This window comes from Silene latifolia, chromosome Y (assembly GCF_048544455.1).
Source record: "Silene latifolia isolate original U9 population chromosome Y, ASM4854445v1, whole genome shotgun sequence".
Lineage (NCBI taxonomy): Eukaryota > Viridiplantae > Streptophyta > Magnoliopsida > Caryophyllales > Caryophyllaceae > Silene > Silene latifolia.
Genome location: NC_133538.1, coordinates 40,063,201 through 40,207,379, shown reverse-complemented (window position 1 = coordinate 40,207,379; position 144,179 = coordinate 40,063,201). Strand labels below are relative to the sequence as shown.

Genomic DNA, 144,179 nt, shown 5'->3' with positions numbered 1-144,179 from the left:
TCCCGCCCGCGGTTGCGGCCTCTACTGATCGATCTTGGTTGGTTAAATGAAAAAGTTGATATAACAGTTTAAATGCATGAATGCGCATCCAATAATTTAAACCTAACATGTGAGAGCTTTCTAAGTCGGTTGATTTAATCCAAGTATCAAGTATAAGATGTCGAGTTGGATTTATGATTGATTTGCATGCAAGACAAAAATTAAACATCCATTTACCGAGTTAGGTTTATGGTGCATAACGCGATCCATTTGTCTTAGTAAGGCATTTTGCAAATATGATTTTTGAATGAGCAAATTAGTCATCTGATCCGTCCTATATCCGGGTTAACCGGAGTTGGGGTCGTCCTAGACTAATGCTGGAAGGGGAACAGTGTAATACCCCGTGTTTTATATATTATCAATTAAACGGATATTAATATATATTAATTGCTATACATTTTATATATTACTATTTAAGTCGGGTTAATTGTTGAGTCGATAATTACGTTAATTATTTTACTTGACTCACGTTGTATCGATCTAAGTTAAGTGAGACGGGTTTAACTGAACGAAGTCACATTAGCTAATTCTTTTACAACCACGCGGACCCATGACAATTACCCACTTACCCAATCACGTTTACCCATGACCCATTTACCATCTAACCTAAACTTTTAACCTTTTTACCCTAGCTCTACACAACCCTACTCCCTCAACCCGCCTCCCTCCTTCATCTACACCAATCATCAGCTTTCACGCAAAACGAGAGAGAGAGAGAGAGAGAGTATGGGTGTTGGCGGCGCAGCAAGGAAGGCTTTAGGGTGTTTGACGACGATCGTGGGTGGCCCTGGTGGCTGTGGTGGTGGCGAAAAAGGTAAGAGTTCAACCCTTTCCTCTGATTTCGCATTTCTGTCGAGTTGATTGGTTGTTGTTTCGTGTCTTAGGGAGGGGATATGGGTGGTTGGCGTTGGGGTATATGGGTAGGGTGGTTAGTGATGAGTGTAGTGGTGGTGGTTATGGTGGTTTTGGGTGGTGGTAGTGGCAGAGAGAGGTGGCAGCGACAGGGGTAGCAGACGGGTTTTAAACAGGGGGTTTTCAGGCAGTTTAGAATGGCTAGGTTGGGGTGGCACCACCGTGGACTAGGGGGAGGTCAAGACGGCAGTGCCACTGGGTCTGGGTTCGTGGGCTGACGGCGAGCAGGTCAGTGGTGAGTTGGCAGGTAGGAGGTGTTGGCTGCGGTGGTGGTAAGGAGAGAACAAGAGGTGTTTGGTGAGGCGTGGTGGTGAACCAGGCCAAATGGCGGCGCTGGTTTGTCTCGCCGACGGGAGTCGACCCCAGTGGGGGTGGTCGTTGGTGGCTGGGTCAGTGTGGGGGATTGGGCTGGTGGCTGACACGGCCTCGTGGTGGCGCGTGGGAGCGTGTGAGCGCGTGGGAAGGGGGCGGTGTTGATGACGGGTTATTTTGGTTTTGAAACGGGTTTTCATAATTTAAATCGTTATAATTCGTAATGGGTCGTATTCTTAATTAATTAATTTAGTTCCCGAGTCTTCTAAATAATTTATTTAATTTAATTCCCGAGTTATTTAAATAATTAAAGACGGGTTTCGAGTCGGGTTTGCTAAAAGAGAAAAGTTACTATAACGGGAAAGTTTCCATTTTAAGAAATTCTACTTTAGTAACTTCCTATGTTGGGAAGTTGGGTCAAATACTAATCGGGTTATTTAGTTATCATTTGGGCATAAGTTTGGTGTCGGGATTGTATTTCGGGAAAGCTTCTATTTTGGGAGATTTATATATTTAGTAGTTAGTAGTTAGTAATTATAAATATTATAATTGTTTTAGGTGACGGATTCGTGAAGGATCGATAATCAAATTCGTTGCTTTATGTTCTGGACTGCTTGAACTGCTTAATTGGATTTGCTGGCACTTTGAGGTAGGGAAATACACTTGACCTATTATCATTGTTGGTGAATTGTGTTGACTTGATTCATGGTTGTTGATTTACGTGATGATTCATATACGGGAAGGTGTTTGACTGAATTGATTGCATTGAGTATGATATCACAACATCGGGTAACCGGCATGATTTCATAATTTATCAGTTCAGTGATTTATATATATTGTGTTGCATTAATTTCTTTTGATAATTCATATGCATTGGAGATGGAGGATGTTGTGGTGGTGTGGTGTGGTGATGACGATGTTGTGATAAGGCCCAGGCGGGTTCGCAGACTTGCCTGGTGTCCTGTTGCGAGGAAAGCGGATCGGCTACGGTCGATATATATAGTCTACCGGGGATCGGTATGGCTGGGTTGTCCGGGGTATGAGATATGAGATTTGAGTTGAGATGGAGGTGGAGGTGACGGAGGAGCATGCATATCATATTTTATTGTTTCATTGTTTTCCCTACTCGCCTCATGGTGACCGACCCCTGTGTATTCGTGTACGCTGTGATGATCCAATTATTGGGGAGCAGATTGATAGGTATTTCAGAGACTGATGGGAGCTGGCCGGGAAGAGAGCTTAGATGACTGACTTAATGCCTAGCCCACCTTAGTCTTATTAGTAGTTTTATCAGACTTTATCTTTTGGTCATATTTTTGGGGGCTTTGTTTAATTCCAGTTGTAATCTCACTATAAACATTTTAATAAAGTACTGTGTTTCTTTCCTTTGTTATCAACTGCCTCGGGTTTCCGAGATGGTAACACCGTCATTTATCTGAGGAGTTCTAGTTCAGGCCCTTAAATAAATGGGGGTGTTACAAAGTGGTATCAAAGCGAACGATCCTCAGGCCTAAACCAATGAACCCAATGAACATAGGAAGAGTCTAAATAAAATGAACCCCGGGATAGAACTGTTAGGAGCACACTAAGGTAAGGTATGAGTTAGGGGCCCCTCACACCGAACAGTGCCCTCTCAGTTTGACCCGGAAACCCTGAGTGTATATGAGAGAAAGGGTAGAAAAGTTGCTTGAGGTTGAGCACGAAATTCCTATATCATTGCCTAAGTGTTCACTGATTGATATATTGATTATTGCATAAAAGAGTTGATGTATACCTTGAGACCCATATATTCTAACCATTCTGCAGGACAACGCTACGGTAAGTATTTTGTATGAATGATGACGTGAGCATATGATGTTGTGGAAATGAGAAATAAAATTTTCGAGTTCAGATTAATAATCAATGAAGTGTTGTGGTAGCCGTGAGTATGAAAATAATTGCGAGTCGATGATAGTTACCTAGTTGGATGTTGAATGATGTGTTGATAGTACTATTATGCCTAGTAATATGCGGTCATGTGATCCCGAAGCCATGCTAGTATAGTATTGTGATAGTAATTAGGCTCTTGTTGAATTGCATGTTTATAGTCATAGCAATCGTGATTTAGATGTAAGGAGTAGATCGAGATGCGAAAGGATTCTATGGGGTGGATGTTACGAAATACACAGTGTGAGATTTAAGTTAGGATGAGTAGTATCGATAGTATGGTTGTAAGAGTTTGGGACATAGAAAATGAACAACTTAGTGCTGAAACTTGTTTGTTTGATTGTACTCTTTAATTGACCTTACTGCCATTTCTTTTCTGTTTATTGCCTATGGATGAAAATTTTATGAGAGATAGACTTGGGAGTTAGTATTCATTCGCCGTTGGTTTCATGCTTACATGATATACGGATTAGGAGTAATAAATATTTTAGTGGGCTGTGGTCAGGAAGTTCCTGTGCAGTGATGTTTTGACCAACGATTTTGTAAAAATCCTCATTTAAATCGTATTAACAAATTTTGCATAATTCCAACTCCATCGATCAGAAGATTTGTATATGTTTTCAAATTGATAAGTCACGAAAATTCTTGATATCACTATATTAAATGGTAAGTTTTGCAAACTGACCCAAGTTTCGGACCAATTGTTGTCACCTACTTGTTTGGACTAACTGAGTTGTAAAATTCCTTAAAAATGAAATTTTTGTGCTTTAGACCTAATTCTTTTTCCCCTGTGTTTTTACCTCTCCGTGTTTTATAGAAATAATATGAATCAAGTTCTAATCGAACGGTTATTTATTCGTGAATTTTGGAAGTTACAATGTGAATCAAAACATTTGAAATGTGCGTTCTATGTTGAATTCTTATACGATTGTTTGGTTAATTCATGAACCTTAGTAATGTGAATTTATAATGCTTTATATGACGATAGTAGCACGCATGTTCAGTAGTTATATATCTTAACAAGTGATAAAATTAAAACTTAGTTGATGACATTGTTGGCATGATAGCATGAGTAAAATTGGATAGCTTAATTTGATTCTTAATCGAGGGTGAAATGTTTATACGAGTCCAGTTGTTTGCATACTTTACATACATTTGGCATGTTTTAATGTCTCTGGGTGTGCATCATATTTTCATAGTGGTCGGATATATATATAAATATAAAACTATATTGTCATATCTGGGTAGGTTGATGGCGTTAAAAGTTAATTGATTGTTCTAATATACACGCATGAATAATTATTATAATTATGTCTAAATGTATACACATGGATGGTAGTAATGAGTATGTCTAAATGTTCACACATGTAGGATGCATCTGAGTTCTAATGTCTTTCATATGAGTTGTGTGCCCATAGTTATATTTATTACCTTCATCGCATTAAATTATTTGATTGGACCTACACCTATAACATGATAATAAACGAGTGTTGTTATTCCTTATTGAATATGTTCGTTATTACAATGTCATGAAATGCTAAAGTGATTCTTGCAATTGTATGGGTGTGATATAAAGGAAACTGGTTGATATAACACGACAATTGGCATATCTATATTCTCGAGTTGTTACTATCAATTATATTATAATAAAAATTGTTATGATAACTATGTTGACAATTATAATAGGATAACCCTTTGATGATTCACATGATATGCATTGGTTTAAATGATAGTCGTTATAGTTACGTTTAATTAAGCCTACGAGTTGCCTAATTATTCAAACCGTACAAATCAGAGAAGCTGTTCAAGTTGTTAATCTTTTATCATAGCTAGTGTTCTACAAAGTATATGATGGCAAATGTATATGTCTAAGTTACTTATACGATATCTTTTTGTTTTTTGAAAATGAGTATACTAAGTTGCTAGACACAATTGAAAGATATGATTGCTAAAATGTGAAACATATGTGGGATATGAAAGTGATGTTGTTGTTGTCATAGATCATATGTAGTACTTATATTGGGAAATATGTTTTCAGAATTGATATCGCGCAAACAATTTTTATAATTTAAAATATGAATTATGAGTATGTTGTTGATTGCTTAAATTCATCGACCCAATTCGTGACCTAAACCAGTGAGTGAGTAAATGGTTGTACGGACATGTCAATAAGATCATGTGATTGTGAGGGATAGTAGTGGTAGATCTGTTTCCTGTGATATGTTTACAAATGTGAGAAGTTTTTAAATTGTTTTGTTGATTTTGCTCTCGCTCGTTCATAGTCTATAATTGATCATCAAATTTGTTTAGTTGTGAAACCATGTAAACCTTGGTTCCTTTCTTGTTGTCCTTTTTAATTTGATGTAGCGTTTTTAAGTTAAGCATGAGCTAGTAATAAATGTTACTTATTGACAATCAGTTAATTCCTTAATAAAACCTTGTTTCGACCTTAGTGTTAATGCGCAATCTTTTATCATATGTTCTTTCTTGTCACATGTGGTTGATAATGATTTTGTTGCATGTGTATATGAAAATTGAAAAGAGGTTACGAGGACGTAACCCTGTTTCTAGTCGGGTAGGATTGTAAAATCTTAATGTTTATATTGCACTTGTTTGTAGATGGTAGTCTTGATCAAGTAGATGTTTCGTTGTGGGGTACCTATGCAAATGAGTTCTATATGCTTTACTCCTAATTCTGTTAGTTGGTTGAGGTGTAAAAGAAGAGTATAGTTAAACTACTGGTATTGAGTTATGAGTTGTGGGGCCTTTGTGCCGAGTTGGGCGTTTACGGTCCAGTGAGACCATGGTTATTGAGTTACTTGAGTCTGTGATCGGAATTTAGATGGAAGATGACGGTGTTCTCAGATGAATATTTAGTTGTTATACATTGGTGTTCTCTGGTAGTTATTAGTCGTAGTTAGTTGGGTTAAGTAAAGACGAGTTAAACTTCGGGACGAAGTTTACTTTTAGGAGGGCAGAATGTAACATTTCGTGTTTGTTATGTTAATTGATGTGTCAAAAGTATGTGTTAACCGTGTTAGAAATGCGTGATGTCCGTATGTACGATGTACAATACCCTTATGATGTTTAAGTACGGGAGCGAACTTCGGGACGAAGTTCATTTTAAGGGGGGAAGACTGTAATACCCCGTGTTTTATATATTATCAATTAAACGGATATTAATATACATTAATTGCTATACATTTTATATATTACTATTTAAGTCGGGTTAATTGTTGAGTCGATAATTACGTTAATTATTTTACTTGACTCGCGTTGTATCGATCTAAGTTAAGTGAGACGGGTTTAACTGAACGAAGTCACATTAGCTAATTCTTTTACAACCACGCGGACCCATGACAATTACCCACTTACCCAATCACGTTTACCCATGACCCATTTACCATCTAACCTAAACTTTTAACCTTTTTACCCTAGCTCTACACAACCCTACTCCCTCAACCCGCCTCCCTCCTTCATCTACACCAATCATCAGCTTTCACGCAAAACGAGAGAGAGAGAGAGAGAGAGAGAGAGAGAGAGAGAGAGAGAGAGAGAGTATGGGTGTTGGCGGCGCAGCAAGTAAGGCTTTAGGGTGTTTGACGACGACCGTGGGTGGCCCTGGTGGCTGTGGTGGTGGCGAAAAAGGTAAGAGTTCAACCCTTTCCTCTGATTTCGCATTTCTGTCGAGTTGATTGGTTGTTGTTTCGTGTCTTAGGGAGGGGATAAGGGTGGTTGGCGTCGGGGTATATGGGTAGGGTGGTTAGTGACGAGTGTAGTGGTGGTGGTTATGGTGGTTTTGGGTGGTGGTAGTGGCGAGAGAGGTGGCGGCGACGGGGGGTAGCAGACGGGTTTTAAACACGGGGGTTTTCGGGCGGTTTAGAATGGCTAGGTTGGGGTGGCACCACCGTGGACTAGGGGGGGTCGAGACGGCGGTGCCACCGGGTGCAGGTTCGTGGGCCGACGGCGGCAGGTCAGTGGTGAGTTGGCAGGTAGGAGGTGTTGGCTGCGGTGGTGGTAAGGAGAGAACAGGAGGTGTTTGGTGAGGCGTGGTGGTGAACCAGGCCAAATGGCGGCGCTGGTTTTTCTCGCCGGCGGGAGTCGACCCCAGTGGGGGTGGTCGTTAGTGGCTGGGTCAGTGTGGGGGATTGGGCTGGTGGCTGACACGGCCTCGTGGTGGCGCGTTGGAGCGTGTGAGCGCGTGGGAAGGGGGCGGTGTTGATGACGGGTTATTTTAGTTTTGAAACGGGTTTTCATAATTTAAATCGTTATAATTCGTAATGGGCCGTATTCTTAATTAGATAATTTAGTTCCCGAGTCTTCTAAATAATTTATTTAATTTAATTCCCGAGTTATTTAAATAATTAAAGACGGGTTTCGAGTCGGGTTTGTTAAAAGAGAAAAGTTACTATAACGGGAAAGTTTCCATTTTAAGAAATTCTACTTTAGTAACTTCCTATGTTGGGAAGTTGGGTCAAATACTAATCGGGTTATTTAGTTATCAGTTGGGCATAAGTTTGGTGTCGGGATTGTATTTCGGGAAAGCTTCTATTTTGGGAGATTTATATATTTAGTAGTTAGTAATTATAAATATTATAATTGTTTTAGGTGACGGATTCGTGAAGGATCGATAATCAAATTCGTTGCTTTATGTTCTGGACTGCTTGAACTGCTTAATTGGATTTGCTGGCACTTTGAGGTAGGGAAATACACTTGACCTATTATCATTGTTGGTGAATTGTTTTGACTTGATTCATGGTTGTTGATTTACGTGATGATTCATATACGGGAAGGTGTTTGACTGAATTGATTGCATTGAGTATGATATCACAACATCGGGTAACCGGCATGATTTCATGATTTATCAGTTCAGTGATTTATATATATTGTGTTGCATTAATTTGTTTTGAGCATTCATATGCATTGGAGATGGAGGATGTTGTGGTGGTGTGGTGTGGTGATGACGATGTTGTGATAAGGCCCATGCGGGTTCTGCAGGACTTGCCCTGGTGTCCTCAGCTGCGAGCTGGCAGATCGGCTACGGTCGATATATATAGTCTACCGGGGATCGGTATGGCTGGGTTGTCCGGGGTATGAGATATGAGATTTGAGTTGAGATGGAGGTGGAGCTGACGGAGGAGCATGCATATCATATTTTATTGTTTCATTGTTTTCCCTACTCAGCTTCGCGGCTGACCCTGTGTATTCGTGTACGCCTGTGATGATCCAATTATTGGGGAGCAGATTGACATGTATTTCAGAGACTGATGGGAGCTGGCCGGGAAGAGAGCTTGGATGACTGACTTAGTGCCTAGCCCACCTTAGTCTTATTAGTAGTTTTATCAGACTTTATCTTTTGGTCATATTTTTGGGGGCTTTGTTTAATTCCAGTTGTAATCTCACTATAAACATTTTAATAAAGTACTGTGTTTCTTTCCTTTGTTATCTATTGCCTCGGGTTTCCGAGATGGTAACACCGTCATTTATCTGAGGAGTCCTAGTTCAGGCCCTTAAATAAATGGGGGTGTTACAAAGTGGTATCAAAGCACCAGGCAGCCATATGAGGCGCGAGCCTGTTGGCGGTGTAACGGGGTCTCCCCTAGTTTGAAAATAGAAAAGAAATGGCTTGTTTAGGCGTGGGTCAGTCAACGGTTTAAGACGCATTCTGACCATTAAAAAACGTATATAAAACGTATTGAAAATGGGTATTTGGATCCGTTTTGGTTTGAAAGGACCGTTTAGGTCGTATTTGTGCTGATTTGAGGAACGAGACTCGAATAATCATCATTATTTTGATGATATTCGGTGTCGGGTTCGACTTTATGAGCTTGACATGAATAGTTTTGAAAAATGAATATGAACTAATTATTTTAAGTTCATTTGAATATAATTAGTCGATATTCATCATCGTACTCGGGTTTAAATCCTACATGGTATGTAGAATCAAGGATGACTTTGTGTTGGTGACTAATACATTTATTTTGAAAATGTAAAGAAATGATGAAAGGCTTTAAAATACCTTCTAAAATGTGATGAAATGAAATAAAAGGTTTTAAAATACCTTTTAAATGTAATTAACCAAATGTTATCACCGAAACACGGATTAAACCGTCATGGTATTAAGAACCAAGGGTGAAAAATGTTTTATGGTTAAAAACTTGCAAAAATAAATAAAAGGGTTTGAAAATATTTGAAATGGTAAAAACCGATTACAAATATGAAAATAGATTAAAGAGGAAAGACGAGAACAAACACGGTTGAGTCTGACCTGGACACCCCATTGAGGCGCGAGCCTCTGTGCATAACAAGGGGCTTCTGTCTCCGGCCAAGACTCAGTTTTGGCTCGTCTAACGTATATTTGGATCGTGTTATGCGTGATTTAGCATGTTATGGTCATGAAATAAGTAAAGACATGATAAAAGAAGGATTTTTACACCCTCATACTTACATGTTTGGTTATGGCGAGAAACCGACGTAAGTGTATCAACTCGTTTGGTCGGAAAAGACTCGGTTTAAAACCGTTTTAGCAAGTAAAAAGAGTGTTTTGTTTAGATTAGTGACGGTGTAGTGCTCGAAATGGTCGGTCAAGTGATTTAATGTACGATGACGGTACCAAACAATGTGTAAGGCTTGTATTTACGATCGGTAGGTCGTAAATACGCGTCGGATTGTGACTTAGGAAGTCGAGTCTAGAATTTTAAGGGAGAAAGAGGGGGCGGACACTCGCGTAAGTTCTCAAATGGGGGAATTTGAGGGGTATTTATAGGAAAATGAGTGGTTGTGTGAGTTTTGAGCGACGTGGCCACTTGCGCTGCTCAAAGAGGTGCGAGCCACGTCAAGAGTCTTCGAGGTGTCTTGTCGCTTTCACACAAATGCAATCACGATTTGTTCTATCCTAGGATTTTTATGCACGTTTTTGATACTTGACCATACATGAATCCGGGAAATCTTAACATGGAAGCATTTGAATGGTTTGTTTTTTGTGTTTGACTCGGTTTGACTCGTTGTTGGAGTCGGGATTTGAATTTTTGAGTCGGTTTTTGGTCCGGTGTCGGTTTTGACTCTAGTTGGTGTCCTTGCGACTCCGTCATCATGCATTAAACACTCCAGGTACTTTAAAAAGTTTTGAAATGTTTTAATTTCAAAATCTTTTTAAGTTTTCCGACGTAAAGTTGTAAACGAACTGTCGATCAAACGCCGTGAATCCAAAGCATATTATAGTCCGATAATCATCGGGTGTTTGTTGGTGTCTCAGCAGATATTGGGTATCTACAGAGCCCCCACTTTGACTGAGGTTTGGACAGGGCGAAAGTCAAAGTAGAGCCCCAAAGTCAATCGAAGATTACAACCTGGAGACCCAAGCGACGTCAAGGCGGCTCGAAAGGATTCGGACCAAGGTCTTGCCGTCGAGAAGGGCGACGCCAAGGCGACTCGAGGGTACGAGCCGAGGACCTATCATGAGGAATAGTTTAGAGTCTGTCGACTGTCCGTACGGGTCGTTTAAAGTCCGTTAGAAAACGTACAAAGGCTCCCCAGCCGTAAGAAGGAGTCATACGTGAGGCATCTTCGGATATGTCCTTGCGTGTTTGCGGACAAAGGCTCGCTAGCTATGGTGCGTACATGAGGAGGACTCACTACCCACGACGCGTTGTAAGCCTCGCCAGCCATAGGGCGTATGTCAGGAGGGCTCGCAAGCCGCGGCGCGTTGTAAGGCTCGCCAGCCATTGGGCATACATGAGGAGGGCTTGCCAGCCGCGGCGCGTTGTAAGGCTCGCCAGCCATGGGGCGTATATGAGGAGGGCTCGCCAGCTGCGGCGCGTTGTAAGGCTCCCCAGCCATGGGGCGTACATGAGAGGGCTCGCCAGCCGCGATGCTTTGTAAGGCTCGCCAGCCATGGGGTGTATATGAGGAGGGCTTGCCAGCCACGGCGCGTTGTAAGGCTCGCCAGCCATGGGGCGTATATAAGGTGGGCTTGCTAGCCGCGATGCGTAGTAAGGCTCGCCAGCCATGGGGCGTATATAAGGAGGGCTCGCCAGCCGTGGTGCGTTGTAAGGCTCTCCAGCCATGGGGCGTATACGAGGAGGGCTCGCCAGCGGTGATACGTTGTAAGGCTCGCCAGCCATGTGGCGTATATGAGGAGGGCTCGCCAGCCGCGGGGCGTTGTAAGGCTCTCCAGCCATGGGGGCGGTTGGTTGATCAACCGTGAGAATAGCCGCTTGGATGGGCTTGTTTTGGAAATAGTGGACTCTTGATGCCGCTGTGAAAATAGTGAATTCTGAATTTCACTATTATTGTTTTTGACATAAGCGGGTTCCACGAGGAAGTCCCCTGTTGACATTTGAAGGAATAGCGAATTTTAAATCTTCACTACTCGTTTTTTAATTTGAAGTGGCGGTTTTAATCGCCATTTGTTTGAGTTTCGAAGGAAATAACGAATTTTGAATTTTCGCTATTACGTTTGAAGTGACGGTTTATGTTGCCGCCGTTGACATGTGAAAGAAATAGTGAATTTTGAATCTTCACTATTACTTTTGAAGTGACGGTTTATGTTGCCGCCGTTGACATGTGTGGTGAAAATAGTGGAATTTAATTTCCAACTATTGTTTTGAAAATGACGGTTTTAATTGTCGTCGTTCAAAATTCGAAGAAATAGTGATTTTGAATTTTCACTATTATATTTGAAAATAACGGTTTTAATTGTCGTCGTACGTAATTTGAAGAAATAGTGAATTTTGAATTTTCACTATTATTTTTGTATTTGAAAAATGACGGTCCTTAATGTCGTCATTGAAAATTTGAAGTTTGTTATGGGAAAGTGGGCCAAAGCCAAAAATTTCGCTGAATAGAGTAGGGAGCACCCCATTGAGCCGCGAGCAACCTGGCGAGATAAGGGTGCTTCCCTATTTTCCTGTAAAAGACGCGAGAATGGTTTGCATACCATTCTCATTCCATCGTCTTCAACCTTTCGACAAACTAAAAACCGCCATTGTTGGTCTCTAGCTTGCTTCCATTCGTGCCATTATCAATATGTCATTTCAAGGTATGTATTTCTTCTTGAATCCATTTGAATTTGTTGGTCTTTTTGATAGATTGAATTAGGGCGAAATTTTTACCCTAGAAAATCGATTTAGGCATTTTCGATTGAGCCCATTTCGAGTGAAATTGATGATTGTATTAGGTTAGAAACCTGTTTAGGAGTATAGGGGTGCTTTTAGTTTTCATTTTGGTCCCCGTTCCCGCTCCCTATGCTCGAAAACGTGAGTGAGGCGAAGAAACCGTCTCATTCCACAATGCCAAGTTTATTTGCTTGGATAGTGGATCCCACTAGGTTGCGTTGTAGTCGGGAAAGACCGTATTTGCCATTGTGGACCTTTGTTGGGTATTGTGGGCAAAATTGGAATTTTTGCCTTTGAAGCGTCTTATGTCTGATAAAATAAGCGCCTGTTTGGGCTTGAATTGAATCCGTTTGCCTTGAAATGGACCTTATTAGTAGTTTAGGCCACTTTGAGGCGTGATAAAATCACGTTGCCTTTTTGCGGTCGTATTTTGGAATTTTGACCGGTTTGTGCTCAAATTGCCGTAGGAATTACCATTTGGCGCCGTAGAAAAATACCCTATTGCATCGGGAATCTATTTTGGTTTGTTGGCCGACCTTGTACGGGCCTTGGGGTGCCGTTTTTTTTGCGGTGGTTTTGACTCGTCTTTTGCTTGAAAAGAAGGGTGAGTACTTTTTTATGCATTTTTTGTTTTTTTGTGACTTTTTTTTGTTTGGTTGGGTTTGGGCAGGGTTGCCCTTGTTCTGCTTTGCAGGTTTTTTTTTGGATCTGTCTATTTCACTCCGTCGTAATGCCGAAATTTTGGCTGACGTTCTTTGGTTACTAGAGAGTGTTCGGGACAGGCTGGGTCCCTTGCTGCAACTTTTGAGGAGCTGTTTGGGACAGGGTGGGTTAGTACTCCGGTCGGTGCACCTGCCGTGACAGTGAAGGACTCCTCCGAGGAGGAGAGACCCTCTAAGGAGACTGTTGGGGCTGAGAGAGCCGTTGAGGAGCCCGTTGTTGGGGATGCTAGTGTTGAGAGAGCTCAGACTGGGTCTGAGGCTGGTACCTCCAGGAGGAGGGTTACTAGGAGGAGACGCGCTCCTCGACCGACCAGACGGACGTTACAGAACGTCGCCAGGATTGTCGAGATGCCTCCTATGCGTCTTGTCGAGTCTCGTGGGCCGAAGAGGCGGAGAGTGGAGACGGTTGAGGACGACGCTCACGTCACGGGTTGGGACGTTAGACGGGTTACAGCCCCGCGGGGGCTAAACCTGGGGGCGGCGCCTGCTTGGGCCAAGGGTTTCGATGGTAGCCAAATGCTACTTCGACTGGACAGGCACATCTTCTCCCGTGCTCATGAGGGCTTGGTGAGTCGTGTCACCTGATTGAACTTTCGTCACTTTTTGAAGTATCAGACCTGAATAGGTGTTCTGACGTTGTTTGTTTTTGATTTCAGGAGATCGACACCATGGGGAATTTCTCGGGCTTCACTACCTGCCTGGGTTTTTAAGACGTTCTCCGAGCCCGTACAAGGGCGTTGATAGGGATGTCGGCTTTTGGGTCGTTGGTGCCCGCTTGGCGGGACATTCACAGGTCTTTGATTAGGTCGAACCTGTATCTGATCCGCACCATGTTGGATCGGTACTGGGATACGACGTCGTCGTTCCACATGGAGTTCGGGGAGGTCAGTGTGACCTTAGAGTATTTCGCCATGATATCCGGTCTCCCTTGTGGCGAGACGCCTGTTGAGTTCACAGAGACACCGGAGAGGGTATCTTCTCCCGTGGTTACTCGTCTGATCGGTACTGTTTTGCCTGAGCCTTCCGACGTTACTTCCTACCTGATCGTGAGCTTGTATGTGAGGGACCACTTCCGAGGGAGAGTGGTGGGTGCTTTTCCGGCACCATTGGCGAGCTCGAAGGCTGAGGCTAGAGCTGACGCGCAGGGGGCGCGGTTGTGGTTGTGGTACTTCTTGCGTGCCACGTACTTTGGTGACAAGGGTGAGCGCTTGTCGACCAAGATACTTCCCCTCCTCGCTGACCTCGACACTTTTGGTCAGTTTTACTGAGTCACGCCGGCTTTGGCGAGTTTTACCCGGTATATGCACGCAGTGGTGCGTCCGGAGGCAGTGGGGGATGGTAGTGCCCCTGCTTTGGTTGGTCCCGACCTCATCTTGGAGGCACGAGCGCTTTTTGTAGTTTTGAGTTTGATTTTGATTTTGGCAATTTTTTGAAAAGATTGGTTGGTTTGTTTTTGCTGTGTTTGGTTACAGGCTTGGTTGTATGCTTACTTCGTCCCCCTGCGTCCGGGGACTACTGGTGGCGTCCTTTCGACTTACCCTGCTGTGAGGGCCTGGACGGTGGTTCGGAAGTAGTCGACCAAGTCGACATACGAGGACTGCAGGCGTCGCGTGAACACCCTTCGAGTTGCTGACGTAAGTTGTGGTCTCCTACCCCCTTTTGTTTTGTAGAAACAGATAGAGATAGGGTGACTAGGTAGCTTAGAAAGCCCCCAGTTAGCTGATTGGCTTTGCCTTGTGTGTAGTTGTCGGGTGGCCTTGGGAGCACTACACAGAGGTGTCGGCTGCTGTTAGGGAGCGTTTGCGGCCTCGCAGCTCCCAGCGTTTGTACCTGGACACGGCGATCGAGCCAGTTTGGTACCTGGGCGAGCGCTTAGCTCGTCACTGCCTTACTAAGATCTTCGTGGTACCGGTCGAGCCGCCTAGGATGTTGTTCCAGGAGTCGACTCCCGACGAGGTTGAGGAGCACCTTCACGGTCAGGGATGTGAGGAGCTGTTGCTGCGAGAGGTCGACTACGACACCTTCCGGTTGTCGAGGCTTGCCTGGTACCCGATCGAAGTATATTTCCTCCGTTCCTTTGTTTTCATTATTTCTTTTGATAGGAGGGTTTGTTACCTTTGATGTGGACCCAAATTGCAGGGAGTCGACATGCTGTTGAGGAGTCAGCCCCAAGTTTTCCCGGCGGAGACCACCTTTCAGGGGCCAGGTGGCGAGGAGCTACAACTGCGTTTGCTAGAGCCTGCGGTTGCTAAGGTGACCGACGTTGGCATGGAGTGGAAGTTGGTCGTTCTGAGGGTGAGTTCTTGACCAGAACATTTTTCCTCATTTATGTTTCGCCTTGCATTGTACTGAAGGACCTTCTTGGCTGTAGGTGACGACCACTAGTCATCAGGTTCTATGGCGGATGGCTAACCGCTGGAGGGCGCTTGCTGGTGGCCTGACTGCGAGGGAGGCTCGACTTTCTCCGGTACTTTTGTGTGTTGTTTTTTTTGTGTATTTTGTGTTATATTTCACGTTTTTTAGATCTTGATGATCTGTATTGTGTTTTGTAGGGTACTGCGGATTCGGCGGAGTTTGCTCGGGTCCGTGCTGAGTTGCATACCGTCAGGTCGATGATCGAGGCCGAGGGGTTGGGGATCACCCGTCGAGACCAGGAGCTGAGGCGTCATGAGGACGAGTTACGGAGCCGAGATGCGGAGATTACCTCTCTCAAGGCTCAGTTGGCTGCGGCGGAGGAGCTTCGCGTCGTGATGGAGCACGAGACGCTGGAGAGTTCCCCAGAGAGGGAGTCTGAGTAGATGATAGTGTCTGCCTTGGCTGCGACTCCTCGTGAGACCGGGACTGGTCCGACGGGAGGCGCCGAGTAGTAGTAGTTTGTCCGTGTCTTGGACTCTTGCTTGTACACATTTATATTTTGCGTGAGGCGGTTTGCATGTATGTGTTTTTGGGTTGTTGGAGCTTGTGTCCTCCACAAATTAGTGTGATAACATTTGTAAATCTCTTACAGGTTCACAAGGGTATACTTCGTATTTTAATCAGTTGATTAACGATTACCTAATAACGGTTGGCTTGCTAGAAAGTTTGACGTTATTATCATACAGATGGCGGTGATCAACTGGTCCCTAAAGGTCACACCTATAGGATGTATTTGAGAAATGTGGTTATAGAAATATAATCACATTGATGCCTTATATGACTAAACAGTTAGTCAATGTGTTGATGGGACAATTATTTAATGAAGATTAAATAATATTAGTTGAGATGAATTAACTGTCAATTCGTAAATTGAATATAATAAGTTATATTTAATTAAATGTATGTAATGTTAGCTTGGACGAATTAATCTGTTAATTCGTAATTAAATGTAATCGGTTATATTTAATATCAACAAGATGAATGTGTCATAGTGGTAATAGTGAGGGTACTCAAGCCAAGAGGTCATGGGTTCGATCCTCACTAGATGACAATTTACACATTTTATACATTTTTGGAATAACCGAAAATAAGAAAAATAACTCTCCTAGTTTTGGATTATGGGTCGAGTAATTAGAAAAAAAATTCTACCCTAATCTCTCTCTCTTACACGGTTAAACGGAGAGATAGGAGTAAAGTTTTTAACCTAATCTTTCTATCTCACTCTTGCCTCTCATCTCTACGAAAAACACAAAAAACCTAAAAAATTAATCAGTTAATTTTTGGATCGATACTAGCATAATCAAAGGGCATTTCTCATATCGTCTTGCGTGCAACTGATAGGCGAATATCAACTTTGATATTGTTCTTAGGCCGTTTTTGCTAGGACCGAAGGTTATTTCTTAATCCTTTATGTTTTTGTTTATGCAATTTAATTTTATGACTAGTATTCATCACTTTATGATTCGTTATAATCCTTAAATTAAAGGGATGCATACAGATAAATCCCACAAGTGGTATCAGAGCCAAGACCACGAATTTTAATTTTGATGATTCTCATAAAATTGTTTGTAAACAATAATTAGGGTTTGCGAAAAAATATATAATCGGCTGGATTTTTTTTAGCCGTGGAATTTTTTTTTCCTTCTGTTTCTGTTACTGTTCACGGATGAACAGTATTATTATTAAAAAAAAAATATTTCTGTTTTTTTTCTTTCGGTTTTTCCTGAAAAACAGATTAAAGTTTTTTGCGGCTGTTTTTGTTATGCCGATTTGAAAAGCATCCGAGAAAAGAAATTTTTTTTTTCCTGTTACTGTTCACGTCACGTTACTGTTCACAGAGGACAATTTTTTTAAAAAAAAAAAAAAATTTTGTCTTGTTTCGGTTTTTTACAGATAAAAACCGTGAACAATATGAGAAACGGGTTGTTTTTTTTTGGTTCTTGCTGTTTTTGCCGAAAAAAAAAGGGGCTTGTTTTGTTTTTCATTGTTTTAGCCGAGACATATATATAAAAAAAAATTGTTTTTGTTTGTTTTGGCCAATATTAATTATACATTACCTTAACAATGTATGATTAATTGTTGTGAAACGGTTCACAATTTTGAGATACCTAATTATTTTAAAGAAGTTTAAAATATTGATGGATTAAATTCATATTACAAGTTTAATATGAATTAAGATTGAAATTAATGTGATTAATTGAGGAATTGTCACTTAATTTGTTTTTAAATAGGTGGTTTGGATAAATTAATCAACATAATTACGGAATTGTGTCATGTATGTTTAATTTATTTTTAGTTGCTTGATGCACTTTAATTTTGTTGAATGAATCGTTGAATGAATTTATTAACGTATTTTTTTGCAATCGGTTGTAATTTGTAATACTTAGTGTGGCCTTAGTCAAATTATGTTTTCGTAATGAAGGAAACATAATTTTTATGTAATTATGAGATCTCGAATCTCCTTTATTTTTCTTTGGTTTTTGGGTTTTGAAATTAGAATGTAATAAATAGGTTTATTATGTAAATTTATTTATTGTAATTTTCGAAGAAGACTAAAGATGGAGATTGGAGCTCACTCCCGCTACATGGATCAAGATGGAACATCGAGACAAGCTTCTCGGGTCCAAGGATGGATTCCAAACTTGTATTTAATGTTCATTTTGATAGGATAGGCCACACTAGGACTTTTATTGTTTTACGTTTTCATTCATATTGCTTTTCATTCACATGATAGTTTATGCATCATATTCCGCCTAAAACCAAACCACCTACTACTAAAATGCATGAAAATTGACTCATATAGATTGTATGTTAGTTTTTATGGACATACAGATGTCACACACTTATTAAGCCATCACCTTAGTTTATTCATTCTCGCATGCTAGATTTTAGTTCACTTAAAATGAATTAAAATAAAGTTGATGGTATCTTCCTCTAAAACGGAAATTGAGATTAGTCTTTATAAGGGCAAACAACTATGAATCCCTTCTTCGTCGGTAGGCATAATATGACCCCTTCTACGTTGGGTAAGTATTTGTGTTGACTTAGTTTACCTCAACATCATAGTCCGAAGAGTTTCTCGTGATTATGATGGACTAAAGATAGAATTTACAGAAATTTATCGACCAAGAATTCTAACGGTAGAATTAGCTAAATGGCTAGCTTATCAATTTACAGAGAATTGAGTCTTGGGATCATTTATATAATTCTTGAGGGCGGTCAATTGTATAAATGTTTTGAGTATTCGCGTTATGACAGTAGTTCATTAGACTTAAAAATATAAACGATGCACATGCTTATTATTTTTATTCTTCTTCTCGCATGGTAGAACACGTTTATTTTACTTTTACAACAAATGTCTGGAAATAACGCAATCCAAATGCCTAGTGCCACACTTGGACGTGACTCCTGGCTAAAAATATTCATGGACCAAATGAATCAGTTCACACGTCTGAAAAACGACGGGTCCAACTTTGCGGACTGGGAGGCAGCACTACGGAATGCTGCCTGATACCTGTCGAAGTGAGTATCAAAAATAATATTTATAAAACCAAACTACAACTAGCAAGTGGTAGTGAGGGTCAAACCACAGGGAGGAAGGGAATTTATAGTTGCTTTCAATTCTAGTCTTAACGGTAACAGTGAGGAGGGTTTTGATATGAATTATGGCTAAGTCTAAAACATAAACTAAATAAACAATTAAAAGTAAATAAGGACGTAAACAATGATAAGGGAAATGCTAAGACGGTCGGTTCACTATAGCTGCGATGGCACATAACCCTAGGTAAGTCCAAAATACGGTCGTGTAGGATGGGTAAAACAAGTCCTCTCGGTCCAAGTTAACTAGTAGCTCCTTTCGGCCTATGCTACCTGTCCCTAAGTCTCACTAATGCTAGCTCTCGCCCCGATTAGTGAATTCTAAACCCTAAATTACATTATCTCTCGATCTCAGTAATTTAGTGTCTTAATTCATTAATTAATGCCCTTCCCTATCTCTCGATCTACGGGTTGGTCAAAACTAAGCATCTAACAAGTATCCTCTCGGTCTCATTGCTAGATATTGAAATTAACGAATCAAACAATGCTAATCAAACACGAAGTCAGTCGATCGACCAGCTACCCCAGTCGATCGACAAACTGGCTCAGTCGATCGACTAGTTAAGCCAGTCGATCGACCAAGCCCTAATGCGGGATTACCTATTCTACTGCCATCTACGCCATAGATCCCCTACATCTTAGCAAAGAGTGTTTAGCTACTCATAACGATGATAATAATAACAGCAAGATTAACAACTAAAGCAATTGAATTCATAATTAAATTTACTAAATAATTAATTGACATAAAACGATAAATTCGGCTTTGAGAAATCTAACTAGCAATTCTAACTACGAAAGAATAAAAGCAATGAAATTTAACAAAAGAACAGAGAATACCGTGAAGAGGAATTGCAAAGAAAAGAGCAACCCAATGCAAAAGAGAACTTTATTGACGGAAAATTAATCTAAACTAATGAATGATGAATTGTATTTAAGAACTGAATGATAAAAACTGGATCCTTATTCTGAAAACTAAGGTTATGTTATATAGGAATAATCCTGCGTAACCTCTATTCCTAAACCTAATCACAATGGGCTTTGTAATTCTCGATCTTTTAACTTGCGCAACAGCTCGTGGGGTGGTCGATCCACCACTTGGACCAGTCGATCGACCACATGCGCTGTACAGAATTGCATTCTGACGATTCCTGCAGCGCGCACCGATCTTAAAACAGCTGCCATTTTTTCGTTACTTGGTAAAATCAGGCGTTCTACACGGCGTTGGAAAGCTAAGAGGATAAGCTTTCATCTCCAATTGGAATCAGTTGATTATCTGCTCTAGAACTCGAGATATTGCCATCTGAAGCACGATGTAATGTCGAGAAGCATTCTGACAGTCTATAGACCATGTAGGTCAGTCTATAGACCACTGTAGCTGGTAGTTCGCTTCTAAACTCTCGCAAATATGTCTTTCAGGCCTTGAAATGCGTACCAAGTTCGCTTCCCGAGTCTTTACTCTATTTCAAATGCAATGCTAAACACTTAGGGACGGATTTGGCTCATTTTCTGCTGAAATCTTCATATTTCGGCAATATCACACAAAAAGGAAAAAATACACGAAACAAGTGAAGTAGTAGCATAAACTACTCAATTGAGCTCTGAAATGCGTGTGAAATGAGGTGCAAAATATCATATATTAGACACGCATCACTGCCATTGCTGACGGTAAGCTCAGGTACTTAACTGAGCCAATACTGGTAAACCTAGGCCCCAATGTAGGAGTCAACGAGTCACTCGCTTATAGTGACTTCGTTATGGAAGCGGGTGCGATAAAGAACGTACTCATCTTTGCAATGGAAACCAATTTGCAGAGACGCTTCATTGCCCAAGGTGCGAACAAGATTTTCACCACGCTCACTAACGAGTTCTCAAAAGCACCGAGAATCATTACATATGAGCATACCTGTCGCTTCTTTGATGCGAAACTCCAGAAGGGCCAACCGGTTAGCCCACACATTCTTCACATGATTGAGAATGTCGAGAAGCTGGAGGCTCTTGATTGCAAAATCAGTGAGAGCATTGTCATTGACCGAATGCTTCATTCTCTTCATGATGGTTTTGCCCTTTTCAGGGCGAACTACTACATGAATGACTTGAAAAAGAGTCCTCATGAGCTACACTCCCTTCTCGTACAGACCGAGAAAGATATGAAATTGAGTGGGAGCATGAAGCAGGATGTTCTCATGATTTCCAACAAGGGTAAAGGTAAGGGTAAGGCTCATGGCGACCTAGCTGTAGGTAAGCCAAAGTTTAAAAAGCCAGGAAACGGTAAGAGTGGGCCCGGTGAGACTAGTGGCTCACAGGGCAAGGGAAAGAGCAAGGGCGGTGACATTGAGTGCCACCATTGTCACAAGACTGGACATTGGAGGAGGAACTGTCCCGTCTACCGTGAGAACATCAAAGCAGGCCGCGTCGTTCCTGTTGGAATGTCATCTTATATTCATATGATTGAGATTAACCATGCAAGTTTCGGAACTTGGGTACTTGATACTGGTTGTGGTTCTCATCTGTGTAATCATTTGCAGGGCCTAAAGAACATCATAACTCTCGAAAAAGGTGATGTGGACATGCGAGTCGGGAATGGAGCACGAGTTGCTGCTGTCTCGAAGGGAACATATGTAATCCAACTCCCTATTGGTTTTGAGTTATTTTTAAATAACTGTTACTATGTACCCAGTTTGTCTAAGAATATTATTTATGTTTCCGTACTTGCTAAAGACGGTTTTGCATTTTCAATAAAAGATAATAGCTGTATTTTCTCTTTCAATGAAATGATTTATGGTAAAGCAGTTTCCATGAATGGAATTTACATCTTATATCAAACCACGGAAGTATTACACATGAATAATAAGAAGTTAAAGGTTGGTGACAAAGATCAAACCTAACTATGGCATTGACGAATGGGACACATAAATGAGAAGCGCGTAAAGAAACTCGTCGATAATGGGACTATTTCCGCATTCGAATTTTCTACATATGGCACGTGTGAATCATGTCTCATTGGCAAAATGACTCGAATTTCCTTCAAAGGTGTTGGAATGCGTGCTAGTGACCTATTAGGACTCATACATACTAATGTTTGTGAACCTATGTCAATTACCGCTAGAGATGGCTATAGATATTTTATCACTTTCACGGAAGATTTGAGTAGATACGGATATGTCTACTTAATGAAGCATAAAATTCAATCCTTTGAGAAATTCAAGGAATACTAGAACAGGGTTGATAACCAACTGGGTAGAAAGGATAAAGCACTCCGTTCAGATCGGGGTGGCGAATATCTTTCAAATGAGTTTGATCAACACCTTAAAGACTGTGGAATCGTTCTACAGTTAACTCCACCTGGAACACCTCAATTAAATGGTGTGTCCGAACGGAAAAATCGAACCTTACTTGAAATGGTTCGATCCATGATGAGTCACACGGTAGTGCCTGATTCATTATGGGGTTTTGCTCTTTTGTCAACTGCTCTTATACTTAATCGAAGTCCGACTAAATCTGTCGACAAGACTCCATATGAAATGTGGAAGGGAACGGTCCCTAACTTGTCCTTTATTCGGGTTTGGGGCTGCGAGGCTTATGTCAAGTGGAGACACGAGGATAAGCTCGGCCCGCGATCGGTCAAGACATACTTTATAGGTTATCCAAAAGGAACATTTGGTTATTACTTCTATTCGCCTACCGAACATCGAGTTTTTGTTGCGGCTAGTGCGACGTTCTTAGAGAAAGAATTTCTCGAGAACAAGACTAGTAATAGAACCTTTGAGCTGTCGGAGATTCCAGAACCAACAACCAAGGAACGGATGGAGGAAGTTGTTCCTCCAACTGATGATACGGTTAATATTCCTGAGAAACCTAGGAGGTCCGGTAGAGTCTCTCATCCTCCGTATAGATACATTGGTATGGTCGAGGAGAATGACGTTTTACTCCTAGAGAGTAATGAACCCGCTACCTATAAAGGTGCTATGGCCTGTTCCGAATCAAAGCTATGGCTCGAAGCCATGCAATCCGAGATGGACTCCATGTATGAGAATGACGTATGGGATCTAGTTGATTTACCTAATAAGGTAAAACCTCTACAGTGCAAGTGGCTTTACAAAATAAAACGTTCTGTAGACGCGCAACCAGATACCTATAAGGCACGACTAGTGGCAAAAGGTTTCACTCAAGTGCACGGATTGCATTATGATGAGATTTTTGCACCTGTAGTCATGCTACGTTCCATTCGGATAATCATAGCGATTGCCGCTTTTCATGATTATGACATTTAGCAAATGGATGTGAAAACCACCTTCTTAAACGGTTATTTGGAGGAAGAGTTTTACATGGTGCAAACCGAAGGTTTCATAGATCCTGAACATCCTATGAAAGTATGCAAGCTTAAGCGCTCCATTTATGAACTTAAGCAAGCTTCTCGGAGTTGGAATCATCGTTTCGACCAGGTGATAAAAGAGTATGGTTTCACTTGATCAGTCGAAGAACCATGCTTATATATCAAGTCGAGTGGGAGCAAGATTGTATTCTTGATATTGTATGTCGATGACATACTCCTGATTGGGAATGACATTCCTCTCCTATGTTCGGTTAAAGAATGGTTGAAGAACCATTTCCAGATGAAAGATCTGGGTGAGGCACAGCGCATTTTGGGAATCCGTATCTACTAAGATAGATCACGACGGACGTTATCACTTAGTCAGGAGTCTTATTTGGATAAGATTCTTGAGAAGTTCAGCATGACCAACTCCAAGAAGGGAAACCTTCCAATGACGTCCGGGATGCGATTGAGCAAGTCTCGGTCACCCACGGCCTTTGAAGGGGTTGAACGCATGAGTCGTATTCCTTATGCATCTGCAATAGGATCGATCATGTATGCCATGATATGCACACGTCCAGACGTGGCATATGCATTGAGTATGACGAGTCGGTACCAAAAGAATCCAGGTGAAACACACTGGATAGCTATTAAAAATATCCTCAAGTACCTACGGAGGACTAAGGATAGTGTATTGACTTATGGAGGCGATACTAAGCTACGCTTGAATCGATTCGCAGATGCTAGTTTCCAAATGGATCGAGATGATTCAAAATCTCGGTCGGGTTCTTCTTCACTCTTAATGGTGCGGTCAGTGGAAGAGTTCCAAACAGAGTGTTGTAGTAGATTCTACTCTTTTGAATACGAGTACTATGCCGCTTCGGAAGCGGCTAAAGCGATATGGATGCGTCAATTCTTACAAGGACTTATGATAGTTCCTAGTTCGAATGACCCGATCACCATCTATTGTGACAATAGAGGTGCCATCTTCCGTGCTAAGGAGCCAAAGTCCAAGAACAAATCTAGAAATGTACATCGGAAAGCTCACCTGATCCGTGATTACGTAGAGCAAGAAGAGATAGTGATTGACAAGATTGCGACAGATGATAACATCGCAGACCCTCTCACTAAACCGTTGAATTTTGATAAGCATGAAGGGCACGTTATTTCCATGGGAATTAAACGTGTTCCTGAGTTGTAGTAGTCGATTATGGATTTGATACATTATCTTTTTCATATACTAATTATAACTTCATCTTTTTTATAATAATATTTTGTTTTTCATGTGGATTGTACTGACAACTTTGAACGCCACGAAGTGAACTGAATTACATTATATTTTGTTTTGGTCCGTAATCGCGTACAAGAGCTGATAACTCTGGCTATTATATTGTGCAGTCGATTGATGGTGGGTCCAACGAGCCATAAGTCAAACTGTTGACTGATTGATCACAAATGCGAGATTATAATGATACCTCGTAGGACAAATGGTAATACTACGTATTTATGAGTCTCGGGGTACTCTATCGAGTAGGCCTTACTCTGTCGAGTAAGGGTGAGTTGCAGTTTAAAATAGTTTCTGACCTGTTGGGTACTCGATCGAGTAACGTGGAAACTCGATCGAGTAAGGGGGCACTCGATCGAGTACCTTAGCTACTCGATCGAGTAGCCGGTTTACGGGGGATGATTTCTCGGGTTTTTTTAATAATGCGATTAAGTATATATTACTTCTGTCACTATTCTTTAAACACTTTTTAAAACCGAATTACTGTGAAAAGAGAAATCAAACTACGTCATTCGCTTTAATCGCATTGTTGGCAAATCCCGGAGCTTGGAAGGTCGGATTTTACCTTTCTTGATACCTTTGTGATCCTTGCGTCGAGGGTAAGACCTATGTACCGTTTTTATAATATTTCATTAAGTTTCGTTAAACCCTAATTTTGGGATTGGGGGTTTTCTATGTTTATGTTGATGTGGTAGTGATTGTATGATTATGTGTATAGGAGAAGGGTTCGTAGAGGGACGGTTTTTAGACAGCTGCTAGATCGTCTGATGTTTGTGTTGCATTCCAGGTAGGGTTTCCCTACTCAGTATTAGTCCCATAATGCATTGTTGGTGTTGTGTAATTGCTGATTATTATCGTATTGGTTTTATGACGGTTGTTGATTGATTGTTATTGATGGTTGTGATTGTTTATCTCTGGTTCTCGAGATGCGTTCTCGGCTGAGTGGATTCACTTGCGGGAGTGGCTTCACGCCCTAGTTTCGCCCTTCGTGGAACCTGCCACGGAAGGGGATGTGCACATTAATGGGACAGGGTTATCGCTCGGTATGATGAGCGGGGATTTGGTGGGTACGGATGCGGTCCCCCACTAATGTAATTTGGGTTGATGAGACGATCGGTGATGGAGATTGATTGGTGTGGGTGATTGTGTGTATTTTGTTTGTTTGTGTTGTTTTCTTGTACCGTTGGTTATATAAATTGTGTGATTAGTACTGACCCCGTTTAATGTTTTAAAAACTTTGGTGATCCATTCGGGGGTGGTGAGCAGTATTGAGCAGGTATGATATGACGCGTATGGGATAGCTGGGATGAGTCATCACATGGCAGTTAGAAGTCTTCCGCTGTGTCAGACGGTGTTTTGTAGCTTTGATAGTTTTAGCGAAGAAGACCGTCCGAGAACCTTGTATTTCGATTTATCAGTTTTGGTTTTGATCATGTAATCACTTAAACTATGTTTACTTTTAAAGTACGTTTCTTTATTGTCTTATGATTATCATTGCCTCGGGTAACCGAGATGGTAACATCCTTATACCTGGGTGGTCCTGGTAAGGCACTTGGAGTATGGGGGTGTTACAAAATGGTATCAGAGCGACGATCCTGAAACCTGTAACCAATGAATCCAATGAACATAGGGAGTCAATTAAAATGAACCTGGGGTAGAAGTTGTAGGAGCTAATGCAAAGACTTAGGAGACGGCCTAAAGTCGCGAACTCGCCCTACAATTTTGAACCGGTCACCATGGGATATGAGTCAGGATCGCTATGTGTTTATCTTGTGAATTATGTATCTATATAGTGATGTGTGACATGAATCAGTGGGTGTACGTATGTGGATAATGGGGAATATGTAGAAAAGATGGTGATGATGTGATTTCGTATGTTGTTGATTGAAAGCATGTTCCATGATACATGGTTTACAATGTTGGTTGGAATTGTTAGAAAAGTGTATGAGAATGATGAGTAATGTGGTGGAAAAAGGAAGTAGTTCATATGTGATATGATTATATATAATTTTGTTTGTGTAATTTTATATAATGATTTCTTATACATGTCTACTATGGTTCATATATATAAGTTGTATGAAGAATGTGGTGGGAATGGATGAATTGATTGGAAAAGATGGAGTGGCAATTGCACGAGAATATGAATTTTGTGATTATGAATATGTTTAGGTGACGAAGTGTATTTGTAATATTGTTGTATTAGTAACATGGAAATAGGATTTGTAATGTATGAGTATGTTTTGTTTACGAAAAAGTGATAGAATAAAAGCATGTGGGTAAGTCATGATTGGCAAGTTAAATAAATTATTTGCATGATGAATGTTGTTGCTTTGCTTTCGAAAATAGTAACATGTTATTGGGACTATTGGTTTTATAAGTATTGGGTTGTTTTTGTTTACCATGTTGTCGTTTAAGTTGTTTGGAGGTAAAATTAAGTAGTTATGTTTTTCGATTATAAAGAGGTTTTCTTTAAACTGTTATAACTTTATATGTATAAATGATTTTAATGTGATTCCAATTGGGGGTGATAGCTTATTCTTTTCCGATTCTAACGAAAGGTCACACGCCCAAAACGACCAAGAAATGAGTGAGTTATGGTTGTTTTACGAAAACTGGACAGTTCTGAGAAATGCGTAGGTACTCGATCGAGTAGCCTTGGTACTCGATCGAGTAGGTGGCACTCGATCGAGTATGTTAGTTACTCGATCGAGTAGCCCTGGTGATTTGTTTTACGTGCTTCTGATCTTCACCTACTCGATCGAGTAAGTCCCTTACACGATCGAGTGGCGTGTACTCGATCTAGTGACCCCTGTTTTGGGTCATATGCCTATCTTTTGACTTCGTTGCATATTATGTTTAATTCAAAGGTGTTATTTTGCTTCTTTATGCATTGTTTTACACGTATGTTGGTCTTGACGCGTAAGTTACCCAATCTCGTGGTGTAGTGAGTGGCAATTGTGGTGAGTATGAATTCGGTGGGAGGACATGAGTTATATGTGGTTGCGATAGATAGTGGAAAAAGAGAAGGAAGATCGTTATGGCTTAATAGAGACATAGAGCATGTTTTCTGAGATGAGATGAGATGAGTGATATGGTTGTGTATTGAGTAACGTAAAAGTAAGTGAATATGGACAAGGGATAATGTGAGTCTAAGGAACGTGAGAATGAAAGGATTGAGAGTAAGGATGTGGATAATGGCAACTTGAGATGTGTAAAGAAATATGGAGGGAGATGGTTAGGAGTCATGAGGGTTAAGAATATACATAGTGAAAGTTCGATTTAAAGGGGTTGAGAAGAGTGGTATATAGTGAACTTTGTGGATACATGTCGCGAGGTGGATTTGTAGGCAGTGAGTGAGTTTGGGAGATTTGGTATATTAAGAGGTGAAACTATTGTGGGATTTCCTTGGACAATTAGCGGTATCAAAGGAATTTTGATTTCTAGAGATGTAAAAAGGGAGATGCAATTGTTGAACATTAAATGTTGATTTTATGGATAGATTAGTGGCAAGTGTGAGTGATAACATTATAAGAGAAGATCCACGGTAAGAAAGAGTGAGATGATATCGATATAAAATAATGAGATGTGAGTCTTTGAGCAATGGGAAAGTAACCGGAACACTAAAGAGTTAGGTAGAAGTGATTAGGAGTTGAATAGTTAATTGATTTTGTCAAGTGTAAAAGAAAAGAATGAGGGGAGTAAAACTAGGAAAATGTTGACCGGAGTTATGTGACATAAAAGTAAGGAATTGTCGAGATGTATGATACTATCAAGAGTAAGTAAATTAATGGTTATACAGAAGTTTCAGGACAACATGATTAATCATGAGTTTCGAGGAATTAAGGGAGTAAGAAGTTGGTAGAATATCTGCATGATATGAGATTTTGGTGGTGAGTCGGGTGACTATACAATTAAGGATAGTATTGGGAAGAATGTTGAGGTAATGTTGTTGATGGATTTGATGTTCGTTATTTGGGATGTTAACTGTTTTAGCAGGATTTTCCTGAACGGATCCGGCCTGATGAGAGAGTAGTTTGGGTATCTAGTTCTATGTATTTGGTAGAGATTAAGGAATAATTAATAACAAAAAGACTTAAGTATAGATAATATTGCTTATATTATATGGACGAATTGAGTACAAATTTGTATATGAGATCGGTTATATTCAGAGTAAAGAAAGATAGAAAAAGTGTAGAATAATTAAAGTGTAAGTATTGATCCTCCATTATCTATTTACAAATGCTATATATAGCCCTCTTTCTCTATTAACGTTCTTATTATTAACGTTACAATGATCAACGTCCTCCCCAAATGTAGGAGTTGTTGCCGGATTAATAGGGCATGCTCCCTATTAATCCGCTTGACTTAATCTTCCTTTAACGAATCCTCAGCTCTTCTTCTCCTTTCCGTCTTGATTCATATATGATAGGGTCTTATGGTTGGACTTGGTCTTCCTTGAGTATAGGACACGACTATTAATTCCCAACAACCGCATTTCTTGTTTATCTTTCTCAATCCAACCTGTTTTAATGCTGCAGGTTATTCTGTACTTACTATCGGGCTTCTCTTCTAGGATTTGGTAGCCTTCTTACTATAATATTCTTTTAATATCGAACAGAGTTAGACTTGTCCGGTCTCGGGTTACTTCAATCGACTAATAAAGTCGGGCCAGGTTGGAGTCGACCCAGGCTAAACGGGCCTAACAATTGCCCCTTGACATTTTACCCATGCCGGATCCGGCCGGGGGTGAGATGTCAACTTTACCGGGTTAAACAATAAGAAGAGTCATATTTATTGGTGACTCTTAGACTCCTAGTTACCGTTGAACAACGCAACGGCTAAGTGATGTCATCTTTGTGATTTTGCAATTTCTAGGGTTTCCATGCCGTTATACATCTTCTATAAATACGGTATTTGGGGCGAGATTATTCTTCACCAAATTTCCTCCACTTTCTTTGCTAAATTTTCTTCGAAATTCTCCCTATTTCTCGGCAATCTTGTTCGCTAATTTATACTTTTTCGATAATTTAACTTCATCACAATAAATCAAACAATAAAAGATATGGGAGCCAAAAACGTCCTTCATCAGAAAAGCTGCTCTTTTTCTGCTGAGCCGAACCACGGATGTTCGGGAGGAAGAGGTGATGGAAGTTGATCCTCCCTCGTCTTTGTGGCTTTTAAGTACCAGGACTCGTGTTCACCGCCCTTCAATCTTTGGATCCTTACTTTCTGAAGAGAACTTGTTGAAAACAAATTATGACAAGATACTTAGGGAGAAGAAAATAATTCTGAGTCGACGAGGTATGGATCCTGAATCTTGTCGATCGAGCTAACGGGTGTCACCTGGTTGGTTTTGTATTTTTGAATGGGCGTTCAAAGCGGCCGTAAGTTACCTTTTACCCCTTTAATGATTGATACCATTCGCGCAATAAAAGTATCACCTTTTCAGATTATGCCAATGGTTTGGAAACTTATCCATTCTGTTGAAAATTTGTGTGCTAAGAACAATCTCACAATTACCCTTAATGATATCAGGGCCATTTATTATATGAAAAATCCAGTTAATGGTCGTTTTAATTTGAGAATTAAATCGAAAATGTCTCCATTAATTACTAACCTGGACTCTGAAGATGATAAAAGTTCGGCAAAGACTTTCTGTTTGTCGGACCGAGACTTTGGGATCAGGCTTTGATTATCGAGATATACTCCCTTGGAGAGTGGTAGGTTCCCTGTACTCTTATTTTGCAATATATATTACATGAAATTAATAGATTTTGATTTTCACATGTGTAATTTTGACGGTTTTTGCAGCTCCTGATTAGAGCTTTGATCCTCTTGATGAGGAAGTCGTTTTCAGGATAGAGGCTTTCCTTGCTATTTCGAGGAAGAGAGGACTGGCCAGCTAGTTTGGGCGGGGAATTGTTGCCCCGGTATATGAAGACCAAGTCGATGGGGTCAAAGTACCCAAAGGCAAGCCTAGCTCTCGCTCTTTCCGTACGTCTTATGTATGTCTTTATGTTAATGTTATCTTCTTGTCATTTCTCATCCGATACTTACGTATATTCTTTATGTATTCAGTATTTAGGTCTTCTGCTAGGTTGGCCAGCTTTTCGGCAAAGGATTTGAAGGTGGGGTGACTAGGATTCTTTGAACAGTCCAAGAGCCAGGAGGCTAGTGGGAGTGACAAAACGCTTGATATTCTGGTTTCGATGTCCGGCCTTCTCAAGATCCACCAGGCTAGTGTCACCGAGAGGTCGTCCAGGCTCCAAAAAGGAAGAGGGAAGATGTTATCCTCGAAGAGGAGAAGGGAGAGAAAGAGCCTATCCAGGCTCACCAATCAGAGTATAAGGCAAGTGCCTGCTAGGATTGATGACATGGATGATGCCCGGGCACGAGATAAATGAGTTTTCTGCAAAAATGAGCGGCCGGCTCTTGTCCGCTAGTACCCTTGAGTCGTCTACCGAGTGGTTTCTATTCGACTTCTCTTGTAACAAAGGTCACTGAACTTGCTTCCCAGGCTAAGGAGGTTAGTTGTAAAGGGATATTTTTAATTGTTCATGTGCTTTTTGTTTTGTCTTGTACTTGGCTGATTGATTTTATATATATGTAGGGATTGGATGCGGGTTGGCTCTCGCTTGTCACTCGGGGATGCCAGGCCAGGGTTACTAGTTTGGAGGAAAACTGGATAACCTTAACCATGATCGCATACATCCAGGAGTAATGAGGTAGTACTTCAATCCCAGTGGGGCAGACTAGAGAGGCAACTAGGGTTGCTATAGTTTGTGAGGTGGCCGCAAAAATGCCGAGAAGGTTGTCGGGCAAGAGTTGGAGGTCGAGAAGCGAGGCAATGCAAGATCAGTTGAGAAAAAATAAGGAGCTTGTCTTTGAAAAGGAATTGGTGGAGGCGCGGTTGGCTGATGCTGCTCAGTACTTCTTCGGGAAAGGTCGGGTTGATGCTATGAGGGATCCGGAATCTGACCGGGCTAATTGGGATCCGGACCGGGATGAGACAGCATTGGACGCTCAGTATCCTGATTTGGCCAATATGGGTCAAGAAGAAGAAGTGGATTCTCCTCCTTCCAAGGCAAAATCTGACGACCAGGAAATGGTGGATGGTTGTGAGTCGGTTACTGGCTTAAAAATAACTTAGATTTTTCTTTTAGGTTTTGGTCTATCCAGGGGGAATGTCCCTGGAATGAATATTTAGAAAAATTTTTTGGCCCATCCAGGGGGGATGTTCCTGGAATGGATGATTATTAGGTGTGTGGTAGGGCCGACTATTTTGAATGAATAAATATTTGGTCTTTGTTTGTTTCTTTTTGTGTTTTGACAAGGTACTTTTGTAATGTCGGATGTGCGCTGGATCGACCGATTATCCGATCGGATCGGGCCGATTTTGTCTTTGCCGATCCGTCGATTAAATATATATATATTTTTTTTGTTTGTTATGGGTGGGGTTGTTGCCTGTCTGGAGGGCTTATGTCCCCTGCCTGTCTGGAGGGCTTATGACCCATTTATGTTATACAAATCAGGAAGGAGTTTTCCAGTTTTGTATGTTAAGTGGAGCTCAGTATTTAAAGGCCTGTTTCACAACTGAAATTTGGATATCAGTTGGATATTTGGTGGGGGTGGCCCCCAATCTTCAGGATTTTTTTTAGATAAAATGCAGTATGTAAAACAAGTATTGAAGATTCTACTTGGTAAAAGTGCATATGAGAACATAGATAAGTTTTTGGGCACATAATTTGAAGAAATCATATACGACAATTATTCATATAATGGCAAGTATCATACATGTAGTTTCATATCAAGCCAGGCAAGAAATGTTAAGGTGAAAAATTATACCTGGATTGAGAGATATATTTTATATGTGAAATAGTTTTAAATGTGTAATATTCCAAGCTCTTGGGATCATTTCGCCGTCCAGGGTTTGTAATCTATAAGCTCCTTGGCCGACTACTGAGTCAATCGGTAGGGACCTTCCAGGTTGGGGCCAATTTGCACAAAGATTCTTTTCTTTTGTGTTTTGGAAGACTTTCCTAAGGACAAGGTCTCCTACCCTGAATACCCTGGCTTTGACAGTCTTGTTGTAGCTTTTCGCAACCCTTTGCCGATATCTTTCGCTAGTCCGATCTTTGGTTGCATCTCTTAGTTCTTTCGTTAGGTCCAGCTGTCCTCCATTAGAGGTATATTTCTTTGGTTATTGTGTTCATCTTTGTATCTGGTGATGGAATTTTTACCTCGGTAGGGATTATCGCTTCACATCCATAGACCAAGGAGTAAGGGGTTTGGCCTGTGGAATTTTTAGGTGTGGTTTCACACCCCGAGAGGACCAGGGGAAGCTCTTCACCCATCTGCCTTTTCTTCTTTCAGCTTCTTCTTTATACGGTGATTACCACCTTATTCTTTGGATTTCGCTCGACCGTTGGCTTTTGGATATCCTGGTGTGGATGTTACCAGGTTGATGTTCCATTGAGCACGAGAAGGTTCTTTGTTCTTTTTCCGACAAATTGCGTGCCATTGTCGCAAACTATTTCAGAGGGGATGCCATATCTACATATGATGTTGTGTTTGATGAATGCTATGACATCCTTCTCCTTGACTTGCCTGTATGATTCAGCTTCTATCCATTTGGAGAAGTAATCAGTCATTGCTAGCATGAAAACTTTTCTGTCCAGGGTGCTTGAGGTAGTTTTCCTACTATGTCCATGCCCCTATTTCATAAATGGCCAGGGCGCGGATATAGAATGTAGTTCTTGAGATGGTGATGGATATATGGTCCATGAATCGACAAGCTTTACATTTAGAGTGAATTCGTGCATCGGCTCTCGGGGTGGGCCAATAATAACTTTTCGAGTACTTTGCTTGCCAGGCTTCTTCCACCTTTATGATTTCCACAGTGTCCTTCATGGATTTTCGATATCCTGTTCAGCTTCTTGTGGTTCCAGGCATCCGAGGTACGGCCCGACTGCGATTTCTTAAAAAAGCACGTTGTCAATAATAGTGTACGGCGACTTTTATTTTTAGTGCTCGGCATCTTGCTTATTTAGGGGAAGGATTCTTGTTGTAGTGATCATAGTAGGATTTTGTCCAAGAATTGGCAATATAAATTGGGAAACTTTCATCTTGTTTATTTATTGCAGGTTTTAGTAAATGTACGATGGGTATTTTGTCGAAGTCTAGGGATGAAGTTAGATCCTAGGCCGGCTAGAGCATCGGCCTGGGTATTCAAGTCCATGGGAATTTGGTCAATATTGAAACTTGAAATTTTCCTTTTAAAATTTGAACGACATCTAGATAAAGCATCATTTTGGGGTCTTTTGCAGTATATATCCCATTTACTTGGTTGGAGATGAGAAGGGAATCGAAGACGTACCTTTAGGTTACGTACACCAAGGTCAATACATACCTTTAATCCAGCTATTAGGGCTTCATACTCTGCCTCATTGTTGGTAGCCTCAAATGCACAACTTATAGCCTGTACTATCTTATCCCCCTGTGGCGATTTTAGTACTACCCCCAGTGCCCTGTGCCCCTCATGTTTCGCACCGTCGACGAATAGGGTCCATTCTAGGTCTGTTTGGTCGCTGGTCAGTTTATTCACTTCTTTTATAAGGTCGGGTTCTAGGGTCGGACTAAAATCAGCCACAAAGTCTGCTAATGCTTGTGACTTAATTCTTTGTCCTTGTTTCAAATGTTATATTGTATGTGCTCATTGGATCGACCATTTGCACATTCGTCCAGGATAATTCGGCTTTCAAGTACTGATTTGATAAGAAGATTGGTTCTGACTATTATAGGGTGGCTTTCAAAGTATGGTCTTAATTTTGTGCAACTCATAATTAAAGCTAAAACATATTTTTCAAGCAGGCCATACCTGATCTCTGCGTCTAGTAGGCTCTTACTTACATAATAGATTGGGTGTTGTTGTCCGTCTGCTTCTTTGACCAAGACAAAGACCGACAAAGATTGCGGATCGATGTATCTTTGTCGGGGTTCATCTTTGACTGGTTTTGCCAAAGCAAGGGAGGAGAGGATAGATATATCTTTAGGTCTTCAAAGGCGGCCGATGATCGGGGTCCATGAAAAGTCCTTGTTCTTTTTAGCGAGGTTGTAGAATGATTTGCACTCTCTCGATGATCTTGAAATGAATCGTTCAGGGCCGCTATTCTTCCAGTCGGCTTTTGTATGTCTTTGACCGTCTTTGGTGGTTCTAGCTCTAGAATAGCTTTGATGTTCATTGGTGGCTTCTATTCCTCTTTTTGTCACCATGTAGCCCAGGAACTTGCCCTGCCGAGACTCAAGTGGCATTTTTGTGGGTTGAGCTTCATATTGAATTTCTCCAAGATTTGGAACGCTACTTCCGGGTCTTTGACGTGGTCTTCGCCTTTTTTGACTTGACTACCATGTCATCTATATAGATTTCCATGGTGTCTCCTATCTGGTCTTTGAACATCATGTTCACTAGCCTTTGGTAGGTTGCACCTGCATTTTTTAATCCAAAGGGCATAGCAGTATAGCAATATATACCTCTTTCGGTGATGAAAGCCGTGCTTTCCGGTGGCAGGTGCATTTTTATCGATTGAATCACTGGAGGCATCCATGAATGTTAGCATTTCGTGGCCTGCAGTGGCATCTACCATTGCATCGATGTGTGGCAGGGGAAATGGATCTTTTGGGCGGGCTTTGTTTAAGTCGGTGTAATCTACACATACTCTCCATTTGCCATTTTTCTTTTGGACTACTACTACGTTTGCAAGCCGATCGGGGTACATTACTTCCCCGATCATTCCCATGTCTAGTAGCTTGTTAACTTCTTTGTTGATGATTTCATGCCTCTCTAGCCGAATTTTCTTCTCTTTTCTTTGTACAGGCTTAAAGGATTTGTCAATATTCAACTTATGAGTAATAACATCAACATCTATACCAGTCATATCAAAATGTGACCAAGCAAAACAAGACATTTTAGTTTTGAGAAAGCTGACCAGATTTGGTCTGATTGAGTCGGGTGCATCTGACCCTACGAGTACTTTCCTGTCAGGGAATTCTGGGTCTAATATGACCTCTCCTGTTTCCATCTGTGATTGTGCTACATATTCTTCCCTGACAGGTGACTTTAATTGCTATGCAAGGGACTTACCTGACTTTGAGGGTTTCAAAGCCTGAGTGTAACATTCCGAGCGTCCTCTGTTCTCCCCGATGGTGGTTATCCCCCATTCTGTTGGGATTTTCACACATTGGTGGTATGTTGATGGGATTGCTTTGACATTGTGGATCCATGGTCTGCCCAGGATTACATTATATGAGGATAGGCAATCCATTACTCCAAATCTTTCATATGAAGCCACGCCTTCCACGTAGGTTGGCAAGCTGATTTCTCCCAAGGTGTTCTTTGTTTCTCCGCTGAATCCAACCAGGACGCTAGATTTCTTGATGATCTTTCCTTCATCTATCTTCATAGCTTTGAGGACGTCAAGCATCACCAGGTTGATTGAACTGCCTCCGTCTATCAGGATTCTTGATACCTTTGCTGTGCCAATTTGCATGGTGATTACCAAGCTGTAGTGGTGTAGATCTGATATTCCCTGCAGGTCCGAGTCATCAAAGGTAATAGCGGGCAATGACTTGGGCCTGGAAGGAGGTTGAAGTCCGGATTCCTAGATATTCTTTTGGCACCGAGTGGTCGGACCACGATTTCTCGATCCTCCATTTATGAACTTGACTTCATAGATGGGGGGAGGAGGAGGAGGATCTCTGCTTTGTTCCTCGAATCCCTCTTGTTTTGCCCTTCATCTTTGTTCTTTGGTCGATGGATTAAATCCTTCAAGAAGCCTTTCTTTAAGAGATATGCCACTTGTTTCCTGAGCTGGATGCATTCTTCTGTGGTGTGCCCGATATCCTGATGGAAGTCACACCATCTTGTTGGGTCTTTCCTGGGGTTGTCTGATTTCTTGGTCCATCCGATCGTATCTCCCAGGCTTTCCAGCGTTTAATTAATCCCTGCAGTATTGATAGAGAAGTTATATTCGGGGAATAGTTGGTAGGCTAGAAAGGTTACCTCTGTGTTCTTGTGCCATGTTGACTTCAGATCTTTCAGGCCTGGAATAGGGTCGATCCTGGGGTTGCCTCCTTTCGGAAGGAGCTTTTCTGTTAGTGTGTCCATAGCCTTGCTTTCCCGGATGAGTTTGTTCGAAGTTGAGGTCTTCTTCCAATCGACATGCTCTAAGGCAATGGATTGAACAAAAGAGCAAAGGTTGGGCATGCTTTCTTGGTCGTCCTGCATAGATGTCACTATCAAGCAGGACCCTTGCTCGAAGGCTTCTACATTGTTTCTTCATCACACTGGGAATGGCCACTTTTTCTTTGACAAATCTGGCCAGGAATTCTTTGAGAGATTCTTCAGAAGTCGCTTTACCCCGAGCAGTTCTTTGGGTCTCTTAGCCATATCTCTGCTTTGCTTTCGTGAATTGTTGATTGAAGGCATTGATTAATTCTGCAAAATTTTTGATACCTCCATTTGGAAGATTAATGAACCACCGTAATGTCGCTCCGGTCAGGGTTGTACCAAAGCCCTTACACATGCGCACCGCCCGAGTTCGGGTATTGAGGCACCAACATTTTTGTTTGAATATGGCAACATGATTTTGTGAATCGAGGTTCCATCATAAGTTCTCATGGATGGAACAAGTAAATTTCTTGGGGAGATCAATCTTTGCAATTTCATCTGCAAAAGGTGAATCGCAAAGTCGTCAACTTCTACTTGACCCACAGTGGTCCGGCACTCCAGGTATGTTTTCTATTTTATGGTGGAGTTTTTGAATTTCCTGAAGCATGGCCATCATTATTGCTGCTTCAGTCTTGTTTGCTTCGTTATTGGGAATGGTTGGAGTATCGGATGATGTATCCTTCTCCGGGGTCCCAAAACTGGAGAAGTCAATGTTTTTGATAATGGATGAGAATGGGGTTCCTGGTTCAAATCTGGTCTTGGAGCCCGAAGCCCGATTTTCCAATTTTTTTCTCAGGCTAGACTCGGACTCTTTCACCTATTGATTTTACCTTGCCTTGGTGCGCTTCTCTCTTGGATTGTTTCCAATTCTTTGATCTTGGCCAGGCATTTGCTAATTGTTGTTCTGCGGTGAGTTCCACCATTTTTGTGTGTGAATATTAAATGAAAAGATGGTAAAAGGAATTTTTTTTTTTTTGATTAAAGAACTAGATGCCCCACGGTGGGCGCCAATTGTTTTAGCAGGATTTTCCTGAACGGATCCGGCCTGATGAGAGAGTAGTTTGGGTATCTAGTTCTATGTATTTGGTAGAGATTAAGGAATAATTAATAAGAAAAAGACTTAAGTATAGATAATATTGCTTATATTATATTGACGAATTGAGTACAAATTTGTATATGAGATCGGTTATATTCAGAGTAAAGAAAGATAGAAAAAGTGTAGAATAATTAAAGTGTAAGTATTGGTCCTCCATTATCTATTTACAAATGCTATATATAGCCCTCTTTCTCTATTAACGTTCTTATTATTAACGTTACAATGATCAACGTCCTCCCCAAATGTAGGAGTTGTTGCCGGATTAATAGGGCATGCTCCCTATTAATCCGCTTGACTTAATCTTCCTTTAACGAATCCTCATCTCTTCTTCTCCTTTCCGTCTTGATTCATAGATGATAGGGTCTTATGGTTGGACTTGGTCTTCCTTGAGTATAGGACACGACTATTAATTCCCAATAACCGCATTTCTTGTTTATCTTTCTCAATCCAGCCTGTTTTAATGCTCTGCCAGGTTATTCTGTACTTATTATCAGGCTTCTCTTCTAGGATTTGGTAACCTTCTTACTATAATATTCTTTTAATATCTGAACAGTAGTTAGACTTGTCCGGTCTCAGGTTACTTCAATCAGACTAATAAAGTCAGGCCAGGTTGGAGTCAGACCAGGCTAAACTGGGCCTAACATTAACCACAGATAGGAAAGAAATCGTGATGTTTAGAGATGAGTGTAAGAGGTTTGATGCCCGGACAGTGGTAGTGTTATGGTTTGTGACTAGTGGTTAAGGGTGATGGTATATTAGAAAGGTAGCAATTGTAATGAGGTTGATTTTGTAGAGGCCGGATTGATATGTATGGTTGTAAGGAAGTATAAGATGTGGTCAGATGAGGCGGGTGCTAATAGTTGAATAGTAATGGTATGGTTATACTTGGCATGAGGTGATGGTTATGCGAATGGGGGAATATGTTATGAGGGGCATATGAGTTAAGCTCGGGCGATAGGTAACCTTTATCGAGTGGTAACTTACGTGATCAGGACTGACTAGGTGGATGTGATTACAGGTCTATGATGTGTATAAATGTTTGTGCGAGGTTCTGACCTCACGGGAAGTGGTAGGGTGTGATAGTTATAAAGCTGTTATCTGGATGTTCTGTGATATATGTTGGACACGGTAATTTAATTGAATGATATTCAAAAAGTAATCATTTGATTGATCTGGCATGACTGGTTATACTTGTATGTATTCATGATATATGTTATTCCGTGATGTGGTAAGGGGATGATGTTCATGAGGTTATTATCTATTTACTTCATATAATATGTTGCTTTGTGATTTAGTAAAGTGGATTGAGTAAGTTTTTCTTGTCCGAGAAGTTATGTTGAGTCAGTGCTTATGGGATAGTGTAAGTTGTGATGACTATCGATGTGGTTGTGGTGCCTCGGGTGGTGATCCGGGCACGGTATTTAGTGTTGTGATGCGGGTATTTTCACACTGCGGTGTGGCTGTTGGTAGTAGTGTTGCGATGCCGTCACCGGTTGTGGTGGAGTAGGCGGGATGTTTATGATTCGAGTTTCGAAAGTACATACCAGTTACACATAAATTGTTGTTTTGTCTGATGTGGCTTTTTGTGAGTTACAGTTTGTACAGATAGACAATTTTTTTATTTATTGATGTTTCTTACTAGTTATGTTTTGGAATGAGGGTAGAGTATGATATGAAAGAGAGTTGTATATGTTTTCGTTGTTGACATGGTATAGTGACATTCTGTTGATGGGATATAGTTGTGAGAAGTTGTTACAGTAATTTTGATCTTGTTTTAAGATGAGGCATCGGTAGTCATAGTCATGGCAAGTGATTCGTGGAACATGTGTTGTAATGATCCGAAAGCGGCAGGTGGTTCATAATATTTTGTTGAGATAGTGAGTGCAGGGTATTGGGATTTGGTGTCATGTTAAGTTATGTATGAGTTTTGTGGTAATGAAAGAAAAGAAATTGAGGAGCTAGTGTGAGTGTACGTAACAAGTGTGGATCGTGAGTTATGCTTTTGACGATGGGAGTTTTATATAGTTTATATAGAGAGGTATGTCGTATTGCGGTAATGTGGAAAAGTTGAAGTTTTGGGTTAAGCTAAAGATTTTGAGGTACAGGTTAGGGGTGTGACGAGTGAATTGAAGTATGAGAATTGTTTAAGTAAGAGAGACTTGGATATATGCATGGCCAGTGCTTAGACTATAGGTGGTTATCTATGACATGTTATGGTGATGAGAATAATGAGAAGATATAACTAAGGATATAGTATTAGTGAGTTACGAGGACGTAACATTTATCTTAAGAGGAGTAGGATGCGATAAAAGAGATTTTCACAGTAGAGTGTTGGTGTAGCATAAAGAATGAAGTTGTATATTTTGTGGTTGATGTTGTTAAAAGGCCATGGCCGTGCTCGTAGTAGTGTGATGTTTAGGAGTGTGAGAATATTTCACTAGTGTTGACAGTTGGATGATGAGGTTATGAGTGTGAGTAAACTTCGAGGACGAAGTTTCTTTTAAGGGTGGTAGAATGTAACATTCCGTTTGATGTCTATGAGTGTCTTAATTTTGGATTTGGTAGTGGATGATATATTATGGAGCTAGCAGCGTTAGAGGATGGTAGTTGGTAGTGTATGAAGTTAGTGTCAGGAGAGTTTATGATGTAGTTGATACGACATCGTGAGCGATGTGGGGAGGTAGGAATAGTTGGTGGAGTTGGTGTTAAGGGTTCATGGTTTCATGTTTTATAAGTTGGGGTTTTGTCTTGAGTTCTTAGTAGCTTTGTTGCGTCTTGACCAAGTTAGTATGTTTGTTTTTATGTATGGGTTGAACTTCGGGGACGAAGTTCTTTTTAAGGAGGGAAGACTGTAATACTACGTATTTATGAGTCTCAGGATACTCTATCGAGTAGGCCTTACTCTGTCGAGTAAGGGTGAGTTGCAGTTTAAAATAGTTTCTGACCTGTTGGGTACTCGATCGAGTAACGTGGATACTCGATCGAGTAAGGGGGCACTCCATCGAGTACCTTAGCTACTCGATCGAGTAGCCGGTTTACGGGGGATGATTTCTCGGGTTTTGTTAATAATGAGATTAAGTATATATTACTTCCGTCACTATTCTTTAAACACTTTTTAAAACCTAATTAATGTGAAAAGAGAAATCAAACTACGTCATTCGCTTTAATCGCATTGTTGGCAAATCCCGGAGCTTGGAAGGTCGGATTTTACCTTTCTTGATACCTTTGTGATCCTTGCGTCGAGGGTAAGACCTACGTACCGTTTTTATAATGTTTCGATAAGTTTCATTAAACCCTAATTTTGGGATTGGGGGTTTTCTATGTTTATGTTGATGTGGTAGTGATTGTATGATTATGTGTATAGGAGAAGGGTTCGTAGAGGAAAGGTTTTGAGACAGCTGCTAGATCGTCTGATGTTTGTGTTGCATTCCAGGTAGGGTTTCCTTACTCAGTATTAGTCCCATAATGCATTGTTGGTGTTGTGTAATTGCTGATTATTATCGTATTGGTTTTATGACGGCTGTTGATTGATTGTTGTTGATGGTTGTGATTGTTTGTCTCTTGGTTTTCGAGATGCGTTTTCGGTGAGTGGAGTCACTTGCGGGAGTGGCTTCACGCCCTAGTTTCGCCCTTCGTGGAACCCGCCACGGAAGGGGATGTGCACATTAATGGGACAGGGTTATCGCTTGGTATGATGAGCGGGGATTTGGTGGGTATGGCTGCGGTCCCCCATGGCGGGCGGGTCCGGTGGACGATCGGTGACGGAGATTGATTGGTGTGGGTGATTGTGTGTGATTGTTTGGTGTGTTGTTTCTTGATCTTGTTGGTTATATAAATTGTGTGATTAGTGCGACCCGTTTAATGTTTTAAAACGTGGTGATCCATTCGGGGTGGTGAGCGGTATGATATGACGCGTATGGGATACGGGATGAGTCATCACGTGGCGAGTTAGAAGTCTTCCTTTGTGTCGGACGGTGTTTTGTAGCTTTGATAGTTTTAGCGATGAGACCGTCCGAGAACCTTGTATTTCAGTTTATCAGTTTTGGTTTTGATCATGTAATCACTTAAACTATGTTTACTTTTAAAGTACGTTTCTTTATTGTCTTATGATTATCATTGCCTCCGGTAACCGAGATGGTAACATCCTTATACCTGGGTGGTCCTGGTAAGGCACTTGGAGTATGGGGGTGTTACACAATTTTTTTGTGAAAACGTAATGAAGTCCTAAATGTTTAAAAATATTCGGTGCCAGGTCGTGGATAGGACATCCATTGTGTTCCTAGAGTCGATTGTTTTGACTTTCGACTGTCTCTTGAGATTAAAGCGATTTTGGGTGACTTTGGTTTCTTTCTCACGGTCCGTGAATCGGAGGCTAAGTAGATTTTTTCGGGTCATTTCATCTTTGTGCTTACATATGCAGGATTCGAGTTGAGGAAAATATCCAACCCTTATCAGGTATAGTTATTTCTCAGGGCCACTCGAAGAGTTGTAACTGAAATGCATGGCCATGCTCGAATGTTGATTCGTTTATCAGTTAAGTTACTCTCTAGTCGGGGAAACCACTCTTGATGATTATCGCTTGTAAAATACGACCTTTGTGAATACGGATTTGCAAATTGTTTTACATTGAGTGGGAGAAATTTTAGGATATGAGAATCGGTTATCGCACATACACTTGTGAGGACAAGTGGGAGTTTGTTGGAGCTTGTGTCCTCCACAAATTAGTGTGATAACATTTGTAAATCTCTTACAGGTTCACAAGGGTATACTTCGTATTTTAATCAAATGATTAACGATTACCTAATAACGGTTGGCTTGCTAGAATGTTTGACGTTATTATCATACAGATGGCGGTGATAAACTGGTCCCTAAAGGTCACACCTATAGGATGTGTTTGAGAAATGTGGTTATAGAAATATAATCACATTGATGCCTTATATGACTAAACAGTTAGTCAATGTGTTGATGAGACAATTATTTAATGAAGATTAAATAATATTAGTTGAGACGGATTAACTGTCAATTCGTAAATTGAATATAATAAGTTATATTTAATTAAATGTATGTAATGTTAGCTTGGACGAATTAAACTGTTAATTCGTAATTAAATGTAATCGGTTATATTTAATATCAACAAGATGAATGTGTCATAGTGGTAATAGTGAGGGTACTCAAACCAAGAGGTCATGAGTTCGATCCTCACTAGATGACAATTTACACATTTTATACATTTTTGGAATAACCGAAAATAAGAGAAATAACTCTCCTAATTTTGGATTATGGGCCGAGTAATTAGAAAAAAAATTCTACCCTAATCTCTCTCTCATACACGATTAAAGGGAGAGATAGGAGTAAATTTTTTAACCTAATCTTTCTATCTCACTCTTGCCTCTCATCTCTACGAAAAACACAAAAAACCTAAAAAATTAATCAGTTAATTTTTGGATCGATTCTAGCATAATCAAAGGGCATTTCTCATATCGTCTTGGGTGCAACTGATAGGCGAATATCAACTTTGATATTGTTCTTAGGCCCTTTTTGCTAGGACCGAAGGTTATTTCTTAATCCTTTTTGTTTTTGGTTATGCAATTTAATTTTATGACTAGTATTCATCACTTTATGATTCGTTATAATCCTTAAATTAAAGGGATGCATACAGATAAATCCCACAAGTGGTATCAGAGCCAAGGCCACGAATTTTAATTTTGATGATTCTCATAAAATTGTTTGTAAACAATAATTAGGGTTTGCGAAAAAATATATAATCGGCTGGATTTTTTTCCTTTCATTTTACATTCATTCACGGATGAACAAAGATTATTAAAAAAAAAAAAATTTCTTTTTTTTCTTTCGGTTTTTCTGAAAAACCGATTAAAGTTTTTTTTAACATTTGTTTTTGTTTATGCCGATTTGAAAAACATCCGAGAAAAGAAAATTTTTTTTCCTGTTTTTGTTCACGTCACGTTCATCGTTCACAGAGGACGATTTTTTAAAAAAAAAAATTTGTCTTGTTTCGGTTTTTTACAGATAAAAACCGTGAACAATATGAGAAACGGGCTGTTTTTTTTTGTTCTTGCTGTTTTTGCCGAAAAAAAAGGGGGCTTGTTTTGTTTTTCATTGTTTTAGCCGAGACATATATAAAAAAAAAAAATTTGTTTTGGTTTGTTTTGGCCAATATTAATTATACATTACCTTTACAGTGTATGATTAATTGTTGTGAAACGGTTCACAATTTTGAGATACCTAATTATTTTAAAGAAGTTTAAAATATTGATGGATTAAATTCATATTACAAGTTTAATATGAATTAAGATTGAAATTAATGTGATTAATTGAGGAATTGTCACTTAATTTGTTTTTAAATAGGTGGTTTGGATAAATTAATCAACATAATTAAGGAATTGTGTCATGTATGTTTAATTTATTTTTAGTTGATGCACTTTAATTTTGTTGAATGACTCGTTGAATGAATTTATTTACGTATTTTTTTGCAATCGGTTGTAATTTGTAATACTTAGTGTGGCCTTAGTCAAATTATGTTTTCGTAATGAAGGAAACATAATTTTTATGTAATTATGAGATCTCGAATCTCCTTTATTTTTCTTTGGTTTTTGGGTTTTGAATTTAGAATGTAATAAATAGGTTTATTATGTAAATTTATTTATTGCAATTTTCGAAGAAGACTAAAGATGGAGATTGAAGCTCACTCCCGCTACATGGATCAAGATGGAACATCGAGACAAGCTTCTCGGGTCCAAGGATGGATTCCAAACTTGTATTTAATGTTCATTTTGATAGGATAGGCCACACTAGGACTTTTATTATTTTACGTTTTCATTCATATTGCTTTTCATTCACATGATAGTTTATGCATCATATTCCGCCTAAAACCAAACCACCAACTACTAAAATGCATGAAAATTGACTCATATAGGTTGTATGTTAGTTTTCATGGACATACAGATGTCACAGACTTATTAAGCCATCACCTTAGTTTATTCATTCTCGCATGCTAGATTTTAGTTCACTTAAAATGAATTAAAATAAAGTTGATGGGATCTTCCTCTAAAACGGAAATTGAGATTAGTCTTTATAAGGGCAAACAACTATGAATCCCTTCTTCGTCGGTAGGCATAATATGACCCCTTCTACGTTGGGTAAGTAGTTGTGTTGACTTAGTTTACCTCAACATCATAGTCCGAAGAGTTTCTCGTGATTATGATGGACTAAAGATAGAATTTACAGAAATTTATCGACCAAGAATTCTAACGGTAGAATTAGCTAAAAGGTTAGCTTATCAATTTACAGAGAATTGAGTCTTGGGATCATTTATATAATTCTTGAGGGAGATCAATTGTATAAATGTTTTGAGTCTTCGCGTTATGACAGTAGTTCATTAGACTTAAAAATATAAACGATGCACATGCTTATTATTTTTATTCTTCTTCTCGCAGTGTAGAACACGTTTATTTTACTTTTACAACAAATGTCTGGAAATAACTCAATCCAAATGCCTAGTGCCACACTTGGACGCGACTACTGGCTGAAAATATTCATGGACCAAATGAATCAGTTCACACGTCTGAAAAACGACGGGTCCAACTTTGCGGACTGGGAGGCAGCACTACAGAATGCTGCCTGATACCTGTCGAAGTGAGTATCAAAAATAATATTTATAAAACCAAACTACAACTAGCAAGTGGTAGTAAGGGTCGAACAACAGGGAGGAAGGGAATTTATAGTTGCTTTCAATTCTAGTCTTAACGGTAACAGTGAGGGGGGTTTTGATATGAATTATGGCTAAGTCTAAAACATAAACTAAATAAACAATTAAAAGTAAATAAGGACGTAAACAATGATAACGGAAATGCTAAGACGGTCGGTTCACTATAGCTGCGATGACACATAACCCTAGGTAAGTCCGAAATACGGTCGTGTAGGATGGGTAAAACAAGTCCTCTCGGTCCAAGTTAACTAGTAGCTCCTTTCGGCCTATGCTACCAGTCCCTAAGTCTCACTAATGCTAGCTCTCGCCCCGATTAGTGATTCTTAAAGCCTAAATTACATTATCTCTTGATCTCAGTAATTTAGTGTCTTAATTCATTAATTAATGCCCTTCCCTATCTCTCGATCTACGGGTTGGTCAAAACTAAGCATCTAACAAGTCTCCTCTCGGTCTCATTGCTAGATATTGCACTTAAAGAATCAAACAATGCTAATCAAACACGAAGTCAGTCGATCGACCAGCTACCCCAGTCGATCGACAAACCGGCTCAGTCGATCGACTAGTTAAGCCAGTCGATCGACCAAGCCCTAATGCGGGGTTACCTATTCTACTGCCATCTACGCCATAGATCCCCTACATCTTAGCAAAGAGTGTTCAGCTACTCATGACGATGATAATAATAACAGCAAGATTAACAACTAAAGCAATTGAATTCATAATTAAATTTACTAAATAATTAATTGACATAAAACGATAAATTCGTCTTTGGGAAATCTAACTAGCAAATCTAACTACGAAAGAATAAAAGCAATGAAATTTAACGAAAGAACAGAGAATACCGTGAAGAAGAATTGCAAAGAAAAGAGCAACCCAATGCAAAAGAGAACTTTATTGACGGAAAATTAATCTAAACTAATGAATGATGAATTGTATTTAAGAACTGAATGATAAAAACTGGATCCTTATTCTGAAAACTAAGGTTATGTTATATAGGAATAAGCCTGCGTAACCTCTATTCCTAAACATAATCACAATGAGCTTTGGAATGCTTGATCTTTTAACTTGCGCAACAGCTCGTGGGGTGGTGGATCGACCACTTGGACCAGTCGATCGACCACATGCGCTGTACAGAATTGCATTCTGACGATTCCTGCAACGCGCACCGATTTTAAAATAGCTGCCATATCTTCGTTACTTGGTCAAATCAGGAGTTCTGTGCGGCGTTTGAAATCTAAGATGATAAGCTTTCACCTCCAATTGGAATCACTCGATTATCAGCTCTAGAACTCGAGATATTGCCATATGAAGCAGGCTGCAATGTCGAGAAGCATTCTGACAGTCTATAGACCATGTAGGTCAGTCTATAGACCACTGTAGCTGGTAGTTCGCTTCTAAACTCTCACAAATATGTCTTTCAGGCCTTGAAATGCATACCAAGTTTGCTTCCCGAGTCTTTACTCCATGTCAAATGCAATGCTAAACACTTAGGGACGGATTTGGCTCATTTTCCGCTGAAATCTTCATATTTCTGCAATATCACACAAAAAGGAAGAAATACACGAAACAAGGGAAATAGTAGCATAAACTACTCAATTGAGCTCTGAAATGCGTGTGAAATGAGGTGCAAAACATCATATATTAGACACGCATCACTGCCATTGCTGACGGTAAGCTCAAGTACTTAACTGAGCCAATACCGGTAAACCCAGGCCCCAATGCAGGAGTCAACGAGTCACTCGCTTATAGTGACTTCGTTATGGAAGCGGGTGCGATAAAGAACGTACTCATCTTTGCAATGGAAACCAATTTGCAGAGACGCTTCATTGCCCATGGTGCGAACAAGATTTTCACCACGCTCACTAACGAGTTCTCAAAAGCACCGAGAATCGTTGCATATGAGCATACCTGTCGCTTCTTTGATGCAAAACTCCAGAAGGGCCAACCGGTTCACATTCTTCACATGATTGAGAATGTCGAGAAGCTGGAGGCTCTTGATTGTAAAATCAGTGAGAGCATTGTCATTGACCGAATGCTTCATTATCTTCATGATGGTTTTGCCCTTTTCAGGGCGAACTACTACATGAATGACTTGAAAAGGAGTCCTCATGAGCTACACTCCCTTCTTGTACAGACCGAGAAGGATATGAAGTTGAGTGGGAGCATGAAGCAGGATGTTCTCATGATTTCTAACAAGGGTAAAGGTAAGGGCAAGGCTCATGGCGACCTAGCTGTAGGTAAGCCAAAGTTTAAAAAGCCAGGAAACGGTAAGAGTGTACCCGGTAAGACTAGTGGCTCACAGGGAAAGGCAAAGAGCAAGGGCGGTGACATTGAGTGCCACCATTGTCACAAGACTGGACATTGGAGGAGGAACTGTCCCGTCTACCGTGAGGACAACAAAGCAGGTCGCGTCGTTCCTATTGGTATGTCATCTTATATTCATATGATTGAGATTAACCATGCAAGTTTCGGAACTTGGGTACTTGATACAGGTTGTGGTTCTCATCTGTGTAATCATTTGCAGGGCCTAAAGAACATCATACCTCTCCAAAAAGGTGATGTGGACCTGCGAGTCGGGAATGGAGAATGAGTTGCTGCTGTCTCGAAGGGAACATATGTAATCCAACTCCCTATTGGTTTTGAGTTATTTTTCAATACTGTTACTATGTACCCAGTTTGTCTAAGAACATAATTTCTGTTTCCGTTTTTGCTAAAGACGGTTTTGCATTTTCAATAAAGGATAATAGCTGTATTTTCTCTTTCAATGAAATGATTTATGGTAAAGTAGTTTCCATGAATGGAATTTACATCTTAGATCAAACCATGGAAGTATTACACATGAATAATAAGAAGTTAAAGGTTGGTGACAAAGATCAAACCTATCTATGGCATTGACGAATAGGACACATAAATGAGAAACGCGTAAAGAAACTCGTCGATAATGGGACTATTCCCGCATTTGAATTTTCTACATATGGCACGTGTGAATCATGTCTCATTTGCAAAATGACTCGAATTTCCTTCAAAGGTGTTGGAATGCGTGTTAGTGACCTATTAGGACTCATACATACTAATGTTTGTGGACCTATGTCAATTACCGCTAGAGATGGCTATAGATATTTTATCACTTTCACGGACGATTTGAGTAGATACGGATATGTCTACTTAATGAAGCATAAAAGTTAATCCTTTGAGAAATTCAAGGAATACCAGAACAGGGTTGAGAACCAACTGGGTAGAAAGGTTAAAGCACTCCGTTCAGATCGGGGTGGCGAATATCTTTCAAATGAGTTTGATCAACACCTTAAAGACTGTGGAATCGTTCTACAGTTAACTCCACCTGGAACACCTCAATTAAATGGTGTGTCCGAACGGAGAAATTGAACCTTACTTGAAATGGTTCGATCCATGATGAGTCATACGGTAGTGCCTGATTCATTATGGGGTTTTTCTCTTTTGTCAGCTGCTCTTATACTTAATCGAAGTCCGACTAAAGCTGTCGACAAGACTCCATATGAAATGTGGAAGGGAATGGTCCCTAACTTGTCCTTTATTCGGGTTTGGGGATGCGAGGCTTATGTCAAGTGGAGACACGAGGATAAGCTCGGCCCGCGATCGGTCAAGACATACTTTATAGGTTATCCAAAAGGAACATTTGGTCATTACTTCTATTCGCGTACCAAACATCGAGTTTTTGTTGCGGCTAGTGCGACGTTCTTAGAGAAATAATTTCTCGAGAACAAGACGAGTAATAGAACCTTTGAGCTGTCGGAGATTCCAGAACCAACAACCGAGGAACGGATGGAGGAAGTTGTTCCTCCAACTGATGATACGGTTAATATTCCTGAGGAACCTAGGAGGTCGGGTAGAGTCTCTCATCCTCCGGATAGATACATTGGTATGGTCGAGGAGAATGACGTTTTACTCCTAGAGAGTAATGAACCCGCTACCTATAAATGTGCTATGGCCTGTTCCGACTCAAAGCTATGCTCAAAGCCATGCAATCCGATATGGACTCCATGTATGAGAATGACGTATGGGATCTAGTTGATTTACCTAATAAGGTAAAACCTCTACAGTGCAAGTGGCTTTACAAAATAAAACGTTCTATAGACGCGCAACCAGATACTTATAAGGCACGACTAGTGGCAAAAGGTTTCACTCAAGTGCACGGATTGCATTATGATGAGATTTTTGCACCTGTAGTCATGCTACGTTCCATTCGGATAATCTTAGCGATTGCCGCTTTTCATGATTATGAAATTTAGAAAATGGATGTGAAAACCGCCTTCTTAAACGGTTATTTGGAAGAAGAGTTTTACATGGTGCAACCCGAAGGTTTCATAGATCCTGAACATCCTAAGAAAGTATACAAGCTTAAGCGCTCCATTTATGGACTTAAGCAAGCTTCTCGGAGTTAGAATCATCGTTTCGACCAGGTGATAAAAGAGTATGGTTTCACTCGATCGGTCGAAGAACCATGCTTATATATCAAGTCGAGTGGGAGCAAGACTGTATTCTTGATATTGTATGTTGATGACATACTCCTGATTGGGAATGACACTCCTCTCCTATCTTCGGTTAAAGAATGGTTGAAGAACCATTTCCAGATGAAAGATCTGGGTGAGGCACAGCGCATTTTGGGAATCCGTATCTACCGAGATAGATCACGACGGACGTTATCACTTAGTCAGGAGTCTTATTTGGATAAGATTCTTGAGAAGTTCAGCATGACCAACTCCAAGAAGGGGAACCTTCCAATGACGTCTGGGATGCAGTTGAGCAAGTCCCAGTCACCCACGACGCTTGAAGGGGTTGAACGCATGAGTCGTATTCCTTATGCATCTGCAATAGGATCGATCATATATGCCATGATATGCACACGTCCAGACGTGGCATATGCATTGAGTATGACGAGTCGGTACCAAAAGAATCCAGGTGAAACACACTGGATAGCTATTAAAAATATCCTCACGTACCTACGGAGGACTAAGGATAGTGTATTGACTTATGGAGGCGATACTAAGCTATGCGCAATCGGTTACGCAGATGCTAGCTTCCAAACGGATCGAGATGATTCAAAATTTCAGTCCGGGTTCGTCTTCACTCTTAATGGTCTTTGCGGTCACTGGAAGAGTTCCAAACAGAGTGTTGTAGCAGATTCTACTACTGAATCCGAGTACTATGCCGCTTCGGAAGCAGCTAAGGAAGCGATATGGATGCGTCAATTCTTACAAGGACTTATGATAGTTCCTAGTTCGAATGACCCGATCACCATCTATTGTGACAATAGAGGTGCCATCTTCCAGGCTAAGGAGCCAAAGTCCAGCAACAAATCTAGACATGTACATCGGAAAGATCACCTGATACGTGATTACGTGGAGCAAGAAGAGATAGTGATTGACAAGATTGCGACGGATGATAACATCGCGGACCCTCTCACTAAACCGTTGAATTTTGATAAGCATGAAGGGCACGTTATTTCCATGGGAATTAAACGTGTTCCTGAGTTGTAGTAGTCGATTATGGATTTGATACATTATCTTTTTCATATACTATTTATAACTTCATCTTTTTATAATAATATTTTGTTTTTCCTGTGGATTGTACTGACAACTTTGAACGCCACAAAGTGAATGAATTACATTATATTTTATTTTGGTCCGTAATCGCCTACAATAGTGATAACTCGGCTATTATATTGTGCGATCGATTGATGGTGGGTTCAACGAGCCATAAGTCAAACTGTTGACTGATCGATCACAAATGCGAGATTATAATGATACCTCGTAGGACAAATTTTTTGTGACAACGTAATGGAGTCTTAAATGTTTAAAAACATTCGGTGCCAGGTCGTGGATAGGACATCCATTGTATTCCTAGAGTCGATTCTTTTGACTATCGACTGTCTCTTGAGATTAAGGCAGTTTTTGGGTGACTTTGGTTTCTTTCTCACGATGCCGTGAATCGGAGGCTAAGTAGATTTTTTCTCGGGTCATTTCATCTTTGTGCTTACATCTGCGGGATTCGAGTTGAGGAAAATATCCAACCCTTATCAGGTATAGTTATTTCTCAGGGCCACTCGAAGAGTTGTAACTGAAATGCATGGCCATGCTCGAATGTTGATTCGTTTATCAGTTAAGTTACTCTCTAGTCGGGGAAACCACTCTTGATGATTATCGCATGTAAAATACGACCTTTGTGAATACGGATTTGCAAATTGTTTTACATTGAGTGGGAGAAATTTTAGGATATGAGAATCGGTTATCGCACATACACTTGTGAGGACAAGTGGGAGTTTGTTGGAGCTTGTGTCCTCCACAAATTAGTGTGATAACATTTGTAAATCTCTTACAGGTTCACAAGGGTATACTTCATATTTTAATCAGTTGCTTAACGATTACCTAATAACGGTTGGCTTGCTAGAAAGTTTGACGTTATTATCATACAGATGGCGGTGATCAACTGGTCCCTAAAGGTCACACCTATAGGATGTGTTTGAGAAATGTGGTTATAGAAATATAATCACATTGATGCCTTATATGACTAAACAGTTAGTCAATGTGTTGATGAGACAATTATTTAATTTGTGGAGGCACTCCTGATTAGTCAATTTCGAGTTTCTCCTGATCCGCGGTCATTTATATTCGTGAACTTAACATCACATTCTCAAGAGCGGAAGCACTCAACGCTCTTAGAAGTTGATCAAAGGTCCTGTCATGAAACTCAGAAAAATGACAGTAATAACTGGTTAGAAATGGCAAAGCAAAAAAAAAGAGATATCATTATGTAACAAATTTTTCTTTGTGTCTTCATGTTTAGTTCTAGCTTTTTCATCATTTTTAGACCAATTAAAAAGTAATATGAGGGGATAATGGGTGCAAGGTACAGAAGGTTCTTCTGAAGGAAAAAGCTCAATATGCTCATAAATTTTCACCGCAGCAGATGCCCCATCTTTTTCATCATCTAGCTCATGGCTCGGAGTGGAATCGTACACATTACCTAAAAGAGCTGCTTCAATAGCATCCACTTGAGCTTCCCAAGAATCACCTGCAAAAACCTCTAAACACGTTGCGCAATCCAAATGGCTTAAAGCAAGGATCTCAGAAGAAAACTCCTTCAACAAATCATCCATTAAATCCTCGTCAGTAAGAACGGGAACTGGGGTGTCATAAATAAGCGTGTCCTCTTCGTAGGATGGTTCTCCTGACTCAAATATTTGCTTTGTATCACTGTCAAGTATACTCAAGTCTTATACTTAACCTATTTTCCTTTGAAATTTTCGTGTGTAGCGAAAAGTCCTCTCTGGCTCGAGATCAAAAGGTACAATGTCTAAACTATTAGACCTTGGCATACACGAAAATAACAAGAAAAGATAAAACTGCCTCAAGGAACTGAAGTTCCCTGAAAAAAAAAACAAAAATAAACAGAAACAAACAGAACAATTGTTGCCTCCCCGGCAACGGCGCCAAATTTGATAAGGTTATTTTCAGTCGTTTGCCTTAATCATAATTAATCCTAGCTTAGTACTAACAAAATAGCTAGCGGTAAGTCAGGGTCGAATCCACAGGGAGGCGGTGATTATCTAGTTTGTTTATATTTAAATTTGTCTTAAAGTAACCAATTATGGGGCTTTGATTGTTTGTATGCTAATCAACTAATTGCAAATAAATAAGGACAAATAAAAATAATATTAAAGAGTCCAGGGATCGGGTTCACTAGGTCGTCATCAAAGGGTAGAATTTAATTCATTGATTGAACAATTTATATTGTTGAAAGTCATATGATCAGTCGATTCAAAATTGCTTTTAGATCTAATTTAACATGCGATCGCTATCATTAAATTATCTCTATTCAATTATCGTGGCCTATACTAGTCTTAACCCGGTCGGTGATAATCCTAGTTTATGCAAGACTAATTAATTAATTCTGATCAGTAATTAACTAATTAGAAGTAATACGATAATCAAACAACAATTAATAGCAATTTAACAATCAATTCATAATAACCCCTTTTCTAACAACCTAGATTCCCATTCACCCTAGATTAATAAATTAGCTACTCTTAAATCGAAGTAAACAAATACGAATAATAATTGAATGCATAATTAAAGTTAAAGTGAAAGGAAGCTTAGTCTTAAAATAAAATCGGAACGGAAGAACGAAATAGCTTTTGAACAATCCAAGAACTTGCGTGGTACATGCCAACAATAAAACCAAAGGCTAGGAAAATAAAACCTAAAAAATCCCCTAAATACGTAAACACAGAAGATTTTTATACCCTTTGTCTTATTTGACAAGATATCTAGTCTTAACAACTACGGATTAACTCCACCAAGGTAGCAAATTAGATGGCCCACATTGGTGTAATTATCAGAGGTATTAGCGTCTCTTTTTTTTATTGGGCTTTCATCAAAATTTGTCCACTCCTTTTAGAGTTTTAGTTAATCAGTCATGAAGTCCACGGCTACCAATTTCAACAAACGGGCTGCTTGATTCAACTTTCAGTCTCTGTACTCGGGTGCAAATTCAGTCAACTTCTTGACCAGTTCAGTTCGTCGACAATTTCAAGTGTATAAGTCAGAATTTCGAGTGTATAAGTCGTCTTCCTGCAAATATTAGATAAATTCGTAGTGAACCGCAAAGGAAGGAAATATAATGCAATACGTAATAAAATTCCGAAAATCAATGTAAATTTATGGGGAAAAACTATATAAAATATAGGTAAAATAATGAGTTATCACACGGGTCGCTCATCGCTCAAGTGTAGGCACAAGGTGAGTATATATGTGAAAGATAGAAAGAAGTAAAGACACTCACCTAACTCGACCTATAAGAACATGTATGCAGTTAACATGAATAAAGTCTCTACAACCGTACATACGCATTCCAACCATACTAGTGACCAAGACATATGCCGAGGACTTACATTTGGGTAAGTGAGGTAATGGGTAAGAAGGGGCTAAGATGAATTTGGATATGTGGGGTTAATAGCCAGGCTAGCAACAACGAATCCAAATATTGAACTACATCCCAACTTCATACTCAATATAACAAAACAAAACGGCGCAAATTCCATGCACTCAACTCTCAATACACCAAAAACTGGTCAACTCCCCATAAAAAAAAAATAAATAAAACATGGGAGTGAAAATCATCCGTACAACTTATCGTTTTTTTTTTCTCTTTTTCACACATGTTTTTTTTTTCTTTTTCGTAATCCATTTTTTTTCATTCTTTTCTTCTCTTTTTTTTCTTTTTTATTCCCTTCAATTCTTCCACCATTTTCTGAATTCTGATAAAAGTAACCAAACTGCAGTAAAGCATTCCAAACAGCTACTCATTACTAGCTCGGCTAGGGTAAGAAAAATTATAGTATGTAGCTAAAAGGACAAAAGGCAATTTGGCTATGTGGGGCTCATGGGTAGAATTAAGTAAAGGGGAAATGCCTCTCCTAACATGCGTCACCATCCACAGACCGAATGCATACAGGTGTTAAGAAGACTAGACTCATGCTTATGCAAATTGATGTTACATGCCTTACAGAGAGTACTACTCACATCCTAAATGAAACCGGTCATGAATGTCACCAGTTTATGCTTGCTGATATGTGAGTCAAGTCTATTCGTTCAGATAAGAGAGAAACAAAAACTCGTAGATCATGCACATAATCATGCTAACTAAATGTCAAGAAAATGCAAGGCTAAGGTAAGGATTCAATGTAGCGTCAAAGTTCAAACGTTCCGACTGGAATTAAACGTGAAATTTTTTTGAAAGTGTTATGTGATTTTTCGAATTAAAACGACAATGCATGCGAAAAAAATAAACGTGCAAACGAAAATGCAAGAAAACATGCAGACACAGATATGGATGCATACCTCCCCAAACCAAACCGTACAATGCCCTCATTGTACCAAAAATATGGAAAGAAATGCAAACTAAGGAGAGAAGGATAAGTGGAGTCGGAGGACTTACAAAACGTCTTGAAAGGAGACCTCCCCAAACCGACCATGAGCATGGGAGGTCGAAGGAAGTCAAGCAGTAGCTTAACAGACGAAAATTAACGGCTGGAAGACGAAACCACTCGATCAAGTGGATTGGATTAGCTCGATCGAGTGAAATGGCATCAAAAGCTGCTCGATCCACTAGTACAGAAATGGCTTTTGGCTACGGTTAAAAAGCCCTTTTGGCCACGGTTCCACAACCGTGGTAAATCAGGGCGTTGCCTTAGATCAACAACCAACGGCTACGGTCATTAGCCGTAGCCAAATGTAAGTTTTGGCTACGGTCACTCATGTTAACCGTAGCCTTATGCTAATCTAAGGCTACGGTTATATATGTTAACCGTAGCCTTATGTTAATCTAAGACCACGGTTGTATCTTTTAGCCGTAGCCATATGTTAATATAAGGCAACGGTTGTATTTTTTAACCGTAGCCCTACATCATATTAATTTTTTTTTTAAAAAACGCTGGCTATACGTTTGTACAACCTATTATAGATCATCAGTCATATGGTAAACCTGGCCTCCTGCAACTCAAAATCAATCCCAATACTAGACAATATTCATAAAGATGCATACATTATCCGCTACAATTCCAAAAATACATTATCCGCGACAATTCCTAAAATAACCATAAAAGAGTAATTCTTGTGCCATTATCCGCTACAAATTAAAACTAAACCAATAACGTTTTTTGTGCCAATACATAATTACTAAAGAAGATTGTCCATAAAGTAAGTAGCCCACAAGTCTCGAACCTCGTTGATCTCTTCAATCGTATATGAAGCTTTTGATCCAAACCACTATCAATAAATCAAAGTACATACTTATTAGAATCAAAAAACAAAAGTTCAATATTTAATCCTACATTTTGACTAGTAGCTTAGTTAGATAGAATGAAAAATACCTTCTTATGATCTTTAATGTTCTGGTAGCGTCTCACTATATCTAACATGTACCGCATCACATAATAGCCACACTCTGTGCTTCTAGTTTGTTGATGACACTGTACCGAAAACATTTATTAAAAAAAGATTAAACAAAACCAAAATCACCATAAGCAAACAAACTACCAACAACAACTTATTGATTCCAACGCCATTGGAAAGTAGACTTCTTCAAGATTCTATCCGTATAAAGAACGTAATTTTTGTCTATGTAAAACTCCAGATATGAAGCAAACAAAATGACCCAATTCTGCCCAATTAGAAAGATTAGGGGCATTTTCGTCACAAAAACACAAATATAGAAGTTTGGTAGCAATTTTAAAAAAAGTGCTTTTAAAGGTAGTAATTTTTAAAAAATAATTTAAAAGGGAGTAAATTTTAAAAAGTTGTATATAAAAGGTAGTTTTTGATAATTTACACTAATATTTATAATTGATATGGACTTACAACAAGGTTACTCCATTTCATTGATAAGCCTGACTTCAATGTGGAGCCTGCCTTAGCCCTAAAAGATCGAAATGCACTGCGCCTCGAAAGAAGCAAAACAAAAGTATTAGTTAGTCATGATCACCCGTTCATCTCATTCTTTTTTTTCAATCATCAACCTAATCATGCATACTACCAACTATTACAGGCAAATTTTTTTGTCAAACCAGAACCGTTGATCAGTGAACAATATGACACATTTTAGCAAAAAAAATATAATATGCAAACACTTACATCTGTATCAAGTGCTTAAAGGAGACATCTCGCTTTGATGTTGCCTTTGGATCACAGAAATAGGCCTCATGAATTAACGGACAAATAACAGCTAGAAACCAGTGATCTCTGTCCAATAAAGGTAAAAAAAACAGAAATTCCACAAAGTTAGTCCTTACTCCTATGATCAAGGCGAATAGAGATTAAAAATGGTAGCAAGGATAAAGTTCATTTGCATAGGGTAGTTCAATGAGCATCTTATAGTTCTCTTGGCGTTGAAACAGCCTAATGGAATTAAAAACCTATGAAAAGCACATAACATAGCTGGCCATATTAATTCTAGACAAAATTGGTGCCCATTAATCAATTGCTAAAAACAAAATAGACAAAAAAGATAAGACTTACCCTTGACAAAATGGAGCAAATATGATACGAACACCACGCATCTTAAGCAAGCTGCACTCCACGTAATTCATTACTTCATCGTTGACTTCTTTATCAGTTCCCATCTGAGACATGATTGTCGGGCACAAAAATCCAACACTGGACATGCCTTCATGATTCTGCTCCTCACAAAACTTTTGTAAAAACCTTTGTACACATGAAAATAGCACCTTAAATACCAGGCTAAAAAGAATATATTATTATGTAAAATAAATTCATATTTATCTTACAGCATCCACACTTGAATAGATAACACATTTAAAAAGTCCATTCGAAAAAGTTGCATGATATCTTCTTCGGTGACAGACAAAGATTTATTCTCCTTCAAATGAAAAATCTTCGACGAGAGTACAACTTCAAACACCTTTGCCTCAGGCCTCATTAGCGCTAGGTAATCATGTAACTTTTGACATTCTATACTCATACTTGATATATACTCATCAAAGTTGGGCTTGATTGGTGATTTGATGCCAGAACTTTTCGACGCTTGTTTTCCCTTACTAGCGACTGATAGATTACCACCAGTAGAAGACTCCTATTTTAAAAATGTCATTATTAATAAAACCAAATAATAAAAAATGCCTGAAGTGAACTTAATTAAAGTTATATATGTATATATATTATTTGTACCTCCCCAACAATGATTTGTTCCTTTGGCCACTGAACAAAACTTCCTATTGCGTCACCTACACGTTCATGATATTTTGTAGGAAAAGGAAGTGGGGCAGTACCTTCCAAAATTTTATCAACGGAAACCCTTGCATTACCAATTAATAGCGGTGTACCATGAATGACCGGAATGCTATCTTCTGATGGTGGGTAAACTGTACCTATGGCAACGCTGAAAGTCTCTCCATCATGTATACAAGTTAGGCGACACTTAGTTGGCTCCTACAATATCGGAAGATTTATGTGTTAATAAAGATAATACAATATATACGACTAAGGGTACTAGTATGCTTTGATGGGAAGAACAACCCAACTCCATGTCGTCCTCAAATTGCAGCAACATAAAAAAAAAAAAAATTCTAACCCAAGTTATACTTCAAGGTCAGTAGTTATATGGAGTAGTACTTTGACTGCTCAATATTATTCAATTACATGACTAACTCAGAGAGCTCAAGTTGCGCATTTTCCATTCATCGAGGGAAGACTGTTACTTTTATAATTGTATGCAAGGTTTAAAGGCAAAGTTTAATTCTATATATGTAACTATGTAAGTAGACTTTTCTATCACAAAATATTCTAGTCACACACCTTAATTTCAGTAGGATTTGGTTGTCTTTCTTTGCTCATCTCTATGCTTTTCTCCGGGTTTGCCGATTGACAACTACCTTGGAGTTCATCCATATTTTCAGGTACTTTTAAGCCCATTAGCTTCAACATACCCACAGCCTCTTGTCGAGCCTCCTGTCGAATTAGAGAGCTTAAGGACTTTATAGTATCATTTCGTACTCTTTCAGTGATTTCGGCTACTTGTTGATCAGAAATCCCCACATCCCTATGAGAAGTTCCATGTGATGTACCAAACACATCCTTGATAGTAACTCCGCCTGGGAAACCTCTTACTCGACCAGAATGTTCCTTCTTTTTTAGACTACGTGACAAGACATCATCATACCTATGAGGAACAAATTCTCCTGACTTTACCTTCTTTCGCCATTCAACCTAGATTATTATTAAAAAAAAAAATAACATAAGAGATTATAAATAAAAAAATCAAGGCAAAGGAAGAAGTTGTTAGTGAAGGTTAAATCATTTCTGATGACAATAATGTGCTCATAAACTGGTTAAGAAAGGTCAGTTCAACACAGTTAAGTATCAAGTATATACCATTTCGTCTTGAACTTTTTGAATCTTCTCATCCGGAACTTCCCATCCGATGACTTAGTCCTTCCCTTTATCCAATACCAACTACGATCAATAACTTCATCAGAATTTGAAGATGAAGCTATCCACTCAGGAATCCTTTGATTGTATCCTCGTCTACCCATTACATGAGGATGCTCATTATGCTTTATACTTTCAATGGCTTTTTACTCTTCTCCTACATTAAAAGAAAATGAAGTAGAAATATGTTTAAAATAAGAATTACGGAATTATTTGGATGATAATATGATTACGAAAAAGAAATTACATAACTATGACAATTATCACCTTAAATTCATCTGACTCTCGGTAAGCTTTAAATTTCTCCCAATCAGCAGGCTCAATGAAACTATAACAATCAGCTGGGGAGTCATATTTTGGATGTTTATTTCGAATGTACTTTCTAGTCAATTTACCCTTGAAATCTCTCCACTTTGCTCCACAATTGATTAGTACGTCCTTCTTGTGTGTCTCATTGACTAAATATTTTGCCTGCGATAAAGAAATTGTAAGATGACACGATAAGTTATGACCAAACCATTACTTGCATCGAATTTGGACAGATCGGTTTAACGTAAAAAATCAGTTTTGCCAACAGTAATGACAACTACTCAACAACATTACTTGTTACCAGCATTTGGACGAAATAATTCACATAAAGGTCAGTTAGGGTCAAGTTCGTTTTCATCGAATCAACAGGACACATCGTTTTAATGTACTTCAATTCATTCATTGAAACTTATTGAGTAGGTCTGATTATTCTGATTCTGGTGCTGACACCATGACAACAAAAATAATAATAGCTAATATAAGACATGAACATAATACGTACCGAAATATCTTTCCAGAGCAAATTTTTAAGACTATCTTCTACATCTTTATCCCAGTCATCAAAGTTAATGTTCACTTGACATCGAACCTTCTTACCACAGTAGCTTGCAAATTTAGTTGCGTACCTCCCTGTTGGAAAACCAACTTTATCCCACTTTGTAGAAGAAACGGACCTTTATCCTCCTCCTTCTTTAAAGTAGTTGGTCCTCGAGTTCGCTTCTTTGTGCGAGTTTGCTTCTTTGTCTTATCTCCACACGAGTTTTCATTTGTCTTATCTCCACTGAAGCATCATGATCCTCCATCGTACAAAAACCTATACAGTAAAACATAGTCAGTCAATATAACAATATTTGGAGTATGAGGAACGCAACTTGTTGTGCTTCATGGAAGCACATAGTGACAAGATGAAGAAAAGAAGACCTGAAGACCTGATGTGGTTGTGGAAAGAATCAAGCTGCAAGTTAATCAAAGGATAATGGGGGTGTGGGATGTTCATCTAGATGTGTTAACAATGCTTGGTTTAATGAAATTAATAACCATTTACCAAAAATAAATAAACAATATAAAGTAGTAAAACCTGAAAATATTATAGTAAACATGTTATTGTATTAAACAGCATATCACTATCAATCATTTTAGCTTTAATAACGATAATATTAATTTCCTGTTTCATCTCTATCTTCCCAGATACCCTCATTATGATCTACTCGTACATAATTAGTTTCCAAGTTATCTTCAACCGGCATTGAAGGCAAACCCTCTGAAAATGGGGGAATATCATCAAAATCATCATATTCTTCCTCGTCCACTACATCATCCACTCCAAGAATACGTCTCTTGCCTTGAAGTACAACACACCACTTATCATTCAAAGGATCCGAAATATAGAACACTTGTTTTGCCTGTGAAGCCATAATAAGAGGCTCATTCTTGTAACCTTGCGTACTAAAATCAACCAGTGTGAAACCATACTCGTCTACACGAACACCTTTCTTATTTTCTGCCCATTTGCATTTAAACAATGGAATCATGAATGTTGTATACTGAAGTTCCCATATGTCCTCAATAATCCCATAATATGACATTTGATTACAAGTAGGTGTACCACTGCTAAATTCAGTAGACGAAGCTACTAAAGTAACTCCACTATTCTGCATTGTACTCTTGTTATCTTGACGCTTGGTATAAAAACAATACCCATTAATATCATAACCTTCATATGATTTTAATTCAGTATTGGGGCCATAAGCTAACCATTTAACAGTTTCACCAACTTCATTTGGTGTGCACGATAACTCAGCAAGTACTTTAACCCTAAACCATTTCACAAAAGACCTGTTGTGTTCTTCAACCAACCACTTGTCATTTTTTTTAGGGTATTTTGCCTTCAGTATTCTCATGTGCTCCTCTATGTAAGGATGAGCTTCTGTCAGATGTTGTAAGACAAGAAAGTGAGCATCATTAAGCTCTTGAGGATTAAGTGATACCCATTTTGCTCCGATAGTACCTTTACCCTGAAGCCTTCCTTCATGTCGAGACTTCGGTAGCCCAAACGGCTGCACACCAGCGAGATAGTCTGTGCAAAATCTTATAACCTCTGCCGCTATGTATCCTTCTACAATACTAGCATCTGGCCTATATCTATTGGTAGTGTACCCTTTCAAAACTCCCATATATCGCTCAAACGCATACATATCTCTTAAATGTACGGGGCCCAAAAGTTTAGCCTCTCTAACCAAATGAACAACCAAATGCACCGAAATATCAAAGAAAGAAGGGGGAAAATACATCTCGAATTGACACAAGGTTTCTACAATATCAGCTTGCAGCTTGTCTAGTGTGTCAGGATCAATCACCTTGCTATATATTGCATTAAAGAAAAAGCATGACTGGTAATAGCAACTCTCACGGGTTTTGGTAAAACAGATCGAATCGACACAGGTAAAAATTGTTGCATTAGCACATGATTATCATGAGACTTTAGTCCAATCAGTCGCAAATCTTTCATGGAAACAAGATTTTTCATGTTTGAACAATATCCATATGGTACCTTAATGCCACGAAGACACTCACATATAATAAATTTCTCCTTCTTAGACAATGTGTAGCAAGCAGGAGGAAGATATACACGTTTCCCTTTCTCTTGAGGTGCTAGCTCATTCCTTGTTCCCATTTCTTCGATGTCCTTCCTCGCCTTGTAGCCGTCTTTAGTCTTTCCAGGAATGTTGAGAAGAGTCCCAATAAGACTTTCGGCAACATTCTTTTCTACATGCATGATGTCTATACAATGTCTCACTGACATGTGTTGCCAATATGGAAGATTCCAGAATATAGACTTCTTCTTATATTTAGCATTCTTTTCAAATTTATTAGGCTTTCCAAAAACAACATTAATATCTTTGACTTGTTCATATACTTCATCTCCCTCTAGTGGAATAGGTGCCATTCCACTCTCTTTCTCTCCATTGAATGCCTTCTTCATCCTACGATAAGGGTGGTATCGAGACAAAAATCTTCGATGACCAGTATAAACATTCTTGCGACTATAGGTGAGACGAGGAGCTATGGTACCGTCATCACATATTGGACATGCCTTTTTCCCTTTCACCGAGTAACCAGATAAATTACCATATGCAGGAAAATCATTTATGGTACATAATAACATAGCACGCAGAGTGAAATCTTCTTTGGCAACTGCATCATACACCTTTACTCCTTCATTCCACAGTAATTTCAAATCATCAATGAGGGGCTCTAGATATACATCTATATCATTACCCGGTTGCTTTGGTCCTTGGATAAGAAGTGACAACATCAAGTATTTGCGCTTCATACACAAATAAGGGGGCAAGTTATAAACACAAAGAAGGACAGGCCATGTGCTATGTTGACTACTTAAAGTAGAGAACGGGTTCATCCCATCAGTGCAAAGGCCAAGTCGTAAATTTCTAACTTCATCACCAAATTCTGGAAACATTCTATCAATAGTTCTCCACTGAGGGGCATCTGCTGGATGTCTAAGTTTACCATCCTTTTTTCTCATGTCTGCATGCCACCTTAAGTTCCTCGCATCAATTAGATTGGCAAATAATCGTTTAAATCTTGGTATTATGGATAAATACCAAACCACTTTTGCAGCAGAGCCTTTCTTTTGTGGAGAATCATCGTCCTTATCTTTTAATCGATATCGTGATGTACCACATTTAGGACACTCCTGCAAATCCTTATATTCTTTGCGGTACAAAATGCAGTCTTTTGGACATGCATGAATTTTTTCATAGTCACAGCCTATTGGGCACATAATTTTCTTAGCCTCATAAGTGGATTTCGGAAGAACATGATCTTCCGGAAGCATGTCATTTAAGAGTTCTAATAATGATGTAAAACTCTTATCACTCCACTTATTTTCCACTTTTAAAGACATTAAGTTCATAACTGCAGACAATCGCGTAAATTTGTTACAGTTAGGATACAAAGGTTTCTCCGCATCACTGAGCAAACTCTCCAAAACTTTTTGGTCATCCTCAAAATTAACTTGCACATCCTCAATCAAGTCATTTACCCGATCCCTTTGAATATCTTCATCATCAATAACATATGTTGCTCTCTCTTCTCCACCCACTACAGTTTCAGTGGAAACAATCGACTCTCCATGAAATATCCAACGTGTGTAGTCTTTCATAAATCCACGTAAAACTAAGTGCTCAACACATATATCAGGAGTTAAAACTTTCTTTAAATTTTCACAATCAATACAAGGGCATAATATGCGTGTCTCTCCTTTTTTAATTGCATTCTCAGCAGCACATTTCACAAATATCTCCTTCACTAAAATCCTAAACTCGAGAGTAGAGCGTTTCATATTATACATCCAACTTCGGTCCATCTCTAAAAACAACAAAGAACACATTTAATCAACAAATAACGCAGGGAGAAGAAATTTTATTACTACAACACTAAAAGATTCAAGTGAGCACATAAAGCTAATTTTCGGTGTTGATTGTTAATTTGATTCATGTTTAACAAGAACTAGATAATTGAGAAAATTGTCCAATTTCATTGCCCTTTGCTCACAATATTTTCATGCAAATAGAAGTTATGAACTTGAACAAAAAAATTGTGGTCCAGTGAAAAGTGAAAAGACAATCGATAATCGTAAAATACACCTGATTAAACACAAGAGATTCTTGCCAAGTATACTAATTAAAAATAAAAGAAAACTTTAGCATATAATATTTAAAGTTGTTGCAAGTAAATTTATGGTTATGGTTGTGGTTTGTTTCTGCAAAATTTTAATTTAATGTTTGAGAGTTAGAGACCCAAAAGCAGAATGCCATTACAATCCATAAAAATTACTCCATAATAAGAAACAAAATGTTTAAAAATATCAGTATTGCTTAGTTACGGTTGTGAAATATTTTGTACGCAATCATTGTCTGATGAATTATTCTTGTGGGGAAGGAATTACTATAATTAATCTTAGATATTTGTTACGAAGTATATGAGTAAAGGGTAACACAAGGCTCTAAACTATCACATATTTTCAATTAAGGACCTCAATTATCTAAGTTTTCCATTAACTTTCTGAGTTATCACCAGGATAAGGACCTATACTATAGAAAAATTTTCAGTTAAGGAATTCAACTTTGAAATTATCCAGTTAAGGACCTCAACCTTAACACCGTTATATTTTCCGTTAGGATAAAGTTGATTCACGCTTTGCTCCTCTTATTCATAGCTAACCCCTTTGGTTGATCTCTCCCTGTTCTTGAAAAAATCATCATATATTTTTGCTCTCAACTCTCCTCCGTTTGCCTACTCGTATAAAACTTGCTAAAATTGGACAACTTTCATTATTTTTTATGCAAAAAAGTGTATGTGCAGCTGGTACGACCACAGGTTGCATCAAGTGGTGAGTGGACAACTTTCATCACATATAACTAACCATCAATTAATGAATACAACAGTTTAGAAAAGAATTTGAGAGGTTTGGTAAAATAAAGGAAGACTTAAACCGGGATAGAAGGAATACATACGAGTATACGACTAATGAAGAGTCTCAGTGTGGAGCATGAGAATGATTGATATTGTAAGAATAAGTTACATCAGTAACAAATGAAGCAAGAGTAATAAAGTTGGATTAAAATATTTTCTTTCAAGCACTAAAATATAAACAGAAGTGATTTCAGCATTTGGGTAAGAAGAAGAAGATAAAACACACATTTTAATTTATCAGAAAAGTAAAAGTTAACGAGAAAAATTAAGTGTTTGAGTAGAGATCCTTAAATCGTAAAGTTCTATAGTTGAATCTCGTAATTGGAAAAATTTTAATAGTATAGGTCCTTGTCTTAGTGTTAATTCTTAACTTTCTCATTACTATCATCCAATTTCACTAAAAGTCAAAAATATTGCCCCTTGTTTTAATTTATTTTGCAAGTCAGTGATCCCAATTCAAGTTCTCACTCTCCCCCATCTTGTATCAAAAATTCAAGCTAATCTATAAGGACTGTCAGCATTCTTTTTTAATCAAAATCGTCTTCCAATTAAAGGCAAGAAACTAGTTGATGCAATCAAAATGATATTCATGGACAAAGGAATAAAAATATACGGATTACAGAGGTAGGAAAATGGACATAGCACTATACAGTTGATGCAAAGGGAAGAAAGATATATTTTTTTGACAGCGAAATTTGTAGTCCCAAAATATGTGGGGAATTTCTAACATGCGAAATTTTGGTGTGGATTTGATAAATATATGATTCGTAGTATAATATACTTCGGAGTTAAAGGTAAGATAAGGATCCAAACTATTCATTTGTTTACAGTTAAGGCACTATACTATGGAATTTTCCAGTTAAAGAACAAATCCTAATCTGTTAAGTCTCCGTGTTAAGTTTTATTGAAATCATACTTTCTATATCTTTCTTCCCTTTTCATCAACTGATATCACACATGAACACTCGGACTTCAAATGACCATATAACAACCAATACATCCGTCCTAATCATTTGCTTAACATTTATAATCTCTCCAAGGGTAAATTTAATTCAACTAAATGTACCAAATGACCGGGACGGAGGGAGTAATATTCTAAAATCCAACCATACGAGTGAGTTGTATAACTATAACACCAAATTACTCAGTCGAATCAAAATATTTGATCAAACAACATAAATCATGAGCCCAAGCATCAATCTAAACTACCAAGTATCACAAATCATCAAAAAAATTAATACCCAACAATCTATACCTAAGTTAGAACACCTCATCGATTCATACCCAATTTCCAAAACCATTAAAAAAACATAAAAAAATGCATCCTTTATCATCAGAAACAATAACCAATCAATACCCACAACACAAAACATCAACTCTTGTATAAAAAAATCAGAAAATCTAAATAAACAAGTGTAATAAAAAGAGAGAGGGACGAACGAGAATTAGCCATGGATATTTCATTAGTTTCATCTGCAGGATGTCTAATTTTATGGAAGTAAGCTTACCCTAAATTAAATAATACACACCGAAATATAGTGACAATACAAGAACTAGATTCAATAATAAACTAGAATTTCTAAGCCCTAAATCCAAAAGAATAACACTAAAGATCAATTGCTTATACCAGATTAATTGCCCAGAATAAATCAGTTGCATATCCCCCTAAATAAGCTTACTCTAAATCAAATTAAGCAAAAAATTTAAATAAATAATCAAGAAGTACAGAAAAAATACCAGATTAATTGCCTAGAAGTCGTGGTGCAGGTGGCGTCGTGACCGTGGGCGTGAGCGCGTAAATCGGTGATGAGGCGGTGGTGTCGAGATGTGATAGAGAGTAATTTTTTTTAATTAGAAGGAAACTGTGATGAGGAAATATGTCTAGAATGTGTGTTTATTTGTTGAGTTTTTTTTTTTAAGAAATATAATATATTTAATTGTGAGTTTGAGGTAAGAGTGTTTAGATAAAGCAGCGCGAAAGTTATATGCTTGTGCGCCAAAATTTATTGTGATAAATGGCTATGGTTGATAAAAGAGCCGTTGCCTTAATTGTGTACCAAAATACATTTGGCTACGGTTTTTTAATGAACCGAAGCTTTTTATGTTTTTTTATATATTTAGCCACGGCTAGTTGCTAGCAACCGTAGCCGTTTACAATAGGCTACGGCTGTTTATCATGACCGTAGCCATTTGTACCCGCCTAATGTCATTTCTGTACTAGTGATCGAGCAAATTCTTACTCGATCGAGTGATCCGGGTTATGCAACTTGTCGATCGAGTACTGAAATCACTCGATCGAGTGAATATCATCTCAAAAGTGCTCGATCGAGTAGAAAAACTACTCGATCGAGTGACTGTACCTGCAAAACACGGATCAAAAGCAAGGAAAAACATAGGGTGCATAAAACAGCGTCTAAAGTTCAACGAAAAGCTAAAGGCAAATAAAAAGTTCCACAAAAATACAAAAAAAAAACGAGTCGGGTTGCCTCCGGAGAGCGCGAGTTTATGAGGTCCCGCACGACCTTTCGGCATCAATTAATCGGCGCATCTAGCTCGTCAATACAGGACTTCAACACGATTATCTGCTTCATTTGCCTCGTGATAATGCTTCACATATTGCCCATTCACCTTGAACCGATTTCCCTCGGGACCTTCTAGCTCAACGGATCCATATCTAGTAACAGCTGTCACCGTATAAGGACCACTCCACCTGGACTTCAGCTTGCCAGGAAACAATCGCAGTCGGGCATTAAACAGCAGCACCTTTTGCCCGATATGAAACTCCCGAGGTAGAATTCTTTTGTCATGCCATCTCTTCGTCTTTTCTTTATGAATGCGCGAGCTATCATATGCGTTAAGCCTAAATTCTTCCAACTCATCTAGCTGAAAAAGACGATTCTGACCACACAACATAGGATCAAAGTTAAGCTCACAAATTGCCCACCAAGCCTTACATTCCAACTCAACAGGTAAGTGACATGATTTCCCATAAATTAACATATAAGGCGATGCACCAATTGGTGTCTTAAAGGCAGTTATGTAGGCACATAATATGTCTTCTAATTTAGGACTCCAGTCCTTGTGTGATTTAGAAACTACCTTAGACAATATCTCTTTCAACTCGCGATTAGAGACCTCAACCTGACCACTAGTTTGGGGATGATACCCCAAACCACGCCGGTGTTGGACACCAACTTTAGACAAAATAGAAGTTAGTTTCTTTTCTTTAAAGTGGATTCCCCCATCACTAATGACGACCCTAGGGACACCAAATCGGGGAAATATGACCTTTTTAAACATTTTTATCACGGTCTTGGCATCACAATGAGGTGAGGCAATTGCCTCAACCCATTTCGACACATAATCTACATCCACTAAAATGTACCTGTTACCTTTACTAGACGGGAACGGTCCTTGGAAGTCAATGCCCCAGTCATCGAAAACCTCAACCTCTAAGATACCATTTTGTGGCATCTCATGTCTCTTTGAAATGTTCCCTGATCGTTGGCAAGTATCACAATCTGAAACAAAAGACTTAGCATCAGCAAACAAATTAAAGAAGGCCCATAAAAACAAGACTGAAGTACCTTAGCCACGGTGCACGATGGACCGTGGTGACCACCATATGAAGAGGAGTGACAGCCTTCCAGGACTACTTTGGCCTGCCACTGCGGAATACACCGTCTGTAGAGACCGTCTGCACATTCCTTAAATAAATAAGGATGGTGCCAAAAATACTGCGTAGCGTTATACAGAAAACGCTTCCTCTGCTGATGAGAAAGGTCAGGCGGCAGCTTGCCACTGACAACGAAGTTAGCTATATCTGAAGGAAATGTAGATTCATATACATGTTAACATACTCAAATATGTCAAAACTAATTTGTCATAAAATTAAAACGGATCTTATGCATGCAAACAATAATATAAATAGAGGAGAAATCATGTCCTTACATTGTAAATTTCGGCTATTAGGGCACAAGAGAGATCACCTTTCTCTTCTTGTTCTTGAGCTTTTCCAATGGAAGAATAAAGATCTAAGTGTAAGATCTCTCCCTATGTATTATACCCAAGGCTCCTCTTAATATAATTAATATTACAAATACTAGTTATAATATTAATCAAAGGTAGAAAATTGAACCAAAACTTTTATAAAACACTTATTTGTTTCGGTTTTTAAGAGAGAAGAAGAGAGGATTTTATCTCACTAGAAATCTCTATATTTGATGATAGAATAGCATGAATAATGATATACAACATTTTGTATATTATTAGGTAAAAATAAAACAAAAGCCATGATGGCTTTTGCCTTCTCAAAACCGGGTAAGAGGAGGGGTTTTGGGGAGCCAATGCATGAACACCTTTGTCTTCACAAGAATATTAGGGTTGCATGGCTAGGAATGTAGGTAATCATTGTGTTCTTATAATAATTAAACAAACACAATATTAGCTTCCACTAACCTTTTATTTCGGCACAATGGGTAATATAGAGTCCATATTATTTTTGTCAATTGTCTATATGTTACATGTCACATGTCACATATATTTGTTATGTAATTTTTATCATATCAAAAATCAACGTATTAATAAAAATACGTCACATACAAAAATTGACTTAGTAATTTCATAATTACTTATGCCAAAAATTTTACCAATTTATAAATCACAACTGATTGTATTTATAATAATTCATTCAATTTAATTGTTACATTAAACAATTATTTCATCCGAGTAATGATACAATTCAATTACTCGGACCGTATCTTATTTAATCACATTTCAATATGATACGTAAATTTTACTTCCAAAATCGTCCGTCAATTTTTCAAGTAATTTAATTAACTCGTAACATTATACGATTAATTAAATAATCAATTAAGAGTGTTGCCCTTTAGGTATGACCTAGGGGGTCAACTGATCACCACCGTCACACGACAGTAATGTCAAACTCTAGTCAGCCAATCATTACCGATATATGTTGACCAGTTGACAGTAACAAAATTACTTCCCAATTGTATTCATTTTAATGAGACTTAAACATGTGATCATCATGATCAACAGTCGTGATCGCATTATTGTCGGAGGACACATATTCCAACAATCTCCCACTTGTCCTCGACAAGTGTGCGTCACCAATTCTCTTGTCCTATTACTATCTCCCACTCAATGCACGGTGTCTTTCAGGTCGTACTTGCAAGTGATCATATCAAGAGTGGTTTCCTCGATCCGGAGAATAAGCGATTGACCGGATTTATCCACTCGGATGCCATCCGAGCGTGGCCACGCATTTCCGATTCATTACTCCTCGAGTGGCCCCGAGATATTGTTATAACCCTGACTAGGGGTGGACAATTCCTATCGCACTCATTCCCTTGGACTAGCCACAACCATCATAACCCAAAATATGCCCATTTGACCCCATTTACGAAGGTCGTAGTAACACAAATCAAAGTTAATCAAAAACTGTGCCACCTTAGGAGAATAGTCTTTAGTCAAAAGAATCGACTCATTTGAATACTATAGTAGCTCTCGCCACGACCAGGCTATATAAATTTGCCAAACTCTATAAGCGGTCATAAGGCCCGACAAAATGTTCCTAACAATCAGCCTATGTGATCGACTAGTCATCTCACATGACCGTATGGCACTTGAACTTGCCATCAATCGCCTCACACTCTAGTCACTTCGAGACGTCACCTCATATAAGTAACTATGGGCAAAAACAATGTTAATCCATGTTCACTTTAACGGGGTTCAATTGTCTCTACAACCCGTTTGGATATAACAATGTTCAAAGTGAGTTAATAATAACTCAAACGACAAGTGTCGACATCACACTCGGGTAGTCAATATCATATTACAACCTTGTGATGTTTATCATAAGTATAAACACTTATTGATTGCAATAGAAGTTTAACATCCCATGTGTCCATGTGTTCAAACTTCTTACACTTGCATTTTCCTTTACATTCATGTTTTCTCTCATAGCATGAATCTTACCAAGTACACATCAAGGTTCTCGACCTTGGTTTTGGTTCTTTAACTTGAAAGAACTTTCTTATCGCTCATCTCATAATGAACGAATTTGCGATGAATAATACAACTTGTACTGATCAAGTGTTCCATCCACACACAATGCACTAGGTATATGTTTTGTAGAATCTTGTAACAATTTACAAGATTATTCAGCTTAGCACTTCTCACAAGTCCTAGCTTTACTAGGAAAGATTGTTTTTGAATAACTTCTTATTCAACCAAGCATCTTTCCAAAGCTTCTCATTTCTCTTTCTAGCTCGAAAGTTTTAGGATTCTCATAAATCCTTACCGTGTTCGGGATTTCATATATATGTGCAACCTATTGTCACATAATCGAGTATTCCGTCAAACACCGAAATCGCTCATCGGATTCTACTCGAGAATTCATGACGTTTCTTTTATGGCTCACCAACCAATCATCATGCTCTTATGCATATGATTCAAAATTGGACACGTACATGATCATTCTAATGGCGGAAACATTAGTTACTAATAATCATGAGATCAACCGTTCTCAGGTTCAATGAACTACCATGACTGCTAATGGTAATCCCATTTTCATTCATATGAATAACCTATGTATATGTTGATATGATGTGTATCTCTTAATACTAATCCAACATTCCTGATGCAATTGGATTCATCATTGTCCATTTTCATCCAGAATTGAAAACTCAAACGCTTCTTTATGAAAGAAGGCATTAGCTCGTCATTCTTTAATGAGTAATGAGTTTTATACATTCAAGGATGATAGCTCCCACTAAATTCCATGTCTTCACATGAGAATTTCCTAACTCCCACTCAATTCAACATATTTCGAAATTGACTTCTCAATCGAAATTTGTCAAAGATATAAATATAAATTGCTTTGCCAAGTTACTAGGATAAAACCATATATGTTCCCATCATATCCTTTCAAAAAGCCTATTTTGAAGTGGTCTCATCTCAACCTTACGGAAAGAGATTTTTAAATCTCTAACACACTCATGTCATAATAATGTGTAGTAATGTCATTATTCAAATATAAACAATATCTAGAATACGTCCCTCGCAAATACCCTTTTGGAAGGAGATTTAACCATTTCATAGCGAGGTTAAGCAATGAAATTTGCGTGGTTAAAACGTTGGCTATTGAAGATATCGGAATATCAATCTTTGCAACTTAATCTTGATCATAACTAGTATGTTACTTTGATTCATTTAGGCTCTTAAGTAAAACTCATGATTGAAACTATTTGGTCAAAATTTATCATATAGAACTTAGTCAAAACTTGTTAAGACTTTACATTAGTCATTTTTATCCAAAACTTCTTTTGGTCTCCTCGTGTAGTTATTTTGAGAATTTACTCTTATGATTACTACACTTGGTCTCATTAGTTATATAGAACTAACTTGAGACCATAGATCTCATCTATTTGGTATACTATGTAAATAGATATACCTTTATTCAAATCATTTTCTCTTGTGTAGATCTACATTTACACAAGTACACAATTTTATCTTGCCTTGTGTGTTGTGTCCTCATTTTTCTCCCACTCTATCTTTAGAATAAATACACTATATATTCAAAGATAGCATATGAGACACTAATCAATGATGTTGAAGTATAAGGAGAACTATCTCATAGAGCAGGACTAATAGTAATTGATTTCATGTGTGTACTTGGTGATTGACATACCTTTAAGAGAGTTCATAGACTCAAAATCACTTCATAAATGATCATACACAAGCCTTAAGCATGTGGACATATAATGAAACCCATCATTATAATTGTCTATTAGATCACCTTTAAGTGAATGATCTTATGTTTCAAAACGCAAGCATTTAAAGATGAATTTTAGAACATTAAAAGGATAAATGATAAAACGGGTGACTTGGGTTGCAAACCAAGTCACTATCATCCAAAATACAACTCATTATCCAAAATACTTTTCCATGTCGAACACGGAAACTCAAAGTTCTAGAATCCAAAACATAACTTAAAATAAGACAATGAAAAACAAAGCTCCATAAAAGCTATTCTTAGCTTCTCCATGGTTTCTCATGCTTGTTTTTCTTTTCCCTTGTCTTTGCTTGGTGGAGGCCCTATTTACAATAAAAAGGAGATACATTATCACAACTTTGCATCATAATACCATAGTTGAATTTAGAAACATAAAAGAAGGTTAGTCATTTACCTCTTTGGAGTGATCTTTCCAGCTTTGATATCACCAAGGTATTTGGAACAATTCCTTTTCCAATGACCCATGCCGTTACAATAATGGCATTTGTCAAGAGGACCCTTCTTGACTTTGGATGTGCTAGCTTCACAAGACTTAGCTTTGGTGAATGTGGGAGCTTGCTTCTTGCCCTTTCTCCCATTCTTCTTGAACTTCCCCTTACTCTTTGTGCTTATGTTAAGCACATCCTTGGGAGGGTTCACATTTAACCCCATGTCCCTCTCGGCTTGCACAAGTAACTTGTGCAACTCCTCAAGAGACACATCCTTGTCTTGCATGTTGAAATTCACCCGGAATTGCACATATGCCTTGACTTTAGACAAGGAGTGTAGAATCCTATCTACGATGAGTTCTTTGGGGATTTCAACCTTTTGAATTTTCAAGGTCTCGACAAGCTCCATGAGTTTGAGCATATGAGGGCTAACCTTTTGGCCCTCTTTGAAGTCGAGATCAAAGAATGCCGCAGCCGCCTCATATTGGACGATCCGCGGAGTTTGTGAAAACATGGTCACAAGTTTGGAGTAAATCTCATTAGCATTGCCCATTTTGAAGGCTCTCCTTTGGAGTTCCGCCTCCATTGCAAATATCAATACATTTTTCATTGCGGCGGACTCCTTTTGGTAAGCCTCATAGGCTTCCCTAGTGGCCGCGGTGGACCTAGCGGAGGGTTCGGGTGGAGAGGCCTCGGTAAGGTAACGAAGCTTGTCGTCACCCTCGGCGGCTAATTTGAGTTGGGCATCCCACTCGGAGAAATTTGACCCATTCTTTTCAAGTTTACATCGATCCATAAAGGATCGGAGCCAAGATGAAGTAGCGAGTCTTTGTAGCATTAGGAGTTGGTGTTGCCATTTGTTATGAATAAGAAGTGGTCTACAAAACAAAATATAAGGAGTAAAACATATGTCGTTTTAATTATACTCGTAAAAATGAATGATTTAAACAAGTTTTATGCATTTTTTAGTGACCTCTACCCAACTAGAATAAATGATTCCAAGACCCAAATTCATATCGACTTAGGCATGGGGTAGCCGATGAAACCCTCATCAATATAACTCGGTGGATTAACCTTTTAATCGATTCTACTTTTAGAACTCTTGGTCGATAAAATTACTCTAATATTTATCTATAGCCCAAAACACATCAATAAGGGCACGGGGTAGCCGATGAAACCCTTATCAATTACTTTTGTTGAGTTCAATCCAAATTTCGAATAAATGTGTCCATTATCCAAACCCACATTAACTTAGGCACGGGGTAGCCGATGAAACCCTCATCAACATGAATTCGGTGGATTAGACATTTATCACCCACTTCCCCTACGTAACAAGGTTTGTACCCAGGGATAGCCGAGTGCACTCCCTCACGAAATAGGTTTTCATGGTTTCTACTATTTGGTAAGGCTATGTCTCAATTGATAGTTTTAGCGAGAGGTCATGTCAATTTATTATCTATCACGTTTTAAGTGAACTAAAGCGGTGAACTACGATAATTCTAATTGACACGGTCGATAAACTCGATAAAAAGACAATGCATGTTTAGTTATGGCGATTTAGCGATGCATGTGACATAAAATAAAATGCAAGCATAAAATAAATAAATCCTAGTATGGCCTTCCTAAAAAGAAAAACTATTAATCTATTACACATTCGGAAACCAACTCCATTGGTCCCTTGAACTTCGGTTGTGGCACGCATCTCGAGGTAACACCGTCTTTATGTATCGCCATTCTTGAAGTAATCCGTCTTTTGGAACTCCAGAATGAATAAAATTACATAATGAATTACATAATTTCCTATTATACATTTGTAACTAAAATAAAATAAATCTATTAAATTACAAAACGGTGATACGAGATCACAATAAAAATTACAACCGAATCGATATTCCCATACATTTCGGGAAATACCAATTAAAATCTAAGGCCATACTAAGTAAAATTACATAATTCAAAATTACATAAATTAAAATTATGACAATCATAAAGAAAAATGCAGCATTATAATATGTATAAACATGCGCAATTTTTATGCTAAATCGCCTTTTAATTAGCCAATATCGTATATTACTCGGTTTTTACGGATTTGCGTGATTTCAACATTTTATAATCACAAAAATGCATAAACTCATATTTATGCATAAGTTAATTACCCTAACCTCTTAGGACTCAAAATATAGTCTTCACTAATAATTTGACCATAATTAACCTTTATTTACAAAATTGTTCATAAATGGACCAAAAAATTTCAAAAATAAGCCATTAAACTTCAAATAAATCGAAAAATTTCAAATAAATTCAAAATTCAAAATTTAAATTCATGAACGTTCTGGAAAAATTCCATGACACTCATAATGTTCAAAATCTTAGGTTAAAAATTTCGAAAATTTTCCGGAAAAACAATGTTGCGGTTTATCGATATTTAATAAAATAATCATAAAAACATGGAAAAATTATTTTCATTAACCTTTCAATTTTAGATCTGAAAAAAATATAATAAAATGCAACATTTGACGTTTTTCCTAAGTCATAGATTATATTTTATTAATTTTCACTAATAATGTCACTATTTATGCCATTTTTCTTCAAAAATTCATAAATCATGCTAAAAGACTTATTTATAGCCAATTATTTTACACACATCTTGTAAAATTGCATGTGACAACATATAAATTTTCTATGACCAGATTCGAAATTTAACTCATATTAACCTATTTTTCTCTTAAATCCGAATTTAATGATGAAAAATTCATTTTTCGAGCATAACAAGTCCAAAAATTATGAAAATTTACAGGTTATCTCAAAATAATATATGTAACAACATATCCAAAAACCAAGTGAAAATTCGAAGTATAGCTATTTTTAGACCAAAAATGACATTTTTACTCATAAAATCACATTTAAATGCCATTATTGTAAATTATGAACAATAAAAATCCGAAAAATTAACCAAAATATCCTAAAACACTTTAGGACCAGAAATATTAACATGCATGTAATAATTTCGTGATATATCATAATAACACAAATTTTACAAGTTTTATTTTGTTATTCATATAACTCGGAAAAACTTTTAACCAATTTGCATGCAAACAACCGTGGCTCATGATACCGATTGAAGGAAATGTAGATTCATATACATGTTAACATACTCAAATATGTCAAAACTAATTTGTCATAAAATTAAAACGGATCTTATGCATGCAAACAATAATATAAATAGAGGAGAAATCATGTCCTTACATTGTAAATTTCGGCTATTAGGCACACAAGAGAGATCACCTTTCTCTTCTTGTTCTTGAGCTTTTCAATGGAAGAACAAAGATCTAAGTGTAAGATCTCTCCCTATGTATTATACCCAAGGCTCCTCTTAATATAATTAATATTACAAATACTAGTTATAATATTAATCAAAGGTAGAAAATTGAACCAAAACTTTTATAAAACACTTATTTGTTTCGGTTTTTAAGAGAGAAGAAGAGAGGATTTTATCTCACTAGAAATCTCTATATTTGATGATAGAATAGCATGAATAATGATATACAACATTTTGTATATTATTAGGTAAAAATAAAACAAAAGCCATGATGGCTTTTGCCTTCAAAAAAGGGTAAGAGGAGGGGTTTTGGGAGCCAATGCATGAACACCTTTGTCTTCACAAGAATATTAGGGTTGCATGGCTAGGAATGTAGGTAATCATTGTGTTCTTATAATAATTAAACAAACACAATATTAGCTTCCACTAACCTTTTATTTCGGCACAATGGATAATATAGAGTCCATATTATTTTTGTCAATTGTCTATATGTTACATGTCACATGTCACATATATTTGTTATGTAATTTTTATCATATCAAAAATCAACGTATTAATAAAAATACGTCACATACAAAAATTGACTTAGTAATTTCATAATTACTTATGCCAAAAATTTTACCAATTTATAAATCACAACTGATTGTATTTATAATAATTCATTCAATTTAATTGTTACATTAAACAATTATTTCATCCGAGTAATGATACAATTCAATTACTCAGACCGTATCTTATTTAATCACATTTCAATATGATACGTAAATTTTACTTCCAAAATCGTCCGTCAATTTTCAAGTAATTTAATTAACTCGTAACATTATACGATTAATTAAATAATCAATTAAGAGTGTTGCCCTTTAGGTATGACCTAGGGGTCAATCGATCACCACCGTCACACGACGTAATGTCAAACTCTAGTCAGCCAATCATTACCGATATATGTTGACCAGTTGACAGTAACAAAATTACTTCCCAATTGTATTCATTTTAATGAGACTTAAACATGTGATCATCATGATCAACAGTCGTGATCGCATTATTGTCGGAGGACACATATTCCAACAATATCTGCATACCAAGGCTCTTGGTTAACAATAGACGATAATACAGCAAATAAAGTATCGTCAGGGAAAGAATCATCAATAGGTAAAGAATCTTCCCCTTCTTGTTGCGACAGTCGCGACAGATGATCAGCTACAACGTTCTCAACTCCTTTCTTATCTTTAATCTGCAAATCAAACTCCTGAAGAAGGAGTATCCATCTCAATAGCCGTGGTTTAGCTTCCTTATTAGCAAGGAGGTGCCCCAGAGCTGCATGGTCAGTAAAAACAGTAACTTCTGACCTAATAAAATAAGAACGAAATTTCTCTAAGGCATAAACTATAGCTAGCAGCTCTTGTTCAGTGGTAGTGTACTTCACTTGAGCCTCATCCAGAGTTTGGCTCGCATAGTAGATTGCATTTATAGCTTTGTCTTTCCTTTGGCCTAGCACCGCTCATAGTGCATAGTCACTGGCATCACACATTATCTCAAACGGCAAGTCCTAGTCGGGAGGCTGTATGATTGGCGCAGAGACTAAAGCATGCTTTAACCTGTGAAAAGCAGAAAGACACTCATCAGTAAACACAAAAGAGGCATCCTTAAGTAGCAGCTGTATAAGTGGTTTAGAAACTTTTGAGAAATCCTTGATAAACCGGCGATAGAAGCCGGCGTGGCCAAGGAAATTCCTCACCCCCTTAACATTAACAGGAGGTGGTAATTGCTGAATCACTTCCACCTTTGCTTTATCAACCTCTATTCCCCTATCAGAAACTAAGTGCCCTAAGACAACTCCCTCGTTGACCATGAAATGGCACTTCTCCAGGTTAAGCACGAGATTAACCTCGATGCAACGCTGCAACAGTTTATCAAGGTTAGACAGACAGTTAGAAAAATCACTTCCATAAACACTGAAATCGTCCATGAAAACTTCCATAATAGACTCGATAAACTCTGAAAATACCCCCATCATGCACCTTTGGAAGGTGGCAGGGGCATTACATAAACCAAAAGGCATCCTGCGATAAGCAAACAAGCCTTGATGACAAGTAAATGTAGTATTAGCTTGATAGTCTGGGTGAATAGGGATCTCAAAGAACCCTGAATACCCGTCTAAATAGCAGAAAAACTTATGAGAAGCTAACCTTTCTACCATTTGATCAATAAAAGGAAGGGGAAAGTGATCTTTCTTGGTGGCGGCATTCAGCTGTCTGTAATCTATACACATCCGCCAACCAGTCACTACTCGAGTGGGTATTAACTCATTCTTATCATTCTTAACCACGGTAGTCCCACCTTTCTTCGGGACCACCTGCACTGGACTCACCCATTTAGAATGACCAACAGAATAGATAATACCTGCGTCAAGCAGCTTCATTACCTCGGCCATCACAACATCTTGCATCTTCCCGGTTGGTAGGTCGACCACTGTCGCAAGGTTTGTGATCTTCCTCGACTCTATCCTGTGCATACAAATATCGGGACTAATCCCTTGATATCGTCCAACGAATAACCCAAAGCTTTCTGTTTTTCTTAAGCACGACTAACAAAGAAGTCAGCTGATCATTATCAAGCTTAGCACTAACGATGACTGGATATCGCTCAGTATCATCTAAGAAAGCATATTTTAGATGAGAGTGGAGAGGCTTACGCTCTGGCACCTTTACCTCAATGGAGCAAAGAGTACTGATCATCTGTTCCACTTGCTCTCCCTCAGTGTCAGTGAGTTCACGCTCATCTAAATCATCTATAAGCAAATCCAAAACAGCATCATCGTCATCTGGGTTATCTGCACACTCATCCAAAAGCATAAGAGATTCTAGTGGGTCCTTCATAAAAGAACCCGACCATAAGTCATAAATAGACTCGTCAATAATATCAACCGAATAACAAGTATCCTCTATCATTGGCCGAGCCAAAGTGCTCGGAAGGCTAAAAGTGATCGCGTCATCCCCTACTCAAGAGTCAAACGCCCTTGTTTGACATCAATAATGGCCCCAGTTGTACAAAGGAACGGTCTTCCTAAGATGATTGGGGTCCGGGTGTCCTCAGCTATGTCTAAAACAATGAAATCGACTGGTATAAATAACTTGCCTATTTTCACAGGCACGTCCTCCAAGACACCCAAAGGTCTCCTTACAGATCTATCAGCCATCTGTAGGGTAATATTAGTCAATTTAAGATGACCCATATTCAATTTCTTGCAGACAGATAGGGGCATGACGCTGACACTAGCTCCTAAGTCACAAAGAGCCTTATCAATAACTAAATTGCCTATAACACAGGTAATAGAAAAGCTACCCGGGTCTTTCATTTTAGGCGGAGCCTTATTTAAAAGTAAATTACTAGACTCTTCCATAAATGAAACCGTCTCAAACTCACTTAGCTCTCTCTTACGCGTCACAATATCTTTCATAAATTTAGCGTAAGTAGGTACCTGGGTAACAAGTTCGGTAAAAGGGACAGTTAGATGGAGGTTTTTCACAACGTCCACAAACTTACCGTACTGTCGCTCGACCTTCGCGTCCTTCAGATGACTTGGAAAGGGTACCCTGGTAGCAATGAGTGAACCCGCGACTTTCTCTTTACCTTTATCAGTGCGTGACGTCTCCACAGCAGGGGAAGATGACACGGTAGCGGAAGTAGATATCATAATAGAATCTCCGCTGCTTCTGGTACTCGATCGAGTACTTTCCTCACACGATCGAGTGATTTCTTTTTCAGGCTTGCTCGATCGATCACTTTGTTCATTCGATCGAGTGATTTCTCCAACTATTTCACTCGATCGAGTAAGAATATCACTCGATCGAGCATCGGTAATTTGAGCACTACTCGATCGACCAAAATTATCATTCGATCGAGTGATGGGATGGATTATTTCACTCGAACGAGTAGAATTTTTACTCGATCGAGTGTCTGGACAACACGCAGCAAAGATTTCGTCCAAAAACTCATCCAAATCACCGGGGTATTATCATCTGTCGAAACCCCGTCTTCTGGTACTTTTGGCCCTTCATGAATAAGGCCACATTGGAGATTCGTGGCATTATCCGGATCGCATGTCGGTAGAAGGTTGGCTTGGTCTTTCGCGAGTGTTAGCTGCGCGACTTGTTCTCTTAATTTCACAATAACAGTTTCATTCTCGCTACATTTCTCCCCAAACTGTTGTGTTAAGTTCAACATCAAGGATTTCAGTTCGACAATTTCCTTGTTTGTAGAAGGAGAGACCGGCTGCGGTGTCGGTCTAGAAAGAGTAGAAACATTCTTCATTTTCTCATATAATTGAGAAAAAGGGACCCCTTGCTTGTATTTCTGATAAGTAAGGACGCGCTCTATACTTGCCAGACAATCAATAGGGTCATGCCCTTCCATGCCACATCTACTACATATCTCCACATGCTCAGTGATTGAACAGACCTGTGCACTTTCACTCGCAGCCTCCGTAATCTCCACATTACCTAGACTTTTGCTAGGACTTTCCACTGCAGCTGTTACCAACTCGTTAACTTGCTCACTACCTCGGGGATTTCCATATTCTGAAACATGAATAGCCATCTCTTCAATAAGGCGCCACCCTTGGTCATCTTCAACATTCTTCGTGAATCTCCCCTTAGCTACACTATCAAGAATAGCTCTTTGGTTTCGATATAACCCATTGTAGAACTGGGTACAAAGGAACCAATGCTTGAGACCATGGTGAGGCACAGAACAGACGAGCTTCTTGAACCTCGCCCACGCCCCATCCAAATTTTCAGTAGGTAGTTGCTCAAAAGAAGTAATCTGAACTCTCAAGGCATTAGTGCATTTGCTAAATGGGAAATATCGCCAAGAAAAAGGCCAAAGCAAGGGAACTCAGTCGGTTACACCGGCCGCCTCCCAATCTAGATCCCTCAACCATTCCGGGCATCATCGGCTAAAGAAAAGGGAAAAAGAGCTCCCTTCACTTTGTCTGTGTCACCCCAAAGAAGAAGAGGAATGGTAGAGCAATACTGTAAATGTGATTCTATATGCCTGCATGGATCTTCTTCAGGTACCCCCTATAAAGAGATTTCTCTCGACCAGCTATATGTAAGATGGGTGGATTCCAAAGGTTCCTGACTCAATAGTGGTTAATAGGAAACCTTTTGGAAGCGAATCCACATTAGGCTTTGAATGGCTAGCTATATTAGGCATCCTGGCAAATAGAATTTACAAAGCAAAGCAGGTGCGACGATGTTCTCTTATAGAATAGATAACCTGCAAAACTAATCAAAAACTTCACAAAAATGAGATCAGTCTCAAGGAATTAATTCCTTGACACGAGAGACAAACTTAATAAAGCAACAAAATTGCGCCACCTTCCCGGCAACGGCTCCAAAATTTGACAGGGCAGTCGTATACCTATCAAAAATAACCAATTGGCTCTAACTAATATAGCTAGGGAAGTCAGGTCGATCTCCACAGGGAGATGGGAAAATGTTATCTTTGTCTAAGTTTGTCACGGTAACCAAATTGGGGGTTTTAATTGGGTTCTTGTTCTAAACTAATAAGAATGAGAGAGAAAAGGCAGAGAAAAAGGACTAAACAGATAAGGAAAACAGCTAAGACAGACGGTTCACCATGATCATTCAGCCAAGTAATCTAAGTCTCAGGTCAATGCAAGTATGGTCTAAGGAGCAGTGAATATCTCCTTCCGGTCTCAATTCGCCCTAAAGCATAGATAGCTTAGCTTCCGCCCTCACTACAGTGCCCTAATGTTCGCTACGAGTCTCACCCTTTCCAACCTTCCGGTCTAGGTCAGGGTTTACTATGATAAAAATGTCTAATTGCGTCGACTCAATTAGACAGATACAATTAACTGTAGCGATTAACAACAAAGACTACACAAGCATTAACCTAATATGGCAACTACTATTCCTTCATAATCATGGATCCCCTAGCCTTAGCAAGAGGGAATTAGCTATGCATCACCATTGAATTAATAATAATAACATATAAATGATAGAAATTAAACATGATAATAAAAATAAGAGGGAAACAAATAAGCAATTGCAGAATAAAGGAAGAGGGGAAATAAAAGCACTAATTGTATTCAGAATAAGAACAAGAATCAAAAGGGAGTAATAATACCGAATACAAGTTCAAATCCAAGTAGCAAGAGGGTAGCGGGAAAGTAAAATAAAGAACCAGTAAAAGTTTTTCTAGTGAAAAGTGAATGAGGAGGAGTTACGCAGTCTACTATATTTTTTAGTATACGAAAATCCTCCTCTAAAACTAATCCATAACTTAATTACAAAAGCCCATACGAAAATAGGCGGAAAAACCCTTTTACAGGCAAAACCACTCGATCGAGTGGAAATAAACCACTCGATCGAGTAACTAAGCGTCAAACCCCTCGATCGAGTGGAAATAAACCACTCGATCGAGTAACTCCCTGTATTGCCTACTTGATTGAATACTGAGACTGCTCGATCGAGTAACCTTCAGTATATAAAGCATTCGATCGACTAGAAAAGTAGTCGATCGAGCTATCTTGGTACGTTTAGGCACTAAACACCTTCCAAAACCAGCTCACGCGTCTTCAAAGTGATAGATTCCAAGCTCCGGCTCCTTGTTCTCCATAAATGCATGCAAATGGGACGAGTTTAGGCTCGATTTATCTCCTCTTTGGCTTATTCCTGCAATTTACATAAAACGAACGAAAGTAGAATATTCGGGGGTATTTGTAGCAAGATGCCACATAAATAATACAGAAATGCGTGTAAAAATGAGGCAAAAACCTTATATAAAATACACGCATCATCAAGGGAGTAGTACCATTGGCGAGGGATCGGTTCCAAGGATGATGGATAGATCAGGGTGAAAAGTTCCTGTTTGACCCCTTTTATGGCCATGTAGTCTTTGAAGGCTCGGATATGATTAAGCGGATCCTCCACTCCCTTGAACTTGGGCACATCAGTCAAGGTAAAGTTGTTGGGTAGTTGATCCCTAACAGGTTCAAATCTTCGGTTGTTCTCAAGATGGATATTGTTACCCCGGGCTAGGATTTGTTCTTCCAAGAGCTTAAGCCTTTTCTCAGTTTCAGTCAAAAGTGAAGTGTTGTGTTCTCCAGCTTCCTTGTTTTCCAGGGTGTTGATACGGGTCTCGACACGATCTAGAGTGACCTTAAGATTAGTGAGTAGGCTGGCTAGCTGAGCAGTTGTGACATCTCTGTTGTTATCATTGTTGTTGTTGGACGAAGTTGAAGACGGGGCCATGGCTCTGAGGCAGAAAAACGGCTAACATTACAACTCAATCCAACACGGTTCAAAGACTGAATGCAGACAACACAAAGGACGAGACAAAGATCAGACTCAATAAGACGAGGATGACCGTGTGTAGTACCTCGGTGCTGACTCGATTTATGACGTGACGGTGATGACCGAACTTTTGACACGAGTCCAATGTAGCGGCGTGACGCCATTGGACGAGTCTCGTGGTGATACGAGTCATAAGTAAAGACCCATAAGTACGTTTGCTTCGACTTGATAGACACGAGGCGGAATTGGAATGGTGGACTGAAGTTTTCGAAAGTAGAATTTTTCAAAAAGATTTATTTGTCGCTTTAGGGACGGCTTTCGAAGATAGAGATCTCCGCAAGTCGGTCAGTTGAAATGGTTGTGTTAAGGTCGGCTCGGAAAACAAAATACTGTTTCCCAAGACGGTTTTTGAAATTCAAAATTGTATGTTTTGAAAATCGGGTTTGAAATGATTGGAGAGATCTCGGGGACAGTGTATGGTCCTCGGGATCTCGAAAGTGTCTTGAGAAAAGGGTGTATGCTTTTCTCGGGTTTTGAAGGAGCCATTGTCGGCGCGAAACGGGTTAAAATTCGTGTCTCGACGCGGCGATTATAACGGCGTAAAAAGGTGATTTGATATGGTTGTAAAAACTGATTTTGAAAATCGTCATTATGACGGCCTAGAAAGGCGTGTTGAAATGGTCATAAAAACCGGGTTTGAAAATCGTCATTATGACGGCCTAAAAAGGCGTGTTGAAATGGTCATAAAAACCGGGTTTGAAAATCGTCATTACGACAGCTTAGAAAAGCGTGTTGAAATGGTTGAAAATCGTCATTACGACGGCCTAGAACGGCGTGTTGAAATGGTCATAAAAACCGGGTTTGAAAATCGTCATTACGACGGCCTGGAAAGGTGTGCAATGGTCTGGAAAAGACCAAGGTTTTAAACGGCCATCATAACGGCGTAAAAAGGTGATTTTGAAAGTTTGAAAATGACACGGGTTTTGGCTTAAAAGGGTGGTGACAGACTGACAGGCTAGTCATATACCTATCAAAAATAACCAACTGGCTCTAACTAATATAGCTAGGGAAGTCGGGTCGATCTCCACAGGGAGATGGAAAAATGTCAGCTTTGTCTAAGTTCGTCACGGTAACTAATTTAGGGGTTTTAATTGGGTTGTTCTTAACTAATGAGAATGATAAAGAAGAAAAGGCAAGAGAATAAAGATTAAGCAAATAAAGGTGAAACAGCTAAGACAGTCGGTTTACCATGATCATTCAGTCAAGCAATCTAGGTCTCAGGTCAATGCAAGTATGGTCAAAGGAGCAGTGAATATCTCCTTCCGGTCTCAATTCGCCCTAAAGCACAAATAGCTTAGCTTCCGCCCTCACTACGGTGCCCTTCGCTACGAGTCTCACCCTTTCCAACCTTCCGGTCTAGGTCAAGGTTTACTACGATAAAATGACTAATTGCGTCGACTCAATTAGACAAAAACAATTAATTGCAGCGATTAACAATAGAGACCACACAAGCACAAAACCTAATATGGCAATTACTATTCCTTCATAATCATGGATTCCTTAGTCTTAGCAAGACGGAATTAGATACACATCATTATCGAGTCAACAATAACAATACATAGATAAAAAGAGTTAAACATGATAGTAACGAAATTAGAGACATTAAATGAAGCAATAACAATAGCAATAAGAGAAGGAAAGAATTAAAATAATAATTATGATTAAGAAATAAAAGGAAATAACAATACCGATTACGAATTCCGAATCCAAGTTTTAGAGTAGAAAAGTGTAGATGAAAGAGAAGCAGTGGGAACATGAAGTAGAGGTAAGTAAGAAAGAGTTACACAGTCCCCCCTTAAACCTAATCCAAAGCCTAATTACGAAAGCCTATACGAAAATAGGCGGAAAAATACAAATACAAGGCAAACCACTCAATCGAGTGTAAATAAACAACTCGATCGAGTAAACTAAGCAAAATTCCCCTCGATCAAGTAGAAATACTACTCGATCGAGTAACTCCTTAATGCTGCCTGCTCGATCGAGTATAAGAACTACTCGATCGAGTGATCGTCATGGTATAAAGCATTCGATCGACTAGATAGGTGGTCGATCGAGCTATTTTGGCACGTTAGGCACTATGACACCTTCCGAAATAAGCTCTCGCGTCTTCAAAGTGATAGATTCCAAGCTCCGACTCCTTGTTCTCCATAAATGTATGCAAAAAGGGACGAGTTTGGGCTCGATTTATCTCCTCTTCGGTCTATACCTGCAAATTACACAAGACAAACCAAAGTAGACTATTCGGGGGTATTTGTATCTAAATGCCACGTAAAATAGTACAGAAATGCGTGTAAAAATGAGGTAAAAACCTTATATAAAATACACGCATCAAATCTCCCCAAACCAAAACTTTGCTTGTCCCCTAGCAAACTATGAATGCAACTAAGAATAAACAGTGGAATTGGACCAATGCATCAGCTACAAATCATCCACCAAAACCAGTTTAATGCAACAACTAACATAGTGGCAAATGATAAGTACAAACGAATTGAATCTATGTTTCAAACTTACTGAACCGTCGACCTTGCAAGACTCAAAGATATCGGACTCTCACGGGTCGCTCATCACTCAAATTCAGGCATAAGGCAAGTATATATGTGGAAGATAGAAAAAAGTAAAGACACTCACCTAACTCGACCTATAAGAACATGCATGCAGTTTACATGAATAAAGTCTCTACAACCGTACATATGCATTCCAACCAACTAATGACTAAGACACATGCCGAGGACTTACAATTGGTAAGTGAGGTAATGGGTAAGAAAGGGGCTAAGATGAATTTGGAAATGTGGAGTTAGTAGCCAAACTAGCAGCACGGATCCAAAATATGAAATTGCACCCCAACTTCGTACTCAATATAATAATACAGAACGGTGCAAATTCAATGCACTCAACTCACAATATACCATAAACCTGTCAATCCTCATAAAATATAAATAAAACATGGGAGTAAAAATCATCTATACAATTTCTAATTTTTCATATATGATTTTTCTTTCTTCTTTTTTTCATATTTCCAATTTTTTTTCTTTTCATTCTTTTTTTTTCACAACATTTCCCTTTTTTTTCATTCCCTTCGATTCTTCCACCAACTTCTGAAATCAATTATATAACAAAACTGAAGTAAAGCACTCCAAACAGCTACTCATCACTAGCTTGGCTAAGGTGGGAAAAATTATAGTTTGTAGCTAATAGGACAAAAAGGCAATTTGGCTATGTGGGGCTCATGGGTAGAATGAAATAAAAGGGAATTGCCTCTCCGAACATGTGTCACCATCCACAGACCGAATGCATACATGTATTAAGAAGACTAGAATCATGCTTATGCAAATTGATGTTACATGCCTTACAGAGAGTACTACTCACATCCTAAATGAAACCGGTCATGAATGTCACCAGTTTATAAAGCTCTAACCTCAGAATGTAATGTAGCTTGCCAATATGTGAGTCAAGTCTATTCGTTCAGATAAGAGAGAAACAAAAACTCGTAGATTATGCACATTATTGATACTTGTCGATGTGAGTATCAAAAATAATATTTATAATTTTCCAAACTACAACTAGCAAGCGGTAGTAAGGGTGGATCCGTAGGGAGGTAAGGAGTTAAGTTGTTTTATTTCAGTCTATGGAATTTCTGGGGGGTTTTGGATTGAAGTATATCTAAGTCTAAATGTAAAAATAAATAAGGAAATAATAGAAATAAGTGTAAGCAAATGATAAAAAGGAGCTAAGACGGTCGGTTCACTATAGCTGCGATGGCATATAATCCTAGGTAAGTCCGAAATACAGTCGTGTAGGATGGGTAAAACATGTCCTCTCGGTCCAAGTTAACTAGTAGCTCCTTTCGGCCTATGCTACTAGTCCCTAAGTCTCACTAGTACTAGCTCTCGCCCTGAAAATTGATTCCTAAAGCCTAAATTACTTATCTTTCGATCTTTGCAATTTAGTCGTCTTAATTCATTAATTAATGCCCCTCCCTATCTCTCGATCTACGGGTTGGTCAAAACTAAGCATCTAACAAGTATCCTCTCGGCCTCATTTGTAAAAATTGCACTTAACGAGTCAAACGATGCTCATCAAACACGGGTCTGGTTGATCGACCAACTACTTCAGTCGACCGACCACATGGCATAGTCGATCGACCAGTTAAGCCAGACAATTAACCATGCCCTAATTCGGGGTCACCTATTCTACGCCATCTACGCTATAGCTCCCCTACATCTTAGCAAGGGTTATTTAGGTACTCATGTGAATGATAACAACAATAGTAAAATTAGCAAATAAAGCAGTTGAATTCATAATTGAATTAACTAAATAAATAACTAACATGAAACGAGAATTCGGCTTTCGGAAATCTAAACTATCAATTCTAAACTACGGAAGAATTAAGGCAACAAAACTGAACAAATGAACAAAGGAATACCGTAAAGAAGAATTGAAGAGGAAAGACCGAAATCCAATGCAAAAAGTAAACTTTATTGATGAAACTAATCTAAACTAATGAAATAATCCAAAGTTCAACTTCTGTGTATTGAACCCTAATTAATTCTATATGCTTTTCTGAAACCTCGGGTTTTGTTATATAGATAGTCTTACGTAACTTTTATTCCTAAAACCTAATTACATTGGGCTTTCGAAATTCTAATTTTAACTTGTGCGTTAGAGTCTTGGGGTGGTCGATCGACCACTTGGACCAGTCGATCGACCAAGATCGGCTGTACAGTAGCTTCTGATAATCGTGCTCTGGTCGATCGACCAAAGGCATCAATCGATCGACTGACTACTCTTCTTCCGCAGACTTTGCTCAAAGATTCGACAGATCTATAGACCATGTAGGTCAGTCTATAGACCACTGTAGCTGGTAATCCGCTTCTGAAACTCTCGCAAATATATCTTTCAAGCCTTGAAATGCGCACCAAGTTCGTCTCTCGAGTCACTACTCCATGTCAAATGCAGTGCTAAGTACTTAGGGACGGATTCGGCTTGATTTCTGCTGGATTCTTCACATTTCTGCAATATTATACAAAAACACGAAAGTAGACAGAAATAGGGAAAATAGTAGCATAAACTACATAATTGAGCTCTGAATTGCGTGTAAAATAGGGTGTAAAACATCATATTTAGGACACGCATCAATTATCATGCCAAATAAATGTCAAGAATATACAGGGCTAAGGTAGGGATTCAATGTAGCGTCAAAGTTCAAATGTTCCGACTCAATTAAACGTGAAAATTTTGAAATTTATGTGATTTTTTGAATTTAAGAACGAGAATGCATGCGGAATTAAATAAACGTGCAAACGAAAATGCAAGAAAACATGCACACACAGATATGGATGCATACCTCCCCAAACCAAACCGTACAATGCCCTCATTGTACCAAAAATAGGGAAAGAAATGCAAACTAAGGAGAAAAGAAAAGCAGGGGTCGGAATACTTACAAGACGTCATGAAAAGGGACCTCCCCAAACCGACCATGAACATGGGAGGTCATAAGAAGTCAAGCAGTAACTCTACAGATGCAAAGTAGAATCTTGAAGACGAAACAGCTCGATCGAGTGGCTTGGAATAGCTCGATCGAGTGAAATGGTGTCAGAAATGCTCTATCGAGTGAAATTATTACTCGATCGAGTAGTCGTGGATTTTCAGCTTGTCGTTCGAGTAATCGTGGATTTGCAGCTTGTCGATTGAGTATAGATGTTACTCGATCGAGTGATTCTCAACTCAAATATGCTCGATCGAGTAACAAAACTACTCGATCGAGTTACTACACCTGCAAAACACGAGTAAAGAGCAGGGTAAAAACAATGGACGCATAGTCCGAGTTGACTCCCGGAGAGCGCAGGTTTAAGAGGTCCCGCATGACCTTTCTGGCATCAATTAACTGGCACGTCAAGCTCGTTGAAGTACAAGACTTCAACACGATTGTCTGCTTTATTTGCTTCGTGAAAATGCTTCACATATTTCCCATTCCCCTTGAACCAGTTTCCCTCGGGGCTTTCTAGCTCAACGGATAAAAATTTAGTAACAGTTGTCACCGTATAAGGACCACTCCACCTGGACTTCAGCTTGCCAGGAAATAATCGCATTCGGGCATTAAACAGAAACACCTTTTGCCTGACATGAAATTCCCGAGGTAGAATTATTTAGTCATGCCTTCTCTTCGTCTTGTCCTTATAAATGCGCGAGCTATCATAGGCATTAAGCCTAAACTCTTCCAATTCATCTAGCTGGAAAAGTACATTCTGACCACACAACTTAGGATCAAAGTTAAGCTCACGAACTTCTCACCAAGCCTTACATTCCAACTCAACATGTAAATGACATGATTTCCCATAAACCAACTGATAAGGTGATGCACCAATCGGTGTCATAAAGGCAGTTCTGTAGGCCCATAATGTGTCTTCTAATTTAAGACTCTAGTCCTACCATGATTTAGAAACTACCTTAGACAAGATCTCTTTAAGCTCGCGATTAGAGCCCTCAACATGACCACTAGTTTGGGGATTATACCCCAAACCACGCCGGTGTTGAACACCAACCTTAGACAGAATAGAAGTTAATTTCTTCTCTTTAAACTGCATTCCCCCATCACTAATGACGACCGTAGGGACACCAAATCGGGGAAATATAACCTTTTTAAACATTGTTATCACGGTCATGGCATCACAATGAGGTGATGCAATTGCCTCAACCCATTTCGACACATAATCTACAGCTACTAAAATGTACCTGTTACCTTTACTAAACGGGAACGGTCCTTGGAAATCAATGCCCCAGACATCGAAAACCTCAACCTCTAAGATACCATTTTGTGGCATCTCATGTCTTTTTGAAATATTCCCTGATCGTTGGCAGGAATAACAAGCTGAAACAAAAGACTTAGCATCAGCAAACAAAGAAGGCCAGTAAAAACCAGACTGAAGTACCTTAGCCACGGTGCGCGATGGACCGTGGTGACCACCATAAGGAGAGGAGTGACAGCCTTCCAGGACTAATTTGGTCTCCCACTGCGGAATACACCGTCTGTAGAGACCTTCTGCACATTCCTTAAACAAATAAGGATCATCCCGGAAATACTGCTTAGCGTTATATAGAAAACTCTTCCTCTGCTAATGAGAAAGGTCAGGCGGCAGCTTGCTGCTGACAATGTAATTAGCTATATATGCATACCAAGGTTCTTGGTTAACAATAGAAGACAATACAGTAAATAAAGACTCATCAGGAAAAGACTCATCAATAGGTAAAGAATCTTCCCCCTCTTGTCGCGATAGTCGCGACAGATGATCAGCTACAACGTTCTCAGCTCCTTTCTTATCTTTAATCTGCAAATCAAACTCTTGTAGAAGGAGTATCCATCTTAATAACCGTGGTTTAGCCTCCTTCTTGGCAAGGAGATGCCTCAAAGCTGCATGGTCAGTAAAAACAGTAACTTCTGACCCAATCAAATAAAAACGAAATTTCTCTAAGGCATAAACTAAAGGTAGCAGCTCTTTTTCAGTGGTGGTGTACTTCACTTAAGCCTCATCCAGAGTTCAGCTCGCATAGTAGATCGTATTTAAAGCTTTGTCTTTCCTTTGGCCTAACACTGCTCCTAGCGCATAGTCATTGGCATCACACATTATCTTGAACGGCAAATCCCAGTCGGGAGGCTATATGATCGGCGCAGATACCAAAGCCTGCTTTAACCTGTTAAAAGCAGAAAGACACTGATTATTAAATACAAAAGGGGCATCCTTAAGTAGCAGCTGTGTAAGTGGTTTAGCAATTTTTAAGAAATCCTTGATAAATCGGCGATAAAAGCCGGCGTGACCAAGGAAACTTCTCACTCCCTTGACATTAACAGGAGGGGGTAATTGCTGAATCACTTCCGCTTTTACTTTGTCAACTTATATTCCCCTATCAGAAACCAAGTGCCCTAAAACAACTCCCTAGTTTACCATGAAATGGCATTTCTCCCAGTTAAGCACAAGGTTAACCTCAATGCAGCGCTACAACACTTTATCAAGGTTAGACAGACAGTTAGAAAAATCACTTCCATAAACACTGAAATCGTCCATCAAAACTTCCATGATAGACTCAATATACTCTAAAAATATCCTCATCATGCACCTTTGAAAGGTAGCAGGGGCATTACATAAACTAAAAGGCATTCTGCGATAAGCAAACACGCCCTGAGGACAAGTAAAAGTAGTCTTTGCTTGATCATCTGGGTGAATAGGGATCTGAAACAGCCCTGAATACCCGTCTAGATAGCAGAAAATTTTTGTGAGAAGCTAACCTTTCTACCATCTGATCAATAAAAGGAAGGGGAAAGTGATCTTTCTTGGTGGTGGCATTTAACTGTCTGTAGTCTATACACATCCGCCAACCAGTCACTACTCTAGTAGGTATTAATTCATTTTTGTCATTCTTAACCACGGTAGTCCCTCCTTTCTTAGGGACTACCTGCACTGGACTCACCCATTTAGAATGACCAACCGAATAGATAATACCTGCGTCAAGCAGCTTCATTACCTCAACCATCACAACATCTTGCATCTTTTGGTTCAGCCGACGCTGACCCTGTCTGCAAGGTTTGTGATCTTCCTCTAGCTCTATCCTATGCATACAAATGTCGGGACTAATCCCCTTGATATCATCCCAAGAATAACCCAAAGCTTTCCTGTTTTTCTTAAGCACAACTAACAAAGCAGTCAGCTGATCATTATCAAGCTTAGCGCTAACAATGACTGGATATTGCTCAGTATCGTCTACAAAAATATATTTTAGATGAGAGGGAAGAGGCTTACGCTCACGTACCTTTACCTCAATGGAGCAAAGGTACTAATCATATGTTCCACTTGCTCTCCTTCAGCGTCGGTGAGTTCACTCTCATCTAAATCATCCCTAAGCAAATTCAAAAAAGCATCATCGTCATCTGGGTTATCTGCACACTCATCCAAAAGCATAAGAGCCTCTAGTGGGTCCCTTGTAAAGGAACCGGACCATAAGTCATAAAGAGACTCATCAATAATATCAACAGAATAGCATGTATCCTCTATCATTGGCCGACCTAAAGTGCTAGGCAGACTAAAAGTAATCGCAGCATCCCCTACTGCAAGAGTCAAACGCCCTTGTTTGACATCAATAATAGCCCCAGCTGTACAAAGGAACGGTCTTCCTAATATAATCGGGGTCCGGGTGTCCTCAGTTATGTCTAAAACAATAAAATCTACTGGTATAAAGAACTTGCCTATTTTCATAGGCACGTCCTCTAAGATACCAAAGGGTCGCCTAACAGATCTATCAGCCATCTGTAGGGTAATGTTAGTCAATTTAAGATGATCCATCTTCAATTTCTTGCAGATGGGTAGGGGCATGACACTGAAACTGGCTTCTAAATCACAAAGAGCCTTATCAATTACCTCATTGCCTATAATACAGGTAATAGAGAAACTACCCGGGTCCTTCATTTTAGGTGGAGCCTTATTTAAAAGTAAATTACTAGACTCTTCCAAAAATGAAACGGTCTCAAATTCACTTAGCTCTCTCTTACGCGTCACAATATCTTTCATGAATTTAGCGTAAGTAGGTACCTGGGTAATAAGTTCGGTGAAAGGGACAGTTACCTGGAGGTTCTTCACAACGTCCATAAACTTACCGTACTGTCGCTCGACCTTCGCGTCCTTCAGACGACCTGGGAAGGGTACTCTGGTAGCAATGAGTGGACCCGCAACTTTCTCTTTACCTTTATCAGCATGTGACGTCTTCACAACAGGAGAAGATGACATAGTAGCGGAATTAGATGTCAAAATAGGATCTCCGCTGGCTCTGGCACTCGATCGATCACTTTTTTCACTCGATCGAGTGATTTTATCTTGGAAATTACTCGATCGAGCTGTTTGAACCACTCGATCGAGCTCTTGGATTTCTGGCTCACTCGATCGAGTATAATTTTCACTCGATCGAGTGACTTTATCTGCTAAACTGTTCGACCGAGAAGAATTTATTGGTCGATCGAGTCCTTCAAATTGAGCACTACTCGATCGAGTAGTATTTATACTTGATCGACCATCTTGATGGAAATTTCACTCGATCGAGTAGTAATTTCACTCGATCGAGTGCCAGGACAATATACAGCAGGGATATCGTCCGTATACTCGTCCAGCTCTTCTTCCGGGGCATTATCAGCTGTCACAACCCCGTCTTTTGGCATTTTTGGCCCCTTATAAGCAAGGCCACTTCGGAGATTGATGACGTTAACTAGGTTACATGTCGGTGGATGGTTAGCTTGGTTTTTCGCGAGTGTTAACTGCGCGACTTGTTCTCGTAACTCCACGATAACGGTATCATTCTTGTTGCATTTCTCCCCAAACTGTTGTGTTAAGTTCAACATCAAGGACTTCAATTCGGCAATTTCCCCGTTTGTACAAGGGGGGACTGGCTGCGGCACTGGCGTAGAAGGAGTAGAAACATTTGCCATTTCTTCATATAATTGAGAAAAAGGAACTCCATGCTTGTATTTCTGATAAGCAAGGACGCGCTCTATTCTCACCATACAATCAATGGGGTCATGCCCCTCCATGCCGCATCTACCGCATATCTCCACATGCTCAGTAATTGCACAAACTTGTGATCTCTCACCCATAACCTCCGTAATCTTCACATTACCTAGACTTTTGCTAGTACTCTCCACTTCAGCTGCTGCCAACTCATTAACTTGCCCACTTCCTCGAGGATTTCCATATTAGGCAACATGGATGGCCATCTTCTCAATAAGATGCCACCCTTGATCATCCTCCACATTTTTCATGAATCTCCCCTTAGCTACACTATCAAGGATAGCTCTCTAGTTTCGATATAACCCGTTGTAAAACTGGGTACATAGAAACCAACGCTTGAAACCGTGATGAGGCACAGAACGGACGAGATTCTTGAACCTAGTCCAAGCCCCATCCAAGTCTTCGGTGGGCAATTGCTCAAAATAAGTAATCTGAGCTCTCAAGGCCTTAGTGCGCTATGGTGGAAAATATCGCCTGTAAACGGCCAAAGCAAGAGAACTCCAATCGGTTACACCGGCTGCTTCCCTATCTAAATCCCTCAACCATTCCCGGGCATCATCAGCTAAAGAAAAGGGAAATAGAACTCCCTTCACTTTGTCCTGTGTCACCCCAGCAGCAAGAGGAATGGTAGAGCAATACTCTATAAATAGCTCTATGTGCCTGCATGGATCTTCTTCAGGTACCCCCCTAAAGATATTTCTCTCGACCAGCTGTATGTAGGATGGGTGGATTCCAAAGATTCGCAATTCAGTAGTGGGTAGTAAGAAACCTTTTGGAAGGGAATCCACCGTTGGCTCTGAATGACTGGCTATATTAGGCATCCTGGCAAATAAAGTTTACAAATCAGAGCAGGTGCAACAATGTTCTCTTATAGAACAGATAACCTGTAAACTAATCAAAAACTTTGCAAAAAATGAGATCACTCTCAAAGAAAACTTCCTTGAGACGAAAGACAAACTTAAATAAAGCAACAAAATTGCACCACCTCCCCGGCAACGGCGCCAAAATTTGACAGGCTAGTCGTATACCTATCAAAAATAACCAACTGGCTCTAACTAATATAGCTAGGGAAGTCGAGTCGATCTCCACAGGGAGATGGGAAAATGTCAGCTTCTCTAAGTTCGTCACGGTAACCAATTTGGGGGTTTTAATTGGGTTGTTCTAAACTAATGAGAATGATAAAGAAGAAATGGCAAGAGAATAAATATTAAGCAAATAAAGGTGAAACCGCTAAGGCAGTCGGTTTACCATGATCATTCAGTCAAGCAATATAGGTCTCAAGTCAATGCAAGTATGGTCAAAGGAGCAGTGAATATCTCCTTCCGGTCTCAATTCGCCCTAAAGCACAACTAGCTTAGCTTCCCCCCTCACTACGGTGCCCTAATGTTCACTACGAGTCTCACCATTTCCAACCTTCCGGTCTAGGTTAAGGTTTACTATGATAAAATGACTAATTGCGTCGACTCAATTAGACAGAAACAATTAATTGCAGCGATTAACAACAGAGACCACACAAGCACAAAACCTAATATGGCAATTACTATTCCTTCATAATCATGGATTCCCTAGTCTTAGCATGAGGGAATTAGCTACACATCATTATCGAGTCAACAATAACAATACATTGATAAAAAGAGTTAAACATGATAGTAACGAAATTAGAGAGATTAAATGAAGCAATAACAATAGCAATAAGAGAAGGAAAGAATTAAAATAATAATTATGATTAAGAAATAAAAGAAAAAAATAATACCGATTACGAATTCCGAATCCAAGTTCTAAAGTAGAAAAGTGTAGAGGAAAGAGAAGCAGTGGAAAAAATGAAGTAGAGGTAAGTGAGAAAGAGTTACGCAGTCCCCCCTTAAACCTAATCCAAAGCCTAATTACAAAAGTCCATACGAAAATAGGTGGAAAAATACAAATACAAGGCAAACCACTCGATCGAGTGGAAATAAACAACTCGATCGAGTAAACTAAGCAAAATTCCCCTCGATCGAGTAGAAATACTACTTGATCGAGTAACTCCTTAATGCTGCCTGCTCGATCGAGTATAAGAACTACTCGATTGAGTGATCTTCATGGTATAAATCATTCGATCGACTAGATAAGTGGTCGATCGAGCTATTTTGGCACGTTAGGCACTATGACACCTTCCGAAATCAGCTCTCGCATCTTCAAAGTGATATATTCCAAGCTCCGGCTACTTGTTCTCCATAAATGTATGCAAAAAGGGACGAGTTTGGGCTCGATTTATCTGCTCTTCGGTCTATACCTATAATTTACACAAGACAAACCAAAGTAGACTATTCGGGGGTATTTGTACCTAAATGCCACGTAAAATAGTACAGAAATGCGTGTAAAAATGAGGTAAAAACCTTATATAAAATACACGCATCAGGTGGGTTACACACCAAGAAATCAAACCCCGATTTGTGAGAGGGATACCAATCCAAACAAAATGTGTAAGGAGGGTGCCCTAGCCTCGTGCTCAAAAGTGATGAAAGCTCTTTGGCTAAACATAAATGTGTAACGCCAATGGTATGCTTGACTCAATCGGGATTTGAAACGCGGGGATGAGAAAACTCACGCCGACGAGACGAGCCAATTGGTGGAAAAGGGTTAGGTTATGGGCCCGGATAAGGAACCCGACCGTGACCATAATATCAATTAATGTATTCCAACCAAGACCTCATTCGAGTCTCACCATCTAAGGATCCCAAAGATACAAGTGTCCTAGTTTTCCCCAGCAGAGTCGCCAATCTGTGGACAATGGCAGCGGTCTTTTGAAAGCCACGCTCGGCGGCGTAAAAATGCTTTCGACCGGATCATTTTAGATCGGTTGGTTTCATCTCGGTAAGGGTCTCGGAACAATTAGAGATGTTCGGAGTTGCCACCAAGCATTTGTGGGATGCTTGGAACCCGTTCGAATCCACTTTATTAATCGGTCAAACGAAGCACAAAGCAGTATTTGACATAGGTACTAAAGATAAGGAATCGTCCCTCTTTAGCATCCTATCTCTAGAATTACTCTCGTATACCCCGGATAAGGTCGTCCACTATCCAAAGTTTTTGATTAAGAGGTGAAGGTACGTATTGGGAAGCCCTTTAATCAGACACCCAATCCCGCCCGCGGTAGCGACCTCTACTGATCGATCTTGGTTGGTTGAATGCAAAAGTTGATAAAACGGTTTAAATGTATGAATGCGCATCCAATAATTTAAACCTAACATGTGAGAGCTTTACAAGTCGGTTGATTTAATCCAAGTATCAAGTATAAGATGTCGAGTTGGATTTATGATTGATTTGCATGCAAGACGGAAATTAAACATCCATTTACTTAGTTAGGTTTATGGTGCATAACGCGATCCATTTGTCTTAGTAAGGCATTTTGCAAATATGATTTTTGAATGAGCAAATTAGTCATCTGATCCGTCCTATATCCGGGTTAATCGGAGTCGGGGTCGTCCTAGACTAATGCTGGAAGGGGAACAGGCCCTGCACCAGGCAACCATATAAGGCGCGAGCCTGTTGGCGGTGTAAGAGGGTCTCCCCTGGTTTGAAAATAGAAAAGAAATGGCCTGTTTAGGCGCGGGTCAGTCAACGGTTTAAGACGCATTCTGACCATTGAAAAACGTATATAAAACGTATTGAAAATGGGTATTTGGACCCGTTTTGGTTTGAAAGGACCGTTTAGGTCATATTTGTGTTGATTTGAGGAACGAGACTCGAATAATCATCATTATTTTGATGATATTCGGTGTCGGGTTCGACTTTATGAGCTTGACATGAATAGTTTTGAAAAATGAATATGAACTAATTGTTTTAACTTCATTTGAATATAATTAGTCGATACTCATCATCGTACTCGGGTAAAAATCCGACATGGTATGTAGAACCAAGGATGACTTTGTGTTGGTGACTAATACATTTATTTTGAAAATGTAAAAAAATGATGAAAGGCTTTAAAATACCTTCCAAAATGTAAAGAAATGAAATAAAAGGTTTTAAAATACCTTTTAAATGTAATTAACCAAATATTATCACCGAAACACGGATTAAACCGTCATGGTAATAAGAACCAAGGGTGAAAAATGTTTTATGGTTAAAAACTTGTACAAATAAATAAAAGGGTTTGAAAATATTTGAAATGGTAAAAACCGATTACAAATATGAAAATAGATTAAAAAGGAAAGACGAGAACAAACACGGTTGAGTCTGACATGGACACCACATTGAGGCGCGAGCCTCTGTGCATAACAAGGGGCTTCTATCTCAAGCCAAGACTCAGTTTTGGCTCGTCTAACCTATCTTGGATCGTGTTATGCGTGATTTAGCATGTTATGGCCATGAAATAATTAAAGACATGATAAAAGAAGGATTTTTAAACTCTCATACTTACATGTTTGGTTATGGCGAGAAACCGACGTAAGTGTATCAATTCGTTTGGTCGGAAAAGACTCGGTTTAAAACCGTTTTAGCAAGTAAAAACAGTGTTTTGTTTAGATTAGTGACGGTGTAGTGGTAGAAATGGTCGGTCAAGTGATTTAATGCACGATGACGGTACCAAACAATGTGTAAGGCTTGTATTTACGATCGGTAGGTCGTAAATACGCGACGGATTGTGACTTAGGAAGTCGAGTCTAGAATTTTAAGGGAGAAAGAGGGGGCGGACACTCACGTAAGTTCTCAAATGGAGGCATTTGAGGGGTATTTATAGGAAAATGAGTGGTTGTGTGAGTTTTGAGCGACGTGGCCACCTGGGCTGCTCAAAGAGGCGCGAGCCACGTCGCGGGTCTTCGAGGTGTCTTGTCGCTTTCACATAAATACAATCATGATTTGTTCTATCCTAGGATTTGTATGCACATGTTTGGCACTTGACCATACATGAATCAAGGAAATCTTAACATGGAAGCATTTGAACAATTTGTTTTTTGTGTTTGACTCGGTTTGACTCGTTGTTGGAGTCAGGATTTGAATTTTTGAGTCGGTTTTTGGTCTGGTGTCGGTTTTGACTCTAGTTAGTGTCATTGCGACCCCGTCGTCATGCATTAAACACTCCAGGTACTTTTCAAAAGTTTTAAAATGTTTTATTTTCGAAATCGTTTTAAGTTTTCCGACGTAAAGTTTTACACGAACTGTCGATCAAACGCCACGATTCCAAAGCATGTTATAGTCTGATAATCATCAGGTGTTTGTTGGAGTCTCAGCAGATACTGGGTATCTACAAAGCAATACTATAAAAGAAGGCATCCAAGATTATTTGAGGACATTACAACATATTGTACTACATCACAAGCAAGATTACTAGAATACTTATAGATAATACACTACATTGTGCTCTACATACTTTAATCTCCTAAAATCATAGTGAAATCCTCTCCTTGCTTAGTGCCCGTGGTTTTTTCCATTTATGGGTTTTCCATGTATAAATTATGTTGTCGTATTTATTTTCTTTATTTGCTTTACATTACATACGTTTTACCCTGCCTTGCAGTCATAGCAACGATGTACGAGCTAGTTAACCCTACACTTACTCTACCATGACCTGATTCAGCCTTGCGCGGAATCCACCCAAAACAATTATTGCCCACCGTGGGTCATTTAGCTCATTAAAATCTTTCTTCATTTTTCACAAAAAATCCAAGAACTAAACAAATAATGGCACAACCCACCGTTGAAGAACAGTTGACTGCTGCTTTACAACAAATAGCAGAAATGGAGATCCTGAAAGAAAAGATGGCCGAGTCTGAAGTTGAAATCTTACAGCTGAAGGAATTTGAGTCAACCTTAAAATAGAAGTTGGAGAGAATTCAGAGATCATGCTCTAAAATCCCGCCACGAACCCCATTCTCATCAACCATCAAACACTTTGATCTCTTGAGTTTTGGGAGCCTAAGTAGCACCAAGAAAGTGATCAATGTGGATGTGAATGATGTCCCCAAAAATGACAAAGAGCAACCTGATGAGACAGGAGCAGCTGTCATGATTGTTATAGTCCAGGAAATAAAAAAAAAAACTCAATGAAAAATTCGAAAAAAAAATACCTGGAGTACCTGCCAGCATGGAAGAGGTTGCCCAGATAGTTATGCTGACTCACCTTTTGTTGACGAGATATCTAAGGTGGATCTTCCCATGAAATTTGTGATTCCATCTTAGAGAACTTATGATGGGACGGCAGATCCACAAAATCATGTAGCCTTCAATAAAAAAAAATGTTGGCTACATCAATTCCAAGCGAATTTAGACATGTTTGCATGTGCAAAGGATTTGGAATAACCCTGACCGGCCTTGCACTGCATTGGTACATCAACCTGCCCAATGGAAGCATCAGATCCTTTGCTAACCTGATCAACTCTTTCAACCAGCAATTTGCAAGCAGCAGGGAATTGGAGAAGCGTTCCAGCGACCTATACAAGATTACCCAGAAACCTGATAGATTATCGCACACCTAACAAAAATACCCCAAACTTGGCTAACAAATGAATGTAGTAAAGTATGGGTCCAACACAAGCAGACGAGAGTTGTATAGTGAAATGCTATGAATATAATTCTTCAAGGTCGGTTACGATTGTTTGTTTGGTTTGATTGGTAAACTTATAATAAAATGATGTAAAATTAATAATGATAAAGGAGTCTAGGGGAGTCGGGTCACACATGAAATTACGTAAATGTTCATGTTAAACTAGGAATAGATAATAACGTTAATTGTTTAGGCCTAATGACAACCACCTCTCGGCCTTATTGTCAACCATAGAACGGTTCTAGAGAGCTCTCACTATTACTAGATCGGTCTAAATGAACATGCTTTGTCCAATTCAATTTCGTGCCTCTCGACTTCTAAAAGTGAATTAACAAATTTAATCTAAGATAGTGATCAATTACCAAAGATTAGCAAACAATACAAGCATGTGATAGAAATGATTAAACGATATTATAACATCTTAATTTAACAATTACAAATACTATTTATGCATGGCTTCCCTAATCCCTAGACAAAATGAACTACTAACTCATAGTGAAAACTAAACTAATAACATATGATATGATAAACATGATGATAATAGAATTATAACTAAATGAATAATTGGAAATTAAGATATTGCTAAATGATGATAGAGACATAAATATTAGAAATAATTCATAATCAAATAACAAAGGAAGGATAATGATATGTAATTAGCAAAATAACTATGATGAAAAATATATATATATATATATATATATATATATATATATATATATATATATATATGAAAATGCTATGAATAAACTATGATGGCACTAGTAACAAAATGGAATGCTAAGGACGATAATGAAAACAATGAAAACAATGTAACAACAATAATAATGATTGAATAGACTATGATGGCAATAACTATATATATATATATATATATATATATATATATATATATATATATATGAAAATGGAATGCTAAGGACGCAGTATTCCAAAGTTATTGTCTAAAATTCTCGATTAATTGGTAAATGGAAACCAAAGTTCCGTCTCAATGCTCCTTGATTCTTTTGACTTATTGCACAATTAGGAATCCTAAGCTTGCAACTCCACTTGATTGTTTGGACTTCATTTGGGCTTTAATTTCATTTCTTTACTTGTGCATCAACCCAATTTAGTTTCTTCAGACTCAGAATTTGTTGGAATATGTGTCCTCCGACAATAATGCGATCACAACTGTCGATCATCATGATCACATGTTTAAATCTCGTTTTAAGAATACATGTGGGATGTAATATTTTACAGTCAACTGGTCCACACATATCGGTAGTGATTGGCTGACTAGAGTTTGACATTACTGTCGTGTGACGGTGGTGATCAGTTGATCCCCTTAGGTCATACCTATAGGGAAATACTCTTCATTGATTATTTAATTAATCGTATGCCGATACGAGTTAATTAAATTGCTTAAAATTGACGGATGATTTGTGAGTAAAGTTAACGTGTCTTATTATAATTCGATTAAATTAGATACGGTCTAAGTAATCGAATTGTTTTATTACTTAGATAAAATTGTTGTTTATGAAACAATTGAAACAGAATGAATAATTTATTATAAATACAAGTTGTTGTAATTTATAATTTGATAAACCATTTTGGCACAAGTAATCAAGAATCACTAGTTAATTTTGTATGTGACATATTTTATTAATATGTTTATTTTTAATATGTTAAAAATACATTGCATTGTAACATGTCATGTAACATGTAACATGTGACAAAATTGACAAATGACAAAATAAAATGGACTACACATTTTATTTAAGTGTGCCGAAAATGGAAGGAGTATAAGGTTTATATTGTGTTTTATTTTAATTGGAAACATAATGATAAAAGCCTACTATTTAGCCTTGCATGCCTAGTCTCATCTTGAGAAGAACAAGACCATGCATTGCCTCTTCAATATAGACACCCCCCCCCCCCCCAACCGGTTTCCCATGTAGTGTAACAATATGGATTTCTGAATTATTCATTCACAACTACACCTAATATTTTCTAGTGTAAGAAAATCAATTCTCTATCTTGTGAAGAATTTTTAGAGAAATAAAAACCTCACTAATCTCTCCTCTCTTGGCCGAAATAAATAAGAGTACAAAATATTGTTTTGTGTCAAATTTTAGTAAGACTTATATTATTACTAGATCATAATAATATTAGTTATTAAGAGTTTTCCTTCGGTATATGCTTTTGGGTGAGGTTATAATTTGAACCTTGTTCATCCATTGTTGTAAAGCTCAAGAACTAACAAGAAGGAGATCTTGTTGGTGCCCTTTGATCCGAAATCCCAATGTAAGATTGATGATTTCTTCCCTTATCTTGTTTTAGTTTGCATGCATAAGATCTAATATTTATTTTATGACTAAATAAATAATTACATATATGAATATGTTAAATTAATGAGATTAATGAATACTAACAAGCGGTATCATGAGCCTTAGGTTGTTTGCTTGCAAATCGGTTTATAGATTTTCCGAGTTATAAGATTAACATACAAAACTAATTAATTTGGATTTATGAAGATAAACCTTAAAATAACTTTTCATGTTAAAAGTTTCTGGTCCGAAGTGATTTTTAGGATATTTTGGTTTATTTATGGATTTTATTGTTCATTTTATATATTATTGGCATTAAAATGTGATTTTTATGATAAAAATGTCATTTTTGGACGAAAAATAGCTAAACTTCGAATTTTTCAGTTGGTTTTGGATATGTTTTTACATATATTATGTACTGATGGTCTGTAAATTTTCATGTTAAAATGAGTTGTTTTGCTCGAAATATGGAATTTTCAAGTTAAAATCATATTTAAATGGGTAAGTAGGTTAATATGAGTTATATTTCGAATCTGGTCATGGAAATTTAGTATGTTGTCATATGCAATTTTACAAGATATGTGTAAAATATTTGGTATAATGAAGTCTTTATGCATGATTTATGAATTTTTGATGAAAAATCACATAAATAGTGACTATAATTAGTAATAATGCTAAAACATACTTCATGACTAAAGGGAAAAATGTCACATGTTGCATTTTATCATATATTTCAGATCTAAAAGTGAAAAGTTGATAAAAATATTTTTTTCTCATATTTTTTATGGTCATAATTGTTAAAATCGATAAACCGCAACATTGTTTTTCACGATAAATTTTCGAAATTTTTAACCTAAGTTTTGAACATTATGAGTGTCATGGTATTTTTCCAGAATGTTCATGAGTTTAAATTTCAAATTTCGAATTTATTTGAAATTTTTATAATTTACTTTGAAGTTTATAGCATAATTTTGTATTTTTGGATCCATTTATGAACAATATTAAGAAATCAAGGTTAATTATTGTCAAAATGTTAGTGAAGAGTAATTTTGAGTCCTAAGATGGTTAGGGTAATTAACTTGTACATAAATATGAATTTATGTAATTATTGTGATTTTAAAAGGTTAAATCACGCAAATCCGTAAAAACCGATTAATATACGATATTGGCTCTTAAAAGGCGATTTAGCATAAAATCTAGCATGTTCATACATATTATAATGCTGCATTTTATTTTATTTATGATTGTCATATCTTAATTTTATGTAATTTTTGAATTATGTAATTTTACTTTGTATGGCCTAAGTTTTAATTTGTATTACCCGAAATGTATGGGAATATCGATTCGGTTGTAATTATTGTGATCTCGTATCACCGTTTTGTAATTTAATATATATATTTTTATTTTTAATTACAAATGTATAATAGGAAATTATGTAATTCATTTTGTAATTTAATTATTCCGGAGTTCCTTGAAGACGGTGCCGTTCGAGAAGGCGGTCCATCATAGAAAGTGTTGCCTTGAATTGCGTGCTAAGACCGAAGTTCAAGGGACCAAAGGAGTTGCTTTCCGAATTTGTAATAGTTTATTAGATTTACTATTTTAGGAAGGCCATACTAGGATTTTATTTTTTTGCTTTGCATTTTATTTATATGTTGCATGCATCGCTAAATCGCCATAACAAAACATGCATTTTAAATCGAGTTTATCGACCGTGTCAATTACAATTATCGTAGTTCACCGCTTTAGTTCACTTGAAACGTGATAGATAATAAAGTGACATGACCTCTCGCTAAAATAAACAATTGAGACTTAGCCTTACCAAAAAGTAGAAACCATGAAAACCTATTTCACGAGGGAGTGCACTCGGCCCTACCGGGGTACAAACCTTGTAACGTAGGGGAAGTGGGTGATAAATGTCTATCCATCTAATTCATGTTGATAAGGAATGAATCGGCCCTACCGTGCCCAAGTTGATGTGGATTTGGATCATGGACACATTTATTCGAAATTTGGGTTGAACACAACAAAAGTATTCTCGACCATTGCCGGATGTGTTTTGGGCTAAAGATAAATATTAATGTAATTTTATCGACCAAGAGTTCTAAAAGTAGAATCGATTAAAGAGTTAATCCACCGAGTTATATTGATAAGGGATGAATCGGCCCTACCGTGCCCAAGTTAATATGAATTTGGATCTTGGAATCATTTATCAAGTTGGGTAGAGGTCACTAGATAAATGCTTTACTTGTTAAATTATTTACAAGTATTATTATAAGGACAAATGTTCTGTTTTTTCATTATTCCGTTGGCATATTGTACTATTTCTTTACCTCAAATTATACGATATCATTTCGATTATAGTACAATATCTCCATTAAAACATCGTAACTAAAGATAATTATGAATTTTCTTCTAAAACCTCGTGTTATCCATTGGAAGGATCTCTTATGAAGAGTATAGATAAAAGTTATTCGTGATCAAAAGGATTTTTGATTCTTGACTAACATATCTACTTACAATGAATTGTTTCTCATATTCTTAATTGAGTTAAGTACTTTGAAACGTTACATCATTTTGGTAACTAGATTTGTATGAAATCAAAATTGACCAAAATACCGCAACCACTTCAATGAAAGTTTTAAGACTAAACAAATGAATTGAAGAGTAGTCTTCATGAATTTCAATTTTGCTTCTCTAAGCAAAGACTCATTGAAATGAGTGGGAGCATTCTCTTAAACCGTTAAGAAAAGGACGAAGTTTAAAGAAGTAAAATTAGAATGGAATTGATACAAGGCAATGTTAAAAGTAAAGTTATTGAGAATAACGATACTAAGCCTATCAATCCCGACCGATAAAGTTTCCATTGTCTTAAGTGTCGGACGCTAGAAAGGAAACTACCCCAAATTATTGAAGAATCAGCAAGTTAGTTGTGGGACATCTAATGAGACCTTCTTCTTTTAATGTTTATTTGATTAACATAAATCTTGCTAGTACTACTTCGTCAATATTAGAAACCAATGGAGGTTTTCATCATTGTATCCGATACATAAGATGATTATAATATGACGACTAGCATCAAATAATGTCGAGAGATAGAGTCATTGTGTAATCAATCTAGTTTTGGGTTTATAGTTGTACCTTAATTATGACTATTAAGTGCATAAACTCTGAATAAGAATATAATCTTGTTAAGATACAAAAGAGGTTTCATTTGTGTGACCCTATACACCATGATTTGATGTATGGTTAGCCCATTATCAAGGTGAATATATTCTAAACCAAACTAGAATGATACACCATGTAGATGATACAAGACTCAAATTGGTAACCCAAGATTAAACCTTAAATTCTGGAATGATGAACGCAAAGAGTTATCGAGTACTCTTGGAACCATTAGATTGTTAATCTTATGGTATATGCGTATCTTGTATTCAAAGCAAGATGTCTCGTGCCTTTTGGTTGAAAAAGAGATGGAGGTTGTAAATCATTGATCCAAAATAGGTTGATCATTTTCTTTTACCAACGATTTAAAGTTGACGCTAATGTGTTCACTTAATAAGGTAAATAGAGAAATCCTTGTAGAAGTTCAAAGAGTTCAAAGTATCACGATTTAGTCGTGATGTGATTTTCAAAGTGAAGACTTTGATATAAGCCAATTGGAATGTGATATAGTATCACAAATTAATATCTCTTAGCACGCATTATGGGATAATGTGTGGTTGGATAAAGAAATCAAACGCTATTCGATATGGTTTGGACTTCAATCAAGTTACTTTGAGTTACTTGATCCTTTTGGGGATTTTATCATTTTGTCTAAATTATTTTTCCACTAAATCGATCTAAAACGAATCATATGAGATATGAAATGGTAGAGTACCATGCTTGTAAGTTTTCACAAGAAACAAATGCTCATTTTTCCTTACTATAATCACGAGTACAACGAGTTTGTGGCTCGTGAAGCTGTCTTTCTAGAATACAAGTTTATTTCTAGAAGACAGAGTGGGAGAAAATATTCAAGAGCCACAAAAGAATTGTGTCAAAAATTGTATGTCGCAAGAAATTGGTTGGTTTTTCTTGGCAACATGACGTTGTTTCTTTGAAACCTAGGAGGTTGAACTCATCACTTGTTGAAGATGATGAATTCGTGTTACTTTTAGAAAGTAAAGAGCTTGCAACTTACAAAGAAATTGTTTGATTCAAGTTACTTCTGGAAAGTAATGATCATATGACTTAAATAAGAGTGTTTAAGTCACAACTCAATATAAGGCTTAGAGCCATGAAAATCCGAAATAAATTCCAAGTGGAATTGTTGGATATCAAAAAGAGATATCAAAGCTTGATTAGTGGCAAAGGGTTTTGCACTAGTTGAAATGCTTAAGTCTATTTGGATCTTCTTAGGGATTGTGTTTCATTATGATGATATACATATAGCAAGTGAATCTAAAACCCACTTCTTCAATTAGAAGGAATGTATTCAATACATGTCTTGAGTTTTGTAGATTCTTGCAATCCTAAGATAATGTGAAACTTAAGAGAGGGTCTTAAGTAGGACATCAATGAGTTGGAATCAATGTTTTGATCATGTTATAAAACTTTTCTCGATAAGTCGAGAAGTTGTGTTTATACATGGAGTTTAGTGGGAGTTACGGAAATTTTAATTAGTCTTATATCTGGATGACATATTGATCATTGGGAATGATTTGACACTTATGGAGTATTATAATACATCTTTAATATCCGGATTTATGGAGATAAATCTACATGATATTAGCATCAAATAAGAAGTCTTATGTTGATAAGATTCATGATTAGTTCAATCGAGTTGAACATATTTGATTGATTCCATTTGTTTCCGCTGCCGAATCAATTAAATAGGAAATGATGTATAACACTTCATATACTTTGAGTATGATGAATTGTTTCAAATCGAAATTAAGTAATAGTTACCAAGTAAGCCATAAAGATTACCCTTAAGTGCTTGAAGAAGCATTGAGGATGTAAAGCAAAGTGTTTTTGATGCAATTTTGTGTAAGGGTGTTACACAAATGACAATTGACAATTGAGATTACGCATGGTTTCCGACAAAACCATAATCAAAACACATTAGGATGGTTAAGGAACCATTATGGCTATGTTATTTAAGAAATAGATTTGCTAGAATCGTTCTAGGCAATAAAGAACAATGAGAGATATTTACAACGGAAATTGAGTACACTTGCAATCATGAGATGTGCAAGAAGGATGAGTCCCGCACACTGTGAAAACAGTGGGAGCAATTCTAAGGGTAGAGGGCCTATGTCTAGAGTGGATCTAGACACGTACTCAGAAAGTTTTGTAATGCAAATGTGTACATTACAAAGGAAAACGAGTATGTAGTAAGGTTGAGTTAGGTACAAGAAGTTGATAGAACCTACTAAGCAAAGACTTTTCATAGGCTTAACATGATGAGTTATGTCATTTCAATTGCATTGAGATGAACAACTACATATAAGATGAAAATTGATTATAAAAATATGAAGTAGTAATCAGGTATTGATTATTCATATGTGATAATCACATTTGTCGTTCGAGTTTTTAAATCTGAAAACTTCTTTTATACTTTGTTACATCAAAACGAGTTGTAGAGACAATTTTGAACCTCGTTAAAGTGAACCCGGATTAACATGGTATTCGCCCATAGTCACTTGTATGAGGTGCCGTCTCGAAGTGACTAGAGTGTGATGCGATTGATGGCAAGTTCAAGTGCCATAGAGTCATGTGAGATGACTAGTCTGTTCGCCCAAGGTGGCACAGTTTCAGATTAACTTTGATTTATGTTACTACGACCTTCGTAAATGGGGTCAAATGGGCATCTTTTGGGTTATGATGGCTGTGGCTAGTCGAAGGGAATAAGTGCGATAGGAATTGTCCACCCCTTATCAGGGTTAAAACAATATCTCAGGGCCACTCGAGGAGTAATGAACTGGAAATGCGTGGCCACGCTCGGAAGGTATCTATGGTAGATAATTCCGGTCAATCAGTTATTCTCCAGATCGAGGAAACCACTCTCGATATGATCACTTGCAAGTACGACCAGAAAGACACCTTGCATTGAGTGGGAGATAGTAATAGGACAAGAGATTTGGTGACGTACACTTGTCGAGGACAAGTGGGAGATTGTTAGAATATGTGTCCTCCGACAATAATGCGATCACAACTGTCGATCATGACGATCACATGTTTAAATCTCGTTTTAAGAATACATGTGGGATGTAATATTTTACAGTCAACTGGTCCACACATATCAGTAATGATTGGCTGACTAGAGTTTGACATTACTGTCGTGCGACGGTGGTGATCAGCTGATCCCCTTAGGTCATACCTATAGGGAAATTGGAGCAGGAGCTCTGGGTTCGAATCCCACCACAGACACAATACTAAACAACCAGGCACATACACCTGCACAAAGGGAATGGGTGCAATTTATTGGTCAAGGACTAACACCATGGGGCCTGACCATGGTCCATCTAGCCTAAGGGAGGTGGCCACTACAACCTTGCCTAGGAACCTTCCTGCGCCGACGTCCACGAACACAAATATCACCCAACAGAGCACATGAGGAGGAGTACTATTGTAGTGTTATTTTGTCCATTTCATGAGTCACCGCATTCCTAGCTGATCTTGTCTTAATTTCGTTTGTTCTTTTCTGTTCTAAAACCCTACAAACACTTGCCATTTGAGGACTATAAATTTCGTAACCATCCCCGGAATTAGGCAGCTTTTGATAAAGAAGAACCCGCATTTTCGCAGCCTTATTTCGTGTGGATACAAGGACCAGTTACCTGTGTGGGACTGAATCCTTTAGCTGACCTGTGTTGGCAGCATTTTACCTTAGTCTTTTATTTGTTACTCTTGTGAATGTCACTATCAGTCCTTGTTCATTGTGAGCCTGGCATTACTACATCTTTCTTTGAAAATTGTTCAAAAACTTTCACCAAAAAGGAACCTACTTTGGTCTGTTTCTCCATAAATTTTATGGCTTGTTTACTGCAAATACGTTTCCAAGCTTAAATCATTTATTATATGCTCCAAATTGGTTATCAGAGCCAAGGCTAAAACTACCTATAAATACACCACCTTTTTTTTCAACCCCTCAAAATAATTCAAAAAAAAAAGCAAGCACAAATGGATAATGAGAGATTAAACCTCCTAGAAGATACTGTCAGCAGATTAGCTGGTAGTATGGAAACCATATCAACTGCTGTCAACAGGCTGGTTCAGGATCGAGCCACGGAAGAAAACTCCGACTCTGATGAAGCAATACCAGGAAGGCCTAGATTAGGTAAACATGACAACTCCATTAAAATAGATTTTCCTGAGTTTAATGGTAGCCTGAACCCAGATGACTTCCTAGAATGGCTTAGGTCCATGGAAAGAATCTTTGAGTTTAAGGGATACAATGATTCAAAGAAGTTCAAGGTAGCTATCCTAAAACTAAAGGGTTATGCATCACTCTGGTATGAAGGTATGAAAAACCAGAGATTAAGGATTAAGGGGGGGGGGGGAAGAACCTATCAAATCCTGGGATAAACTCAAAAACAAAATGAAAACTAAGTTTATTACTACTGACTACACCCAAGACTTATTTCTGAAACTTACTCACCTAAAACAAGGGGATGACTCTGTAGAAGCCTATCTCAGGGAATTTGAAAACTTAACCCTACAGTGTGAGTTACAAGAGAAACCAGAACAGAAAATGGCTAGGTTCATAGAGGGGTTAGACCCAAAAATTGCTACCAAGGTCAAACTGCAACCCCTATGGTCCTTTGATGAAGTAGTCAGGGTGTCCCAAAAATAAGAAAAACAAGGAAAAGATAAGGCCACTACACCAAAAACGCAATACCAACCCCAAAGTTCCAAGCTTTACACCCCTGTCAAGTTTAATATGCCACCTAGAGAAGAAAAGGGGAAAGCCAGCATCAGTAGATCTCCTCCTGGTGACCTGAAGAGAAGGTGTTACCAATGTCAGGGTTATGGACATTTCAGTAGAGAGTGTCCCACCAAAAGAACCCTCACTGCAATGGAAATCCAACTTGTGGAAGAGGAAGGGGATATTGAAGTGGAAGGCCCCTTTGAGGAGTCCACAGAAGAAGAAGTCGGGGGACAATCTAATGGAGAGCTGGCATCGGCCCCCGATGAAGGTCCGGCACTAGTGCTCAGAAGGGTTATGCACACTCAAAGCCTAGAAGAGGGTCAGAGGCAACAAATCTTCCAGTCCAGGTGCACTATACAAGGTAGAGTTTGTCATCTAATAATAGATGGAGGCAGTTGTGCTAATGTAGCCTCCACTACATTGATAGAGATGCTCAAGCTTCCCACCAGGGAACATCAGCACCCTTATAAGATCAGGTGGCTTAGTCAGGGTTCTAAGATTGTTGTGAACAAGCAGGCCCTCATCTCCTTCTCTATTCACTACAAAAAAAACGTCTCGATGCGACGGACACGCTGCGACGGAATAATAATCCGTAGCAAATTTAAACCTGCGACGGACACTGCGACGGGTCTCATACTCTGCGACGGACTTGCGACGGACATTCCGTTGCAGCCTATTTTCCCATACCGCCAAATTTTCTGACATGGCGGGAAGGTCTGCGACGGAATTTTCGTCGCTATATTAAAATAATATTAAACTCTGCGACGGAAATTCCGTCGCTGCATTAAAATAATATTTTTTCTGTGACGGAATTTCCGTCGCAGACTTTCTAAAGTGTCGAGCTGTACACCTCTAAACAGGCTGGAAAAATAATATTATTTTATTCCTGCGACGGAAATTCTGTCGCAGAATTTAATATTATTTTAATGTTGCGACGGAAAATCCGTCGCAGAAATTCTTTATACGGGCTGCAGCGTAATCCTTCTCCTTCATTATCACTCTTCAATTATTTCGTCTCCTCAATCACAAAATCCCAAAATTCCGTCTTCCTCAAAAAAGACCACCACCACTCCCACCACCACCACTCCTACCACCACCCTACTTCCCAAATCACTCCTATTTTTCCTTTCCCTTTTCCCTTTTCCCCTTTCTTCTTCTTTCCCCTTTCTTCTCCTTTCCCCTTTCTCTTTTTTTTTTTTTTTTTCTGCCGCCGCTGTTCCGCCGCCGCCGCTCCCTTCCTGCCGCCGCCGCTCCCTTCCTTTGTCTCCTTCTCTTAATTAATATAAGATTTGTTTAATTAATTTTACTTTTGATTAATTAGGGTTTATGGTTATTGTTTTGATTAATTATGATTAGTTTAGGATGTTTAGTATTATTAGGATTGTTTAGTTTAGTTGAAAGCCAATTTAGGATGTTTAGAATTGTTTAGTTTAGTTGAAAGCCAATTTAGGATGTTTAGGATTGTTAAGTTTAGTGAAATTTAGTTAAAAGCCAATTTAGGATGTTTAAATCAATTTTATAATGCTTAATTATGTTTTAGGGAATTATATTTTTGGTTTGCATGAAGTGAGCTAAGTATTTCAAAGCTCTTTTAAATCGATTATAGTTGATGGTAGTGAAATTTTGATGTAAATAATTAAATAAAATGAGGCTACTCGACATTGAAGCAATTTTGAATTCATCTATTGCTCATAAAAATAGAGAAAAAATTTCATAAAAATGTTATAGTAGTTAATTTAGTTTAGTTAAAAGCCAATTTATGATATTTAAACCAATTTTAGGATGCTTACTCTACTTTTGCTTAGTTTTATAAGGTTTATTAGTAATTATTAAGTTTGTTTTGATAAGTTGTGTTTTTTTGTGTCATGTTTATTTTTTTTACAAATATTAATTCATCTTATGCTTGTGTTGTGATTGTTAATATATTTATGACCTAGTACCCGTTCAGGGATTACACATTAGGTGTAATTCTTGAATAATCCCCGTTTTGGGACTGTCTTTGAATCTTTTATGCCATTTAGGCGGTAAATACTCAATTTTTTTCTTGATTGTTATGAGACAAAATTTGGTTGACATTTCCTTTAATGTTCTCCGAATACATATGTAGAGTGAGAATTCATTCTAAATAATGTATTTGGAGAACTGTAAGGAAGTGCTGCCGATTTTTTGTCTCATTACAATCAAGAAAAAAAATAGGGTATTTACTAATGGTATGAAAGATTCAAAGATGGGTTTAGGTTGGAGAGATAAGGACCCCAATACTGAAAGTATTTTTTTGCAGGTTGTGGTTGTTGTTGTTGTTGTTGTTGTTGTTGTTGTTGTTGTTGTTGTTGTTGTTGTTGTTGTTGTTGTTGTATAAAAAATTCAAAGATAAGTTTATGAATGCTCTTACCATTTTTATTAATAATTTTTATTTACTAATATATATGTAGATTTGCAATGAAGAGATTAGAACGAAACTGGATGTATGAAAGGTTGGATTCCAATAAAAAATTAAGGAAGGAATTCGTAATAGGGGTTAATAAATTCATTGATTATGTTAAGCAACAAGACGAATTCATTAGAAATAAAGAAATTAGGTGTCCATGTAGTAAGTGCAAAAATAAAAAGTTTTTAGTTGAACAAGAAGTACGAAAACACCTTGGTCTAAAGGGTTTTTGTGACAACTATTATGATAGGGTGTGTCACGGAGAGAAATTCCCCGTTGAGGAAGAGGAAATCGCTATGCCCTCTGACAATCCTTATAGGGATATGGTAGAGGATGCGTTGCACGATAGCATTGATCAAATTAGGGAAGAAGCTCTTAATGCCGAGGTGGTTGATGAATCTCCAAATCCCAATGTATTAGCCTTTTTTCAAATGTTAAAACGTGCCGAGAGCCTTTGTCTACGAGGGATGTCGACTCTCATTGCTACAGTCGGCTGCAAGGCTTGTCGCTCTGAAATGTGAACACAACTTAGCCCATAAATGTGTAGATGGTTTCACGTCACTCATGGGAGACCTTCTTCCTCAAGATCATATTTTGATGCGTAACTTCTATGAAACCAAAAATGTTCTCAAAGCTCTTCAACTTCCTCATGAAAAGATAGATGCATGTTTTAATGGATGTATGCTTTTTTGGATGGACGACGCTCTTCTCGACAAGTGTAGAAAATGTGGTAGAGATAGGTACAAAAGTGCAAAGAATGCAAATGGCAAAAGGGTCCCCGAAAATTTCTTAAATTATTTCCCAATAGGGCCACGTTTGCAACAAATTTATGCCACAAAAAACCTCGCGGAACAAATGCGTTGGCATTATGAAAACCCCCGATTTAGTGGGACAATGTCTCATCCAAGTGACAGTGAGGCGTGGAAACATTTTGATCATCTTCATCGTTCTTTTGCATCTGAGCCTCGGAATGTTAGACTTGGACTTTGCACCGATGGTTTCTCGGCTTTTGGGCCATTCGGGAACACATATTCATGCTGGCCGGTGATGCTTACACCTTACAATTTACCACCTTGGCTATGCATGAAAAGACAATTTATGTTCTTAACATTAATTATTCCTGGACCAAAGAGTCCCAAACAAAACCTTGACGTCTATTTACAGCCTCTAATTCACGAGTTGAAGCAATTGTGGGACACGGGATTGTTTACATATGACGTGTCTAGGAAACAAAACTTCGACTTAAGAGCCGCACTCCTATGGACGATCAACGACTTTCCTGCTTATGGCATGTTATCTGGTTGGTCAACTGCTGGTGAGAATGCATGTCCATGTTGTACGAAAAAAGAGACTAAATCGACTTTGCTTCAGCATAGCAGAAAATGGAGTTGGTTTGATTGTCATAGACAATATTTAGACACTGATCATACTTTTCGCAAGGATAAAGTCCACTTTCGAAAAGGAAGAATAGAGAACGATGTTGCTGGAACAAGTGTGGGAATGTGTGAAAGATTTACCAAAAATCGTGGATGCATCTGACCATGAATTGAGGACGGTTAAAGCGAAACGAATTGGGTGGTGGAAACAAAGTATTTTTTGGGAGCTTCCATATTGGAGCACACTACTAATTCGACATAACCTTGATGTCATGCATATTGAGAAAAATTTTTTCGAACAACTAATTCACACGGTGATGGATAGAAAAGACAAGACAACCTTGAACCCAACTGCACAAAAAGACATCTTACAACTTTGTTCAAGGTCGCGAAAGGTGGATTCAATCGTTTTGAAAAAGAGCGAGAAGAAAGTGTTGTGTGATTGGATATGTAATTTAAAGTTTCAGACGCTATGCTTTGATTTGAGAAGATGTGTCGATATGAATGAGTTGAAGCTACATGGCTTGAAAAGCCATGATCATCATGTGTTTATGGAGCGTTTTTCGCCGGTTGCTTTAAGGCACCGTCTCCCTAAAAATGAGTGGAATGTCATAACTGAGATTTGTCAATTTTTCAGAGACTTGTGCACTTCATCAGTACAAATTGAAAAAATAACAAGTCTCGAGAAAAATATTGTCGAGATAATCTGCAAATTGGAAAAAATACTTCCACCTTCATTTTTTAACTCAATGGAACATCTGCCAATTCATTTGCCATATGAAGTGAAAGTGGGTGGTCCTGTGCAATATAGGTGGATGTATCCTTTTGAGAGGTAATATCAATATCTTTTACGAAGCCTTCTAAGGTTATTACTTAATTTCATTCATTCTTAATCAATTTTTTTGCAGGTTCTTGAATCATCTGAAAAAAAAATTGGAAATAAAGCTCGTGTTCAAGGGTCATTATGCAACGCATATTTGCTTGAAGAAATAGCAAATTTTTGTTCTTTTTACTTTGAAGATCATATAGACACAAAGGCAAAAAAGACCTTGACATAGGTCAGAAAAAGGCGAAGTATTCTACCTTGCCCGAGCTATTTCAAGATCATGAGGGCACTACTTCTGGAAAATGCCGTGAAAGATTTTTGGAAGATAACGAATATGAACGTGCACACCTCTATGTTTTATCTAATTGTGATTCTGATGAGTTGAAACGTATGGAAAGGTAGGTGAAAAAAATTTTAATTTTAAACGTTGTTTCAAGTAAAACATGCAAAAATTAATTCAAAACTTAATTCGGCATTTTTGAATAGGTTGTTTGAGGATTACATCAAAAGAGAATATCCTGAGGTTTCTATGGCCGAGGATATTTGGAATAAATTTGAAACAAAATTCCTTAACTGGCTTAGAGGTCAAGTAAGTAAATAATATATATTCTATAATGCTTATTTAAATTATATTATTATTTGGTAAATAATTGGTTCATTATCATTAATTTTAGGTAAATAATTTAAAAGATCCAGTTGTAGTTGCCTTAGCAAATGGACCTTCAAAAAAAGTAAGAACATGGAAGCGTTATTCCATCAATGGATACAAATTTCGAGCTTTCATAGATGGGAAAGATTTGGAAAAGTCTACAATTAACAATGGAGTGTGTGTGAGTTCGATCAAGGAGCCGACTACTATGGAACCCTAAATGAAGTTGTTAAGTTGTCTTATATCTTGTGAGAAAAACCCTTACAACGTTATTTTATTCAAATGTAATTTGATAGATAACTCAGAAAGAGGAATGCAAGTACATAAGGAATATAAACTTGTGGATGTTAATCGGAGCAAAAAATTTCCAAAATATGACCCATTTGTATTAGCATATCAAGTGGAACAAGTTTGCTATGCTACTTATCCAAACATCAAAAGAGATAAAGATCAGTGGTCAGCAATATTTAAAATAAAGGCAAGATCACAAGTGGATGCTCCTACTGATGAATCTATCTTTCAAGAAGATGTTAATAATGGTGATACAACATTGACAATAATTGAAATAGAGGATGAGAATGAAAATGTGGAGGAGGAACAAGAAGAAACGCAAGGAGATGAAATGCAAGTACAGATTGATGATATGCAAGAGGAGGAAGATGAGGAAGAGTTAGGAGAGGAGGCTTTGAAGAAGTATTTAGAAGAAGATGATGAAGAAGATTTTTTAGAATCGCTTTTTGAAAGCAACGAAAACACTAATTTAAGTGAGGATGATGATGATGATGATGATGATGTCTAGGATTTATATTAGTTGTAGATGTTTTGTTCCCTTTCTTTCAATCTTATTACTTTGTTGGTACTATTAGTTGTAGATGCCGTATGGCTTAATTTAATGAAATCTAGTTTGTTTTCATTCAATCTTACTTTGCCAATTTCTTATTTTTGTTACTATTATTTGAAGCTTTGATTTCTTACTTTGCCAATTTCTTATTTTGTTGCTATTATTTGAAGCTTTGATTTCTTACTTTGCCAATTTCTTTTTTTGTTGCTATTATTTGATTATTTGATTTCTTTCTTTCCCAATTTCTTACTTTGCTAATTTGTTATTTGGTTGCTATTATTTGATTTCTAACAATGTTGAAGAATTTAGTTGGTTTCTATGGCGTCGAGGAGACGAAGACATGGTAGTAATAGTAATGCAGGAAACCAAGGACAGGGAAATGAGAATGAAGAAATACCAGCAGTTGATAAAATTCCTCTTGATTCTCTTGAGCAAGAAGGCGTTTGGTAAGTATGTTATTTTTTCGTAATTAATTATTTTTATAACGATATATATATATATATATATATATATATATATATATATATATATATATATATATTATCTTCTCATTCTTTTTTTTTCAGGTTCAGTAATGAAAAAGTTGTGAACTTGATATCGGATACTATTGGATGCAACTACAAAGAACATGCTCCTAATTGGAAATCGGCGTCATCTACTCTAAAGAAGGATTGGTGGAATTGGTTTGAGGTATTAGCAATTGTCATTTAATTTAATACTAGGTATTTTATTCATTTATTTTATATTTATTTACAATAAAGTTTATTTTATAACTTTATTTTTTATTGAACAGTGGCGTGTTAGTTACGATCCCCGTGACAAGGCAAGGGTTAAGAAGGCTTGGGAAGATGCCATGAAGACCCGTTTCACCGTCAATTGAAGAATAGACCACTTGAAGATCCTAGTTTCACGGGAAGATCGGAGCAGAATTCGGCCAACCGTAGGTCGGGAAGTGACGAGAAAGGGAAGGCGTTGGCTACTCACGTAATGGGTCGAAAAAACACTTTGCAATATATGGACTCAATGGTAATTTCTTCACTTTTTTTTTAACATAGTACCTTTTTTTTCTTTAACTTTATTTAAAGTTACTAATTATATTTAACAAGTATCAAAATTGCAGATTGATAAAGATGGGAAAGGAGATATTCCGTCCGCTTTGCAATTGTTGGAGAAGACAAGAAAGCATGGCACAAAAGGATGGTTATCCAAAAAAACTGGTCAACTCTTCGTAAGTTACTAAAATTATTTAATTTTTAACTCATTTTTTCAATCATGATTATTTAGTAGATGGTATCTAATCTTTCGTTTTTTATTGATATAGGGTAAAATCATCTCAAAGAAAACTCAGCTTCAGAGTCAAGGGGTCGAGAACATCGATGATACTGAGATTTATATTGAAGAACATGGAGGATTTGATAAGAAAGGTAGAGTACTTGGCGCGGGAAATGCAGCACCACAAATTTGGGAGCACCACCGCCGCTCGACTGGTAACCTCTTTTCTACTCCTCATACTCCGGATTTTGTTGGTAGAGTCGCAAAAGAGAATGCCCGACTTAAGCAAGTCGAGGCCGAACAATCTCAAAGGCTTGCGACAATAGAGGAGTTCTTGAGCCAACAAGGTTTTACCACTCAAACTTGTAACCCCGGAGGTCCATCTCAAGCTAGAAATGACTTTGATGATGATGGTGGCGACAATGCTAGGCCTACTCCTACTCCCACTCCCGTGTATTGATGTAGTTGTTTGTTGATTAGTAGTTATCATTCCTACCCCGTAGTTTATGGACTTTATTGGCTTTCTTTGTTGAACAATTATTGTACTAAACGGTTGTAAACCTTTTATTTTAAGTTAATGCGAAGACGTTGTTTGGAAATCTCGTCTTGAACGAGTTGTGAATTTGTCAATTGCTGGATTTTTACGTATGTTTGTAGGACAGGAGTATATGTAATTGCTTTCAAAGCAATTTGGGCGCTGGAAAAGCGCTGTAAACCCACTGGGCATTTCATCCCTGCGACGGAATTAGCGACGGAAAATCCGTCGCAAGGTTTGACTTTCATGTTGACTTTGGGGACACGTGTCCCATATGAACAGTGATCTGCGACGGATTTACCGTCGCAGATTTTGACTTTCTGCTTGACTTTAGTGCCTACGTGGCCTATTTGAATAGTGATCTGCGACGGATTTTCCGTCGCAGATTTTGACTTTCTGTTTGACTTTAGTGCCTACGTGGCCTTCAATGAACAGTGATCTGCGACGGTTTTTCCGTCGCAAGTCCCTCTTTTGCGACGGGTTTTTGCGACGCACTGCTCCGTCGCAGATATTTAGCAGCGACGAAATTCTCATCGCAAAAACAAATTTTGCGACGAAATAGAGCGACGGGTTAAATCCGTCGCAATTCCGTCGTAAGATCTATTTTTGCGACGGGATTGACATATTTGCGACGGAGTTTTCCGTCGCTATGGAACCTTTTTTTTGTAGTGATTGGGCAAGCCTATACTGATGAGGTCATGTGTGATATCATTCCCATGGATGCCTGCCACATCCTATTAGGGAGACCTTGGGAATTGGACACGAGCATTGTCCACCATGGGAGGAACAACACCTACTCCTTCACCAAGGATGGGCAAAGGATCACCCTCACACCTTTAACCCTGGCTACACACCCCAAATCTAGTGAGAAAGCTCCCACAAATCAGATTAATGGAACCTTACTACTCAGGGAGTATGAGGTACTACAAGAGCTCAACCAGGGAACCCTCATTTTTGCTGTCATTCCCAAAGAAGTCAAGGTGCATTCTTGTGTTCTCCAACCTGAACCTCTCAAAAGGATTCTGAAAGATTTCAAAGATGTCTTTCCCACTTAACTTCCCCCTGGATTACCCCCACTGAGAGGGATTGAACACCAAATTGACCTTCTCCCAGGAGCAACTTTACCTAACAAGCCTACTTATAGGTGTGACTGCATCGCGAGGAACTGCAAGAGCAAATAGCGACCTTATGAGTAAGGGTTATGTCAGGGAGTCCATAAGCCCATGTGCAGTACCAGCTCTGTTGGTTCCAAAAAAAGATGGCACTTGGAGGATGTGTATAGATAGCAGAGCACTAAACAACATCACCATCAAGTACAGGTTCCCAATTCCCAGACTTGATGACCTACTAGATGAACTAAGTGGAGCAAAGACCTTTTCCAAAATTGATCTAAGGCAGGGATACCATTAGGTCAGAATTAAGGAGGGTGATGAGTGGAAAACAGCCTTTAAAACCAAACTGGGGCTCTATGAGTGGCTTGTCATGCCATTTGGTTTGTCCAACGCACCTAGCACCTTCATGAGGCTCATGACTGAGGTGTTGAGGCCTTTTATTGGGGTGTCTGCAGTTGTATACTTTGATGACATACTAGTGTACAGCTCCAGCACTACTGAACACTTGAAGCACTTGAGGGCTGTGTTCTTAACTCTCAGGAAGCACAAGCTATTTGGGAAATTAGAAAAATGCTCATTCATGGTCCCTGAAGTGTCATTCCTGGGATATATTGTCTCTGGCCAGGGTATCTCAGTGGACCAAGAGAAGGTGGAGGCCATCAGAACCTGGCCTGTCCCAACCAATATTACTTAGGCCAGGGGTTTTCATGGTTTAGCCTCATTCTATAGGAGGTTCATAAAAAATTTCAGCACCCTGGCTGCTCCCATTACTGAGTGCCTCAAGAAAGAAGATTTAAAATGGACCCCCACAGCACAGACTGCCTTTGAAACCATCAAGGAAAGGATTTGCTCAGCACCCATCCTGGCATTATCTGATTTTGAGAAACTGTTTGAGGTTGAGTGTGATACAAGCGGGGTAGGAATAGGAGCAGTGCTAACCCAGGAGAAGAAACCTGTGGCATTCTTCAGTGAGAAGCTCAATGGGGCCAAATTGTGCTACTCAACTTATGACAAAGAATTCTATGCCATGATTCGAGCTCTAACTCACTGGGGACATTACTTGAAACCCAAAACCTTTGTCCTACACTCTGACCATGAAGCCCTCAAATTCATCAATGGCCAACATAAGTTGAACCATAGGCATGCCAAATGGGTGGAGTTTTTGCAGGCTTTCTCTTTCACCAGCAGCTACAAGGAGGGCAAACACAACATTGTAGCAGATGCCCTCTCCAGAAGACACCATGTGTTAGCCCTGCTGGAAGGGAGAGTCCTTGGTTTTGAAATGATCAAAGAACATTATGCTGGGGACCTTGATTTCTCAGTAGACTACCACAACTGCAAGGAAGGCAAACCCAGTAAACTAATATGGCAACAGGGCTTCTTGTTCAAAGGAAACAGGCTGTGTATTCCAGGGAGCTTAACAAGAGATCTCCTCATCAGGGAGGTTCATTCTAAGGGGTTAGCTGGACACTTTGGAATCAACAAAACTCGTGAAATCCTGCAAGATCAGTTTTACTGGCCAAAAATGCTAACTGATGTACAAGCCAATATTCAAAGGTGTGGCCATTGCCAAAGGTCCAAGAGTCAATTCAGGCCTGGTCCATACACGCCCCTACCTATTCCTAGTAAACCGTGGGATGATGTGAGCCTTGACTTCATTGTGGCCTTGCCTAGGACACAGAGAAGTAAGGATTCCATCATGGTGGTGGTAGACAGGTTTAGCAAGATGGCACACTTTGTACCTTGCAAAAACACAGAGAATGCCATGAGTGTGGCTGACTTATACTTCAGGAATATTGTAAGGCTACATGGTGTTCCTAGATCCATGGTCTCTGACAGGGATGTGAAATTCCTAAGTTACTTTTGGAAAGCTCTCTGGAAGATGCTCAAAACCAAGCTACTTTTCAGTACAGCCTACCACCCCCAGACAGATGGGCAAACTGAAGTCACCAACAAAACCTTAACTCAGATCCTCAGGAGCATTGTGAGCAAATCTCTGAAATACTGGGACCTCAAGCTGGCTCAAGCTGAGTTTGCTTACAACAGGGCTCCTGCTGCAGCAACTGGACTGTCCCCATTTGAAGTAGTCTATGGTATGAACCCACACATGCCCCTTGATCTGGCCAAGCTTCCCACTAAAGAGTATAATTTTGATGCCCAAGCTAGGGTAGAATCCATCACCAAGCTCCACAAACTAGTACAGCAACAGATTCAAAAAACAAATGAAAGGTATTAGAAGAGGGCACTGCAAGCCAGACCAAGAAAACCTTTTCAGGTTGGTGACCTGGTATGGCTCCATCTGAGGAAGGAAATATTTCCAGCCAAGAGGAAAAACAAGCTTATGCCTAGAGCAGAAGGACCCTTTGAGATCAGTCAGAAACTGGGAGATAATGCTTATAAACTCCTTCTGCCTGGGAGTGATGTGGTAGAAGGAACATTCAACATAGGGGATCTATCTCCCTACTATGGAGATGAGGTTCATAGAGAAGGTCCAACAGATGAAGCATACTTTCAAGGAGAGGGGATTGGAGCAGGAGCTCTGGGTTCGAATCCCATCACAGACACAATACTAAACAACCAGGCACATACACCTGCACAAAGGGAATGGGTGTAATTTATTGGTCAAGGACTAACACCATGGGGCCTGACCATGGTCCATCTAGCCTAAGGGAGGTGGCCACTACAACCTTGCATATGAACCTTCCTGCTGCTGACGTCCACAGTAACACAAATATCACCCAACAGGAGCACATGAGGAGGAGTACTATTGTAGCTGTTATTTTGTCCATTTCATGAGTCACTGCATTCCTAGCTGTACTGTCTTAATTTCGTTTGTTCTTTTCTGTTCTAAAACACTACAAACACTTGCCATTTGAGGACTATAAATTCTGTAACCATCCCTGGAATGAGGAAGCTTTTGATAAAAGAAGAACCTCGCATTTAGCACTTATTTCTGTGTGGATACAAGGACCGATTACACAGTGTGGTACTGAATCCTTTAGCTGACCTGTGTTGGCAGCGTTTTACCTTAGTCTTTTATTTGTTACTCTTGTGAATGTCACTATCAGTCCTTGTTCATTGTGAGCCTGGCATTGCTGCATCTTTCTTTGAAAATTGTTCAAAAAATTTCACCAAAAAGGAACCTACTTTGGTCTGTTCCTCCATAAAGTTTATGGCTTGTTTACTGCAAATACGTTTCCAAGCTTAAATCATTTATTATATGCTCTAGGAATACTCTTAATTGATTATTTAATTAATCGTATGCCGATACGAGTTAATTAAATTGTTTAAAATTGACGGATGATTTGTGAGTAAAGTTAACGTGTCTTATTATAATTCGATTAAATTAGATACGGTCTAAGTAATCGAATTGTTTTATTACTTAGATAAAATTGTTCTTTACGAAACAATTGAAACAAAATGAATAATTTATTATAAATACAAGTTGTTGTAATTTATAATTTGATAAACCATTTTGGCACAAGTAATCAAGAATTACTAGTTAATTTTGTATGTGACATATTTTATTAATATGTTAAAAATACATTGCATGGTAACATGTCATATAACATGTAACATGTGACAAAATTGACGAATGACAAAATAAAATGGACTACCCATTTTATTTAAGTGTGCCGAAAATGGAGGGAGTATAAGGTTTATATTGTGTTTTATTTTAATTGGAAACATGATGATAAAAGCCTACTATTTAGCCTTGCATGCCTAGTCTCATCTTGAGAAGAACAAGACCATGCATTGGCTCCCCAATATAGACCCCCCCAACCGGTTTTCCATGTAGTGTAACAATATGGATTTCTCAATTATTCATTCACAACTACACCTAATATTTTCTAGTGTAAGAAAATCAATTCTCTATCTTGTGAAGAATTTTTAGAGAAATAAAAACCTCACTAATCTCTCCTCTCTTGGCCGAAATATACAAGAGTACAAAATATTATTTTGTGTCAAATTTTAGTAAGACTTATATTATTATTAGATCATAATAATATTAGTTATTAAGAGTTTTCCTTGGGTATATGCTTTTGGGAGAGGTTCTAATTTGAACCTTGTTCATCCATTGTTGGAAAGCTCAAGAACTAACAAGAAGAAGATCTTGTTGGTGCCCTTTGATCCGAAATCCCAATGTAAGATTGATGATTTCTTCCCTTATCTTGTTTTAGTTTGCATGCATAAGATCTAATATTTATTTTATGACTAAATAAATTATTACATATATGAATATGTTAAATTAATGAGATTAATGAATACTAACAGAATTTCCATGCTCAGATTTTCCCAAAACGCCCCTCCATTGTCAAGTCTTGTTTTTTTAGCCTCGTGAAATTTAGTGCTTCCTAATTTGACGGGAAAAGCTATCAAATGCTTCATTTCCTATAAAATGCAATGAATACAAGCAAAGACACCTACAAAACGGAATTTGCTCTCAAATACACTTATAAAAGCACAATAATCAAATAAAACCGAGCTAAAATATGGAGTAAAATCATCTATAAATTAGACACATCAAACTCTCTCTAGCTAAACTCTTGCTTGTCCTCAAGCAAGCAAACATCTCCCATCAATTGCATAATCCCAAAACAAGATGACGAGCGTAATGAGTCAAATCCTGAAACAACATGGGCATAAGGATAATGCATAAATATGGATGAGATTTACATGGCGACATAGCATGATTGACTTCAAATGAACTTTTCGGCCGTTGCATGATCTTTTGACTTTGGACTCTCACGATTCACTCAATGCTCATTTATATGTGAAAGGATATTTGTGTGAGTAGCACTCGCCTATCCTCGACTCATGAGAGTGTGCCCACAATCTAATATGGTAGTCATTCCAAATCATAAGTCAAAACAATCAAATGCAAGCATCTAAGAAGCCAATGGGTAAGAAAAAGGCAATATGCAATAGGGTGATAACGGGGAGCATATGAATTATGGAATGTGGAGCTAAGTCAAGCTAGCAACAACAAAGTGAAAAGATGCTCAATCCCTATCCTAAATTAAACCCACTAGAAGCCAAAAACAATAACATATTGACCTCTTTCAATACAAATCATAAGAATACTCTCCAAAACTTCATGAATAATAACATGAGAGCTTTTTAACACAACCTCTTCTTGTTCTTTTTTTCTTATCAAATCATGCTTCTTTTTTTTTCATTTCTTTCTTATTTTTTTCTTTTCAATTACTTCCATTTTTTTCTTTTCTCTTCTTTTTTCAAATTTCATTTCACTTCAACTTTTCTTTTATAATCAAATGAAACGGAGATAACAATTTCATCTAACCAAACTGTAGACACCTCATTTCTACACCTCCCGCCAACCACCCACTGATGATTGGGTCGTATGTTTAATTACGCGGAGCGATTTATGACATTTCATAAATTCATCAACACGTGGTAGCTAAAACAGTCGAGTCAACCTCATGGTCGTCATCTACACGCCGATACGGTCGTTTTGACAGTAATTAGAGTTCATTTGGAGTCCGGGTAAAAAACAACTTCCATTTTCTATACCGTCTTAAACTCGAGTCGGAATATTCTGGAATTTTCGGGAGTAATATTCCTAAATTTTAACTATTATCACGAAAATATCTACCTTGCGGAATAAGGAAACCTACATCTTCCCTAATTCCTAAAACCAACCGCGGAAATCTATCTTGCTCAGGAGGGAACTGCCCAAGAGAGAACGCAGCAGGTACTGCGCCTCTTGGAAAGGTCGCAGTTCCTGCTGCGCCTCTTCTTGGGTTGTTTTTCCTCCAGTTTTCAGATTTCTTCTAGATTTCTTTTTCCTAATCCTACTTTTACCATAATTCCGCCACGTGATTAGTATAAATAGGGGCCTCCGCCTCTCATGTTATTCACGCGAGTGTCCGCCCTTCTCTTCTCCCTTTGCATTCTAAGACCGCACTGTTGCTTTCGACGCCTACATGCTTGATCTACTAAATCACGTTAGCTCAAATTATTCTAAGTACTAGTCATGTTTACATGATCGACCAATTTGACCACTACACTTTTATCAACTCAATCAATTTATTCTAAATCCTCTTAAGAGTGCACCTTAATATTGCATCGAGTCGAGCAATCACTAATACGACAACATAGTTAATCTCGCTTCGTCAAACATGTAAGTCTGAGGGTGTAAATCCCAATTTTATTTATTGTATTTTATTTTGTACCAATTAATGTACGAATTTATATCACAAGTATGCTTAAAACCGTTTTCAAAACCATTCGTTCAAACCTAATTTTCAAAACAGCAGCGAAAGACGTCCAAGAAGAAATGCATCAGCAGATGCGCCTTCTAGAAGGATCACAGCGTTTGCTGCTCCTCTTCCAGAGGTTGCTTTTCTACAGCTGCCTTTCTTCTTCTTCCTCGAGTATATATTCATTCTTTGTCTTTCGTTTTCTCTTTTCTTTCTTTCAAAATTCTTATATTTTAATTCATAATTTGTTTGTTGTTAATACTTTTCAATTATTTCCGACCTAAATCCCTTATAACCAATATTTGTGGGTTTTCGTCATTAAATTCGAACCCGGATTTAAGAGGCTCGATTTGTTCATATCAAGTCCCTGGAATTCGTCTTTGATATATGATTTTGATTATGTTTCTTTATCAATCTTTATTTTCCAATTTTCGTCTCTAACTCAAGTTTTGTATACAAATCAATTCCGACATCGCATGATAACTAACTTGTTTTATTTCAATTTAATTCATCCTTTTTATTGCTTTGTGACAGTTTTATATGCATGTAATAAAATTAAATAACCTTCACTCGAGTTGTATAACAATAATCAACATTAATTAACCAACGAACAATAACGATTTAATGAATATGACTTTCACATTCAGAACCCAACCCAAGAATTGACGCACGGTCTGATGCGCCTCTTCTAAGAGACGCATCAGTTGTTGCGCCTGTTCTGAGGTGGATTCTGCCTCTGAACTCATTTCGTTCAGACGTAGCTTAGGTCTTAGGGCTTAAACCGACTATTATTTGTATTACCACTAATAACTTGACATATTTGCATATTTTAAGTTTCAACCTTTTCTTTCTATTTCTTTTCAAATCCTTTTGTATTCGAGCGCACTTGTGAGTAAATTCTAGTTATCCATTGTAACGCAATTGTAATTTATTTATTTATTTAATATTATGCATCATTTATTTACTTGGAAATCACATGTAATTAATCTAACCTCCAACTTTGACTCAATTAATTGCTAAATTGCTTGTCAATCGACTTAGTTAAATTCTAACATGCTAGGATTAATTTTTTGGATGTTGCATTTCATGCATATAACGGACGACATATCGAGTATAAACAGCTTGCCTGATCATTAGTAGAGGCCGCTATCGAGGAGGGCAGGATTAGGTGTTCAAATAAACGAGCTTCCTATTACGTACCCTCACCCCTTACTAAAGATCTATGTGAACATCCATGTTCATTGGCATCACGAGAGTCATTCTAGACATAGAATGCTAACGGTAATGAATTTCTTGGTGTTCATGTCACTACTTTGTATCTTGACATGGCGCAAAGTATTCGAACGAATCCAATTTTCCATAAAAATTGGTGGCGACTCCAGAAATGCAGGCTTGTCAAACCTTTCACCGGTTTCAATGCCTTTTAAATCTGTAACGGCCCATGACGTGCCTCGGCCTGGAATTCCATTGGAGAAGTGTCGTCACCTCGAAACCAATCCGTGGGTGCGCGCGACGCGGGTGGCTGTGTTTATAGTTTGGCGATTCCGCTGGGGAGGATACACTTGGACTAAGTCTAGTGTTACCTAGTGTGAAACTTGAACAAGGTTAGGGAATAGTTCATATGAGACAGTTGTCAGCTTTCCATACTCGACCTTCTCAGGTCGTTTTAGCCAGCCTTCCTAGGCTTAACCCAACCTATCTGACCAATCGTCCCGTCTGGACGGTGCAAGTTTCTATTTACACCCAAAAATGGATAGCGATTGACGTCAACCATACCACGATGCTTACTCATGTTTGTATCAAGGGCTTTCACTAATCAAGTGAATGGACTAGTAACCGACCCGACTCATGTTTGGCACGAACCTCTCCACAGACCAGGGTATGTTAGTTTGGTATGGCAACCCACCCTTTAAACCAAAACCCCTCTAAAAGCAATAAGCATAACGTTACAATGCCCATGTTTGTGTTTGTAACCTATAAGTTATCACTTTTTATAAACAAAACCATGGCAAAATTTTCAAAAATATTTCTTCAAAATACAAAAATGTAAATCTTTCAAATGGCCTAAAAGTTCAAAATCAACAAAGTCAAGTCGAAACTCAGTCAAATTTCAAAAAAAAAAAAATCAACCATTTCAAAAATCAAACTTCAAAATCGACACTCCTACGATCACACACAATGATTGTTTAGGACAACATTTCAAAATAAACTTTCCTTTAAGCCATATGACACACACGTGTCCCCTTTTTTAGTCAGTCCACGAGTCTTGTCTTGTTTAAGTAAGTATGAAAAGTAGTCGAATGTGTCTTGATTCGTCGTCGGTTCTTATTCTCAGTACAAGATGGCCGGAACAAACGAAAGCGCAGCCAGTGTCCATGGTCCACCCGAAGAAAATAATAATAATCAAGTTCTGGCCGCACTAATCCATCTTCAGGCTAGTCTAGACGTTGCCTATGCTCGTCTCCAAACAATCGAAAGTCGTATAGTGGCCGTATAAGCTAGGCTTCCTCCTACGGAGGATCCTATTTCCAACATCTCACTGCATGACGATCCTCCACCATTCGTTAACGATTCTTCCCCTGTCCTCACTAAAGCTGAAAAGTGTCTTCAGTATTTAGAAGAGAAACTGATGTACCTCAAAGGAAATGACATTTACGGGGAAAATAGCCGAAATTATGAAGTGGTAAATACCCAACTACCAACCAACTTCAACATGACTAACATCCCAAAATTCAAGGGGCACGAATACCCTCTAAACCACATTCATGCTTTCAAAGATTACATGTCCATCAAAGGCATCAGGTCAGAGATGTTCGTAAGGATCTTTCCTTCATCTCTTGACACCATTCCTAAACAATGGTTTTACTCTCTAAACCACAAGAATATCTCTACTTGGGATGATGCGGCCATCGAATTCACCAAGCAATATGCTGATAATACCAAAACTCATGTCAACATGCGCACTCTAGAGGTGCTTAGCCAAAATGAAAAGGAGGGTTCACCGACTTCCTAAGTAGGTGGAGGAAGACTAGTACCCAACTTTTTGAGCGTCCGGACGAGGCCACTCTTATGGAAAAGTTCATGGACAATCTAAGGCCTATCTATGCAAATCACTTGAGGTACCAAAACATGAATTCTTTCAAAGACTTAACAGTATTAGGTACAAGAATCGAAGATGATATTCGCAAATGACTCTTGTCCAAAACAGTGGGACACGGATATCAAGGGTCAACACCAACCGGAAGTCGTTCCTACAGTTCCACTAGCAAGACTGACGATGTCAACCTCGTCGAGTCATCTAATAAAAACAATACACCAAGAAAATTCACCGACATTGGTGACACATATACAAATGCGCTGAAAAGGTTGGTGAAGCAAGGGAGAATCCAACCAATAAGACCTACACGTGACCCGGAAAAGAAGTCCAAATTATGGGATGATAATGCTTATTACGAGTACCACAGGGGCAAAGGACACGACACAGAAAACTGTTATAGGCTAAAGTATGCTTTCTAAGACATGATTGAAGATGGACGTTTGCCTATCCCTCCCGCAAGTAAGCCTAACTATACAAAGATACCTCTTGGAATTATAATGATCTCGGATGAGGAATCCACCATGGATTGCTCACACCTTATCTGTCAAGTCGAAGATGAGATCAATATGGCCGACCATGGAGAAACCTACTCTACCATCGCACCAACTATTGCAGATTTTGTCGCATGGGTAAGAAGTGCGAGTAGACAGGTTGTTGAACTAGAAGATGTCGTATCGTCTTTAAGAAAGTCAAAGATCTAAACACTAAGAGCCACGTAAATGGGTATCACCCTATTCTGCGGATCTACAATGCAAGAAGTCATCGCGACAGTTGACAATTTGGTTCAACAGATTATCCATCTAGAATCCAAAATCCTAGGCCTTAAGGAGCTCAACACTATCAATGGCTTTTGGGCCGACGATGACGAAGATGTTTACCTCAAAAAACATCCCTTGGTCAAAACTTTGGAGGATCTCGACATAGATCACTTAACTCGATCTGGTCGCCCTTATCAAAATGTCACTCCAGTACAAACAAATAATTCAGCTACCAATGGGAATGCCACGTCTCCAACAGAAAATAACGAAGATTCAGTCACTGACTACTTGATGAAGCAACTACAGAAGACAAAGGCTAATCTTTTAGCCTGGCAACTAGTCGCTAGCTCATTTCCATATCGCTAGGCTTTGCTGCAAGCATTGGCTTAACTAAACGTAGCACATGACTCTACTCCAGACGATGTGGTCAACCTAGTCCTCCAGGACTCAATCAAGCTAAGTAACCCATTTACTTTCTCAGATGAAGATTTGCCATCTTTCGGTGTCACTCACAATCTAGCCTTATCATTACAGTCACATATCTCAAAAAGAATGTACCCATGACAATAGTGGATGATGGCTCCGCAATCAACGTCATACCACTGAAAACAGCTTACAAGCTAGGCATGAAAGAGTCAGACTGGGCTCCAACTAATCAAGGTGTTCGTGCATAGGATGGGTCTCATCACTCTTACTATACCCACTGGACCAATCGAAAGAAAGGTCGACTTCCAAATAGTAGACATCGAGGCATCCTTTAACATAATTCTAGGAAGGCCATGGATTTACGCTTCCAAAGCTGTGACATCCACGCTTCATCAAAAAATCAAAATCCCTCTAAATGGTCGAATAGTGACGATCACTTCGTGACCTATCAAAGCAGTCATAAAAAAAATGTCCAGTAATCAGGTCGTGTCAGACCCAGTGCACGAGTTAGGAGGTTTTCAAATCATCAACCTTGTGGAAAGTTAATTGGCACCTTTATACTTCAACCCCTATTCTAACCTAGTGGTCAACCACATACTCAAATCTCAGGGATACATCCCAAGAATCCCACTAAACCCTATCCGGAACAACACCTTCCTACCATTCAAAGAAGGCTATTCCCAGAAGATACCACTAGGATTAGGATACGAGCCAACCGTATCTAAGGCTTTCGAAATGCTCACTCAAGTCCACGATCGCAAACATCGAGGAGTCTTAATGCGACCATATCACCCTACGCTAAATGTGTACTTCGTCAAGGAAGGAGACCATGAATTTTTTCACGGATTTCCTGAACCTTGGATATTCAAAGGCAATAAGCTAGCTGGAATCAAGATGTTCCACGATTGCTATTTCATTCCTCAGGAAACGATTCCTACTGTAAAAAATCATTCGACACCTTATCTCGACGAACAAGATGTTAGCCTTTTATTCGGAGAATATCGATTCGTTAAGGCAGCCCAAGACGAGATTATTACCATGATACTTCAGGATGACCACTTCAACCCTGCAGCACTCATCACGGATGCTAGCCAATCCAACCCGCGGAAAGGATGGAGAAACTCAATTAAATGGACCAACAATCAAGGAAGGCTCTTCAAGCTCAGAACTGGAGAAGGAGAAATGTTCAAAGTAGAACCAGAAGATGACGAGTTCGAATCTGAGTCGGAGTCGGAGTCAGAAACTGAGTCTCAGTCTAGGGAAGTCGTTAGAGAGTCTCCTCCTGTTGTCACTCCTCATTCCTTTGTTTCTCCTAGTTTAGCATCATCTAGTAACAGTAGCTCGGGGAATGCCCCAACAACTGTCCCTTTGCCACCACTGACTACATCATAGATGCCTTCTTTGTTTCAGCAAATTTTATAAATTAATATGAATAAATCTAATTCTGCTTACTCTTCGTGTTATCTTGATTGCAATTCTGTTTATGATGATACTGAAGATGATCCTGACCTAGACTCAATCAAACTACCTCTTTACATAATTAAAGAAATACTAGAGGATGGTAAAAGGGCACCGATTATAGAGAACACTGAACCTATCAACGTAGGGACAACTTTAGAAATCCAAGAACTTTGGATAGGGACAACCCTGTACCCAAATGAAAGAGCTCGCTTCATCGACATTATTCATGAGTTCAAAGACGTCTTCGTTTGGTCCTAGAAGGATATGCTAGGGATAGACAGGGATATTGCAGAACATCGAATCCCAATTAAACCAGGTTTCAAACCCGTAAAACAGAAGTTTCGTCGAATGAGAACAGAATGGGCTCTCAAGATCAAAGAGGAAGTGGACAAACAGTTGAAGACCGGGTTCATCAAAGTTTCTGAGTATTCAGACTGGGTGGCTAACATAGTCTCGTACCCAAAAAGGATGGGCGAATCCGGGTTTGTGTTGATTTCAGGGACCTCAACAACGCTAGTCCAAAAGACGATTTCCCACTCCCACACATCAACATACTAGTAGATAATACATCGGATCACGCACTCCTATCTTTTACGGATGGATACACGGGGTATAATCAAATCAAAATAGGTGAAAAATATATGCACAAAACAGTGTTCATCACACAATGGGGTACCTATTGCTACACCGTTATGCCATTCGGATTGATCATTGCTGGAGCAACGTATCAACACATCGCAACTACCCTGCTACATGACATGATGCATAAAGAAGTAGAGGTATATGTAGACGACAAGATTGTCAAGTCCAAGGATAGACAATATCACATCGCCAACCTTCGTAAGTTCTTTCTCAGATTGCGCAAGTACAACATGCGACTTAACCCTCAGCAATGTGCGTTTGGGGTCACGTTCGACATGCTATTTGTGTATGTAGTCAGTCAAAGCGGAATAGAGATTGATCCAACCAAGATCAAGGCTCTAATCGAGATGCCATAGCCGCAGACAGAGAAGGAAGTTCGGGGTTTCCTGGGCAAGGTACAATACATCAGTCGTTTCATTTCAAAGCTCACCATGATTTGTGAACCTATATTCAAAAAGCTCAAGAAAACGGACCACACCATGTGGGACGATGATTGTCAAAAGGCATTTGATAGAATCAAGGAGATATTGGCTAAGCCACCAGTTCTAATGCCACCGCAGAAAGATCAACCCTTATCTCTGTACCTCACAGTCACAGAAAAGGCCATGGGGCTATGCTCGCACAAGTCGCCGGGAAAGAAGAAAGATCTATCTACTACCTTAGTAAGAAATTCTTAGAATATGAGACTAAGTATACACCACTTGAGAAGACATGCCTCGCTTTTGTGTGGGCAACCAAGAAGCTACGCCAGTATATACTTAGCTATTCCGTCAAGGTGTACTCGAAGATGGATTCTGTCAAATACAATTTTGAAAAACCTGTCGTAAATGGACGTTTGGCAAGATGGACTTTGATGCTCTCAGAATTCGATCTCAAATATGTACCCCTGAGGGTCATCAAAGGACAAGCAGTAGCTGAATTCCTCGTAGACAGTCCCATTCATGATACCCAAGTAATTGATACGTGGTCATTTCCAAATGAAAATATCTTGCACACCGATGCAGAATCATGGGACCTCTACTTCGATGGAGCTTCCAATTTAAGAGGATATGTATAAGAGTGTTGCTCATTTTTCCTGAAGGCGAGCATACACCAATTTCTGTCAAACTCGACTTCGAGGTGACCAATAACTCAGTAGAATATGAGGCCTGCCTCATCGGTTTACAAGCAGCAGCCAGTTTAGGTATTAAAAGACTTCGAGTCCACGACAACTCATCTTTAATCATCAATCAAATCACTGAGTCTTAGAAAATCCGAAGTGAAAGTCTTGTACCATATCAAGCCAGGATAGATCAAGTGGATCAATTCTTCGACCAGGTCATTTACTTACATCTACCTCGAGAAGAGAATTATTTTGCAGACACTCTTGCGAAACTCTCATCCTTGGTCAACATGCCTGATAGCATGATACAGATGCCATTATGTATTGAATGACGGTCTGAGCCAGCATATGTGCATTTTCTCACCGATGAAAACGAAGATCAGGAGGAGCCTTAGTATCAAGCCATTCTAAACTACAAGCTCAACGGCATATACCCACCCGATATGGATAAGAGGGGACAACAAGCGATTCGTCAATTAGCATCTCAATATGTCCTAAATCAAGGGGAGTTATCTAAAAGAACGCCACAAGGCGTCATTTTGCTTTACCTTGATCATTCAAAAGCAAAGAATGTTATGGAAGAAGTCCATGATGGAGAATGCGGTCCTCATATGAGTGGACCAATGATGGTAAAGAAAATCATGCGTCTAGGATACTATTAGACAATGACGGAGACACATTACATCAAATACGTAAGGCACTGCCACAATTGCCAGATCTTCGGGAATGTACAACACGTTCCATAATCTCTACTATATACAATGACATCTCCTTGGCCGTTTTTCACTTGGGGAATTGACATCATCGGGAAGATCCCTCCAGCTGGGACGGGAGGTCATTGTTTCATTTTGGTAGCCATCGACTACTTCACAAAATGGGTCGAAGCAGTATCATATACTACTCTAACATACAAGTGTGTGGCTAAGTTCATACAAACCAATATCATTTGTCGATATGGGTGTCCGCATGAGATAATCAGTGACAACGGGTCCCATTTTCAAGCTGATATCAAACAATTTTTGGCCAAGTACAAAATTAAGCATCATCATTCTTCGCCCTACCGACCTTAGACTAATGGTGCAGTAGAGGCAGCCAACAAAAAATTCGTCGCGATCCTTAAGAAAATGATCGATAATTATCGAGACTGGCCTAGCAAGATACCCTTCGCATTATGGGGATATCCAACCTCAGTAGGACACCCACTTGGGCTACATACTCCTTTAAATCAAACCTATGGCATGGAAGCCGTACAACCAGTAGAGCTAGAGATCACGTCTCTACGCATTTACTCAAAAGCGAGAATCTGGAAGCAGAATGGAATAGGGACAGGTATGAAGAACTCGTCCTCTTGGACGAACGAAGACTACGTGCCTTGCATAATGTTCAAACATATCAAGCACGGATTAGGAGAGCCTTCAACAAAAAAGTCAAACCTCGGAACATCAAAGAGGGAGATCTAGTGCTTAAATCTATCCGAGCTCTTCTACCAGTCAACCTAAGGGGAAAATTCAAACCTAATTGGGCCGGTCCTTATTTAGTCAAATCCATACTTTTGGGGGTGCGTTTAGAATTACAGACTTAGACGGGAACGAATTTTCAAATCCGACTAATCTAGACTAACTCAAGCAGTATTACCCTTAGAATAGAACTAAAAACGTGCCACGTGGGATCCACATGCCGCTCTTGCGACACGAAATACATGGGACCGACCAAACCTCGAGATTCGTGCCGCCTCGCTCTTCCGTTTTGGGATTTTTATTTGTCCTCAGTATCATTAACATAACTACTTTCTTTCTTAAGAATAAGTAAAGCACCATGCATATTCCCTATGTTCATTACAAGCTCTTGCTTCGAACATTTATTCTTTTATATTTTCTATTTTCGAACTACGTTCTGGGTTTGATTTCGTTTTCAAATGAATATGTAGGCAATCCTTCACAGGATACAACCCAATCAATTTCTAATCAAAAATGAAAATGGAAGGACATTTGCTTTGGCACTTGGAATTCGAAAGAATAAATAAAGGGAGGCGACTTTAAGTTCCTAGCGGAAAACAATCGATTTATTCATCTAGTAATAATACGTCAAATAATATAAAAATGCTGAAATAAAATGCTAGGCTAGGATTCTAAAAATCCTGCCATTTATTACAAATGATAATAAATAATATAAAGACTTGGGCTATTTTTATTCTTCCATCTTCCCCTTGCCTTTGTCATACTTCTTGTCTCGACCTCGAGGAGGACGCTCTTGCGTTATCCCTGACTTAATCACCAATGGTCTTTCTCAAGGCCTAATCTTTCCATTTCGATCTACAATCATCTTCTCAACATGATCATTCTTTGTTTTCTTCTTCGGGCGGACGACTCGGAATCCAGCTTCTTCTTCCTCTTCGGTCAAGTATTTTTGGTTCTCTTTCGCTACTTCATGGATCTTGTAGTCAATTGGCTCATGCTTTCTCAACTTCTCGTGCTCTTCCAAGGTGCTAGCCTTGACCCACTACAAATAAGATTTTGACACCCACAACGAACCAACTGGAACAGGCATAAACCACATGTTACTTTGAGTCCAGCGCAAAGCCCATTCAAGGCAAGTCTCAGAAGTATATGCCAAAGCCACTTGCGGAATAGTATCAAGCTTAGGGATTTTTTGTCTCACGCCAACTTGCCTCATTAGCCCCTCCGGGAAAATATGGACCATGAACTCCAGGTCTGGGATGCGAACATATCTAGAAGGATCAAGAGACGATACTCCTTTCAACGCCTTGAGGTTCCACCAAGGGACAATCCATCTAATCCGCAGACCTCCTTCATTCTTTAGTTTGTTCTCCCAGTAGTTGCAAACTCGAGTAAAATCAACCATGTCCAGCCTTGTCCTCATCACGATCGATCATGATAGATATCCAGGCACGTCAACTGGGGGCTCGATCAATCGTGGCCTTTCCATCAGCGAAATCTACAAAAGGAGACAATTATTAATGTCCCCGCCTTAAAAAAAACAAAAAAAGATGACGAGAGCATTTTTCCTGTAGGATGATAGGACTTCTAAGATACGGGAGCTCATGATATGTCTTTCGGTTATCCAACTCTAAGATAGTCTCTCCTAATACCAAGCAAGCTAGGCTCTTGTGCAGTTCCATTTGCTCGATAATACCCAAAAATCGCGGGTCACCTCTTATTTCCGCGTCAACATGACCCTTTAAGACAAAACAATGAAGAAGGCAAAATTCGAAGGCTCTGTGCCTCGCAGTATAAGAAATAGAAGGGTCCTCCCTATCTATAAAACGGTCTAAAAAGTCAAAAATCCGTACACCTTTGGAGGTTATAAGAAGATCTACTTCAGCTTTGGTCAATCTAAGAAAGTCCCTAAACTTATTCATATATCCTTGGGAACTAGATGGTAAGGCCGGAAGACTTTCTATATCCCATCCTCCAATTGCTGCAAATTCTTCGGGAAAAGGACAAATTTCACCTCCAGGAAAGGCAGAAACATGATAATCCGGATTCCAATATTCAATACAAGCATCAAGAAACGGTCTTACCATTTTCACTGGTTTAAAACTGATATTTGATCCTAAAATACCCATGTCATGCTTCTCCGCGTTCGAAAACTCTTTGGTCCATTCTTTGAGTCGGGATTCAAAAGCATCCATTTTTCTTGGAAATATTTTTTTGAGAGAAATATTATATTTGATGAGTTACGGAGTAATAGAAGGAAGAATTGTGAGAATAGAAGCTAAACCGAGGCCTCTATTTATACTATTCGACCTTTCCTATAAACGCTCAGGAAGAGACCACCTAGGAAAATAATGCAGCAAATGTTGCGCCCTTTGGAAGCACCTCAGCTCTTGCGACGCCTCTTCCCTAGCTCGGTTACCTGCGATTTTCGCGAGGATCTTTCCTAAATTCGATTTTGGCTTAACTTTCCTATTCCTATATGAATATGTGAAAGACAATAACCCCAAATTAGACCTCTCTAATTAGGTTATCAAAATCTTTATTTTATAAATTATTGGATCTATGTAATATGCATGTAATATTTAAGCTATTTTAAATCTAAAAGAAGAGGAAAAACATTTTTTCCTTACATTGAGTAATGGTAGTATTTGGGCACAACAAGATCTCCTATCTTGTTGTTCTTGAGTTATTCATATTGGCAAGATCATCCAAAAACTCAAATCTTCAAAGTAGAAGATCTCCTCTCTAATGGCACCCAAGAAATTACCCAAAACCTTACAAATATTAACTATATATTATGTAAGACTATCCTTAAAACTAATACTAACACTTAGTAAAAATATTGGATTTATAATACTAACTCTTAGTATGTGATTTCTAATATTTTAGGTTTTTAGAGAGATGAACACTTTTATTTTTCTCCACATGCAAAAGATTAGTGAAGTGTATAAATGAACAACACAAATGTTGTGTTTAATAAGGGAGGATGATTGGAGAGGGGTCACATGGGGAGTGTTTTTTTTCTTTTCTTTTATGACCCAATGAAAATTGGTCTTGAAAAGAATAAAAGTAAATTGGGAAGAACAAAGTTTAGTGGAAGAAAAAGCATGCATGAAAACAAATCATGATCCTTCCACTCATAACTTTGAACCGTGTAATGTGCCCTCACATGGGTCCTTTTGATTTTACAATTTGTCTCACAAATTGATATAAATCTTCCGTGTTTAGCATTTTGTATGCTAAAAGCGTTTCCCAATTAATTCCGTCTTAAAAACACTCCGTAAATATATATGTACAGCTACACATATATTTACGTACTAATATTAATCACATTAGTCAATTAGTACGAATTTAACAATTAACTGCTTATCATTAATTCCCGTCTCAAATAATTATTTATTCAATTATCGCATAATTAAATAATAAATTCAACGCCTCAAGTTCACAACTCGACATCTCTCTAAATTAAATTAATCAACTAACTCTTAGTCAATTTATCAAGGGACTAATTAAAATGTATCTCATACAATTAATTAGCTTTCGTGTTGGGGCTCGTTCCTTTAGGTGTGACTGAAAGGGATCAGCTAAACACCGCGGTCTCATGACAGTAACGTCAAACCTTAGTTGGCTAACCGTTACCGATATACGTTCATCAGCTGACTAGTATTGCTAATGAATATCCGATGCATATTCCTTAATGAGATTTAATAATATTATCATGCACTATTGTGGAGGACAAATACTCCAACAATCTCCCACTTGTCCGAGACAAGTTGTGCGATGATTATAACACACAATTGCACAATTGTGGATAAAACCTTATCCCAACAATGAACTGCTTGTACTATACAAGGGTGTGTTACCGATTCTCCTGTCCGTTTTAATAAAAATCTCTCACTAAATGCAAGGTGTCTTTCAGGTCGCACTTGCACATGAACATATCGTGAGTGGTTTTCTCGATCGGGAGTGTGACTGCAGGACCTAAAAAATCAACCATAGATTACTTCCAAGCATAGCCACGTATTTCTCAGTCACAACTCCTCGAGTGGCCTAGAGATGTTTAAACCCCACGTGGGTGGACAATTCCTGTCTGCCCTATCTATCCTTTTGCACAAATACAGATCACCATGACCCAGTAGATGCCCTTTGGCCTCCTTTCACAGCACGACCTAGGACAAAAACCAAAGTCACTCAAAAACTGCACTTGCTCAGATAATAGTCTCCAGTTTAAAGAATCGACTCATAGGAATATCATAGAAGTCCCTGCCACGACCAGGCGTCTTTAATAGATCTAAGGGACTCTATAAATGTCATTGCCCGATAAAGTGTCCCACAGTCTGCCTATGTAAACGACTAGTCACCCTTATACCCTTATGGTGTTGAACCTACCATCAATCATCTTACAATCTAGTCACTCCGAGACGTCACCTCATTAAGTCACTAGGGGCTAATACAATGTTTATCCTATTCACTTAAATTGGGGTTCAACATTGTCTCCACAACCAATTCGGATAAACAAGGTATTCATGTTTTCAATCAAACTGAATAATTGTGTTCTTAAAGAGACTCAAACAATGAATGCGATCATGACTTACGTAAATATTAATACTCTATCAAATATGTACATAACGATGTTCATCAATTAAGGTATACTCCTCAATCACATTGAGATGACATAACTATTATGTCTACCTTATGCCAATGGCTTTGGTTAGAGGATTAGCAATAGTTGCATCACTCTAATTTCCATTGCTATTTTCCTTTGTTCTATGTATTCTTTTCATCACATAGAACCTTTCTCAGTACATGTCTAAACAAGTTTTTAGACTCTGGTTCTAAAGCCAGTCAAACACTCCCACTATTTTCACAGTCTCTCGGGAGACGATATTCGGCTAACAGAACTACTCTAGTTCCATTTAATTCCGGATATCTACTGTCTCCTCTACAACATCGGATGTTGTAATGTACTTAGCTTTCGTTCATGATTTATACATATAATTCTTATATAAATCCTTCATATGACATCTTTTATGTATAACTTCTTATACATACATAACTTCTTATACATATATGTATAACTTATTATACATGTATAACTTCTTATACATATTATTCTTTATTATGCACATAACACTTTTACATGCGAACCATTCCTTAACAAGGCCCATACCATTATATAAGCATAGGAATGTTATCGTGTAACCCTTCTACACGAAATTCATAAATTACTCCAAACTATAAGAGTAAATCCTCAGTGCTTCTCAAGTACTCAAGGATGCACTTAATAATCATCTAGTGACACTCACTAGGAAATGATTGGTAATGATTTCTCATATTCTCAATATGATAGATGCCTGACGAAAGCAGCTTTTAGCATATTTAATAGATCCTGCAGCGGAAGCAAAAGAGATCTTATTTTGTGTTCAACAACTTGAATGAGTCAAGAAACTTATCACATAAGTCTCTTGACTAAAATGCTAATATCCATGGAGATCTATCTCATTAGATCCGGATATTTAAGAAGCGCCATGCTACTCTCAAGTATTCACCCGAGAATATTTCTAGTCACTAATATGTCAAACACATATTTAGACTAAGAAACATCACCTTAGCTCCCACTAAATTCCATGTATCATCATAATACCTCGACAACTCGAGTAATACCATTCTGATTGACGACATGATGGAACCCAAAGTTCCTACTCTTTGACGTATATAAGATCACAAAAGGGATCTTTCAAGCATGCTAGGCTTCTTAGCACTGATAAGGTCAACAAAACTTCTCCCTTCATGAGTAACATTCATGGAGAAAGTTTTCATATTTCTTCAGTTTTCATATTTCTTCCTGATTTCTTTCCTAATCCTACTTTTACCATAATTCCTCCACGTGATTAGTATAAATAGAGGCCTTTGCCTAACATATTATTTACGCGAGTGTCCGCCCTTCTCTTCTCCCTTTGCATTCTAAGACCGCGCTCTTACTTTTCGACGCATACGTGCTTGATCTACTCAAACACGTAAGCTCAGATCATTCTGAATACCACACACATTTGCATGACCGACCAATTTGACCACTACACTTTCATCAACTCAATCAATTTATTCTAGATCCTCTTAAGAGTGCACTTTCATATTACATCGAGTCGAGCAATCACTAATACGACAACTTAGTTAATCTCGCTTTGTCAAACATGTAAGTCTGAGGGTATAAATCACAATTTTATTTATTGTATTTTATTTTGCACCAATTAATGTACGAATTTATATCACAAGTATGCTCAAAACCGTTTTCAAAACCATTCTTTCAAACCTATTTTTCAAAACAGCAGCGAAAGACGTACTAGAAGAAATGGATCAGCAGATGCGCCTTCTAGAAGGATCACATCGTTTGTTGCGCCTCTTCCAGAGGTTGCTTTTCTACAGCTGCCTTTCTTCTTCTTTCTCGAGTATATATTCATTCTCTGTCTTTCGTTTTCTCTTTTCTCTCTTTCAAAATTCTTATATTTTAATTCATAATTTGTTTTTGTTAATACTTTTCAATTATTTCCAGCCTAAATCCCTTATAACCAATATTTGCGGGTTTTCGTCATTAAATTCGAACTCGGATTTAAGAGGCTCGATTTGTTCATATCAAGTCCCTTGAATTCGTCTTTGATATATGATTTTGATTCCGTTTCTTCATCGATCTTTATTTTCCAATTTCGTCTCTAACTCAAGTTTTGTATACAAATCAATTCCGACATCGCATGATAACTAACTAGTTTTATTTCATTTTAATTCATCCTTTTATTGCTTTGTGACGGTTTCATATGCATGTAATATAATTAAGTCACCTTCACTCGAGTTGTATAACAATGATCAACATTAAATAACCAACGAACAATAGCGATTTAACGAATCTGACTTTCACATTCAGAACCCAACCCAAGAATTGACGCACGGTCTGATGCGCCTCTTCTAAGAGACGCATCAGTTGTTGCGCCTGTTCTGAGGTGGATTCTGCCTCTGAACTCATTTCGTTCAGACGTAGCTTAGGTCTTAGGGCTTTAACCGACTATTATTTGTATTGCCACTAATAGTTTGAGATATTTTCATATTGTAAGTTTCAACCTTTTCTTTCTATTTCTTTTCAAATCCTTTTGTTTTCGAGCGTACTTGTGACGTAAATTCAAGTTATCCATTGTAACTCAATTATAATTTTTTTCTTTTTGTAATTTATTTATTTATTTCATATTATGCATGATTTATTTATTTCAAAATCACATATAATTAATCTAACCTCCAACTTCAACTCAATTAATTGCTAAATTGCTTGTCAACCGAGTTAGTTAAATTCTCACATGCCAGGAATAATTTGTTGGATGTTGCATTGCATGCATATAACTGACGACATATCGAGTATAAACAACTTCCCTGGTCATTAGTAAAGGCCACTATCGAGGCGTGCGGGATAAGGTGTTCAAATAATTGAGCTTCCTAATACGTACCCTCACCCCTTACTCCAGATCTCTGTGAACATCTGTGTTCATTGGCATCACGAGAGTCATTCTAGACGTAGAATGCTAAGGGTAATAAATTTCTTAGTGTTCATGTCACTACTTTGTGTCTTGACAAGGCGCGAAGTATTCGAACGGTTCCAATTTCCATAAAAATTGGTGGCGACTCCACAAATGCAGGCTTGTCAAACCTTTCACCGGTTTCAATGCCTTTCAAATCGGCAACGGCCGATGACGTGCCTCGGCCTCGCGTCGGAGTTCCATGGGAGAAGTGTCGCCGCCTCGAAACCAACGCACGGGTGCGCGTGGCGCGGGTGGCTGTTTCCACACAAACTCTCAATGACACGATCAAAGAATATCCTAAATGAGCACCCTAACACCAATAACTTAGAACTAGCTTAACAAGGTAGGCAAGTATAAAATTTAGCTAGGCATGTTTTAAACATGTGTATGAAGGGGCTAAAAATGGGCAACATAGTCAAGTGAATGGCTTCAAATGCATACCATATCATGAAAGTAATGCTTATAAAGAGATGAAATAAAAACTATACTTGTACGTTATTGTTATAACACACAATAAGGAGACCTACACTCACCTAAGTGAGACCGGATATAGATGTATCGGTCCAAGGAGGCTCTACCTTACCATATTGTGGCTTGCAAAAAGTCAAGATCAAGCCTATTTGGTTCAAATTCCATCTTCCACCTAGCTACTTTGTAAAGATATCCCCATGAATGCAATTATCTCGTCAATAATAAAGAATCATTAGTTATCAAGC

At 38.6% G+C, this 144,179-nt stretch overlaps 2 protein-coding genes across 2 annotated transcripts; both read right to left on the bottom strand.

Moving 5' to 3' along the window:
* Positions 1 to 56,223: 56,223 nt before the first annotated feature.
* LOC141627899 (uncharacterized) lies at positions 56,224 to 59,767 on the bottom strand. The gene is made up of 10 exons (XM_074441100.1): positions 59,702 to 59,767; positions 59,031 to 59,441; positions 58,541 to 58,664; positions 58,404 to 58,459; positions 58,004 to 58,308; positions 57,735 to 57,920; positions 57,351 to 57,458; positions 57,078 to 57,153; positions 56,591 to 56,689; positions 56,224 to 56,486 (listed from the first exon to the last, which is right to left on the bottom strand). The coding sequence occupies exons 1-10, from the start codon at positions 59,765 to 59,767 to the stop codon at positions 56,397 to 56,399; spliced, it is 1,521 nt and encodes a 506-aa protein (XP_074297201.1). The 3' UTR covers positions 56,224 to 56,396.
* A 1,362-nt stretch (positions 59,768 to 61,129) lies between these two features.
* Positions 61,130 to 110,567, bottom strand: LOC141627898 (uncharacterized). Its single transcript, XM_074441099.1, has 4 exons — positions 110,499 to 110,567; positions 101,232 to 101,361; positions 62,453 to 64,361; positions 61,130 to 62,333 (listed from the first exon to the last, which is right to left on the bottom strand). The coding sequence occupies exons 1-4, from the start codon at positions 110,565 to 110,567 to the stop codon at positions 61,130 to 61,132; spliced, it is 3,312 nt and encodes a 1,103-aa protein (XP_074297200.1).
* Between the last annotated feature and the right edge of the window lie 33,612 nt (positions 110,568 to 144,179).

Coding starts and splice junctions, on each gene's coding strand:
- LOC141627899 (XM_074441100.1), bottom strand. CDS start 59,767: ATGGGTAGACGAGGATACAATCAAAGGATTCCTGAGTGGATAGCTTCA. Junction 58,460..58,540: donor TGGTACACCGCTATTAATTG/GTAATGCAAGGG, acceptor ATGAACGTGTAG/GTGACGCAATAGGAAGTTTT. Junction 56,487..56,590: donor ACATTAAAGATCATAAGAAG/GTATTTTTCATT, acceptor ATTTATTGATAG/TGGTTTGGATCAAAAGCTTC.
- LOC141627898 (XM_074441099.1), bottom strand. CDS start 110,567: ATGCGGGTTCTTCTTTATCAAAAGCTGCCTAATTCCGGGGATGGTTAC. Junction 101,362..110,498: donor AAATTTATAGTCCTCAAATG/GCAAGTGTTTGT, acceptor AATCTTGTATAG/GTCGCTGGAACGCTTCTCCA. Junction 62,334..62,452: donor TTGCGACTGATTGGACTAAA/GTCTCATGATAA, acceptor TGCAATATATAG/CAAGGTGATTGATCCTGACA.